The sequence below is a fragment of the Oncorhynchus tshawytscha genome, linkage group LG19 (genome assembly GCF_018296145.1).
Source record: "Oncorhynchus tshawytscha isolate Ot180627B linkage group LG19, Otsh_v2.0, whole genome shotgun sequence".
NCBI lineage: Eukaryota > Metazoa > Chordata > Actinopteri > Salmoniformes > Salmonidae > Oncorhynchus > Oncorhynchus tshawytscha.
The window spans coordinates 13052580-13196758 of NC_056447.1; the positions used below are offsets into that span (position 1 = coordinate 13052580).

Sequence of the window (144179 nt, forward strand, 5' to 3'; positions counted from 1 at the left end):
GCCTCATCGCAGCTCATTTGCTTGCACTTGCTTATACTTCAGAGCTAAGTGTTAATTATAAGAACAAACATTGTGAATTTATTAAACATAAATGTAATAATGTCCTGTGCATGGTTCAAAAGTCAAAACTCATTCCGATATTCATTGTTATTGAAGGAGAACGCAGTTCTTATCCAGTTACACAAATGGATTTACACATGCTAAAATCGCCACTGTTATCATCACACTCAATGAGGGAAGGAAGGTAGCTTGAAAACCTGAGAAAATATTACAGAGCAGCCTGTATTAATGGATGACACCAAGCCACTTGTACCAACTGCCCCATTAATGGAGAAGTAGTCCCACTCCAGGACCAGAGTAGGAGACCCTTAGTCTAGATGGTGTCTCCAACAAACAGGATTATGGCTAACCTGATTGGAAAGGCAGTCAAGCAGCATATCCAGGCAGCAGACAGGTCCCTGCACAGTCTGAGCTGGCTTTTCCACAGGTAGCCAGCAGAAGGCCCTGCCACAGCTATCCCAGGGAAAGTCACGTCCCTGCAGAAAGACAGGAGAGTTGGGGAGAAAGAAAAATACAGATTACTCCCATGTCAGTGTGAATAATAATAAATGAAATCTCACAATTGAAAGCTCGATCCTGATCCATTCAGTCTCTCTGCCCCACTCTCTCCGTCTCCCCGTCCTCTACTACCCCTCCAGTCTTACCGTGTGCAAGATCAGGATATGGGCATCGTCAAGGACATCCGCGGTAACAACCTGAAAACAACATTGAATAAGTGCATTGTTCAGCTCCACAATTAATATACCCCAACAAGAGGTTTACACCATAATACAGTAACAGTCAAGACAATAATATTGTATATTTCAGTTACAGGAATATATTCCACCTGTAAAGTATACAAAAATGTAATCAATCTACAAATACTATGGTCTGATAAACTAAAATGCACAAACTGACTCACAATACTTGCAGTGGAATTTGTCCTTTGTTTCCAACTTCTCTCTTTATGATATTTTATGGACATATTGTGTGGAGTCACTTACAGTGTATCCAGCTCTGGCACTCAGGTGCTCGGCTGCCACCAGCAGTGCATTGAGAGTGGCTCCCCCACTGCCCAGTCCAGGCTCCTGGGGGTCTGACACAGTGAGCAGTAACGTCCCCTGTAAGAGACCTCCACGCTGCTGCCGGACCTCCAGCTCTGAGACACAAACACACAAAAACACTCTTTCTTTAGACAGTGATGCTAAAACTTTTAATTTGGCTCTATAGTTCGCCATTTTGGATTTGAGATCAAATGAGGAGACCGTACTGAATGTAACCTTTTATTTGAGGATCTTTTCATATAAACAGTGAATTCGGAAAGTATTCAGACCCCTTTACTTTTTCCACAGTTACATTTCAGGTGCATCTTGTTTCCATTGATAATTTTTTAGATATTTCTAAAAACTAAATTGATTGGACATGATTTAGAAAGGCACACACCTGTCTACATAAGGTCCCACAGTTGACAGTGCATGTCAGAGCAAAAACCAAGCCATGAGGTCGAAGGAATTGTCCATAGAGCTCCCCAAGAACACAGTGGCCTCCATCATTCTTAAAAGGAAGACATTTGGAACCACCAATCAGGACTTTATGGTAGAGTGGCCAGACAGAAGCCACTCCTCAGTAAAAAGACATGACAGCCCGCTTGGAGTTTGCCAAAAGGTACCTAAAGGACTCTCAGACCATGAGAAACAAGGTTCTTTGGTCTGAGGAAACCAAGATTGAACTCTTTGGCTTGAATGCCAAGCGTCACGTCTGGAGGAAACCTGGCACCATCCCTACGGTGAAGCATGGTGATGGCAGTATCATGCTGTGGGATGTTTTTCAGTGGCAGGGACTGGGAGACTAGTCAGGATAGAGGGAAAGATGAACGGAGCAAAGTAGAGAGAGATCCTTGATGAAAACCAGCTCCATAACACTCACCTTCCAACAGGACAACGACACTAAGACAATGCAAGAGAGGCTTCAGGACAAGGCTGTATAGGAATAAGAATAAGGCTGTAACGTTACAGGCTGACTACACCTTTCGCATCCCGTGCGCGAGCATTGCAAAATACATTTTGAAATCTATATTATTCAATCATTGCACCCACACTGCTCGCACGCGCCAACAAGCTTCTGCGTTGCCAAGGGCTAAAATAGAAGTCAGTTCTATTTGTGACGCAGATTGCGCTGCAACTCCTGCCTCTCCTATTTCCTCATTGGTTTATAGAAGCAGGTACCCACATGCTATCTCCTCATTGGTTATACCCACGTGGGTGACTGAAAGACGAACGAGGTCAGTGGCAGTAATGCACCTAATTTAATGAAAATTGCCAATCGCAATATAAAGTCAAGAGAAAAAAAAAGCCAGAGATGACTGGAAACGATTCGGTTGACCGTTTTATGTGTGGATTAATTGTCGAAGAAGAGGACCTTGTGCATTTCAGGTACAATAACAACTCAATGTTTATATCCCAGGACAAATTAGCTAGCAACAGCAAGCTAGCTAGCTAAATTGCCATAAATGTTTAAAGCTTTTGATCTGTCCCCAAATGTATATAATTGGTTCAGAGTTTGTTTTGATATTTTAACCTGCGTGTCGTGATCGTATTTGGTGTGGAGGGACAAAATACATTTATGCACAATGGCGTGCGACCGGTTAGGGCTTTGTGTAACATTTATTTTTGAAAAAGTCAAGGGGACTGAATACTTTCCTAAGGCACTGTACACTACATTACCAAAGTATGTGGACACCTGCTCGAATGTCTCATTCCAAAACGGGCAATAATATGGAGTTGGTCCCCTTTTTCTGCTATAACAGCATCCACTCTACTGGGAAGGCTTTCCAATAGATGTTGGAACATTGCTGCGGGGAATGGCTTCCATTCAGCCACAAGAGCATTAGTGAAGTTGGCAATGATGATGGGCGATTAGGCCTGGTTTGTAGTCGGCGTTCCAATTCATCAATGGTGTTCGATAAGGTTGTGGTTAGGGCTCAGTGCATTCAAGTTCTTACACACCAATCTCGGCAAACCATTTCTGTATGGACCTCGCTTTGTGCACGGGGGCATTGTCAATCTGGAACAGGAAAGGGCCTTCCCCAAACTGTTGCCACAAAGTTAGAATCACAGAATCGTCTAGAATGTCATTGTATGCTGTAGAGATAAGATTTCCCTTCACTGAACTAAGGGGTCGGAACCATGAAAAACAGCCCCAGAGCAATATTCCTACTGCAACTGTACAGTTGGCACTATGCATTGGGGCAGGTAGCGTTCTCCTTGCATACACCAAACCCAGATTTGTCCGTCGGACTGTCAGATGGTGAAGTGTGATTCATTTAGGGTTGCAAAAGGGTCGGAAATTTTCCATGAGAAGTTAAGGCCAGGAATTTAGGTAATTATGCTTAAATTCATTTAAAAAAAATAAGCTTATAACAGTGAACCATTTTTGTGGAATACAAGGCAATTCTAGGTCTTGTGGCATATTTTGGTTAAACTACCCCCAATTCAATGGAATTGCAACCCTCTGCATGCACAGTGCATTCTTCCATCACATGTACAGCTGATTCTCAAGATTCTGCACACTAATGAGATGCTATTGACTACTACACTGCCTGAACCAAGGACTACACGCTTTCTGGTAAGTTTTGATTACAATACTGGGTGAGGTGAATATATTTTATATGACATCCATTATTTTTTGTTAACTTGTAAACAGTAGCCTACAGAAAGGTGTGTTTAAATCATTTCTAACTTGTTAATAATTTCTGCTAGTTAGTTTTTCCTACCATGTGGGGTTTAGCTTGCTTGAGCCTAACTGTGTTAATTCACCTGTTCCAATACACGGTTCATTTTAAAACATGTATCTTACAAAGGAGGTGTTTAATCTAACTGCTTAATTATTTATCTGTACATGGAATTGTATTAAATTTTCACCAAAAAAAATTATAATCTTTACAGGAAAATGCCACGGGCACTATCTGATGTGTGGAGACATTTCACTGCAGCTAATGTAGAAGGAAAAGCTGTGCACATTTGCAAATACTGTGTCAAATCATATGTGAAGATTGCAATAATGATGCAGAATCATCTGACCAAGTGTATAAATGGTTATGTGAATGGTCATCAAGTTATAGCAGCAATCTACCTCACCAAGCAAAGAGAGAAGAACAAGACCACGACATTGAAGCTGCCCAGCAACACCCGTTTGAGTAGTGTTGTCATCATGTTTTTATTTATTTTTATTTTACCTTTATTTAACTAGGCAAGTCAGTTAAGAACAAATTCTTATTTTCAATGACGGCCTAGGAACAGTGGGTTAACTGCCTGTTCAGGGGCAAAACGACAGATTTGTACCTTGTCAGCTCAGGGGTTTGAACTTGCAACCTTCCGGTTACTAGTCCAACACTCTAACCACTAGGCTACCCTGCCGCCATGTTTGACAGTCTCCTGGAGGAGGAGGAGTCTCTCCAAGAAATGGCCATATCACAGTCTGCCGATATGGACAGCCCCATCAAGAGGATCCTCCTGGATGATGTATTTTGGGAGAGTGGTAAGCAGCCTGAAACTCCTGAAACCTATTGCAGTAGCCATTGCATGGATTGAGGGGGACAATGCCATCCTGTCTGATGTTCAGACTCTGCTTGCAGATGTAAGAAAATAAATCCGTACTGCCCTGCCCACTTTTGCTCCAAGCAGAGGAAACTGCAGTTCTGAAATACATCAAAAAGCATGAAGACTTCTGCCTGAAGCCCATACACGCTGCAGCGTACATGCTGGACCTCAAGTATGCTGGCAAGAGCATCCTGTCTGGTGCAGAGATCAATAAGGCCTATGGTGTCATCACTACTGTGTCTCACCACCTTGGCCTGGATGAGGCCAAGGTTCTTGGCAGTCTGGTAAAGTACACTTCCAAGCAAGGGCTTTGGGATGGAGATGCAATATGGCAGTCATGCCAACATATCTCATCAGCCACCTGGTGGAAGGGAATTTGTGGATCTGAGGCTCTTTCTCCTGTTGCCTCCATCATCCTCTAAATCCCACCAACATCAGCCGCCTCAGAGTGCAACTGGTCCTTGTTTAGGAACACACACACACACACCAAATAACACAATAGGCTGACCAATTCAAGGGTTGAAAAATTGGTGGCCATCCGGGCTAATTTGAGGCTTTTTGAGCCCGACAATGAGCCATCCTCAACAAGGTTGGAAGGTGACAGTGAAGATGAGGCCTCAGAGTCTGATGTTCAAGGGGTGGACATTGAGGAGGTCCAGGGAGAAGACATGGAAGCCTGAGAGGAAGACAACCAAAGCTTTAGTTTCTAGACTATCATTGGGGATCATTTAATATTCCCATTTTTTGTTGTTCAGTGAAATCATGTGAAGTGAACTCATTTAAAAAGTTCAACTCGTAAGTAAATTGTTTTTATTTCTATTTGAAGGATTTAAATCATTTGCATCCCCTTCGGGGTGCGGCTTACCCTCTCGTCAGGTTGGTCTGAGGATGATAGGCAGTGGTCAGCTTGGCCACTACACCCCAGTAGGCACAGGGTTCTTTGTAGATTCCTGACATGAACTGGGGACCTCGGGTCAGAGAGAATGTGGTCTGGAATCACAAATCGGGTAAAGACCTCCATTCGCAGAATTAGAGCAATGGCGGATGCAGTGGCTTTGCGGAGTGGAAACAACGTAGTAGTCCACTACCACCAATAACAATTCATTCCTGGTTCCCCGCCTGGGAGGAAAATTCCCAGCATTTCATTGGGATGGTTCACAATGGTCTGCTGCAGTTTCCTGGCTGGTCTGCCAACATCTGGTTTGTATTTCTAGCAGACACGGCTGCACAAACATCTTGGTATCGACCCACATGCCTGGCCAGTACACCACCTCCTGTAATCTTCGGTAGGTTTTGAAGACTCCAAGATGGCCACTCATGGGGTTGGCATGATTAGATCATTTGGTCAGTCAATGTAGAGGGGACTAAGACACAGTAAGGGGTGCAGTGTGTCCCATCTCCTCTTGGAGTTTGATACACATTATCCTGAACTTCTCACTGATGTGGCTGTCCTCTCCACACACATAATCCAGAGGAAAATAATAATGCGGTAGTGATAGTGCGGCACAATGGATGACAGACATTGGCAGTCTCTGTTTTTTGAGAGGGCATCTGGTACAACATTCAGTTTTCCTTTGCGATACTCAACAATGAAGTCCTAGTATGATAGACCAGCGAATGAGACAGCTGTTGGTCTTGCCTGATGTCAGAACCCACCGCAGCGTTGGTCTGTGACAACATTGAAGACCTTGGCCTCCAAATAGTAGCTCCATTTCTCCAGAGCCCAGACCACAACGAGGCACTCCCGTTCATTTGTTGACAAATTCCTCTTGGTGCAATTCAGGGTTAGACTTGCATAGGCAAGAACTTCTTCTGTTCCAGGTCCTGTTGGTTGAGCAAAGACTGCTCCGAGTCCTGTTTGACTTGCATCTGTGTACACTGGGAAATGAGCATTCAGCTTAGGATGTCCAAGCACTGGAAAACAATGAGACTGTTTTTGAGTGCTTCAAATGCAGGAGTCCATTGGAACTTCACCCCCTTCTTCTTAAGGTGGTTGAGTGGTTCAGCTAACTTTGAAAAGTCAAGCACAAACCTGTGGTACCATCAAGCCATTCCCAGGAAGCTCTGAACAGCCTTCAGGGATGTGGGAATTGGGAGCCCCTGCACTGCTGCAACTTTGGCTGGATCTGCATGGATACCTTCTGCATTAAATACATGACAAAGGAACTTGAGTTCAGGCAAGCAGAAATTACACTTCAAGTTCAGGGTCAAAGCTGCAGCCTGTCTGTCAAAGATGGAATGTATGTCTTGCAGATGATCAGTGACAGAGGAATAGATTATGTCATCCAGATACACAATTTTTCCCCCTCAGATCTCCCAGGGCAGTCGACATCAGCCTTTGGAAGGTTGCTGGAGTGTTCTCCAAACCAAAAGGCATGCATTTGAATGAGTACAAACCAGCTGGGGAGATGAACACAATCTTGTTCTGAACGGCGGGATTCATTGCCACCTGCCAATATCCGATGTTAAGATCCAGATTACTGAAGAAGGAATAAGGACAACTGGAGAAGCCCATCTGGAAAAGGAAGGTTCCACAACTCCAGTCGCCAACATACTCTCAAGCTGCAAGCTGTTCATTGAGAAATCAGCAGTTTGGCGGGGGACAGCCTGTAGGGACGCTGCTTAATGTGGCCTTCATGACGGGTATAGATTTTGTGTTGGAAGACTGCTGCATGGCCGGGTGTAAGAGCACAGATCTCACTGTTCATTTCCAACATCTGGGAGAGCTGCCACCTCTCATCTGACAGACATGACTGTTCCATTGCTTGTTTGATGTAGAAATCAGCATCAGTTTTGCTTTTGCCCTGGAATATAAGGGGGGGGGGTACGACTGTAATCAGTGTGATAGTTGGGTTTCTGAAATGGATGAGGCCGGGAATGGTCAGAGCGCAGCTGACATGATGGTTCGGACATTGAGATGGTTAGTCCGCTGAAGAACATGCAGTCCAGGCCAAGGTCTACAGCAAATGCAAGGCTCGGATTGGCAAGAATAGCCACAGGAAAATGAATAATATCATCATACAGCTTAATTTCCATCAGTCCAGCCCAAGGGATTGATCGGTTCACCATTGGCCAAGTTCAATGGTCCTTTCTCCCAGGTTCGAAGCACCTCATGCAGTAATGCCATCTTTTGCCACAGGGGCTCCTGCATCAGGGTATAAGTTGCTCCTTTGTCCATTATGGCCTTCCCTCTCCTGTTCCTACCAGTCAGAGGAACCAACATTTGTTGCAGAATAGGAATAAGACAGCTAGGTGAGCTGTCTGAAGGCTTCATGGTGGGCATTGAAGCCGTTCTAATTGTACCCAAGCCACCACGTCTGTTGGTCTTCTGTTCTTTCTAACCTTTTTCTGAATCCTGATGCTGGCCATAGACAGGGCAAGAACCTGGAGGATGTTGGACCTTACACCTCCAGCACGTCACTGGACTTTTGTCTTGGTTCTTGGGCACAAACGGCTGAGAGAGTTTAGCCCCAGAAAAGGTGTTGGGATACCGGATTGAGGGAACAGGGTTAAGTTCGGAGGTGGTTACAGTCCTTCTCAAACAGAGTCCCAAGACACACCAGATCATCCACATTCTGCACATGTTCAAAGTTGACTGGCATGGTGGATGTGTTCCGAAGAAACATTCTATTCTTATTTACAATTAAAGTTACACAATTCATTATTTACCATTCATTTCTATGTGGAACAACAATCTGAAACACAACCAAAACAAACTGGAAATGCATCAAACAAGTTTGTCAAGTCACAAGCTTGATGTAGTCATTGGGTTCTAAGAATATTGGACCAAAAATGAACATTTTGACTGCTTTAAATACACACACGTGAATTTGTCCAAATACTTATGACACCTTCAAATGGGGGGACCATTTACATAAAGTGCTTTCATTTCTAAACGGTAAAACAGATATGTATGTAAGAAAATACAAAGACAAATACACAATGCAGAGAACTAAAGATCAATGGAACAAGTCGTTTTTCTGTAATGGGGAACTGAAGATTAATTGGTCAATGGAACGGGTTGTTTTTCAGTTCAACATCTGTGTAGGGGTTCCAGTCCGGGACTCATAGCTACATGTGGCAAGTTCTCATTGGTTCAAATTGTCTATACATTAAGCCTGAAACTGGCTATCGGACAAATTTTATTGCAAGGAATTCTAATTGGTCAAACACAGACGATGTTTTGGTATAAACTACATCCTGTCTCTTTCTTCAGTGGAGAAAACAACGAGAACAGGGAAGAATGAACATCTACCATCCACTTTACAGCATAACTATGATCTGTTCTCTTGGGAAAAATGTATTTTCTCTCCCTGATTTGCATTGTGGTCTGCGTAATTGAAGAATAACATCAAATAAAAAGGTGACATTCTGTACTGTCACCTCATGAGACAAATTAAAACCTTTAGCTTTATTGTCCAAGTAAATAGGTAGTGAAGTGTATATGTTTTCTAATGAAAAATAACAAAATTTAAAGTCATTTGACGAAGTCACGAGTACAGGGTTAACATTAAAAAAAATTAAAAAATTCTGACAGCTCATTCAATGTCTCCATAGTAGACTGTGTAAACCTGTGTGAAGTTAGCCACAATACTGAAATTTGCGGTTCAAAATCGAAATGTATTAGTCGAGTACACATATTTTGCATTTGCTATTGCAGGTGTTGCAAAATGCTATGTTCCTAGCTCCAACAGTGCAGTAATATCTAACAACAACAAAAAACATTACGCACAAATCCCCCCCACCCCAAAAAAGTATTGAACAAAAGTAGAAATATTAGAATGAGGAATGTCAGAGTCTGGAATATAAATATATGATTGTCCATAATGTCAGTACAAACAGTATATGAATAGAAAAGGTGTACATAGGATGAGCCTTGACCAGCATACAGTATCAGTCAAAAGTTTGGACACACCTACACATTCAATGGTTTTTCTTTATTTTTTTACTATTTTCTACATTGTAGAATAATAATTAAGACATCAAAACTACAAAAAAACAAACATATGGAATCATGTAGTAACCAGCAAAAAAAAAAAAGTGTTAAACAAATCCAAATATATTTGTATTTGAGATTCTTCATAGTAACCACCCTTTGCCTTGATGAAAGCTTTGCACAATCTTGGCATTCTCTCAACCAGCTTCATGTGGTAGTCACCTGGAATGCATTTCAATTAACAGGTGTGCCTTGTTAAAAGTGATTTTGCTGAATTTCTTTCCTTCTTAATGCATTTGAGCCAATCAGTTGTGACAAGGTAGGGGTGGTATACTGAAGATAGCACTATTTGGTAAAAGACCAAGTCCATATTATGGCAAGAACATCTCAAATAAGCAAAGAGAAACGACGGTCCATCATTACTTTAAGACATGAAGGTCAGTCAATATGGAACATTTCAAGAACTTTGAACGTTTCTTCAAGTGCAGTCACAAAAACCATCAAGCACTATGATGAAACTGGCTCTCATGAGGACCACCACAGGAAAGGAAGACCCAGTGTTACCTCTGCTGCAGAGGATAAGTTCATTAGAGTTAGCAGCCTCAGAAATTGCAGCCCAAATAAATGCTTCAGAGTTCAAGTAACAGACATCTCAACATCAACTGTTCAGAGGAAACTGCTCTGAATCAAGCCTTCATGATCAAATTGCTGCAAAGAAACCACTACTAAAAGGACACCAATAAGAAGAAGTAACTTTTTTGGGCCAAGAAACACAAGCAATGAACATTAGACTGGTGGAAATCTGTCCTTTGGTCAGATGAGTCCAAATTTCAGATTTTTGGTTCCAACTGTTAAGTCTGTGAGATGCAGGGTATGTGAACGGATGATCTCTCCATGTGTGGTTCCCACCGTGAAGCATGGAGGAGGTCTGATGGTGCTTTGCTGGTGACAATGATTTATTTAGAATTCAAGGCACACTTAACCAGCAGGGCTATGACAGCATTCTGCAGCGATACGCCATCCCATCTGGTTTGTGCTTAGTGGGACTATCATTTGTTTTTCAACAGGACAACGACCCAACACACCTCCAGGCTGTGTAAGGGTTATTTGACCAAGAAGGAGAGTGATGCAGTGCTGCATCAGATGACCTGGCCTCCACAATCACCAGACCTCAACCAAATTGAGATGGTTTGGGATGAGTTGGACCGCAGCGTGAAGGAAAAGTAACCAACAAGTGCTCAGCATATGTGGGAACTCCTTCAAGACTGTTGGAAAAGCATTCCAGGTGAAGCTGGTTGAGAGAATGCCAAGAGTGTGCAAAGCTGTCAAGGCAAAAAGTGGCTACTTTGAATAATATAAAATATTTACATTTGTTTAACACTTTTTTGGTTACTACATGATTCCATGTGTGTTATTTTGTAGTTGAGGCAGTCAGTCACATTTGGGGATGTTTTTTTCTCACCCTGTTCAGAGAAATTAGTCATAGGATTTGTTAGCTTCATGTCCCATCCTACATCCTGATATCACCAAGTTCTGACCACTAGGTGGTGTTGCTACTATGATGTGATTATTTGTATTTAAAGAATCACCCCATATTAAAGGGATAGTTCACCCAAATGACATTGTTTTCCTTACTATTTAAGCAGTATATGGAGAAGGTATGACAACAACCCATTTTGTTTACCTGGAAATTGTTTAAAAATGATAACTTTGCAAGACAATGGTACCTATATTAGCGTGTCTGGGCTTCATACCCAAATCTATAAGTAACATCATTGAGTTACACAATCAATTGTAAGATACTTCCGGATGATTTGGACATGAAGCATGAAAATGCTAATATACTGTAGGTACCATTGATTTGAGCCACAAATACTAAATAGTAATAATTTGAAACAGTGGACAACAAAACAAAATGGTTAACATGTAATTTGGGTGAATTATCCCTTTAACATGGGGGAGGGGTTTATCAGCTTCTTTTCAGAAATAATAAGGAATAACTCATCTGAAACTGGATCAGTCAAATGACTTGCGCACAGGAGCAAGCACCAACAACCTTCACTTGTGCATTGAGCGTGGGAAATGCGCTTTACAAATGAATTATTATACCAACGCAATTATGCAGACTAATAGATCCACAGTGGGATTTTAAATGTTTCTTAAACTGTTCTGTTTTATCAAATTAATAAAGAATGTATTTTTAAGTTATATAACATGGCAAAATTGTTTAGCATCATCTTGTCCAAATATGGTATTATTCCACTATTTGTATTTGTTTGGATCTGTTTCAAAAAGGGGACTTTTATTTTAATAAGAGACTTTTAGCGGACTTTTATTCTGACAGCTCATTCACAATCCTGCTTCAATAGTTTCAGATTGGTAAACACGAGAGTAAAATTAAGTTTAGTAATTTATTCTTCAGTAAATTTAGTAGACTTAGGCCTACAGAAGGCTACGCATGCATCTGGTCTATTCCTCATCTTTTCCATTATTAGACTACAGTGGGCAACTGTGCATTACTGTAAACAAGAAGAGGAATAAGAGACTCACCTCTTTGAAAGGCGTAAACGCTATCTTTATGTTGACAGGTCAGGACTACTACAGTCCAGCTGAACACCTGCTCGCTTGACATGTTGACGTATTTATGAAAACAATATATCTTCCAATTGAGCCACGGAAGTAGTCTGCTGTCTTCATACACGGAACATTTAGCCTAATTTACCAATCTAAACTAAAACGCCATTGGCGGAAAGTAACAGGAAGCAAACATTACGTCCATGCAAACAATGCTAAAACCGTTCAACCAAGGCAATAGCTAAAGAGACTACACTGTGCTATTCTTGCAACAATGTAGCTCCCGAATGAGTGGAGACTGCAAAATCAATCGTTTGCGCGACCAGTTCTTCTTCTTTGATGAGGTTTAACGGCTGTTGGCATCCAATTAAATGTTGATTACCGCCACCTACTAGACTGGAGTATAACTCCCTTATTCTTTGCATATTTTTTTCTCCCCCCCCACAAAAAATTATAAATAATAATAAAACAAATACCCTACCATCTAACACTACACTCACAATTAATAATAATAAATACCATACTCCACTATTATATATTTAGTCCAAATTAAGGCCAACAGCCTGAGAGGATGGGACACCACCACTCAACACACACTGTAACTCTTCTGATGTCAAGTCTCGCACACCCAAACACCTCTCTGCAGTTGCCACCACAACCTCTATTTTCTGCAACTTACATTCCATCCCTGCATTACAGTTGATGAACATTACCATAAATGCCCAAAATCAAATCTTACTGAAACATACACCACCAGTCAAAAGTTTGGAACACCTACTCATTCAAGGGTGTTTCTGTATTTTTACTATTTAATACATTGTAGAATAATAGTGAAATCATCAAAACTATGAAATTGCACATATGGAATCATGTATTAACCAAAAAAGTTTTATTTTAAAGTGTTAAACAAATAATAACATATTTTATATTTGATATTCTTCAAAGTAGCCACCCTTTGCCTTGATTACAGCTTTGCACAGTCTTGGCATTCTCTCAACCAGCTTCACCTGGAATGGATTTCCCACATGATGAGCAATTGGCTGCTTTTCCTTCACTCTGTGGTCCAACTCATCCCAAATCACCTTAATTGGGTTGAGGTCGGGTGATTGTGGAGGCCAGGTCATCTGATGCAGCACTCCATCACTCTCATTCTAGGTCAAATAGCCCTTACACAGCCCGGAGGTGTGTTGAGTCATTGTCCTGTTCAAAAACAAATGATAATCCCACTAAGTGCAAACCAGATGGGATGGCGTATCACTGCAGAATTCTGTGGTAGCCATGCTGGTTAAGTGTGCCTTGAATTCTAAATAAATCACAGACAGTGTCACCAGCAGAGCACCCCCATCCCATCACACATCCTTCTCCATGCTTCACGGTGGGAACCACACTTGTGGAGATCATCCGTTCACCTACTCTGCGTCTCACAAAGACATGGCAGTTGGAACCAAAAATCTCAAATTTGGACTCATCATTGCTCATTGCTCGTGTTTTCAGAAATTGTGTTTGGGAATGACATATTCTATAGCGTTTGTGAAATTTCTAGAGCAATATAGAGTGGGAACGTGGCCGTGAGCTTTGACAATTAATAGGCACTGAATTAAATAAAACCTAATAAGAACAAAATACACTTGAATGGATTTCTGCAAATATGCAGCTAAATACCACAGGAGCCCTTTTACATTTGGGAACTTTACAGTCCTATTGATCAAACAACAATAACAAGGTGTGCTATCTTTCCCTGTATGCACATCATCAACAACAAGATCAACACAGTCAGACGAGTGCTCTGAAATCGGAGTATATAAATCAAATCAAATCAAATTTGATTTGTCACATACACATGGTTAGCAAGATGTTAATGCGAGTGTAGCGAGCGAAATGCTTGTGCTTCTAGTTCCGACAATGCAGTAATAACCAACGAGTAATCTAACAATTTCACAACAACTACCTTATACACACAAGTGGGATGAAGAATATGTACATAAAAATATATGAATGAGTGATGGTACAGAACAGCATAGGCAAGATGCAGTGGATGGTATAGTATATACATATGAGATGAGTAATGTAGGGTATGTAAACATATAAAGTGGCTAGTGATACTTGTATTACATAAAGATTGCAAGATGCAGTAGATTGTATAGAGTACAGTATATACATATGAGATGAGTAATGTAGGATATGTAAACATATAAAAGTGGCATTGTTTAAAGTGGCTAGTGATACATGTATTACATAAAGATGGCAAGATGCAGTAGATGGTATAGAGTACAGTATATACATATGAGATGAGTAATGTAGGATATGTAAACATTATATTAAGTGCCATTGTTTAAAGTGGCTAGTGATACATTTTTACAGCTACCAGAGTGAATTTGTGAACGCAAGAGATATGCTAACTGGATAACAGTCGTTCAGCATAGCTAGCTAGCTAGCAAAGCGATTTACATTTCTTGCTAGCTTACCAAATTGCTACATGCTTGCTACATAAATAGATAGCCTAGCCTATTACCCACGTTATGACTGACTTGTAATCATTGCCCTTGCTTGTTTGATTGACATTGTATTGTATTGACATTCCCAGCCTTAGTGACATTCATCCGTTTTTGTCCAAAATATTGAGTCATTGAAACTCAAACAGTGCATCGAACAAGGTGCCGGGCCAGCTGTGATTTACAACCTGAAGTTTTGGTGAATTATATTAATCATGCATTGAACTGCATCCATCTCTTTTGCCAACAATGCCTTACTGTACATCATGGAATGTTGAGTCAAATAGAACCTATTTTTAAAACCTCGTATAAAGTTGGTTTTGCAGCATAAACTGAGAATTTTATATTTTTTTACAGATATTGTGTTTGTCTGTTTGTTTCATATCTGCAAAGTAGTTCAAACAAGGGCTGTGTTTTGTGTAGGCTTACCATGGAGTGAGGTTTTGATAACTGTGTAAATCTCTCTAGGACAAGGTGACTTTTATCAATACATTCACCTGTATTTACCCCCCAAAAATGTTTGCTATCATATAAAACAACAAATGATCTGGACGAGACTGCCGAATCGAGGCAAAGGTGAGACCGAATCTATCGCTAAAAGTCACCTTGTCTAAGAGAGATATACATGGTTGTCGAAACGTCACATCAGGGTAAGCTTACACAAAACATAGCCCTTATTTTATTTATTTTTTTAAACCCCTATGGGAAAAATGAACGGGGAAAAATGATTGGAACCATTTCCCTGTTTGACAGCTAGGTTTTATGGGTATTATGACACCTCCACTGTGGGGCTCGATTAGGCTCTTAGAATTAAGAGTGGGAAAGTGATCTTGTCAAGTGAAAATGACATCAAACGTTTTACCATTGCAACATTTGATGCAGTACATAATTGGCGATCACTATTGCTTATTCCCATCATTTGGTATTTCCTTTGTGGTACCTCAAACTTTCAATATTACCAGCTGAGATGAACTTTTATGAGTTGATTTTACTCCTAAAAGTACTCCTTTAGGAGTTGATTTTACACCCAGAGTTCATTTTTCTCCTACAAGTACTCCTTTATGGGTTAATTTTACACTCAGAGTTGATTTTACTCCTAAAAGTACTCCTTTATGGGTTGATTTTACACCCAGGGCCGGTATCCCCAAATCGTCTCAGAAAAGATCCTAAACATTTTTTAAGACTAAAAACTCCCAGCTCAGAGTAGGTTTTAGGATTATGTTAAGACACTGCTCAGACAAACTCTGAGCCAGGAGTAAAATCAACTCATAAAAATGTATCTCAGCTGGTAATGACGACAGTTTGAGGTACTGCAAGGGAAAAATAGTAATGACGACCATTGACATTGTTGCAAATGATGGGAAATAATCAATCGAGATGAGGCATCGCCGGCTGTGCATGCTTCAGTCAACTAAGGTGAATGTGACTGTCAAATGTTGCAATGGTAAAACGTTTAATAGAATTTTCACCTGCCACAATCAATTTGCCAACTTTAACCAATTCTGATGGATGTAAAAAATAAATAAAAAATACAAGTATTATAGTACCATTATATAAACATACTCGTCTATGGAAGCATTTAGCTGCCAATACTCAATTGGAAACGCAAATGGAAAATTATAAATCAATTTCATTTTTGCAATTTCTTTTCCTAAATGGGTATGCACATTTTGTGACAAAATTCTAATTAAAATGCAAAAATATATATTACATTACAATTTTCATGATTGAGTGTGCATAACGAAGGCCAATTGGAAAAATAAATAGCAAAAAGTGTGTTTAATATTTAATTTACATAGTACTAACCAGTACAACACTGACACATTTAAAAACTACATTTAAATGCTTAAATGACAAATAATTTCTCATGTTTGCCATGTCATTTCCTAGTGACAGCATGAATTGTGACAAAAATAATTGCAACTGATAATTATTTTTCATACTGAGTGGTTTAATGGTTATGGGCTTTAAAAAAGAACACCTATACCAAAGATTTTTTTATAACTAACCCAAGACAGACCACTGGGAGCAAATTCATCATAGTGGGCAGAACAAGCAAGGAGGTGGGCAGAGCAAAGCATGAGAGTCTATTGGTGCGTTCTAGGACGTGTTTGCATATTTCCTTTAGGGAACACCTACTTTGTGAAGTGCGTGTTTGCAATAACTCAATTCGTCCTTGTACTCATTCTAAACAACGCATTTTTTTTCTACTTAGGCAAAAAGTCTACAAAACTAAGATTTAAAAACAGAAAACTGTATTCAATTTGCAGAACGTCCATCTCGCTCCATCTTCTCCCACTGCCGGCCAATGGGCTACCTCTCACCATCATATTTGAACGTGAGTGGTAACGCCAACTGGATGCTTTACATTTATACATCAGGGGAAAGATCTTCCTTATTGTTCTATCTGTGCCGGTACCATGTCAGATATAGAGTGGAAATGTATTCAATTTAGAGTTTGCCTCCCAATATTACACTTTATACAGTGCATTCGGCAAGTATTCAGACCCCTTAACTTTGTCCACATTTTGTTTTGTTACAGCCTTATTCTAAAATTGATTAAATAAAACAATTCCCTCGTCAATTTACACACAATACTCCATAATGACAAATTTATAAAAAATAAAAAACAGAAATACCTTATTTACATAACTGTTCAGACCCTTTGCTATGAGACTCGAAATTGAGCTCAGGTGCATCCTGTTTCCATCATCCTGAAGATGTTTCTGCAACTTGATTGGAGTCCAACTGTGGTAAATTCCATTGATTGGACATGATTTGGAAAGACTCTTCCTAGAGCTGGCCGCCCGGCCAAACTGAGCAATCGGGGGATAAGGGCCTTGGTCAGTGAGGTGACCAAGAACCCGATGGTCACTCTGACAGAGCTCTAGAGTTCTTCTGTGGAGATGGGAGAACCTTCCATAAGGACAACCATCTCTGCAGCACTTCAACAATCAAGCCTTTATGGTAGAGTGGCCAGACGGAAACCACTCCTCAGTAAAAGGCACATGACAGCTCAATTTGAGTTTGCTAAAAGGCACCTAAAAGACTCTCACACCATGAGAAACAAGATTCTCTGGTCTGATAAAACCAAGATTGAACTCTTCGGCCTGAATTGCAAGCGTCACGTCTGGAAGAAACCTGGCCCATCCCTACGGGGAAGCAAGGTGGTGGGAGCATCATACTGTGGGGATGTTTTTTAGCAGGAGGGACTGGGAGACTAGTCAGGATCAAGGCAAAGATGAACTGTGCAAAGTACAGAGATATCCTTGAAGAAAAACCTGCTCCAGAGCACTCTTGACCTTCTAATAGGACAAAGACCATAAACACAAAAGCCAAGACAATGAAGGAGTGGCTTCGGGACAAGTCTCTGAATGTCCTTGAGCCCGGACTTGAACCCAATCTAACACCTCTGGAGAGACATGAAAATGGCTGTGCAGCGACGCTCTCCATCTAACCTGGCAGACTTTGAGAGGATTTGCAGAGAAGAATGGGAGAAACTCCCCAAATACAGGTGTTCCAAGCTTGTAGCGTCATACCCAAGAAGACTCAAGGCTGTAATCTCTGCCAAAGGTGTTTCAACAAAGTACTGAGTAAAGGGTCTGAATACTTAATGTATGTAACTGTTTTGTTTTTTTACATTTGCAAAAAAAAAATTGTTTTTGCTTTGTCGTCATGGGCTATTGTGTTTAGAGTGATAAAGGGAGAAAAAAAACAATTTAATCAATTTTAGAAAAAGGCTGTAACGTAACAAATGTGGAAAAGGCAAGGGGTCTGAATACTTTATGAATGTACCGCATGTGAACATGCTTGTTAACAACTTTGCAGTAGATTTTTCAGTAGATACGGGTGCTGAAGTCACTGCATTGCCCACTTCTTATGCAAAAACATATATTTACTGAGTACACTGGCAAGAAGATGAGAGCAACAAGGGGTGGGGCCTGGGGGAGACAGATATGAAACAGACCAAACCATTATCAGTTTTTATTGATCCAATTAAGGTTGATGCATGGGTGTGAATAGGCTCCTTTGAACAACCTATTTTAGGCCTTGATGTTATTATGCAACTTTACTCTACACATCTTTGAAGGAAAGGTGACATGGCGAACTGCAGGGCTCTACAGTTCAGAACCATCCTATTTTGACTACAAAGAAAAAGGAGTGTGGAATTTTGGACATGGATCCAGGGCGCTTGACAGGTGTTGCCCCACCGTGCACAAAACAATATCCCATCATCAGGGAAGCTATGGCCGCTACTAAAGAAGTGATTAGAGATCTATATGACATGGGTATTGTTGAAAAGACACACTGCCTCTAACTAATTGTCCGGTATGGCCAGTGAGGAAATCAAATGGTGACTGGCGGGTGACGGTGGACTACAGGAATGCAAATTAATCTCCAAGTTCACTCCAATGGTGGCTAACCCCTCAACCATTTTTTCCTCTTTGTCACCTGGTCACTCTGTGTTCTAGGTCATTGATATGGCTTTCTTTTTCTGTGGATAGTCAACAGTATCCATGGACTATGACTCCTATGGGCCTTCATAATAGTTCTTCAAATTTACCACCAAGCATTGCATCGACATCTCCAAGATCTCCCTCCGATGTCATCTGTTTTCATAAGATAGGTTGATGATATATTGTCGACTGCACAAGATGAGGCAACACATGCCAAGGACCTAAAATCACTGTTTGACCACTTGCATGCCAAAGGCCTAAAGCTAGCCCTGATAAAGCCCAACTCATGCAATCACAGGTTATCTACCTCGGTCAACTGGTCTCACAGGGAAAAAGATAGCTGACACAAAGTCGTACTGCCGCCATACAAGCCGCCAAGGAACCCACTACTATTAAAGAACTCAGCTCCTTCATGGGCTTGTGCAACTACAACAAATGCTGCATGGACTCCTTTTCCGAAATTGCACAATCCCTTAACGACCTCCTCAAGGGAGACCTCGATTCAAAAGACCTTGTAGTCTTCACGGAAGAACAGAAAGAGGTTTTTGGCAAGCTTAAACTAGCTCTGTCATCAGTTCCGGCTTTAGCCATTCCTCAGGCCAACCGTTCACCCTCTTTGTGGCTGAAAAATATGGCCCATGACCTCAGTGCTGACACAACACCATGGTGATTGTCAGAAACCTGTAAGCTACTATTAGAAGAAACTAGATGATGTGGCATTGGGGTTGGCCCTAAGGCACTACATTTCAGTGCAAGAGGCGTCATTACAGTCCCTGGTTAGAATCCAGGCTGTATCACATCCGGCCGTGATTGGGTGTCCCATAGGGCGGCGCACAATTGGCACAGCATCGTCCGGGTTTGGCCGGGGAAGGCTGTCATTGTAAATGAGAATTTGTTCTTAACTGACTTGTCTAGTTAAATAAAGTTTACACAGGGCCAAAATGGAAAGGTCAAATTTTGCTCATACTGTAACGAGGTCAGCAGTGAAAGTCCAGGGCAAATCACGATGGATACATGTCATTCATTGCAAGGTTGTCCATTTTGACGACAAAGCGGAGCCTGGAGAATAAAGACCTGATTGATTAGCAATCGGGGGGCGATCTCGAATGAAAAAGCATAGTAAGTCGATCAGAACCTGATAAGCTTCTATGTTGTACACCGCAGTTATCATATTAGGGATATCTAGGTAAAATGTCCACTTTTTCCTGAAAATCGGGAGAATTAGGGAGGTGTAAGTGAAATAACCATTTCTCCTGAAACCAGTACATGTTTACTTATCAATTAGCTGGTCTAATATCAGAATTGGGCTGCCTGTGTTAACGCAGCCAGTGTGGCTCAGCATAAGCCCATGTAAAAGACACAGGAGGCTGCTGAGAGGAGGGCGGCACATAATAATGGCCGGAACGGAGCGAATGGAATGGCATCAAACACATGAAAACCATGTGTTTGATGTATTTAATACCATTAGACTAATTCTACTCCAGTCGTTACCACGGGCCCGTCCTCCCCAATTAGCTGCCACCAACTTTCTGTGGTAGAACAGGGGTCTCCAAACCTGTTCCTGGATATTTTCCCTCTGGGTTTTTGTTCCAGCTCCAATTGTAACTAACCTGGTTCAGTTTATCAACCAGATAATTAAAATCAGGTGTGCTAGATTAGGGTTTGAATGAAAACCTACAGGACTGTTGCTTTCCAGGATCAGGGTTGGAGAGCCATGACATAGAACCACCATTAAATAAATATGCAACTTTTCTATCAATCTTTGAAATGTGTATTCCCTATTTATTTAAGCTGTACGGGGCTCTGTAGCATCAAAGAGATGCTAGACATTCAGATATCCAAGGTTGGTTGAAAATTCTCAGTTCTACACCAAATAGTACCTATCCTGTAACTCCCAGTAATGGATACCAGAAATCTTTGGCTAAATCACATTATCTGGTGTAACAATCTGTAGCTAAGAGAACTGGTGATCACAGCAGATGATGGGAGAGGTGGTCATGCTAAAATTGCCATTCCAAAGAAACATATAGTAAGTTCAGGGAATACTTGTAAAGGTGTGGGAGGCGTGTTGTCATGATCAGACTGCCATTCAGCTCCTCATGAGAAGTGTTTCCACCCATTTTTGGCACTGAACAAATTTCAGGCCTGTGTGCAAACTTCCAGGTTGTAAAAATTCTGTGCAACTTCCAACATCTGTTTACTATGAACACTGAGGTTTACCCACTTTATGTTACAGTTTCAGACCATGGTTAAGTAGGCTACTTGATCATAATTTAGTCCTACCAGAGCGGCCTACCATCACAAACAATGGAGAAAATACATCCCATAACATTTTTACATGGAAATAGCTGTTCTGTCATTCAGCCTACAGTAGCAGCCAAAGTATGGTGTTCAATGTAGGCCTACATTCCATGAGACTTTTGAAGAAAAACATGCAGGGCTTCACATGAACCTGTTTATCCCTTGTCCTTCAGACAAGGATGTGACTGAAAATGTTGTTGTGTTTGATGCAAGAAACCACTTTACAAAATAAAAGGCATTATTATTCCCATACCATTAGTACAGAGAATCAGACAAATTATGCTACCCTCTGCCTATTGGCTATTTAGCATATTCAATCCTTTCTCAAAATACAACACTGCCCCTTTAAGACAAAAACAGTAGTTTACCTGACTGATTTTTAAAAATGTCTAGCAATGCTAACATTTTGTGCTGTTGTAGGAAGCAATCACTCCCCCATTGCTGACTATAAATTATTATTTTTAGATGGGCTAATAACTCATTAACTAGCAAATATGAACAAATGTGTACATGTGGCTATACGCAGCTTGTTTACTCGCAACCACTCATGCCGTAAAAAGTCCAGTTCAAAGTGAATGGCACAGATCCATATATGGCAATGGTCTATTTGCTTATAGGCCTACCGAAGCTCTGATTGGATATGCCACATTGGCTGAATGGTGCTTGTCAATGCATTAGAATCATCCTCCAATGCGTTATGCCTACTACAAAATATCTTGCATAGTTAGTTTTGCATACTAAGTCTTGGATAGTTTGTTTGGGTATGTTACATTTAAAGTTGCAATTCTCACAGTAAAGGGAAAGGTTTTTAACACATTTTAGTGTTAAGAGGGAAAACTCTAGAAACTCTAGAAAGTTGAGTGATGTTCTTGTGGTTCTCTGCGTGGTTTCTTCTGTGTGGCAGTCCCGGGGAACTGTGCCTGCAGTTTAGAGGGAACATTGATGGGGGAAGGGAAGTGGTGTCTATGGCTCTATTTCAACTTCTAAGAGGAACAGGAATAATGAAGCTAATTTAATGTAGGTAGGCCATTACTGGCCTCACACTCCAGTACAGTAGGTGGCGGTGTATGCGCTTTAAAAGTTGGATGCGATCCACCATCCCAATCCCAAAGAAGAAGAAGAAGCAAGAGCAGCACAGACCCTGAGGTAAAATGGCAAGAAAGATAGTGAAAGTGGATGTTGGGTTCGAATCAAACAGCACGTTGAGCAAAGTTGGTGAAGACAAATGTTCTGAATGGACAACAGGAGTATCAAAAACTGGAACAAAAAGGAAATTGTCTAAAATTGGAGGATAATGAATCGCTTCTTGTTGGGATGCGTTTGTTGAGTAAGGATGCATATGTGGGAGACCCGTTTCAGGTGTTGAAAATGGTGAGGTATGCACTGGGAAAAGTCTGTCAGTGACCAGGAGCGGTCTTATTTAGATGAATTGTATTTCTGAAGAACAGAGGAAGATTGCAGTGATCCTCAAAAGAATATGAGCAACAGAGGTTTTGTGTTTCTAACTTCGGAGTAGAGCACCCATCAGAGTCATCTCAGGGGTGACGACAGATGTTCAGGTTGAATACCTGAATAGAATTCCCGGAGTAGTGGTGCCTGGCGTCTGACCCTCTGGGTGAATGGAGAAAAAGAAGAAAGTCTGTATGTCTTGTTGTTTTTTGATAAAGAACAAATACCAACGCATGTGAAGCTTGGTTATGTAAGATACGCTGTAAGAGCTTTTGTCCCAAAACCATTGCAGTGCAAGAATTGTAAAGAATTTGTCCATGTTTCAAGTGTGTGCAGACAGACAGAGTATATTGAAGAACTGTGGGTAGAAGGACGACAGTGTTGCAATTGTGGTGGGGCTCATGATCCCGAGTTCCTGGAGTGCCCTGTAAGGGTGAAGGAGATTGAAGTGACAAAAGTTAGAGCGGTAAATCGAATCTCCTATGGGGAGGCGATTAAAATAATTGAGAAAACAAGTGAAGCTAGTGAATATATGGTTGTGGACGCACCACAGCCTGTAATAAAGGTTTGCTGCCAGTCAAAAGATACCCTGTGTGTTAAAAATGTGGATTTTGTGGTGTTCATTGCCACAGTTATAAACTTTATAGCACAAGTCTCAAAGAAGTCTTAGAAACTGGACATTATTGTGGCTGTGGCAGAAAATCTTTTGGGACTTAAGGATTTTACATTTTAAGACTTGCGAGGAGTACTGGCGGCAGAAGACCCTCCCTCCCAGGTTCCCCTTGAACCTATGTAGGGATCAGATCTGATTTAGTTAATTTATTTTTTGATAGTTTGGTAGTTTTTTTTGTAGTTTGGTGGCTTAGTTTTTTTGTGAATCTTGTTTCCATCCTGCAGAGTAGGTGACAGGATGCACATTAAATTGTGCGATCAGCAATTTACAGAAGAAGAAGACCTAGCTGGGCTGAAGGTCAACCATCTCTCTTTGCAAGTTCAGCTGAAGGCAACGTTGAAGTTCTCAGAATCCCAATGCACGTCCAGAGTGATTGAGGAGAAAGGATTAGCCAGGGGAAAATGACTGCCCTTAAGAGGGAAAGAACAAGATGTACAGTATGTCAGGAGAAGTGCAGTATTATCATAGTGAGACGTATACTTGGAATATGGAGGAGGAATGGAGGGAAAATGAGAGGCAGAAGAGGTTGAAGAAAGATAGTGAGCTTGAATCGGTTTAAATATGGAGGAAAAAAAGGATATGTTTTGTTAAAGAAGAATGGTAGAAAGTGTAAGCCGAGTGAGCTGGATGCTGATTTGAGGACAGGAGGAGAAATGGAAGTGAATGAATGCAAAGTATCGGAGGTGGTAGATGTGGTGAAGTTCTCGAAGCCCGAGGTTTGCACCGAGAGTCAGGATAAAGATGAGTCTGTGACGGTAGGAGTGCATTTAAAAAAAAAAGTGAACCCTTGCCTTTTGGCTGATCCATTTGTAGTTTCAGAGTTGGTGAAAACAGAGTTGGGTACTGTGGAATCGGTGAAGGTATCCAGAAGTGGTCTTATGATAACTGTTTGTGATTTTGCTGTTCAGAGGGAGCAGGCGCTCAGCTTTAAATAAATGGGGACAAGAGGTGAAAATTGTTTTGCTCTCAAGAAAAGGGCGCCATTGAAAGGAGTGATTACTGGGGTAACTGTAGGTGTGAAAGTTGACCAACTGAAGGGGGAGGATTCAGTGTTTGTGATTGGTGAAACAGAAGAGTCGTTGTCTGTTCTTTTGAGTTTTGATGTTGAGTCTTTTCCTGACAGTTATGTTAGGGTATATAACTTATACTGTTCAAGCTTTTGTGCTGAATACATTACGTTATTAGTGTCAAGCTTATGGGCATGTGGCAGCAGTGTGTAGGAGGGAGATTCCTAGGTGTGAGAAATGTGCAGAAGGGCATGTGGAATGTGTGGCATTGGGGAAAGTAGTGGTATGTGTTAATTGTAGGAGTGCCCATGGGGCTTAGAATCAGAAATGTCCAGTGAGAGAGGCAGTTTGAGGTTTCCAGGGTTAGAGTAGTGCAGAAGTTGTTGTATGCAGAGGCAGTGAATAGAGTAGAGAAAGATGGGTTAGGGATACTGAGAGAAGTGGTGTGAGTAGTCAGTACAGAAGGATAGGCCAACTGATATATGCTTCAGTAAGATCAGATTTTTTTTTGCACTTATAGCAATGGTTATCAACTGTACTGCAGGGATAGAACATACGTTGTAGAAAATTGAGGTTGTGGTGACAGCTGCAGAGAGGTATTTGCATGTGTGAGACTTGACATCAGAAGAGTTACAGGTTGTGTTGAGTGGTGTTGTTGGCCTCCATTAGAACTTGATATATTTTAATAGTGGAGTAGAGTGGTGGGTTTTTAGTGAGCTTTTTTAAAAGCAATGTATAAGGGAGTTATACTCCAGTCTAGTAGGTGGCAGAAATGCAACATTTATTGGATGCCAACAGCCGTTTAACCTCATCGCCGAAGAAGAGTTGGGGGGTTTTGGGGGTTAATGGAGGAAGCGAATATTCTGTTTGAATCAGATTCTGTGTCGAGTGGAGATGAGAGTGATAAGAATTGGATTACAGTGGTGAATGCAAAAGGAAATAATAGAAGTAAAGTGGTAGTGGAAACTAATAAATCCAAACCAAGTTCTGAGTCTTTTTTTGGTTGGGATAAGGGTGTGGGGTCAGTAGTATCACCTGGGAGATTCGTTTGAAGTCTCTGTTAAAATTATGGATGCGTTGGATGAGGTGGTGTCGATGAGAATAACGAGAAGTGGGCTTATTTTGTGTTTTTATGGAAAGAAGGAGCGTGCTTTGCGCCACTAAGTTGTCCGATTGGAATGTGTGTGGATCTTTCAAGCAGGGCGCTAATCAAGGGTCTTATCTCTGGGGTGGTGCGTAAAGGAAATGCAAAGGATATACATGAAGATTTTGATCGAGTGGTTGGTGCAAAACGACTGACCCGAATAGTAGATGGCGTGCGGAAGCCCACTCCATCCATTCTATTGTTTCCTGAAGAAGAGTCTCTCCCTTCTCACATGTATTTGGGTTAAATGACATTCCCTGTGAGAGCCTTCATGCCCAAACCAATGCAGTGAGATACATGTCACTTATTCCGTAATGTGTCAAGTGTATGTAAATGAGAGGAGTATTATATGACAGCTGAGCCTAAAAGGTTCAATTGTGGTGGTGAACATGCACCCGGATTTCTGAAGTGTCCTGTTAGGGTGAAGGAGACTGATGTGGCAAGAAAAAGTGCTGTCCAGAATGTCTCCTATCCGGAGGCAAAGAGAAGAGTGTAAAGAAGGTGTTACGTTGAATAAGTAATGGTAGTAGGAGTAGAGAAAGAAGCTCCACCCTCACAGGCACCTGAGCCTGTGTAGGGGTTGGTTGTTTTGATTTAATTTTGTATTATCTCGCCAGCAGCATATCCCAGTGCTGGCTTACTTCTGAAGCTAAGCAGTGTTGGTCCCTGGATGGGAGACCAGATGCTGCTAAAAGTGGTGTTGAAGGGCCAGTAGGAGGCACCCTTTCCTCTGGTCTAAAAAAAAAATATATATCCCAATACCCCAGGGCAATGATTGGGGACATTGCCTTGTGTAGGGTGCTGTCTTTTGGATGGGATGTTAAATGGATGTCCTAACTCTCTGTGATCACTAAAGATCCCATGGCACTTATCGTAAGAGTAGGGGTGTTAACCCTGATGTCCTGGCTAAATTGCTAATCTGGCCCCCATACCATCACGGTCACCTAATCATCCCCAGTTTACAATTGGCTCAGGTCGTTGCTGTAAATGAGAATGCGTTCTCAGTCAATTTACCTGGTAAAATAAGGGTAAAAAAAATAAAAATATCTGGTTCCCCTTCCCGCAATGGAATATATTATTTTTTGTTTTGTTTCAAAACCCTGTACAGTAGGTGGCGGCAATACGTCAATAGGTGTAATCTGCCATAAAACTCTCAAGAAGAAGAAGACCCTGAGGTAAGAGAGCAGAATTCGCCAGATATCTACGTAGCTATTCTCATTGGATTTTGTTACATTGTTTGTGTTTCAACAGGAGGTATTGAACAGTGAAATGGTAGAAGCTGTCCGAGGCGTGTTGCTAGTGTCAGAGAAGTTACTGTTAGTGACATTTGATTGTTAGCAACAAATGCCTGGCTAGCTAGCGAGATTCCCACATGTCATGTGGCTCGTTGAGTGGGGGCATTTGACTTAAGGAGAAACAAGCTTATATGAACAGGTTTTTCCGTCGTGGTCGACCATTAATATTCGTCGTTTGGTAGTGTTTTCTGTGTGTGACGTTAGCTGACTAACTGCTTGCTGTCGTGTTACCGGGTTTTTGTTGGCCATAAAATCTGTTTCTGAGGGGCAGCATGCGAACATGCTATCAGCTAGCACGCTAACGTTACTGCTAGCTAACGTTTACTGTCAAATATTTGTGGCACCGGCCAGAGTTATTTGTGTGGATGCTAGAATTGTCTAGCAGATAGGCAACTAATGCGTACAGACATAACATGTCAAGTTCGTTGTTTTGAGGATCTGGTAATACGACATTTCTCTATTCGCGACACGGTCCGACGTAAAACAATCTTAGCTAGCTATTGTAGGTACGCTAGCAACGTAGCATGTCAATGTGTCATTATTGCCAAAGGCAAGCATAATGCGTGATCTAACTGCGCTCTTGAGGCTTGTTGTGTTCAAGTTACTGGAGCAAGCTAGTTCATTTTGATTTCACAATACCTATTAAGGCCGTCACTTTAACTTTAAATATTCGATATCCAGCCAAACAGCAGATCTTAGCTAAGTTAGCTAGTCAACTGACAGGCTTGTTTGGTTACTGACAAAAGGTTTGTCAGGAACTCTTGGTAGTAGCTACGTTAATTTAACAACGCTAACAAAGTTACCTAACCACTACTGTTGCACTGCCTATGAACATAGTTAAAACTATCTATCATTCCAGTGATGTTTCACACAAGCATGCCTCGTTTATTAAGAGCATAAGTCACTTAATTCCCAGATTGACCCCTGTATCTATTTTGCTACAGAGCAGAAGGAGCTGTTACGATGGAGGCCAACAAAGCTGAAGGCAGAGGTATGTTCTGTGTGATCTAATGTGGTGAAGGAATGTGGCAAGTATCTGCTCTGCCCGTGTAAGACCAATTATATTACTCATAATCAAGTGTCTCAAATCAGACGACACTTGTATTTTCAATTCTATGAAAGACAGCTATTTCCTAGTGGAGGATTTGAGGATACAAAATCTGATTTTAAAATATGAACTGAAGATGTAGGAATTAAACTTATTTCAGCCATCCGGCTGAGTTAGATGAACCTCGACTCTGATGGCCGGTTATGGGAACAATCATGTCTCAATTTGCCATCTGTTTTATCTGACAGCCTCTGATCTAGGCTGTCATAGGGTCATGGATTTTCCTGCACTGTACCTAACCTCGGCATCGTGCCAATTCTGTCACCTCCGGAAGACAAATACATTTTAAAAGCATCATTCAATTTTATATCTGCGTAACATTCCTCTTAGTTGGATGCTGTGGAAATACTTTGTATTTTCTTCCTTTTGATAATAGCTTTTCAGATCCCCTAGGATGTGAACATTTCTTTGTACATGCAACCCTTTTTCAGGAACATGACACCCTCTTTGTTAGAGTTAACAGGAACTTGGTGCCCTGTGTTTATTTGTATGTATGTGTGTGTGCTTTGCAAGTAAGTTCACAACACAAACTGAGCTATTGGTTTAACCCAAGTGCCTCCTTGCCCCACCATTAGATTACTCCTTCTAAGCCTCAGCTCATTATTTCACAACAGACTATTTTGCATGTAGCATCTCACTGCCTTATACAGAAGTCATGGGCCATGTAATATTTAGTCACGAGCAGGGCTATGATAAGATTGAAAGAGGTATGAACAATCATTCGCTGCATCTTTGCTATCATAAAGAGGGCATTTATTAATATAAAGGGAAGCAAAAGCCTGTTGGATCAGCACAAACTGCCTGTCATTTGTCTTAGGCAACGAACAGAAGAAAACGGAATGAAACAGGGAGGGACTGCCTAGACCTGTCGGATTTGAATCACCCATTTTCTTTTTCCATCGCCAAATATTTACAAATGTTTTCCATTGTGGGACATGATGAACACGACCCTGGTCACAGCTGCTGACATGTTCTTATCTTGATAGCTAGCATCTAGAGATGAATAATGGAACATTTGTAAAGGTCCAATACAGCCGTTTTTATCCCAACATCAAATTTCTGTGTAACAATTTCGTACCGTATTGTGATTGTTTTCAATTCAAATGGCCAAAAAGAAATATAGTATCTTAGAAAATAGCTATTTCTCAAGTAAGAATTTGGCTAGTACTGTCTGGGAGGGGGAAACTGAGGACTAGCTGTTATTGGCAGAGGTTTGGAACTCTTTCTTATTGCTCTATTAACCATCCCACCTAAACAGGCTGAAATTCAAGGCGGTCTTTTCAAACAGCTCTTACACTAAAAGGGTTACCTAGGGCGGCAGGTAGCCAAGTGGTTAGAGCGTTGGGAAGAGCGGTTAGAGCGAATCCCTGAGCTGACAAGGAAAAAATCTGTTCTACCCCTGAACAAGGCAGTTAACCCACTGTTCCTAGGCTGTCATTGTAAATAAGACCATGTTCTGAACTGATTTGACAAATGACATTTCAATTTTTTTTGTCATTTTCACAGTATTATTCCAACCTCAGTGTGAACCTATGTAATATATATCTCGGCAAAAAAAGAAACGTCCTCTCACTGTCAACTGTGTTTATTATCAGCAAACTTAACTTAAAAATGTGGTTGAACATAAAGATTAAACAACTGAGACATAAACTGAACAAGTTCTACAGACATGTGACTAACAGAAATGGAATAATGTGTCCCTGAACAAAGGGGGGTAAAAATCAAAAGTAACAGTCAGTATCTGGTGTGGCCACCAGCTGCATTAAGTACGGCAGTGCATCTCCTCCTCATGGACTACACCAGATTTGCCAGTTCTTGCTGTGAGATGTTACCCCACTCATCCACCAAGGCACCTGCAAGTTCCTGGACATTTCTGGGGGAATGGCCCTAGCCCTCACCCTCCGATCCAACAGGTCCCAGACGTGCTCAATAGGATTGAGATCCGGGCTCTTCACTAGACTTGGCAGAACACTGACATTGCTGTCTTGCAGGATATCACGCACAGAACGAGCAGTATGGCTGGTGGCATTGTCATGCTGGAGGGTTATGTCAGGATGAGCCTGCAGGAAGGGTACCACATGAGGGAGGAGGATGTCTTCCCTGTAATGCACAGTGTTGAGATTGCCTGCAATGACAACAAGCTCAGTGATGATGCTGTGACACACCGCCCCAGACCATGACGGACCCTCCACCTCCAAATCGATCCCGCTCCAGAGTACAGGCCTCGGGTGTAACGCTCATTCCTTTGACGATAAACGCAAATCCGACCATCACCCCTGGTAAGACAAAACCGCAACTCGTCAGAGAAGAGCACTTTTTGCCAGTCCTGTCTGGTCCAACGACGGTGGGTTTGTGCCCATAGGCGATGTTGTTGCCGGTGATGTCTGGTGAGGACCTGCCTTACAACAGGCCTACAAGCCCTCAGTCCAGCCTCTCTCAGCCTATTGCGGATAGTCTGAGCACTGATGGAGGGATTGTGCGTTCCTCGTGTAACTCGGCAGTTGTTGTTGCCATCCTGTACCTGTCCCGCAGGTGTGATGTTTGGATGTACCGATCCTGTGCAGGTGTTGTCCTCGCAGTGGCAGACCATGTGTAACAATCAGCTGTCCGTCCTGTCTCCCGGTAGCACTGTCTTAGGCGTCTCACAGTATGGACATTACAATTTATTGCCCTGGCCACATCTGCAGTCCTCATGCCTCCTTGCAGTATGCTTAAGGCACGTTCACGCAGATGAGCAGGAACCCTGGGCATCTTTCTTTTGGTGTTTTTCAGTCAGTAGAAAGGCCTCTTTAGTGTCTTAATTTTTCATAACTGTGACCTTAATTGCCTACCGTCTGTAAGCTGTTAGTGTCTTAACGACCGTTCCACAGGTGCATGTCAAGTAATTTATGGTTTATTGAACAAGCATGGGAAACTGTGTTTAAACCTTTTACAATGAAGATCTGTGAAGTTGTTTGGATTTTTATGAATTATCTTTGAAAGACATGGTCCTGAAAAAAGGATGTTTCTTTTTTTGCTGAGTTTATATTTGTAATAATACAGTTGAATTCGGAAGTTTACTTACACCTTAGCCAAATGTATTTTAAACTCAGTTTTTCACAATTCCTGACATTTAATTCTAGTAAAATTTCCTGTCTTAGGTCAGTTAGGCTCGTCAAGCACGTGAAATGTCAGAATAATAGTAGAGTGAATGATTTATTTCAACTTTTATTTCTTTCATCACATTCCCAGTGGGTCAGAAGTTTACATGCTACCAAATACTAATTGAGTGTATTGCCTTTTTAAATTGTTTTAACTTGGGTCAAAGGTGTCTTTCCTGCAGCCTTCACAAGCTTCCCGCAATAAGCTGGGTGAATTTTGGCCTATTCCTCCGGACAGAGCTGGTGTAACTGAGACAGGTTTGTAGGCCTCCTTGCTCGCACACGCTTTTTCAGCTCTGACCACACATTTTCTATAGGATGAGGACAGGGCTTTGTGAAGGCCACTCCAATACCTTGACTTTGTTGTCCTTAAGCCATTTTCCAAAACTTTGGAACTATGCTTGGGGTTATTGTCCATTTAGAAGATTATTTTCGACCAAGCTTTAACTTCCTGACTGATCTTGAGATATCGCTTCAATGTATCCCCATAGTTTGTCTTCCTCATGATGCCATCTATTTTGTGAAGTGCACCAGTTCCTCTTGCAGCAAAACACCCCCACAACATGCTGCCACCCCCGTGCTTCACGGTTGGGATGGTTTTCTTCGGCTTGCAAGCCTCCCCCTTTTTCCTCCAAACATAACGATGGTCATTATGGCCAAACAGTTCTATTTTTGTTTCATCAGACCAGAGGACATTTCTCCAAAAAGTACGATCTTTGTTCCCATGTGCAGTAGCAAACCGTAGTCTGGCTTTTTTATGGTGGTTTTGGAGCAGTGGCTTCTTCCTTGCTGAGCGGCCTTTCAGGTTATGTCGATATAGGACTTGTTTTACTGTGGATATAGGTACTTGATTTGACTGATTTACACTTCGCACCAAAGTACGTTCCTCTCTAAGAGACAGAAGGCTTCTCCTTCCTGAGCGGTGTGACGGCTGTGTGGTCCAATGGTGTTTATGCTTGCGTACTATTGTTTGTACAGATGAACGTGGTACCTTCTGGGATTTGTTAATTGCTCCCAAGGATGAACCAGAATTGTGGAGGTCTACACACTTTTTTTTTCTGTTGTCTTGGCTGATTTCTTTTGATTGTTCCATGATGTCAAGCAAAAAGGCACTGAGCTTGAAGGTAGGCCTTGAAATACATCCACAGGTGCATGTCCAATTTACTCAAATTATGTCAATTAGCCTATCAAGCTTCTAAAGCCATGGCATTTTCTGGAATTTTCCAAGCTGTTTAAAGCCACAGTCCACTTCTGACCCACTGGAATTGTGATACAGTGAAATAATCTCTATAGTTATGGCAAGTCGATGTCCTAACCGACTTGCCATAACTATAGTTTGTTAACAAGAAATTTGTGAAGTGGTTGAAAAACGAGTTTTAATGACTCCAACCTACGTACATGTATGTAAACGTCCTACTTCAACTGTGTATGTATGTGGACATCCTTTGAAATGAGTGGATTTGGCTAACGTGTATAAAATTGAGCACACAGCCATGCAATCTCTATAGACACAAATTGGCAGTAGTGGCCTTGTTGGAGAGCTCTGATTTTGAACGTGGCACTGTCATAGGATGCTACCTTTCCATCAAGTCAGTCAAATTTCTGCCCTGCTAGAGCTGCCCCAGTCAATTATAAGGGCTGTTATTGTGAAGTGGAAATGTCTAGGAGCAACAACGTCTCAGCTGCGAAGTGGTAGGCCACACAACCTCACAGAACTGAATCGCAGAGTGCTGAAGAGTGTATAAATAATCTGTCCTCAGTTGCAACACTCGCCACTGAGTTCCAAACTGCCTCTGGAAGCAAGGTCGGCACAATAACTGTTCGATGGGAGCTTCATGAAATGTGTTTCCATTGCAGAACAGCCGCAGACTAGCATAAGATTGCCATGCACAATGCCAAGCATTGACTGGACCTGTGTAAAGCTCGCCCCATTGAACTCTGGAGCAGTGGAAACATTTTCTCTGGAGTGATGAATCACACTTCGCCGTACTGACAAATCAGTGTTTGGTGGATGCCAGGCCCTTTAGTTCCAGTGAAGGGAAATCTAAAAGCTGCAGCATACAATGACATTCTAGATCATTCTGTGCTTCCGACTTCGTGACAACAGTTTGGGGAAGGCCCTTTCCTGTTTCAGGATGACAAAGCCTGATGCACAAAGCAAGGTCCATAAAGAAGTTGTTTTGTTGAACGGTTTGGAAGAAATTGACTAGCTTGCACAGAGCCCTGACCTCAACCACATCAAACACCTTTGGGATGAAATGGAGCGCTGACTGCGAGCCAAGCCTAATTGCCCAACATCTGTGCTTGACCTCACGAATGCTCTTGTGGCTGATTGGAAACAAGTCCCCGTTCCAACATCTAGTGGAAAGCCTTCCCAGAAGAGTGGAGGCGGTTAAAGCTGCAAAGTGTGGACCAACTCCATATTAATTCCCATGATTTTGGAAATAAATGTTAATGAGCAGGTGTCCATGTACGTTTGATCATGTAGTGTATATATGTATATGGATGGATAGATATATATATTTATATTATATATATCTAGCTAGCTTTAATATAAATATATATATATATATCTAGCGCTAGGGCCTTTTAATACCTTAGTTTAAGAGGTTGGGGGGCGGGGTGCTAAGCTAAGACATATGGAATTGTTTTAAGATGGTCAATCTGTAGATGATTTTAGCTATTTGATTTGTAATTTTAGTACCCCTTTAGGTATCTCCAAAAAATATGAAATGATTTGATAAAATATAGATGTTTGCCTTTACTGCTAAAGCCCACAATGCAATTTAAACAGTTACTTTAGACAACTGCCTTTGTATTGGGAGATGTTTATACTCTTGTTTTATAGAATATGGAAAATAGATTGCTAACATTGAAAGTCAATATTTATAAAAAATATTTAAAATATGTTGTTCCCAGTGTGTCAATTCATCCAAACTGCTCGTGCACTTCAACAGGGTTCTCCGTTTAACACGCAAGTCCTGCCTCTCCCATCTACTCATTGGTTTTAACGAGAATACTAATTGAATGAGGTCCCCAGTCCAGGTGGTGGTGGTAATACACCTTAAAGTTGTTTGCCAACTGCCAAATAAAATCCACAGAAGATGAACGAAGAGAGATTAATTGTTAGATTAGAGAAAATACGATTTTGTATGACTCAATTCTACAAAGATCCTGCAAAAAAAAGGACCTTAAACATGCATTTCAGGTAAATTCACCCAATATCTCAATTTATGAATTAGCTAGCAACAGCAAGCTCGCTAAATGTCCATGAAAGCTTTTTTTTTTTTTGTCTCTATGGTTGGTTTTTGCATTTTAACCTGTGTGTCATGAATGCATCTGGTGGGTATAGACAAAATCAACATACGCATGTGCGGCTCCGGCTTGGTCGAGGTCTAAGAAAACAATCTTTAAACATGTTAATTCACAATACAACTGCGCTGCTTGTTGCCAGCAACGGTTTGGGTCTTAGTGCGTACATTTTCAGATGGTGATGCATTGCACCTGTACTACTACTGGCTTGTGTTGATGCACAGATCTGGGGAAGGGTACCAACATATTTCTGCAGCATTGAAGGTCTTTAAGAACACAGTGGCCTCCATCATTCTCAAATGGAAGAAGTTTGGAACCACCAAGACTTCCTAGAGCTGGCCGACCGGCCAAACTGAGCAATCGGGGGAGAAGGGCTTTTTTAAGGGAAGTGACCAAGAACCTGCTGCTCACTCTGACAGAGCTCTAGAGTTCCTCTGTGGAGATGGGAGAACCTTTCAGAAGGACCATCTCTGCAGCACTCAAACAGGCCTTTATGGTAGTGTGGCCAAACCTTACCTATTCCTCAGTTAAAGCTACATGACAGCACGCTTGGAGTTTGCCAAAAGAATCTGATGAAACCAAGATTCAACATGTATCACGTCTTGATGAAACCTGCTTTGGATGTTTTTCAGACCAGTGTCAGGATTGAGGCAAAGTACAGAGAGAGCCTTGATAAAAACCTGCTCCAGAGCTCTCAGGACCTCTGACTGGGGCGAAGGTTCACCTTCCAACAGGACAAAGACCCTAAGCACACAGCCAAGATAATGCAGGAGTGGCTTCGGTACAAGTCTCTGAATGTCCTTGAGTGGCCCAGCCAGAGCCCAGACTTGAACCTGATCGAACACCTCTGGAGAGACCTTAAAATAGCTGTGCTACAATGCTCCCCATCCAACCTCACAAAGCTTGAGATGATCTGCAGAGAAGAATGGGGTAATGTAACGTGGAAAAAGTTAAGAGGTCTGAATATTTAACGAGGGAACTGTCTTGCACTCTGCAGGAATGTGCAACACCTGCCTTTTCTCTTCTGCTTTTCTCTCATTTCAACCGTTAACTCGTGTGTGTGTGTGTGTGTGTGTGTGTGTGTGTGTGTGTGTATCTATCTCTGTGTAAATGTATGTAAATCTTGTGTTTGTATGTGTGTATATACACACACACACACTGCTAAAAAAAATAAAGGCAACACTTAAACAACAATGTAACTCCAATTCAATCACACTTCTGTGAAATCAAACTGTCCACTTAGGAAGCAACACTGATTGACAATAAATTTCACATGCTGTTGTGCAAATGGAATAGACAATAGGTGGAAATTATAGGCAATTAACAAGACACCCCCAATAAAGGAGTGTTTCTACAGGTGGTGACCACAGACCACTTCTCAGTTCCTATGCTTCCTGGCTGATGTTTTGGTCACTTTTGAATGCTGGCGGTGCTTTCACTCTAGTGGTAGCATGAGACTGAGTCTACAACCCACACAAGTGGCTCAGGTGGTGCAGCTCATCCAGGATGGCACATCAATGTGAGCTGTGGCAAGAAGGTTTGCTGTGTCAGCGTAGTGTCCAGAGCATGGAGGTGCTACCAGGAGACATGCCAGTACATCAGGAGACGTGGAGGAGGCTGTAGGAGGGCAACAACCCAGCAGCAGGACCGCTACCTCCACCTTTTGTGCAAGGAGGAGCACTGCCAGAGCCCTGCAAAATGACCTCCAGCAGGCCACAAATGTGCATGTGTCTGCTCAAACGGTCAGAAACCGACTCCATGAGGGTGGTATGAGGGCCCGACGTCCACAGGTGGGGGCTATGCTTACAGCCTAACACCGTGCAGGACGTTTGGCATTTGCCAGAGAACACCAAGATTGGCAAATTTGCCACTGGCGCCCTGTGCTCCTCACAGATGAAAGCAGGTTCACACTGAGCACATGTGACAGAGTGGAGACGTCGTGGAGAACGTTCTGCTGCCTGCAACATCCTCCAGCATGACCGGTTTGGCGGTGGGTCAGTCATGGTGTGGGGTGGCATTTCTTTGGGGGGCCGCACAGCCCTCCATGTGCTCGCCAGAGGTAGCCTGACTGCCATTAGGTACGGAGATGAGATCCTCAGACCTGTTGTGAGACCATATGCTGGTGCGGTTTGCCCTGGGTTCCTCCTAATGCAAGACAATGCTGGACCTCATGTGGCTGGAGTGTGTCAGCAGTTCCTGCAAGAGGAAGGGCATTGATGCTATGGACTGGCCTGCCTGTTCCCCAGACCTGAATCCAATTGAGCACATCTGGGACATCATGTCTCGCTCCATCCACCAACTCCACGTTGCACAACAGACTGTCCAGGAGTTGGCGGATGCTTTAGTCCAGGTCTGGGAGGAGATCCCTCAGGAGACCATCCGTCACCTCATCAGGAGCATGCCCATGTGTTGTAGGGAGGTCATACACACTACTGAGCCTAATTTTGACTTGTTTTAAGGACATTACATCAAAGTTGGATCAGCCTGTAGTGTGATTTTCCACTTTAATTTTGAGTGTGACTCCAAATCCAGACCTCTATGTGTTGCTAAATTTGATTTCCATTCATAATTTGTCATTTTGTTGTCGGCACATTCAACTATGTAAAGAAAAAAGTATTTAATAACAATATTTCATTCATTCAGATCTAGGATGTGTTTTAGTGTTATTTTTTTGAGCAGTGTGTGTATATACACACACACACACACACACACACACACACACACACACACACACAGTGGGGCAAAAAAGTATTTAGTCAGCCACCAATTGTGCACTTCAACTATGACAGACAAAATGAGAAGAAAAAAAATCCAGAAAATCACATTGTAAGATTTTTAATGAATGTATTTGCAAATTATGTGGGAACACTTGTTATTGACCAAATACTTATCTCAATACTTTGTCATTGCCAACAAAGGGTATATAACAGAGGTCAAATGTTTTCTTTAAGTCTTGACAAGGTTTTCACACACTTGCTGGTATTTTGCTCCATTCCTCCATGCAGATCTCCTCTAGAGTAGTGATGTTTTGGGGCTGTTGCTGGGCAACACAGACTTTCAACTCCCTCTAAAGATTTTCTATGGGGTTGAGATCTGGAGACTGGCCAGGTCACTCCAGGACCTTGAAATGCTTCTTACGAAGCCACTCCTTCGTTGCCCGGGCGGTGTGTTTCGGATCATTGTCATGCTGAAAGACCCAGCCATGTTTCATCTTCAATGCCCTTGCTGATGGAAGGAGGCCCCATTCATTCTTTCCTTTACACAGATCAGTCGTCCTGGTCCCTTTGCAGAAAAACAGTCCCAAAGCATGATGTTTCCACCCCCATGCTTCACAGTAGGTATGGCGTTCTTTGGATGCAACTCAGCATTCTGTGTCCTCCAAACAAAAGTTATATTTTGGTTTCATCTGACCATATGACATTCTCCCAATCTTCTTCTGGATCATCCAAATGCTCTCTAGCAAACTTCAGACGGGCCTGGACATGTACTGGCTTAAGCAGGGGGACACATCTGGCACTGCAGGAATTGAGTCCCTGGCAGCGTCGTGTGTTACTGATGGTAGGCTTTGTTACTTTGGTCCCAGCTCTCTGCAGGTCATTCACTAGGTCCCCCCCGTGTGGTTCTGGGATTTTTGCTCACCGTTCTTGTGATCATTTTGACCCCACTGGGTGAGATCTTGCGTGGAGATTTTCAGTGGTCTTGTATGTCTTCCATTTCCTAATAATTGCTCCCACAGTTGATTTCTTCAAACCAAGCTCCTTACCTATTGCAGATTCAGTCATCCCAGCTTGGTGCAGGGCTACAATTTTGTTTCTGGTGTCCTTTGACAGCTCTTTGGTCTTGGCCATAGTGGACTTTGGAGTGTGACTGTTTGAGTTTGTGGACAGGTTTCTTTTATACTGATAAGTTCAAACCGGTGCCATTAATACAGGTAACGAGTGGAGGACAGAGGAGCCTCTTAAAAAAGAAGTTACAGGTCTGTGAGAGCCAGAAATCTTGCTTGTTCGTAGGTGACCAAATACTTATTTTCCACCATAATTTGCAAATAATTTCATTAAAAATCCTACAATGTGATTTTCTGGATGTTTTTTTTTCTCATTTTGTCTGTCATAGTTGAAGTGTACCTATGATGAAAATGAAAATTTTTAAGCAGAACTTGCACAATTGGTGGCTGACTAAATACTTTTTTGCCCCACTGTGTGTGTGTGTGTATATATATAATATATATATATGTATATGACAATTACAACAATATTGAATGAACACTTATTTTAACTTAATATAAGACATCAAAAATAATGAAACATGTTCAATTTGGTTTAAAAATGGCAAAAACAAAGTGTTTGAGAATAAAGGAAAAGTGCAATATGTGCCATGTGAAAAATATTCCCAGATAAGAAGTTTTAGGTTGTAGTTATTATCGTAATTTTTCTCTCTACCATTTGTATTTCATATACCTTTCACTATTGGATGTTCTAATAGGTACTTTAGTATTTCCAGCCCAATCTCGGTAGTTGATAGACTTGAAGTCATAAACAGCACAATGCTTGAAGCATTGCGAAGAGTTGCTGGCAAACGTCATTTAATATGGTCAAATCTGGAAACTATCATTTAGAAAACAAAACGTTTATTCTTTCAGTGAAATACGGAACCGTTCCGTGTTTTATCTAACTGTGACATCCTTAAGTTTAAATATTACTGTTACATTGCACAACCTTCAAATGTTACGTCATAATTATGTACAATTCTGGCAAATTAGTTTGCTACGAGCTAGGTGGCCCAGACTGTTGCATATACCCTGACTCTGCATGCAATGAACGCAAGAGAAGTGACACAATTTGCATAGTTAATGTTGCCTGCTAACATGAATTTGTTTTAAATGACTATGCAGGTTTAAAAATATATACTTCTGTGGATTTTAAGAAAGGCATTGATGTTTATGGTTAGGTACATTCGTGCAACGATTGTGCTTTTTTTCCCGCAAATGTGCTTTTAAATCATCTTCCATTTGGCAAAGTTGGCTGTCTTTGTTAGGAAAAAATGGTCTTCACATAGTTCGCAGTGAGCCAGGCAGCCCAAATTGCTGCATATACCCTGACTCTGTTGCACAGAACACAAGAGAAGTGACACAATTTCCCTAGTTAAAATATATTCATGTTAGCAGGCAATATTAACAAAATATGCAGGTTTAAAAATATATACTTGTGTATTGATTTTAAGAAAGGCATTGATGTTTATGGTTAGGTACAACATTGGTGCAACGACAGTGCTTTTTTTTCGTGAATGCGCTTGTTAAATCACCTGTTTGGGGAAATAGGCTGTGATTCAATAATATTAAACAGGCACTGCATAGATTAAATGCAATGCAGGACAAGCTAGATGAACTAGTAATATCATAAACCGTTTGTAGTTAACTAGTGATTATGTTAAGAGTTTATTTTTATGAGAAGTTTAATGCTGGCTAGCATCTTAACTGGGCTCCTTGCTGCACTCGCATAACAGGTAGTCAGCCTGCCACGCAGTCTCCGCGTGTAGTGCAATGTAATCAGTCTCCAAAAATGGCGATTACCAATTATGAAAACTTGAAATCGGCACTAATTAATCAGCCATTCCGATTAATCGGGCAACCTCTAATTGTGACTATCCTTCGCACTTCTGTGAAACATTGCTGCCAATGTGTTGGGCTTACTTCTCTCTAATATTCTCCTGTGTACTGTCCCACGTTGCTTCTCTCGGTCTTGGAACCATCTACTTTTGTCTGTCAGATTAGCCTTTCTCTCTCGGCCTCTTTCTGCAGGAACCTCATGATCTTTCACACTGAGAACATTGTCATAACCTTTTTTAATTAACCAGAGCTCTTCTGCGATACTTTTTCTTAGTATTTGGCATTGTAAGTTACTTTAATTGGTCTCGTCAACTCTCATTGAGTCTAGACTGTGGATTTGGATTTCAAATTAAATTTAAAAAAATTGACACGTGCCAAATAATTTAGATTTTACCTTCTTACTTACAAGCCCTTGAAGTTTAAGAATATAGAGGTAGGACATTTACCGAAGTCGAAAATAAACAAAGTAACACAATAAAATAACAATAATGAGGCTATATAAAGGAGGTCCCGGTGCTTCGTCAATGTGTGGGGATACAGGTTAGTCGAGGTAATTTGTACATGTAGGTAGGGGTAAAGTGACCTTGCATAGATAAACAGCGAGTAGTAACAGTGTAAAAACACGGGTGGGGGGTGTCAATGCAAATAGTCCGGGTGGCCATTTAATTAAATGTTAAGCTGTCTTGTGGCTTGGGTGTAGAAGCTGTTAAGGAGCCTTTTGGACCTAGACTTGGCGTGCCGGTACCGCTTGCCGTGCTGTAGCAGAGGGAACAGTCTATGACTTGCCATGCAGTTGCCATACCCGACGCTGATGCAACCAGTCAGGATGCTCTCGATGGTGCAGCTGTAGAACATTTTTAGAATCTGGGGACCCATGCAAAATCTGAGGCAGAAAAGGCGTTATCGTGCCCTCTACAACTTTCTTGTTGTGTTTAGACTGTGATAGTTTGTTGGTGATGTGGTCACCAAGGAACTTGACGCTGTCAACCTGCTCCACTTCAGTCCCGTATGGGGGTGTGTTCGGTCCTCCATATCCTGTCGTCCACGATCATCTCCTTTAGTCTTGGTTATGTTGAGGGAGATGTTGTCCTGGCACCACACTGCCAGGTCTCTGAACCCTTCTCTATAGGCGGTCTCATCGTTGTCTGTGATCAGGCCTTCAACTGTACGTCTGAAGTCATTTGAGCTTGTTCGTGTGCACATTAATGACCTAGATCTTTACTTCCAAATCGTTTTGGATTGCATTTTCCTGTCATTAGTTAATGCTATACCTGCAACTACATTTGCTGCTGTACCGGTTAGTTGAATTTACAGTGTTCTGACTTACTGAGATTTGGGTTATTTTCAATTGTTGTGTTTGACTGAAACATTTGCCATTGGCTAATGTCCCTAGAGATCTTTTCAATTACCAGTTTGGGTAGTTTCACTGATTTCACACATTGTTCAAACGATCGGAAGTAGAGCGTGCATTGTCCTCCATTTGCATTTTTCATAAACCGTTCAAGTGTTTTACTGACCTTTTTAAGTCCATATAACTCATTGCACTGTTCACTTCTTGTTTTAAGTCCATGCGAGTTTCATTTTCAATGTCCCGTTCATACTCATTCAATGTTTGTTCCTTTACAATCAGTTCCATAACCCTCATGTTAATGTCTTGGAGGAATTTCTTCTCCTAGTACCTGATCAATTCTGAATAACAGCCTTGGAGTTGCCGTCCTTGTCGTTCCCTGACACTGTATTTCATAGTGCAAGTTGCTCGGCCATGGTTTCTGAACTCCCACATTTCCAATGTAATCCTCAATATCCCTTGTCATTTTCCCATTAAGGAATCCCTCCCTTCTGGGTTTCGGTAGTAATTTGTGGCGTATAATCAGGAGTCCCAATACAGTACTTGCAGTTGAAAATAAATCGGGTTTTTATTTCCTATTGTTTTACAAATCTAAACTTTGGGGAAATAATAATAATACAGATCAATGTAGTGTTTGCCAAGGTAGGAGAATAAACAATTATCTGTAGAATCTGCTCATTAAGAGCTCTCCACTGCCATGTTGCTGAAGTGTGTGGTTTCTCTTGCGCTTGGTTGCGGTCCCCTCGCTGTGGTCCTGAAAATATTCTCTGGCTCACAGGTTATGATGACATTTCTTCATATAGTTACAGCACCCCTGACCTCCTTGCCTCCTCCTCAAAGCACATTGGAGGAGATGGGACATGAGGAATCATGGAAATACAATTTAGATTCAGTCTAAATGTGCAGATTTGGAACGTGGCCAGCATGATTCACACAGTGAATTGGTGAGGAGTAGTAGTGCTCAAGTGTGAGTCATTGTGTGTGCTCTGGTTTGATTGACAGGTAAGGGAGACCATGGCATGCAGATCCCAGGAGGACCGTTGGACAGACAGGACAGCCTCCACAACATGGAGAGGTGAGCACTAGTCACAGATATTTTATGGGCGTTTCCAGCACTATGGATGTTACGTTTTCACGCAAAATAAATGTTTTCATGTCTTGCATGATGGACTAACCAAATATAAACCAAATATTTGATGTGTGTGCCTAGGGCTGTAGCGGTCGTGAAATTTTGTCAGCCAGTAATTGTCATGCAAAGTCTGCCGGTGTCACTGTAATTGACCGTTAACTAACATAAAGGTGTTTAGCATCACTGCGTTTCTACGCGTACAAGCTGCTGCTGCGTGGCTTTAGAACATCTACATTTTAGAAAGTTGAATAAATCCATTTAATATAGCCTACACCATCACAATAAAATCCATGATTTATTTTGATGTGATAGGCCTACAAACCTGAGAATGTCTTAGAAATCAAAACATAAGGGCACTATATTGTTGTTCGTGAAAAGTTTGTGGGGAAAAGCATGCTTTCTGATCCTTTCAATATGCTCGCTGTGGAGAGGCAGTTGCAATTGGTGCTCCGCTGGACGGAAAGCAAGTTAAGAGATCTAATCGATGGAAGATGGAATTAAAATGACATAATTAAAGGTGAACTGAAAGAGGCTACAACTAGGGCTGCAAAAATTCCTCACACTGTTGTCGAAGTTGGAAGCATAGAATCGTTTAGAATATATGCTGTAGTGTTAAGATTTCCATTCACTAACTTTACACTCCACCAAACTTTACAGTTTGCGTTGGGGCAGGTTGCGCTCTCCTGGTCTCCTCCAAATCCAGATTTATCCGTTGGATTGCTAGATGGTGAAGCGTGATTCATCACTCCAGAGAAAGCGTTTCCACTGCTCCGTAGTTCAATGGCGGCGGGCTTTACAGCCAACGCTTTTAATTGTGCATGATGATCTTGGGCTTGTGTGTGGCTGCTTGGCCATCGGAACCCATTTCATGAAGCTCCTGACAAACCTATTGTGCTGACGTTGCTTCCAGAGGCAGTTTGAAACTCTTGTGAATTGCGGTACCGTCCTGTGAACTTGTGGCTTACCACTTTGCAGCTGAGCCGTTGTTGCTGCTAGATGTTTCCACTTCATAATAACAGCAGGGCAACAATTTGACTAACTGATTTGTTGGAAAGGTGGCATCCTATGATGGTTCCATGTTGAAAGTCACTGAGCTCTTCAGTGAGGCCATTCTACTGCCAATGTTTGCCTGGAGATTACATGGCTGTGTGCTCGATTGTTTACTCTGGTCAGCAACCGGTGTGGCTGTAATAGCCAAATCCACTAATTTCAAAGGGTGTCCACATACTTTTTTGAATAGTATATGGTCATTATTTTAACTGGCTAGCCAGCTAAGGTAACGTTTAATTGACCAGACGTTTTAGTAATAACTTGTTTAGGGCGTCCACCCACAGTGCTCAGAATGACAAATCACATTTTGAATATGGTCATTCATATTAACAGAACATGCAAGTCGAGATTGCAATGATGTGCAGTCCTTACTGAATTCTGATGTGCTCTTTGAACTGTCCACATTTTACTTTTCCTCAGCCAACAAGACGAATAGTGGAAAAGTTTAAAAGTTTTATTTGTCAGCTTGTCGAAAGAAATTGCCTATTCCAAACACTCCTTGACAGTTGCGGGATGATAGATCCTAAATCTATTCAACCAGTAGGCCTAGGCTACAAACTTTTTTTAAAATACATTAAAAAGCAATGAGTCTGATGCAGCCGAGGGAGAGCGTTTAGCTTAACGTTGACAAACCATTATTTCTATACATTATAAGCGCAGCAATGTGCACAAGGCAGTAGGCTTCTTGCGACTCTTCGCTCCATAATGCTATTAGCGGGAAACCACCATTGTCAAAATATCACTGCACATGTGAACAGTTTCATGTGATAGAATGAAATGTCCATTAGCAGTTTAGAAGAGTGATCTAAGAGGCTGCTTGGAAGCAAGGTAAGACATGCCTCGTATTAAACCGTTCAGGTTTCAAATAATGAAGTATATGTTTTGGTAAATGCATACCGCCTCCATCTCATTGTAAAGTGTTGTGTGATGCGCTGATGAAGCCTGCCTTTCGTTGCCGTTTGCCGCCGTGTTGAAAACAACTGAACTGGTTAAATAAAGGTTAAATAAATAAAATTTGTGAGTTCAAGACAACTGGGAACTGGGGGGGAAAAAATAGCTCAGACTGGGGAAAAATAGTTTTGAATGGTAGTCCAACTCGGAATTCCAACTCGGGACCTCGGGCCTCTTTCTAGAGCGCCGACTTATGAACCTGAATATGTAATGATTTTACCTAGTTCCTAGTTGTCTTGCTCCAGCAACAGCTCTTGTGCTGTGTGACAGATTTTGCACTCAAAGGCTCTATCTGTATGCTGTTCGGATGTGAGAAAATGTATAACAAATATCCTGTGCACTCCAAATTTAACTGCACTTAATTATGCAAATATCAGACAAGCGCCGGCTATTACCGGCTAATGGGCTTCCGAGTGGTGCAGCGGGCCTAAGGCATTGCATCTCAATGCAAGAGGCGTGTCCCTGGTTCGAATCGAGGCTGTATCACAACAGGCCGTGATTGGGAGTCCCATAGGGCGGCACACAATTGGCCCAGCGTCGTCCGGGTTTGGCCGGGGAGGCCGTCATTGTAAATAAGAATTTGTACTTAACTAACTTGCCTAGTTAAATAAATGTAACGTTTAACTGGTTAGGACAGCTCATGAGGTCTAGGTAGGAATCTTATGACTAAAGAGGCTTCATGCATAGCTTTTGATTTGTACCCCCCAAGTCAGATGTATATTCTGGGCACTTACATCCAATTTTCTTCTCTGAGAGACTTTGTTGACACAGTCCCATTTGCAAATGACAAACTTTATTTTCCATGCTTCAATTGACTTTCCCACAGAATTGCCCTCATAGAAACGACTTTCCCACAGAATTGCCCTCATAGAAACATGCTACTATACTTTATTTTAGACATGCATGGTTCTGGGATGTTATATATTCACTTAATCTGTCCTGTCTCCTTATGTGTGCACTTTGCTACATGGATTTACCATTTTGTGATGAGTGTGCATGATTATGCCTCTCCCGCTCTTCCCCAGCCTGCTCCCCAAGGCTGTGAAGAGGCGAGTCTACGCCCTGAAGAAGCTACAGGTGCAATGTGCCAGCATAGAAGCAAAGTTCTATGAGGAAGTCCATGAGCTGGAGAGGAAGTACGCTGGCCTCTATCAGCCCCTCTTCGACAAGGTACAGTCACACTACAGGTGCTATCTCTGTGGCTTCTTCTTGTGTCCTTTCCTCTCCTGTGCACTGAGCACAGGATTAGTGAAAGCAAATGATGGACATATACTAGGAATTTCTTAACAATTTGTACAGACTAAGGGCAGGAAACCACTTTTAGATAATGACACCCCACAGGAAGTGCAAGAGGTGGACTACTTCCAACAGTGGCTCAGTACTCAATGCAAAAAAGCGGGAGCGCTGCTTTGGCATCAAGTATGAAGACCGGTGCTCATCGGACAACGGGTTATAATTTATAGCGAACAAATGAAGTTGCAGCTACCATTTACGTATGCCTTCTGAGAGTATTCAGAGCCCTTGACTTTGTCCACATTGTTACTTTACATCCTTACACTAAAATTGATTTTAAAAAAACATATATGTGTATATATATATAAACTCAGTAATTTACACGATACCCCATAATGACAAAGCAAAAACATTTTTTTACACTAGCAAATGTATTACTAATAAAAAAAACTGACCTTTTTGTTTACATAAATATTCTGACCCTTTGCTATGAGACTAGAAATTGAGCTCCGGTGCATCCTGTTTCCATTGATCATCCTTGATGTTTCTAAAACTTGATTGGAGTCCACCTGTGGTAAATTCAATTCATTGGACATGATTTGGAAAGGCACACACCTGTCTATATAAGGTCCCACTATTGACAGTGCATTTCAGAGCAAAACCAAGCCATGAGGTCAAAGGAATTGTCTGTAGAGCTCCAAGACTGGATTGGGTTGAGGCACAGATCTGGGGAAGGATACCAACATATTTCTGCAGCATTGAAGGTCCTCAAGAACACAGTGGCCTCAATCATTCTCAAATGGAAGAAGTTTGGAACCACCAAGACTCTTCCTAGAGCTGGCTGCCCCACCAAACTGAGCAATCGGGGGAGAAGGGTCTTGGTCAGGGAGGTGACCAAGAACCCGATGGTCAGTCTGACAGAGCTCTAGAGTTCCTCTGTGGAGATGGGAGAACCTTCCAGAAACACATTAATCTCTGCAGCACTCCACCAATCAAGCCTTTATGGTGGAGTGGCCAGATGGAAGCCACTCCTCAATGAAAGGCACATGACATCCCGCTTGGAGTTTACAAAAGGCACCAAAGGACTCTGACCATGAGAAACAAGTTTCTCTGATCTGATGATGGCATGATTGAACTCTTGGGCCTGAACGCCAAGCATCACATCTGGAGGAAACCTGGCACCATCCCTACGGTGAAGCGTGGTGGTGGCTTCATGCTGTGGGGATGTTTTTCAGCGGCAGGGACTGGAAGACTAGTCAAGATCTAAGAAAATATGAACTGTGCAAAGTAGAGCCCCTTGATGAAAACCTGCTCAGGACCTCAGACTGTGGCGACGGTTCACCTTCCAACAGGACAATGACCCTAAGCACACAGCCAAGACACCGCAGGAGTGGCTTGGGGACAAGTATCTGAATGTCCTTGAGTGCCCAGCCAGAGCATGATCTTGAACCCGATCTAACATATCTGGAGAGATCTGAAAATAACTGTGCAGCGACGCTCCCCATCCAGCCTGACAGAGCTTGAGAGGCTCTGCAGAGCAGAATGGGAGAAACTCCCCGAATACAGGTGTGCCAAGCTTGTAGCATCATACCCAAGAAGACTCTATGCTGTAATCACAGCCAAGGGTGCTTCAACAAAGTCCTGAGTAAATGCTGAAAAATGTAAAAGCGATTTTAAGTTTTATTTTTAATAAATTAGCAAAAATGTATAACCTGTTTTTGCATTGTCATTATGGGGTATTGTGTGTGTGTGGGTTAATGAGGTGCGGGAAACAATTGAATCAATTTTAGAATAAGGCATTAACGTAACAAAATGTGGAAAAAGTCAAGAACTGAATTATTTTCGAAGGCACTGTAATATCACCAGTAGTACATTTACCCTTAATCTGCATTGTTTATAATCTACAGTGTTTGGTTATACTATTTTCTGTTAATGCATTCAATTTATTGTTATTAGTTTACTCTTCTCATTGTCAGATTGGACATTTTGTTTGTGGAGCTCACAAAGCCATGCTACACTTGTGAGAAGCAAGTTTTGGTTTATTTCATCCCATTTGAGTTCTTCATTTATTCATTGTCTTTTGTTTGAAACATTTTATTCTATGATCCAGTAGAAATGTCTTAATATACCTGGGTACTTATCCCTTGCTCAGATACAGATGTCTGTCCAGAGCTCACTAATTATTGAAACTGAGGGCCTAGAATAGTTGATGCAATGTTTCAAGTTCATTGCAGACAGGCGGAGTAGAGCGATGACTATGATTTGAAAACATAAACGTGCGAGCCAATGTGATGTTAGTATCAGCTTGAAATGTAGAAAAATCTAATGGTCTACTTTGAAACAAGGTAAGACATGCCTCGTATTAAAAGTTCAGGTTTGAAAATGCATACTGCCTCCAGCTCATTGCAAAGTGTTGTGTGACGGGCTGATGAATTCTGCTTTCTGTTTGAGATGCTGCTGCATCTCAATCAGATTTTCCGCTCAAAGGCTCTGAATCTGTATGCTGGTACGGGTGTGATAAATAAGATGAATATACTGTAGCTTACGCACGTGCCAATTTAATTTCAAGCAAAATAACCTGTGGACTAAGCATGACTAGTCAAATGTATTTACATTGACTGGTATTTCCATCAATGAAAAGGCAAATATTCATTATTTCTCAAAAAAAATGTATTGACCGCCACCATTTTTATTTATCGGCTTTTCAATTTCGTGGCTAGCGGAAACACTGCCTGGGGGCGTATTCATTTAGCTGATTCTGTTTCATTGTTTGCTTCCGTTTTAAGAAACATTTTGTAATGGGGAGGGACCTACCTGATTTTGTCCTACAGAAACTTGTTTTAGTTTCTGTTTTGCAAATGTTTGGCCTAATGGTTACACACCCCTGCTCTTTCTCAGTCTTTGATCTACTGCGTGCAGAATGTCCTAGCCTATTCATTGATAGGCCCCCGCTTTGCTGAAGTTGCGAGACATTGCAAGTTACAGCTTTCCATTGCGACATACGCCTTTTGATTTCCGATAGATAGGCCTAGTGCACAGTTTTGTCTGTATGCCTGGGGACCGACCTGCCTATACTGATAGATGGGCCTAGTGCACGGTTCTGACTGTATGCCTGGTGGCCGACCTGCCTATACTGATAGATGGGCCTAGTGCACGGTTCTGTCTGTATGCCTGGTGGTCAACCTGCCTATACTGTGCCCCTCCCCTCTCTGTCCCTCACTAGCTCGCTATTAAATATGCAAGTGTTTGTTTCTCGGAAGTACGGCAACTAATCAGTCTCCTCTGTTCCAAAAATACTTCATCTCAAGAGTCGATTCCTAGCGCAATCTAATCTTGACACACAGAAATGGGAGTCAACACCAGGAGTCGGCGTGCAAGGAGTTGAGGAATAAATTATTTTGGAGGTGACTCCGCCATGAAGTCATTGTCTTTACCAATTGGGAAAATGGCAGAGAAGTATCTGTAAGGCAATACTTTTGAGAAGTTAAATGAGAAGGAAATGGAGTTACAGTAGTACAGGTGCAATGTTTAACCATCTGAAAGGGATGCACCGTGAGACCTAAACAATTACTGGCACCAGTGCCGCTACGTTGTGAACTAGGCAAGTCAGTTAAGAACAAATTCTTATTTTCAATGACGGCCTAGGAACAGTGGGTTAACTGCCTGTTCAGGGGTAGAACGACAGATTTGTACCTTGTCAGCTCGGGGGTTTGAACTTGCAACTTTCCGGTTACTAGTCCAATGCTCTAGTGGTTGGCACTTTTAAAAAGTTAGTGCGTGCTGTTTCTTGCCAGTCACTTTGTTCTTTTTTTTGGTGTGTTTTACCCACAGAGACGAGACGTGGTGACAGCCACAGTGGAACCCACAGACGAAGAGTGTGAGTGGCACAACGACAGAGAGGAGGAGGAAGAGCTAGCGGTTAGTGAACTGATTGGCTCAAATGCATCATGCCCCTAAAACATCTTGTAGCCAGTCACAGCTCTGTTTAGATGGAACCTTCAAACTAGGAACCAGAGTGTTCATTTTTGTTGTTGCAAATGAGAAAGCTAACTCTGTGCTTCCTCATTAGTCCCATTTTCAAAATTATACATGGTTCTTGGTCACCTCACCAAATACTCATTTTGGTGTATTGTTACCTGTGTTAGATCTAGTTTAAATCATTACTTAACATTGAATATAAATTACAGAAGACATCTGAAGTAAATCGGAGAAAGTTTGTTGCTAGTCTAAAGCAGTACTATTGGCCAGTCTAAAGCAATACTTACACGTTTGTGTGTGAGATCTGTCTTGTAGAATGTGGAGGGGCATGGCCACCAAGCACACAGGTGACCATAGTTTGCTATTTAAGAAGGGACACACCATTGCTAATTGGGGGGGAAGCTTCTGCTCTAGTCCAGCTCTTTCAAAGTATTCTATATATTTCTGTATCGTACAGGTTATAGTAACTAAACTGTAGAGGTGTTTATTGGTTTAGTTTGACAAAGTGCATTCAATTACAAGTGTTTCCTGTCACCTGGTGCCTTATGGGAGGGTAAGATGGCTCCCGGTCTCTGCAGGGGTTAGTTGGTGGTGTTTGGAGTCCTGGGGCTAGTCAGACTGATCTTCAATCATTATATTTATTCTTTACTTTGAGCCTGGTCCAGCATCTTGTTTGATGATTTGTATATACCTGCTCCAAGAGCCTTAAAATTAAAAACCTTGCTCTGGATCTTCTGCTTCCTGCCTCTGCTGCTCACCGGCACCAGCCAGACAGCTCAAACCATCCAGGACAAGTACCATCCACCCTTAAAATGTGCTGCACTTGAACAAAAGGATAGCTCTCCAGGACAACTGTTGGCAACTGACAACTGCATAGTACATGCACAGATGGGAATACATGAGAAATCAAAGTATAGTAACAATTGTCTGCCTGTAGGAGGAGCTGAAGAAGAAGGCTGCTGTTGAGGAGAAGAAAGAGGATGCCGCCCCAGAGGAAGACCCCAAAGGCATACCCGAGTTCTGGCTCACCATCTTCAAGAGCGTGGACATGCTTAGTGACATGCTGCAGGTAGACTGTCTTACTTTCATGTGGGGCCTAGTCAGTGTGTGATTTCTCTCCTAACTAGTGCACACACAGCGGAGTGGTGATTGATATGCTACATCTGAGTGATATGCTACATTGAAGTGGTTTCTGTTCCATCAGGAACACGATGAGCCTATCCTGAAGCACCTTCAGGACATCCAAGTCAAGTTCTCTGAGCCTGGACAACCTATGGTAGGTATTACAATCCAACTGAGTCTGGGATCCATCTTTTTTTTCCAGGATCATTGAGTCCTTTATCTGTGTCTGAACATAAAGTTGACATCGATAATTGAGTTAAGTCTTCTGACTTGTTTTTTTCAGATCACATCCCTTTATTCATAGAATGAATACATTTTGTACAATAAACTAATCACATAGCTGATCAAATAACCTCTGTATGTGCGAGACAGTGGTTTTTGTGAAGGTATTTTCTGTGTAATTTGGTCATTTGTCCGTGTTTCCCCTTGGCAGAGTTTCACACTAGAGTTCCACTTTGAGCCAAACGGTTTCTTCAACAACGCTGTGCTCTCTAAAGTCTACAAGATGAAGTCGGAGCCTGATGACGATGAACCCTTCTCATTTGAGGGCCCGGAAATCTTCGACTGTGAAGGGTGAGGGTCAACGACATTAGGAGGTTATCACGATTCTGTCTCAATACTCATAGCAAGGAAACACAACATTTCCTCAGTAAAGCGGTCCTAATGTTGTAAACAAATTATGCTTCCACCAAGAGTCAAATGTCTTTATTTTCTAAGCTATTGCACATATTTTACATGACAGGTTCGTAAAGGTAGTCAGCAATGCACGAAGTGAATGGCAATACCGGGTCAATTTCTGCAACAACTAATTGAAATGCTAGGCTTAACTTCCCAGCTGTTTCCAAACCCGCAGCTATCAAGTTGTAGCTGTTTAATTGCGCATCTACTCTGTTAGTGCATTGTAACGCATCGCTCATCTGTTACATGTCATATCGCTGAGTCTGTTTAAAAGACCATAGAGTTCACTGTTTTTCTTTTTTGCCATGGACAATTGTGTATCGTGGTATTGTGACAATAATAAACCAGAACCTCAAGGGACGTTTTCCCGCACATAGATTAACCCATAACTGTCTAAGCCTGTGGAGGGGGGGTTCTACTAAGCTATATGTAATTGTTTTAATGTCAAACCAAGGATCATTTAGCTATTTGATTTGGAATTTTAAGACTCCCTGAAGTGTTTTATTTATATATATATATATATATCACACAGACACACACACACACACTGCTCAAAAAAATAAAGGGAACAATAAAATAACACATCCTAGATCTGAATGAATGAAATATTCTTATTAAATATTTTTTTCTTTACATAGTTGAATGTGCTGACAACAAAATCACACAAAAATTATCAATGGAAATCAAATTTATCAACCCATGGAGGTCTGGATTTGGAGTCACACTCAAAATTAAAGTGGAAAACCACACTACAGGCTGATCCAACTTTGATGTAATGTCCTTAAAACAAGTCAAAATGAGGCTCAGTAGTGTGTGTGTGGCCTCCATGTGCCTGTATGACCTCCCAACAACACCTGGGCATGCTCCTGATGAGGTGGCGGATGGTCTCCTGAGGGATCTCCTCCCAGACCTGGACTAAAGCATCTGCCAACTCCTGGACAGTCTGTTGTGCAACGTGGTGTTGGTGGATGGAGCGAGACATGATGTCCCAGATGTGCTCAATTGGATTCAGGTCTGGGGAACGGGCGGGCCAGTCCATAGCATCAATGCCTTCCTCTTGCAGGAACTACTGACACACTCCAGCCACATGAGGTCTAGCATTGTCTTGCATTAGGAGGAACCCAGGGCCAACCGCACCAACATATGGTCTCACAAGGGGTCTGAGGATCTCATCTCTGTACCTAATGGCAGTCAGGCTACCTCTGGCGAGCACATGGAGGGCTGTGCGGCCCCCCCAAAGAAATGCCACCCCACACCATGACTGACCCACCGCCAAACCGGTCATGCTGGAGGATGTTGCAGGCAGCAGAACGTTCTCCACGGCGTCTCCAGACTCGGTCACGTCTGTCACGTGCTCAGTGTGAACCTGCTTTCATCTGTGAAGAGCACAGGGCGCCAGTGGCGAATTTGCCAATCCTGGTGTTCTCTGGCAAATGCCAAACGTCCTGTACGGTGTTGGGCTGTAAGCACAACCCCCACCTGTGGACGTCGGGCCCTCATACCACCCTCATGGAGTCTGTTTATGACCGTTTGAGCAGACACATGCACATTTGTGGCCTGCTGGAGGTCATTTTGCAGGGCTCTGGCAGTGCTCCTCCTTGCACAAAGGTGGAGGTAGCGGTCTTCCTGCTGGGTTGTTGCCCTCCTACAGCCTCCTCCACGTCTCCTGATGTACTGGCCTGTCTCCTGGTAGCGCCTCCATGCTCTGGACACTACGCTGACAGACACAGCAAACCTTCTTGCCACAGCTCGCATTGATGTGCCATCCTGGATGAGCTGCACTACCTGAGCCACTTGTGTGGGTTGTAGACTCCGTCTCATGCTACCACTAGAGTGAAAAAGCCCCGCCAGCATTCAAAAGTGACCAAAACATCAGCCAGGAAGCATAGGAACTGAGAAGTGGTCTGTGGTCACCACCTGCAGAACCACTCCTTTATTGGGAGTGTCTTGCTAATTGCCTATAATTTCCACCTGTTGTCTATTCCATTTGCACAACAGCATGTGAAATTTATTGTCGATCAGTGTTGCTTCCTAAGTGGCCAGTTTGATTTCACAGAAGTGTGATTGACTTGGAGTTACATTGTGTTGTTCAAGTGTTCCCTTTATTTTTTTGAGCAGTGTATAAAAAACAATAAAATAATTTTCGGGCATTGTTTTAGCCCATACAAACGCATTAAAAAAATATTCACTACGGGAAACCTTTTTGTTGGGCTATCTCAAGCTTAAACTGACAGGTTTTTATGGGGTGCGGACATCGACTAGGGGTTCAAGGTCAGTCCTGGACTGAAAAGCTATTTCAATGGAGATTCTCCAATGACGTCCAGGACTTTGCAGAACCGTCCCTCAAAGTTTTACTCGTCATGTCAGTCAGTACATAAAACCAAGTCCATTCAATTTGATAATTTCTCCTTTCTCTCCCTGCCTTCCCCTCTAGTTGTCAGATAGACTGGCATAAGGGGAAGGATGTGACGGTGAAGACCATTAAGAAGAAGCAGAAGCACAAAGGCCGTGGCACTGTCCGCACAGTCACCAAGCAGGTGCCCAATGACTCCTTCTTCAACTTCTTCAACCCCATTAAAGGTGAGAACACCACAATCTAGTCTTTACACCCTTTGCACAGTTGTCATATTTGGCTCCCTTCAATTGAAATCTAACAATGGATTAAATTGGGATCCCCTCCACTGATCTACATGACCCACTTTCAAAGTGAATTTTTTTTAATAGATTTTTTTGAAAATTAAGACGCATAGGTCTTCACACCCCTTGGAAGAAAAACCTTTGACAGCAATTACAAATAATTTTGAATACATTTCCTACAACTTTGCAAAACTCTTGGGGCCCCATCTATCTATTGTTCTTGGCAAAATTGCTCAAGCTCATTCAAGTTGGTTGTAGATCATTGATGGCAGAGATGGGAACAAGTCACAATTTTGCTAGTCTTACCATTCAAGTATCGCATTAAATCCCAAGTAATAATAGGCAACTCTCAAGTTCCAGAGCTCAGGTCAAGTCTCAAGTCCCTAATTTGGGGTTTTATACCAATTTCAATACCATTTTTAAGAAAAGTAAGTAATATTTTCTCTTATTTTAGCCCACTAGTACAATACATAGGCTTATGTAATAAACTCCACAGATCATGAAAATGTATCCTTGAATCATCATTACTAATAGAAAGCCATCCAAATGATTTACAGCTGGTGTTGATATTAGTGGCTTACAAAGGTATTCACCCCCTTGGCATTTTCCTATTTTGTTGCCTTACAACCTGGAATTAAAATGTATATTTTTGGGGGGGGGTTGTTGTATCATTTGATTTACACAACATAACTACCACTTTGAAGATGCAAAATATTTTTTATTGTGAAACAACAGTAAGACAAAAACAGAACTTGAGCGTGCATAACTATTCACCCCCCAAAGCCTATACTTTGTAGAGCCACCATTTGCAGCAATTACAGCTGCAAGTCTCTTGGTATGTTTCTATAAGCTTGGCACATCTATCCACTGGGATTGGGATGCCCATTCTTCAAGGCAAAACTGCTCCAGCTCTTTCAAGTTGGATGGGTTCTGCACAGCAATCTTTAAGTCACACCAGAGATTCTCAATTGGATTGAGGTCTGGGCTTTGATTAGGCCATTCCAAGACATTTAAATGTTTCCCCTTAAACCACTCGAGTGTTGCTTTAGCAGTATGCTTAGGATCGTTGTCCTGCTGGAAGGTGAACCTCCGTGCCAGTCTCAAATCTCTAGAAGACTGAAACCGGTTTCCCTCATTAATTTCCCTGTATTTAGCGCCATCCATCATTCCTTCAATTCTGACCAGTTTCCCATTCCCTGCTGATGAAAAACATCCCCACAGCATGATGCTGCCACCATTGGTGGCGGTGGTGTGTTGGGTTTGCGCCGGACATGGTGTTTTTCCTTGATGGCCAAAAAACTCAATTTTAGTCTCATCTGACCAGAGTACCTTCTTTCATATGTTTGGGGAGTCTCCCACGTGCCTTTTGGCGAACACCAAACGTGTTTGCTTATTTTTTTCTATAAGCAACGGCTCTTTTCTGGCCACTCTTCTGTAAAGCCCAGCTCTATGGAATGTAGACTTAAAGTGGTCCTATGAACAGATAATCCAATCTCCGCTGTGGAGCTTTGCAGCTCCTTCAGGGTTTTCTTTGGTCTCTTTGTTGCTTCTGATTAATGACCTCCTTGCCTGGTCTGTGAGTTTTGGTGGGCGGCCCTCTCTTGGCAGGTTTGTTATGCCATAATCTTAGAATTTTTTTATAATGCATTTAATGGTGCTCCGTGGGTTGTTCAAAGTTTCTGATTTTGACATTATGAAATCACCAATTTGAACGAAGTGTTCCTATTTACCCCCTGACCACTACATGCGCGTTGAGTTCTGTGGTTGGCTGAGATTAAACATTCACGGAGACTCTTGCTCAGATCATATTTTCAAGCGACAAGTGTTGTAAATATAGGATAGTGTTCTATTTTTCCTCTTGCCCTTCTGCACCTTCTAGCGCAGTGGCACTAGGCAGAGCCAAATGTGATGGTCATTTCCCATATAACTCAATGTGATTCTCCATTTTGAACAACGGAATTGCATGTTCACTGTAATGACAGAATTTAACAGGAGAGGAAGGTGGTGCTGCTCTTTTGGGAAATCCAAGTCTCTCGAGTGTTACAGCTCAAGTTAAGTCCAGAGTTATAGATGCTGAATTCGAGTGTCGAGTGTTTATTATTTTTGCCAAGTCGAGTAGTACTCAAGTCCAAGTCACGTGACTCGAGTCCACAGCTCCGATCGATGAACCGCAATGTTTGAGTATTGTCTCTGGTTTTCACGTAGATTTAAGTCAGGGCTGAGACCAGGGCAGTGGCGTTAACCTGTTGAGTGTAGGGGGCAGTATTTTGATGTATTGGATGAAAAACGTACCCAAATGAAACTGCCTATTTCTCAGGCCCAGAATCTAGAATGTGCATATAATTGTCAGATTAGGATAGAAAACACTCTAAATTTTCCGAAAAAGTCTAAATATTGTCTGAGTATAACATAACTGATATTGCAGGTGAAAATCCAAACCGTAAGTGCTGTTTTTCCTGAAGGCTCTCTGTTCCATTGCCTGCCTTCGCTCCATTTAAAGGGATATCAACCAGATTCCTTTTCCTATGGCTTCCACATGTTGTGAACAGTCTTTAGACATAGTTTCAGGCTTTTATTTTGACAAATGAGCGAGAAAGATCACATCGTCATTGGATAGCTGGGTGCCAGCAGCGTTTTGCATGCGCAACAGCTTGGTGCAGACATTTTCTCTCTCTCTCCTATTGAAGAAGCTACAGTCCGGTTTAAATATTATCGATTATATATTGTAAAAACAACCTGAGGATTGATTATAAAAAACGTTTGACATGTTTCTACGAACTTTACGGATACTATTTGGAATTTTCGTTTCCCCGGTCGTGACTGCTCGAGCCTGTGGATTTCTGAACATAACACACCAACCAAATGGAGGTATTTTGGATATAAAATCTTTATGGAACAAAAGGAACATTTTATTGTGTAACTGGGAGACTCGTGAGTGCAAACATGCGAAGATCATCAAAGGTAAGCAATTTAATGTATTGCTTTTCTAACTTTCGTGACCAATCTACTTGGCTGCTAGCTGTTTGTAATGTTTTGTCTGCTGAGAGAGATGTCCTTACATTAACGCTTGTTATGCTTTCGCCGAAAAGCTTTATTGAAATCTGACACGTCAGGTGGATTAACAACAAGCTAAGCTGTGTTTTGCTATATTGCACTTGTGATTTCATGAAAATTAAATATCTTTAGTAATTTAATTTGCATTTGGCGCTCTGCAATTCAGCGGATGTTGACAAATGATCCAGCTAACGAAGATGGGTGCATCAAGAAGTTATACAACTTTAGTTGTTATACAAACTGTAGTCTATACGTTTTGATTTCTAATACATTCTAAGGTAGCATGATGTGACTAATGATTTGAAAAATGTCACAATTTGACAAGCACTTATAATATTCTCACATCTGACTCTTCTCAATTTAATTGGGTCTAGACATATAGCCTACTAATGTCATTTTTTTAGAATGTCCCACAAAAAAAAAAACATCTGTAGCCTGCACACACAGCAAATGGAGGAAGCACTTTTAATATGCCATGTAGGCTACACTGTTTGTAAAGCAGATGAATGTGCTAAATTTGAAACATTTAGCAATAAATATAGCAACATGAGAATGCTGGGATCCTCTTCTTAAATAGTGGCGATTCAAAACTCTGTTTATACACGAGATTGCGCAATGACTGACTGGGCTTATAAGAACATGTTTCGGTCAGCTATGGGGGCTCCAACCCTGTTCTATAGGTCCTAGGCCTTTAATTATTTGGCCATTTTCAGTTGTGATACAAACCTTATCAAAACATATAGGCCTATGCAACATAGCATGCTAGGATTTTTTTTTAAGATGCAAAAAATGTTTCTTGCCTTGGACTGCACACGCTGGGCATCATTCACAAGTGATAATATTCTCACCCATCAGACTATTCTCAATGTAATCTTGTCTTAAATATTGTGTGCAAAGTTAATTTTGATTTAGAATGGGACATTATCATGCACTTGAATAGCGAATGGAGGACGCTTTGCCCATGGTTCATTTTCATGCCAGCCAGGTATGCTACTCTGGTTGTAAAGCAAAGCTATATGTTTAATATTAGTGAAGTTGACATATAAATATAGTAGGCCTAGTCTATACTGCCCTACAAAGGCAAAACACAGTAACTACGAATATGGAATAAAATCTTTTGATCTGTTGTAATGGCCAGGTATATTATCTGACTAATGTGTGTATTTTGTTTCCTGACATATGAACAAGCCAGTTGATCAGAATATAGAGTTGAAGTCGGAAGTTTACCTTAGCCAAATACATTTAAACTCAGTTTTTCACAATTCCTGACATTTAATCATAGTAAAAATTGCCTGGCTTACGTCAGTTAGGATCACCACTTTATTTTAAGAATGTGAAACGTCAGAATAATGGTAGAGAATTATTTATTTCCGCTTTCATTTCTTTCATCACATTCCCAGTGGGTCAGAAATGTACATGCACTCAATTAGTATTTGGTAGTGTTGCCTTTAAATTGTTTAACTTGGGTCAAACGTTTCAGGTAGCCTTCCACAAGCTTCCCACAATAGGTTGGGTGAATGTTGGCCCATTTCTCCTGACAGAGCTGGTGTAACTGAGTCAGGTTTGTAGGCCTCCTTGCTCGCACACACCTTTTCAGTTCTGACCACACAATATAGGATTGGAGGTCAGGGCTTTGTGATGGCCACTCCAATACATTGACTTTGTTGTCCTTAAGCCATTTTGCCACAACTTTGGAAGTATGCTTGGGGTCATTGTCCATTTGGAGAACACATTTGTGACCAAGCTTTAACTTCCTGACGTCTTGATGTTGCTTCAATTTATCCACAATGTTCCTGCCTCATGATGCCATCTATTTTGTGAAGTGCATCAGTCCCTCTTGCAGCAAAGCCCCCCCACAACATTATGCTGCCACCCCCGTGCTTCACAGTTGGAATGGTGTTCTTCGGCTTGCAAACCTCCCCCTTTTTCCTCCAAACATGGTCGTCATTATGGTCAAACAGTTCTATTTTTGTTTCATCAAACCAGCAGACATTTCTCCAAAAAGTACCCATGTGCAGTTTAGAACCGTTGTCTTGAACCGTAGGATTGTTTTGCACTTTTTCGCACCAACGTACCTTTATCTCTAGGAGACAGGACGCATCTCCTTCATGAGCGGTATGACAGCTGTGTGGTCCCATGGTGTTTATACTTGCGAAATATTGTTTGTACAGATGAACATGGTACCTTCAGGCGTTTGGAAATTGCTCCCAAGGATGAACCAGACTTGTGGCGGTCTACAATTATTTTTCTGAGTTCTTGGCTGATTGATTTTCCCATGATGTCAAGCAAAGAGGCACTGAGTTTGAAGGTAGGCCTTGAAATACATCCACAGGTACACCTCCAATTGACTCAAATGGTGTCAATTAGCCTATCGGAAGCTTCTAAAGCTATGACATTTTTCTGGAATTTTCCAAGCTGTTTAAAGGCACAGTCAACTTAGTGTATGTGAACTTCTGACCAACTGGAATTGTGATACAGTGAATTATAAGTGAAATAATCTGTCTGTAAACAATTGTTGGAAAAATTACGTGTCATGCACAAAGTAGATGTCCTAACCGACTTGCCATAACTTGTTAACGAGAAATTTGTGAAGTGGTTGAAAAACTTGTTTTAGTGACTCCAACATAAATGTATGTATACTTCGGACTTCAACTGTAGATCCTCTAGATACACTTTACAGGAACATTATGTATATATATAACACACACTACAGGAACTTGCTCACTATATACAGGAATTTAGTAATATTTCAACCAAGAACACATGAACTGCTACATGATCTGCACACACATACACATCAGATATGCTTAACACCCCGGCAGTCCTACAATCTAAGCTAGATGCCCTCAATCTCACACAAATCCTCAAGGACCCCACCAGGTACAACCCTAAATCTGTAAACAAGGGCACCCTCATAGACGTTATCCAACTGGCCCTCCAAATACACCTCCGCTGTCTTCAATCAGGATCTCAGCGATCACTGCCTCATTGCCAGTATCCGCTACGGGCCCGTAGTCAAACGACCACCCCTCATCACTGTCAAACGCTCCCTAAAACACTTCTGCGAGCAGGTCTTTCTAATCGTGGATCCTGGAAGGATATTGACCTCATCCCGTAAGTTGAGGATGCCTGGTCATTCTTTAAAAGTAACTTCCTCACCATCTTAGATAAGCATGCTCTGTTCAAAAAATGCAGAACTAAGAACAGATATAGCCCTTGGTTCACTCCAGACCTGACTGCCCTCGACCAGCACAAAAACATCCTGTGGTGGACTGCAATAGCATCGAATAGTCCCCACGATATGCAACTGTTCAGGGAAGTCAGGAAAGCAAAGGCCAGCTTTTTCAAGCAGAAATGTGCATCCTGTAGCTCTAACTCCAAAAAGTTCTGGGACACCTCCTCCCAGAACCTCCTCCCAGCTGCCCACTGCACTGAGGCTAGGTAACACGGTCACCACTGATAAATCCATGATAATCGAAAATTCAACAAGCATTTCTCAACATCTAGCCATTCCTTCCTCCTGCCTACTCCAACCTCGGCGAACAGCTCCGCCCCAGCTTCTCCTTTACCCAAATCCAGATAGCAGATGTTCTGAAAGAGCTGCAAAACCTGGACACGTACAAATCAGCTGGTCTTGACAATCTGCACTTGAACTTGTTCTCAACTAGCCTACCTGTTTAAATAAAAGTTAAATTTAAAAAAAAAAGATGGAGACACAGCCCTACTGATTGCACTGTAGAGGATGTTTTTTTGTGATCAACTTTTTATTTAATTTTGTCTTTCTTTGAGGTTAAAAAACCCATCCACTTGCCCGCATCTTCCCTCCCCAACCAGAAACATCCCACCCCGCCTAGCAGGGTATATCAAGTATATTTCCGACTTCAACTGTATCATGGAATATCAGAAATTGCTGTCTGTCTAGACAAACTTTGAAGTCAGATTTTGCAGTAAAAATGTTTACGTAGTTAGTTTTTTAGGCTTTATAGACAGCTGATGGGCTATCAAAAATCTGTTTTCTTACACAATTCCATAGCCTATAATACATGTTGCACAACACTTATTTCATTCCATGCATCAACCAGCTGCACATCTAACTCTGAATGTTAGGGCTATCATGAAATGGTTGTGATTATCCATTGCATTTGCATTGATGTCAATGATTAGAGGGACACTAGAGCACCGAGTACCAGGCCATTAGGACCTGATGGAGGGACAATAGAGCACTGAGTACCAGGCCATTAGCTGTTTAGAGGGAAGTGTAAAGAACTAGGTTTGTATTTATTTTAAATTATTTTGTTTTATTATATGGAGAACCACTTTTTTATTGTAATTTATATTTTTACTGTATTATCGATAACTTTTTTTTGCTGTTAGCAAGTTTGGAAGGCTACTAATGACCATCAGTGGCATCAGAGCGCAGATTTGGAGAAGCCTAGTTACTGTGACTCAAAGGTCACGTGGAACTTGGCGGTCGTGACCCGTGACTGCCGACGTGGCAGAAATGTGGTCACCGTAACAGCCCTAGCTGAGCTTGGACAAATAAACGCAACACTTTGTGGAAACTCTTTCTGGTGTGTCTTTGGCCTTATAATTCGGGTAAATGTCACCCTGAAAAATAAAACTCAATCCAATTGTAAAGTCTTTAAAAGACAGAGGTAGGTTTTCTTTTAAGGCAGGGATTGGCAACTTTGATGGGGGTGGGGGCAACAAACAAATCTCAAATAGTCGAGGGGCTGCAGTTGCACCGCCACCACCAATAATACATATTTTGCCATGCGGTGTAGAGAAAATGTTTGTTTTAAAGTAAGTTTGCTGCCATTCTACACCTTTTGCCTTGGAGTGGAGATATTTTGGAATTGTATGCTGTTTATTTGGCTATGCCAGATTAGGTGATATTGACATGCTATTCTATAAAATAATTTCTCTAATTAATATTACCTGATTTAAGCTGCAGAGCGCCAAATTCAAATACAGAAAATTCAGAAAACAAAACCTATTTTACATAGGATTAAAGATGTCAAACGATGTTTATTCAATCCTCAGGTTGTTTTTAGCCTAAATTATCTATAATATTTCAACTGGACAATAACGTTGTCAATATAAAAGGTAAACAAGAAATGCACTCTCTCGGGATTGCGCATGGAAAAAGCTCTGACACGTCAGGGTCCACTCATTCAGACTGCTCTTACTCCCTCATTTATCAGAATACAAGCCTGAAACAATTTCTAAAGACTGTTGACATCTCGTGGAAGGCATAGGAACTACAATTATATATTATATTTATATATTATTATATTTATATATATATTATATATGAACATGTCCAGATCTGAATACTTTCCAAATGCACTGTATGTACAGTAGCATTCAAGTTTTGACACATACTCATTCAAGGGTTTTTATTTTTTGCTTTTTTCTACATTGTAGAATAGTGAAGACATCAACTATGAAATTACACATGGAATCATGTAGTGTCCATCAAATCAAAATATATTTGATATTCTTCAAAGTAGCCATTTTCCTTTGACAGCTTTGCACACTCTTGGCATTCTCTCAACCAGCTTCACCTGGAATGTTTTTCCAACAGTCTTGAAGGAGTTTCCACAGATGCTGAGCACTTGTTGGCTACTTTTCCTTCACGCTGGTCCAACTCATCCCAAACCATCTCAATTTGGTTGAGGTCTGGTGATTGTGGAGGCCAGGTCATCTGATGCAGCACTGCATCACTCTCCTTCTTGGTCAAATAACCCTTACACAGCCTGGAGGTGTGTTGGGTCATTGTCCTGTTGAAAAACAAATGATACTCCCACTAAGCGCAAACCAGATGGGATGGCGTATCGCTGCAGAATGCTGTGGTAGCCATGCTGGTTAAAAGTGCCTTGAATTCTAAATAAGTGTCACCAGCAAAGTACAATCACACCACCACCTCCATGCTTCACTGTGGGAACCACACATGCAGATCATCCATTCACCTACTCTGTATCTCACAAAGACACAGCGGTTGGAAACTATTTCTTTAATTTGGACTCTTCAGACCAAAGGACAGATTGCCACCAGTCTGATCTCCGTTGCTTGTATTTCTTGGCCCAAGCAAGTCTTCTTCTTATTGGTGTCCTTTAGTAGTGGTTTCTTTGCAGCAATTTGACCATGAAGGCCTGATTTCATGCAATCTCTGAACTGTTGATTTATAGATGTCTATTACTTGAGCTCTGAAGCATTAATTTGTTCTGCAATTTCTTAGGTTGCAACACTCACTACCGCATTCCAAACTGCCTCTGGAAGCATCCTCGGCACAATAATTGTTCGTCAAGAGCTTCATGGCCAAGCACCTCCATGGCCAAGCACCTGCACACAAGCCTAAGATCACCATGAGCAATGCCAAACGTTTGGCTGGATTGGTGTAAAGCTCGCTGCCATTGGACTCTGGAGCAGTGGAAACTACTCTCTGTAGTGAGGAATCACGCTTCACTGTTTGGCAGATGCCAGGAAAATGCTACCATAGTGCTGACTGTGAAGTTTGGTGGAGGAGGAATAATGGTCTGGGGCTATTTTTTGTGGTTCGGGCTAGGCCCTTACTTCCAGTGAAGGGAAATCTCAACGCTACAGCATACAACTACATTCTAGATGATTCTGAGCTTGCAACTTTGTGGCAACAGTTTGTGGAAGGCCCTTTGACAGCAAGCGTACCCGTAACATGCCACCACATTACTTGAAAATATGTAGGGTCAACTCTGATGTTGGATTTGCCCCAAACCTAAAATGTTTCATTTATTCCAAAAATGTTTTTCTGTGCGATCTTCACTTACAGCTTTTTTTCGTCTGTGGGTACACGCGGTCCGTGGTTACTGGGGGAGACTGAAATGTGCTTTCTACATTGCCAAATATTCCGTTCTTCAAATTTAACTCTCTGGCCTCTGTCAAAGAATGGTCCACATTTCATGCTAATCCAGCGGTCCTTCTGTGTTTATGCTATATTAATTTGGAAGTGAGACTGTGCTGCTGCTAAGTTGTTGCCACTACGCCAACTAAATATTTCTACCGGAGCTCTTTAAAGACACTAGAGCTTTCCTCAGCCAACAAGATGGCTGACTGCAAAATCAGTTTACTATTCAATTGATCAGCTTGTCGCGTTCAATGCCAAGAACATAATATTCCTCTCGAGGCACTTTCAAGTTGACTGCCGTAGGGATAGAAACATGCATTCTGATAAACCCAGTCGTTGCACAACATTCTTATTGCAAGCATGGGAAAAACACACCTTTTGAAAGAAGATTTGATGGCCACTCCTAAAAAATGAGACCCACACAAATAACACAAAGGTGTCCATGCATCGAAGGTAAGATGCATGAGTACCCATTAAAGGTAACTCAGCATGCAGAAAGCAAGATTATACTTCAGGCCATGTGTAGCATACAGTAGTTTCTCTGCAGTTGTTCAACACAACCAGCAGGTGACGGTAGACTCTCACTTCTGCCCGCTGCACCCTGATCCTGGCAGTGGAACGGCTTTCCCCCAAATACTCATTCTGCACAGACTTCAATGTATTATATTGATCTGGGTACTAAGACGGCAAGCACTTCTTTGGGCATTTTAAATATCTCTAGATGTGAATTTGATTAGTAAGTTTTAAGATGCTCTTTGTAATAATGAAAAGTGCTTTATAAAGTAGGCCTAAATGTGTTATTATATTTATACATCTGGAATGTGTCCATACTTAGAGCTATACAGGACAGGGGCTGCTCACATTGCCTCTCACACAATGACTGTCTCTATTGATGGTTAGATGTTATTCACAGCCTGGTCTGTGTAGGCACAATCTCTGTTGTGGACTAGAATCAGACTTCTGTCCTACATATGTTGGACTTCAAAGCTTAGCTTACGTCAAAGACGTGAGCTTTCCATTTTTCGACAAGACCAGAACTAAACTGTGTGCTTGTGCGACCAAAGATTTGGATTTGTTTACTTAGCTACAGCTCATTTACACATCACACACCTCCAGTTTGGAGTTCTTATTGTCTTGGTGAAGAATGGAACACACACACACACACACACACAATTGTGTGTAAAACCAAAGGTGGTAGGACCATGTAAGGGTGACCCAACTAGTGGGTGTATATCACTGTCACAAGGTGATTTGCATATCTTAGGTAATCTGAATGAGTAAAAAAAGCACCTTTTTTTTATTTGAGCTCTTGACTCACATTTTTCTATCTATTAGTCAGCCCTTCCTTTCAAACATGCATGCACCAATCCTGAACCCTCACCTTCAAACTCTGAAAACCTCTTTGGTGTATCCTAGGCGTGTGATTGGTAGATATTAATACTGTAGCTCAGGTGTGTGCCCTCAGGGTGGGGCCTGCGTAGTCAAGTCTCTGAATCCGCTATCTCTCAGACAATAGTTCTTTGTAAAGAAAAATACATAAATTGTACACCTCACCCTCTCAGACTCACTTCCCGCCCTTCAATGTAAGCCAACATTCAGTTCAATTCAGTGTAGCCAAAATGACATTCAACTCTTGCCTCTGTTCCATCTTTTATTTTTACTTCATTCGTAAGTCTCCACCTAATCTCCTTTCCTATTTTTATCTTCCCTTGAATAAAGTTAAGTCCATTCCATCCCCTATCACCCTGCAATCAGTGTTGTCTCTCAGGTTATGTGAGTGGGAAATGGGGAGAATGCTGGCTAAGGGCTAACCTTGACTCATCTGACTTTCCATCCATAGCAGACTCTCTGGAATGCAGCCCTGCCTGCCTGGTACCACTGTGGGAATGTGTGTGCATGCGCACACCCACCCATGTGTTACTTTCAAAGAAGGTTTACACTTATGTGTGAGTGTTGTCTGTTTGACTGATTGTTTGTTGAACAAGCGTGTGAGAAGTGAATCGTATGTATGTACACTACCGGTCAGAAGTTTTAGATCACCTACTCATTCAAGGGTTTTTCTTTATTTTTACTATTTTCTACATTGTAGAATAATAGCGACGACATCAAAACTATGAAATAGCACACATGGAATCATGTAACCAAAAACAAATCAAAATATATTTTATATTTAAGATTCTTCAAAGTAGTCACCCTTTGGGCATCAGGTAGCCTAGTGGTTTGAGTGTTGGGCCAGTAACCGGAAGGTTGCTGGATCGAATCCCTGAGCTGATGAGGTAAAAATCTGTCTGCCCCTGAGCAAGGCAGTGAACCCACTGTTCCCCGGGCGCAGATGACGTGGTTTAAGGCAGCCTTCCCCACCTCTCTGATTCATAGGGGTTGGGTTAAATGCGGAAGACACATTTCAGTTGAATGCATTGTTGTTCAACTGACTAGGTATCCCCCTTTCCCTTGCCTTGATGACAGCTTTGTACACTCTTGGCATTCTCTCATCCAGCTTCATCTGGAGTGCTTTTCCAACAGTCTTGAAGGAGTTCCCACATATGCTGAGCACTTGTTGGCTACTTTTCCTTCACGCTGGTCCAACTCATCCCAAACCATCTCAATTTGGTTGAGGTCGGGGGATTGTGGAGGCCAGGTCATCTGATGCAGCACTCCATCCCTCTCCGTCTTGGTAAAATTGAATCATAGCGCTTGATGGTTTTAGTGACTGCATTTGAAGAAACTTTCAAAGTTCTTAATGTTAACTATTGACCAACCATGTCCTAAAGTAATGATTGACTGTCATTTTCTATTTACTTATTTGAGCTGTTCTTGCCATAATATGGATTTAGCCCTATTTGGTAAAATACCATCTTCTTTATACCACCCCTACCATGTCACAACACAACTGATTGGCTCAAATGCATTAAGGAAAGAAATTCCACAAATGAACTATTTAAGAAGGTACACGTTAATTGAAAGGCATTCCAGGTGACTACCTCATGAAGCTGAGAAGGGAAGGGTGACTACTTTGAAGAATCAACTATAAAATATATTTTGATACAAACACAAAAATATAAAGGCAACATGTAAAGTTTGTCACATGTTTCATGAGCTTAAATTAAAGACCCCAGAAATCGAGCGAAATGCTTGTGCTTCTAGTTCCGACAATGCAGTAATATCCAACAAGTAATCTAACCTAACAATTTCACAATTACCTTATACACACGAGAGTAAATGAATGAATAAGAATATGTACATTAAAAAAAAATATATGAATGAGTGATGGTATAGAACGGCATTGGCAAGATGCAGTAGATGGTATAGAGTACAGTATATACATATGAGATGAGTAATGTAGGGTATGTAAATATATGAAGTGGCATTGTTTAAAGTGGTTAGTGATACATTCTTCATCAATTTTTACATTATTAAAGTGGCTGGAGTTGAGTCAGTATGTTGGCTCTCTAACAGTCTGATGTCCTTGAGATTAGAGGTCGACCGATTTTATGATTTTTCAACACCGATACAGATTATTGGAGGACCAAAAAAGATTCAGATTAATCGGCCCATTTTTATTTATTTGTAATAATGTCAATTACAACAATACAGAATGAACAGTTATTTTAATTTAATATAATACATCAATAAAATAAATTTAGCATCGAATAAATAATGAAACACTTTCAATTTGGTTTAAATAATGCAAACACAAAGTGTTGGAGAAGAAAGTAAAAGTGCAATATGTGCCATGTAAGAAAGCTAACGTTTAAGTTCCTTGCTCAGAACATGAGAACATATGAAAGCTGGTGGTTCCTTTTTAACATGACTCTTCAATATTCCCAGGTAAGAAGTTTTAGGTTGTAGTTATTATAGGACTATTTCCCTCTAACATTTGTATTTCATTAACCTTTGACTATTGGATGTTCTTATAGGCACTTTAGTATTGCCAGTGTAACAGTATAGCTTCCGTCCCTGTCCTCACTCCTCCCTGGGCTCGAACCAGGAACACAACGACAACAGCCACCCTCGAAGCATCGTTACCGATGCAGAGCAAGGGGAACAACCACTCCAAGTCTAAGAGCGAGAGACATTTGAAACGCTATTAGCGCACGCTAACTAGCTAGCCATTTCACTTCGGTTACACCAGCCTCAACTCTCGGGAGTTGATATGCTTGAAGTCATAAACAGCGCAATGCTTGATGCACACCAAAGAGCTGCTGGCAAAACGCATGAAAGTGCTGTTTGAATGAATGTTTACACGCCTGCTTCTGCCTACCATCGCTCAGTCAGATACTTAGATACTTGTTTGCTTGTATGGTCAGTCAGATTATATGCAATGCAGGACACGCTAGATAAGATCTAGTAATATCATCAACCATGTGTAGTTAACTAGTGATTACCGTAATTTCCGGACTATAAGCGCTACTTTATTCCCACACTTTGAACCTCGCGGTTTATACAATGACGCGGCTAATTTATGGATTTTTCCCGCTTTCACAAGATTCATGCCGCCAAAAAACTGAGCACCGTCACATAATGTGACGTAAATCGAGCGCACTCAAACTTCCCATCATTCTGATTACGGTAGTAATTTTGTCACCTTCATCATGGCAAAGACACGGATAAATGCATATGATGCAGCTTTCAAGTTGAAGGTGATCGATCTGGCTGTTGGAAAAGGAAATAGAGCTGCTGCATGGGAGCTTGGCCTTAATGAGTCGATGATAAGACGTTGGAAACAGCAGCGTGAGGAACTGACTCAGTGCAAAAATACAACAAAAGCTTTCAGAGGGAAGAAAAGCAGATGGCCCAAAGTATTTGCAGCCACTCGACATCAGTGTAAATCGTGCATTTAACGTGGCGCTCCTTGTTCAGTGGGAGGCTTGGATGACAAGTGGGGAGAAATCCTTCACTAAAACCGGCCGCAGGCGAAGAGCATCTTATGGTCAAGTCTGCCAGTGGGTCCTGACAGCGTGGAGCATTGTCAAAAAATCCACTATCAACGGGTTTCGAAAGGCTGGACTGCTGCGTGTTGAAGGGGCAGCATGAGCTCAGCGGGGTATTTGCCTCCAGATGAAAGTGATGAGAGCGACAATGAAAACGATCCAACATCGGATGAAGCAATTCTGAGGCTATTCAACTCCGACACCGAAGGAGATGACTTCCGTAGTTTCAGTGCACAGGAGGAGGAAGATGTTGACCAATGACTTTCTTGGTAGGCTACTGTTTTAATTTTTGTTACAAGCCGTGTTTCGTTAAAGCCTATTTATTTTTGTTACAACGCCGTGTTTTGTTTAAAGGCTGTGTAAAGTTAATTTGTTTCAATGTACCGGTAGGCACGTGCAGCTTATTTATGTACAAAATACATATTTGTTTTATAATTCAGTGGGTGCGGTTTATATTCAGGTGCGCTTAATAGTCCAGCAATTACGGTATGAATGTTTATTATAAGATAAGTTTAATGCTAGCTAGCAACTTAACTTGGCTTACTGCATTCGCATTGCAGGCAGTCTCCTGCAACGAGAGGCAGGTCGTTATTGTCTTGGACTTGTTAACTGTAAGGTTGCAATATTCGGTCCCCGAGCTGACAAGGTGAAAATCTGTCGTTCTGCCCATGAACGAGGCAGTCATTGAAAATAAGAATATGTTCTTAACTGACTTGCCTAGTTAAATAAAGATTAAATAAAGGTGTATAAAAAAAAAATCTGTCAAAAAATACAGATTTCCGATTTGTTATCGGCCCTAATTAATCGGCCGACCTCTACTTGAGAAGCTGTTTTTCAGTCTCTCAGTCCCTGCCTTGATGCACCTGTACTGACCTCGCCTTCTGGATGATAGCGGGGTGAACAGGTAGTGGCTCGGGTGGTTGTCCTTGATCTTTATGGCCTTCCTGTGACAGGGTGGTGTAGGTGTCCTGGAGGGCAGGTAGTTAGCCCCCGGTGATGCGTTGTGCAGACCTCACTACCTTCTGGAGAGCCTTATGGTTATGGGTGGAGCAGTTGCCATACCAGGTGGTGATACAGCCCGACAGGATGCTCTCGATTGTGCATCTGCAAAAGTTTGAGTGCTTTTGGTGACAAGCTGAGTTTCTGCGCCGCCTTCACCACGCTGTCTGTGTGGTTGGACCATTTCAGTTTGTCTGTGATGTGTACGCCGAGGAACTTAAAACTTACTACCCTCTCCACTACTGTCCCGTTGATGTGGATGGGGGGGTGCTCCTTCTGCTGTTTCCTGAAGTCCACAATCATCTCCTTTGTTTTGAGTGTGAGGTTATTTTTCTGACACCACACTCCGAGGGCCCTCACCTCCTCCCTCTAGGCCATCTCGTCGTTGTTGGTAATCAAGCCTACCAATGTAGTGTCATCTGCAAACTTGATGATTGAGTTGGAGGCGTGCATGGCCATGCAGTCGTGGGTGATTTTAAAGTGGAACACAACCTTGTGAGGCCCCAGTGTTGAGTATCAGCGGGGTGGAGATATTGTTACCTACCCTCACCACCTGGGGGCGGCCCATCAGGAAGTCCAGGACCCAGTTGCACAGGGCGAGGTCGAGACCCAGGGTCTCGAGCTTGATGACAAGTTTGGAGGGTACTATGGTGTTAAATGCTGAGGTGTAGTTGATGAACAGCATTCTCACATAGGTATTCCTCTTGTCCAGATGTGTTAGGGCAGTGTGATGCGATTGTGTCGTCTGTAAACCTATTTGGGCGGTAAGCAAATTGGAGTGGGTCTAGGGTGTCAGGTAGGGTGGAGGTGATATGGTCCTTGACTAGTCTCTCAATGCACTTCATGATGACGGAAGTGAGTGCTACGGGGCGGTAGTCATTTAGCTCAGTTACCTTAGCTTTCTTGGGAACAGGAACAATGGTGGCCCTCTTGAAGCATGTGGGGACAGCAGACTGGGTTAAGGAATGATTGAATATGTCCGTAAACACACCAGCCTTCTGGTCTGCGCATGCTCTGAGGACGCTGCTGGGAATGACGTCTGGGCCTGCAGCCTTGTGACGGTTAACACGTTTAAATGTTTTGCTCATGTCGGCTGCAGTGAAGGAGAGCCCGCAGGTTTTGGTAGCGGACCATGTCAATTTGAATGCACAGAGCTACCGTAAGGAGATCATGAGGCTCATTGTTGTGCTATTCATCAGCGGCCATCACCTCATGTTTCAGCGTGATAATGCACGGCCCCATGTCGCAAGGATCTGTACACAATTCGTGGAGGCTGAAAATGTCCGTTCTTCCATGTCCTGCATACTCAACAGACATGTCACCCATTGAGCATGTTTGGGATGCTCTGGATCGACGCGTACGACAGTGTGTTCCAGTCCACTCCAATATCCATCAACTTCTCACAGCCATTGAAGAGGATTGGGACAACAGGACACAGTTAACAGCCTGATCAACTCTATGCGAAGGAGATGTTGCGCTGCATGAGGTGCATGGTCACATCAGATACTGACTGGTGTTCTGATCCATGTTCCTACTTTTTATTTTTTAAAGGTATCTCTGCCGATCTGTATTGCCAGTCATGTGAAATCCATAGATTAGGGCCTAATTTATTTCAATTGATCAATTAAAAAAAAAAAAAAAAAAAATTTATTTACATTTTATTTAAAAAATTATTTTACTTTTTGTAATTTTTAAATTTATTATTATTTTTTCCTTATTAGCTGTAACTTAGTAAAATTGTTGCATTATTCATTTGATATTTTTTTCAGTTTATGAATACTGTGGTTGTGACATTCTGGGCTGTTTTCCATGGGTGTGGCCTGTATGGAATTGCCCACATGAACGTTGGTGACCAATTGTGATTTTGCAACATACAGTATTCTTAGAATAATTAATTATACTAAACTAAAATATAAAAGCAACATGTAACCATTTCAAAGAATTTACTTTGTATCAGGAATGCATATCAGGAAATCGGGTCAATGTGAAGAAAAAAATTCAGTAGGCCCTAATCTATGGATTTCACATGACTGGGAATACAGATATGCATATGTTAGTCACAGATACATTATAAGAAATAGGCCTCAGGATAACGTCACAGTATTTCTGTGCATTCAAATTGCCGTCAATTGTGTTCATTGTCCATAGCTTATGCCTGCCGTACCGAATGCCTGCCGAAGTTATCTTCTTATGGCTGAAATCCCGCTAACGGGATCGATATGACAACAGCCAGTGAAAGTGCAGGGCGCCAAATTCAAACAAATCTCAAAATTAAAATTCCTCAAAACAAGTATTTTACACCATGGTAAAGAAACTTGTTAAGCCCACCACAGTGTCCGATTTCAAAAAGGCCTTACGACGAAAGCACACCAAACGTTTGTTAGGTCAGCACCTAGTTACAGAAAAACACAGGAGGAGTCACAAAAAGCAGAAATGGAGAGAAAATGAATCACTAACCTTTTGATCTTCATCAGATGACATTCATAGGACTTCATGATACACAATACATGCATGTTTTTTTTTTGATCAAGTTCATATTTATATCCAAAAATCTCAGTTTACATTGGCGCGTTATGTTCAGTAATGTTTTGCTTCCAAAACATCTGGTGATTTTGCAGAGAGCCACGTCAATTTACAGAAATTCTCATAATGAACATTGATAAAAGATAAGTGTTAGGCATGGAATTATAGATCCACTTCTCCTTAATGCAACCGCTGTGTCAGATTTCAAAAAAACTTTACGGAAAAAGCACACCATGCAATAATCTGAGTGCAGCGCTCAGACACAAAAACAAGCAATTACAGAAGTCAGAAATAGCATTATAAATATTCACTTACCTTCATCAGAATGCACTCCCAGGAATCCCAGTCCCAGTTTGTTTTGTTCGATAAAGTCCATTTATGTCCAAATACCTCCTTTTTGTTCGCTCGCTTAGATCACAAATCCAAATTCATGAGGTGTGAGCACTAGGTCCAGACAAAGTCAAGAAGTTCCGTTACAGTTCGTAGAAACATGTCAAACGATGTATAGAATCAATCTTTAGGATGTTTTTAACATCTTCAATAATGTTTCAACTGGAGAATTCCTTTGTCTTTAGAAATGCAATGGAACGCAGCTAACTCTCACAGGCACACGTGAGACTGACCTCTGGTTGAAACAGCTCTCATTCTCTCCTTCACAGTAGAAGCCTCAAACAAAGTTCTAAAGACTGACATCTAGTGGAAGCCTTAGGAAGTGCAATCAGACCGAATTTACATTGTATCTTGGATATGCAAAGAGTTGAAAAACTACAAACCTCAGATTTCCCACTTCCTGTTTGGATTTTTTTCTGTTATACTCAGACATCATTCAAACAGTTTTAGAAACTTCAGTGTTTTCTATCCAAATCTACTAATAATATGCATATCTTAGTTTCTGGGCCTGAGTAGCAGGCAGTCTACTCTGGGCACCTTATTCACCCAAGCTACTCAATACCACCCCCCCCCCAGCCATAAGAAGTCAATGCTACTTCACTACAATGTTACTGTTATCAGGCCCGTTACAGAAAGTTGCGTAACATCATTATTCAAAGGCTGGGCATATCATAAGCCGTCAATTCAATTGTTGTACAAAATGGGCATGTAAATAGCCTACTAATCATGAGTTAATTATCATAAAACTCAACAGGATTCAACCTGTCCCTAATTATTCTGAGGAACTCGTTTTGGTCTCTCCACAGTAGGATATGCTGCCATTTGATCAGTTAAACCTTCTCAAGTGGCAGTTTAGAATTAATCACTATAATTTATTTTAATTAATTGAGCAACAGGTTTAAAGTGAAAACTAAACTTAGATTACAGGAAGGATTTAATTTAACTAGGATTAGTTAAACATTTAGATAAACCTTGATTTAACCTAGTTTAAGCATTAATCCCCAGGACGAGGACGCCGAGTTCACCTTAGCCACAGACTTTGATATTGGCCATTTTTTCCGTGAGAGGATAGTCCCCCGAGCTATGCTCTACTTCACTGGAGAGGCACTGGAGGATGACGAAAGTGTACGTGTCAAACACGCACATATACAGTGGGGCAAAAAGGTGTGGGAGCAATTATTAGGAAATGAAAGACATACAAGACCACTGATAATCTTCCTTGATCTGGGGCTCCACGCAAGATCTCACCCCGTGGGGTCAAAGTGATCACAAGAACGGTGAGCAAAAATCCCAGAACCACACGGGGGGACCTAGTGAATGACCTGCAGAGAGCTGGGACTAAAGTAACAAAGCCTACCATCAGTAACACACTACGCCGCCAGGGACTCAAATCCTGCAGTGCCAGACGTGTCCCCCTGCTTAAACCAGTACATGTCCAGGCCCGTCTGAAGTTTGCTAGAGAGCATTTGGATGATCCAGAAGAAGATTGGGAGAATGTCATATGGTCAGATGAAACCAAAATATAACTTTTTGGTAAAAACTCAACTTGTTGTGTTTGGAGGACACAGAATGCTGAGTTGCATCCAAAGAACACCATACCTACTGTGAAGCATGGGGGTGGAAACATCATGCTTTGGGACTGTTTTTCTGCAAAGGGACCAGGAAGACTGATCTGTGTAAAGGAAAGAATGAATGGGGCCATGTATCGTGAGATTTTGAGTGAAAACCTCCTTCCATCAGCAAGGGCATTGAAGATGAAACGTGGCTGGGTCTTTCAGCATGACAATGATCCCAAACACACCGCCCGGGCAACGAAGGAGTGGCTTTGTAAGAAGCATTTCAAGGTCCTGGAGTAGCCTAGCCAGTCACCAGATCTCAACCTCATAGAAAATCTTTGGAGGGAGTTGAAAGTCTGTGTTGCCCAGCAACAGCCCCAAAACATCACTGCTCTAGAGGAGATCTGCATGGAGGAATGGGCCAAAATACCAGCAACAGTGTGTGAAAACCTTGTGAAGACTTACAGAAAACGTTTGACCTCTGTCATTGCCAACAAAGGGTATATAACAAAGTATTGAGAAACGTTTTATTGACCAAATACTTATTTTCCACCATAATTTGCAAATACATACATTAAAAATCCTACAATGTGATTTTCAGGATTTTTTTTCTCATTTTGTCTGTCATAGTTGAAGTGTACCTATGATGATAAATTACAGGCCTCTCATCTTTTTAAGTGTGAGAAATTGCACAATTGGTGGTTGACTAATTACTTTTTCGCCCCACTGTAGGCATACAGCAAATGCATGTTATAACATGAGCAAAACTATTGAGTCTGTCATAAGTACATTGATTAAGAGTTTTCCATTTATTGTAATTCATTGAGCAACAGGCTTAAATTGAAAACTAAACTTAGATTACAGGAAGGATTTAATTTAACTAGGATTAGTTAAACATCTATATAAACCTTGACTTAACCTAGTTTAAGCATTAATCCATGTTGGTGCAACCACCCGAATACCCGAAGTATTTCTTTTAAAACTTATGACGTTGAGTCACTCATTGCCATTGTTGGCGATGGAGTGATTTCCCAACTCAAGATAAAGAAAGCAGTGACATTTCCGCCTTTGAAAACTCATCAATGTTTTGTCAGTGAGGGTGGTGCTCTGTCGCTTACCAGGGAGTGACTGAGAAAAATCGAGATCAAAGAGCACCTGGGTGATGTCACTAATTTCATGGAGGTGTTGTATAGAAGTTATCAGCAGTGTGAATGTAATTTGATCGTTGTTGAGTGATTGATCTATGTCGGGCTGCCCTTTCAGGATTGGCTTTGTGAAACGAAACTATTGTTTGCGAAATGTGAACTTTCTAAATCAAAGTGAAATAATCAAAGGTAATAATTTCCTTTCTCTTACAGTGTCACCTGATGGAGAGCCGGTGAGTAATATTTGATCTGCATTTCAGACCCAAATGCACAATTTATATTACTTTTATCAGTTTCTACATTTAATGGAAATATTGTTAGAGGGTCAGTTACTTGGACAGAAGCCTAATCCTGGACTAAAAAAGTGATTTCAATGATTTCCCATTCATAAGGCACTTTGTGCAGGGCCTGTATTTACAAAACATCTTGGAGTAGGATTGCTGATCTAGAATCAGGTTCCCCTTTCCATTAATTCATATAAAAGCGGAAATGGATCCTAGATCAGCACTCCTACTCTGAGTAGTTTTCTTAATTCGGTCCCTGGTCTGGGCTGTGTCTAGGAAAGTGGCCTAAAAAAACCAACTGTCTCCCCAGGACGAGGAAGCCGAGTTCGCCTTAGCCACAGACTTTGAGATTGGCCATTTTTTCCGTGAGAGGATAGTCCCCCGAGCTGTGCTCTACTTCACTGGAGAGGCACTGGAGGACGACGAAAGTGTACGTGTCAAACACACACACATATAGGCATACAGCAAATGCATGTTATAACATGAGCAAAACTATTGAGTCTGTCATAAGTACATTTGATTAAGAGTTTTCCATTTCCACAACTTTGTTTTTGGTCTGTATTTGCAATCGGGAGCTGTAACAGAATGTGTAACGCTGTTGTCCTCTTGTCTGTGCAGTTTGAGGAGGAAGAGCTGGAGGAGGGAGATGAAGAGGTAAGGAGAGGATTGGATATGAATATCTTTATTTGTGAAATGGAACATACTAAGGATAATTGTCATTATTTACTCTCTCTTGTGATTTAGGAGCAGGATGGTGATGATGATGACGAGGGAGACTTTGATCCTAAGGTCAGTATTTAGGCAGTGCTGCTAGTGGACATGCTTCTTTTGAGTGTGTTCTGGTTCTCCTCACCCAGGTACATGTGTGTCAAAGGAAGTAGCCTCCTAGCCCCAACTGATAGTTCTCCTCACACAGGTACATGTGTGTCAAAGGAAGTAGCCTCCTCGCTCCAACTGCTTATCATATTTCCCTTCACAAAACATTGTTATAACGAGGACTGTAAAACTTAGTGTTAATTACAGGTCACTTAAATTTTTATAGCACCATTCATTGTTTTTAATTGCATTTAATCATGTCTCAGGTTATTTAAAAACATTTTTTTAAATGTTGTAATTTTCAGTTCAATTAATTTTAAGAAAATGATCCCAGTTGTAGTTCATAGGCAGCTTATGAATATTTTGAACATTTACAAGTAGGCTAGATCTAATAACAGTTTGATATTTTACATTTACAATTTTACTATGCTATAATCATAGTATATTATTGTCACTTCTGTTATAGGCATTAGTTGAAACTCAATGTTAAATTCAAATATCCCTACCATCATATATAAGCCAATATGACACCAATCTCGAATATTCGGTAATCAATTGATTGGAGGTGCACCACACACTCCCCGCCTCTGGTCATGAGCCGTCTGTCTGTTACTGAGTACCACATATCAGAATTTGAAGGAAAAACTGTACCCTCTTTTTTTTTTTTTTTTTTTTTAAGTTCAATTTCGTGGTATCCAATTGGAGTAGTTACATTCTTGGCTCATCGCTGCAACTCCCGTACAGACTCGGGAGAGGCGAAGGTCGAGAGCCAACCCAACCTAGCCGCACTGCTTCTTGACACAACACACATCCAACCCGGAAGCCAGCCGCACCAATGTGTCGGAGGAAACACCGTACACCTGGCGACCTGGTCAGCGTGCACTGCGCCGGGCCGCCACAGAAGTCGCTAGTGCGCGATGAGACAAGGATATCCCTGCTGGCCAAACCCTCCCTAACCTGGACGACCCTGGGCCAATTGTGCCGCTCTCCATGGACCTCCCGGTCGTGGCCGGCTGCGACAGAACACATCAGAATTTTTAATTAGCAATTAAGTTTGGGATCGCTAGTTCAGCAACCACACAGCTACTTGCACTATGCTGCCAGTCATAAATGTATGCAAACAAACCTAGCTACTGTATATAGCTAGCTATATGGTGGTATTCAAGCTGAGGTTAATCTATAAATGCAAACATATTTTGATTGGCGATGTAGCAAACTAGCTAATGTTAGCGTGCTTATACAAAATTGCTGGATCGAATCCCCGAGCTGACAAAGTAAAAAATCTGTCGTTCTGCCCTTGAGCAAGGCAGTTAACACGCTGTTCCCCAGGCGCCGAAGACATGGATGTCGACTATGGCAGCCCCCCACACCTTTCTGATTCAGAGGGGTTGGGTTAAATGCAGAAGATGCATTTCAGTTGAAGGCATTCAGTTGTATAACTGACTAGGTATCCCCCTTGCCCCTTTATTATTTAGTATATGTAAAGGCAAGATTACATCAAGAATAGTGTGATGGGTGACAATATTAACCTATCACTTGTGAATGATGCTCAGCATAAGAAACAATGCCGAATCATATCCTCACACCTCATGTAGCCTAGCCCATAGGCCTATATATTTCAATAAGGTTTGTATCACAACTAAAGTGGCCAAAGGACTTTTTTTTTAAATGAAGCACATTAATCTTAACTCCACTCACGCTGTGCGTGAGTTTCAAGTTTAGGGAAGGTCATTTTTAAATTTTATAGTAAAAGCATTACATCCATAATTGGAAGTGGACATTAGCGCTTATCCTACTGCCATGTGCGCATTGCTGCTCCTATGTGAAGAAATAGCCTAATAGTTTATCAACATTTTAAGCTAAATGTCCTCATTGTTGTGTCGGGCTCATTGCTTAAAGCAGGTTTTTTGATGCTAGTGGTTGTATTCATTTGGGATCTGTCCTAGACTATTTTTGGAATATTTATTTCTCATCAGAATAAAATAGGTCAACTTTTGAACTATGTGGGATAGTAGGTTGACATAGGCTAGTGCTTTTGCTGTTCGTTAGGCCTACTCGTATTTTTGGCTGTCAAAGTAAATGTGGACAGGTCTTCCATCTTCAATATGCACCTCGGAATTGGATAAGGATGCGCGCAGTTGTCCCCGATGTCTGTCTTCATTTGTAGTTCTGTGGGAGAGCCGATCACGTGATTGATCACGCAGCACTCAAGAAGGGTGCACTGGCCGCAAAATGCATGGATTTTTTTTAGGATGTATTACAGCCACACAAAGGGGATGCCACTGAAATTCTAGGCATTATTAAGTGCTTGTCAAATTGTGAATGAGTGACAGCCTGTGCAAAAAAACAAAGCAGAACTCATACCTTTTCAAGCGACTTCTTTTCAAATTATTAGTCGCATCATACAGCCTTACAATGTATTAAAAATCACAACATATAGCCCAATGTTTGTAGAACAACAAGTCACGTGAATCACTCTAAGCACACTTCTTTAACTGCTCAACACAGAATAGCTGCATGTGCACACTCCCTCAAATCGTTTGGTGAAAATATCCTATTTTATTCAGCTTTGTACAAATGTATTCTTCATACTATAAAATAATGCCATGGAATTCTAAGGAAATCCTGTCTGCTAAATGAAGTAGTGTAGCCCACAGCCATTTGGCATGGCCAGATCAGGACCTAACATAAGGACAACTCAGAGTATGCTATTCTGTTCTTCTGAAATATACATTTTCTTCATATCATGTTTCTTTAGTCCTGTCTAAAATACACAATGGATTTATTGTGATGGTGTATTACATGGATTTATTAGACTTTTTAAAATGTAGATGTTCCAAAGGTCTGTATCAGTGGCTTGTAGGCTAAATGTGGAAGGCAGGAGATGCTAAATGTGTTTGTTAATTAACGATCAATTACCTTGAGACCGACAATTATTGCGTGACAATCACCAGCTGACACAATTTTGTGACTGCCACAGCCCTAGCAGTGGCGGATTGTGGGCATGCGCCTGTCACTGAGAAATGCCAACACCAGCTAGTTGACAGGGCCCCGGGCCGTCTTTATGCGATTTAAATTAATCACTTTTGAAGATCTTCCTCTGTTTGCAATCCCAAGGGTCCCATCTACACAATGAATGGTTGGTTTGTTCGATAAAGTCCTTCTTTATATCCCCAAAATGTCCATTTAGCAGGCTCGGTTGTTTCAGTAATCCACTCGTTCAACATGCATACAAACTAATCTAAAAAGTTACCAGTAAAGTTCATCCAAACAAGTTAAACGACGTTTCTAATGAATCCTCAGGTATTCTAATATCTAAATATATAGGGAAGATAAATAACAAAGAGCGTGCACCTCATTCACGTGCCAACATGACTACATTTCTAATGAAATACACCTTGGAGTTTTCCTCACTACTTGCTCATTTTTCAAAAAACAAGCCTGAAACCCTTTCTAAGACTGTTGACATGTAGTGGAAGCCATAGGAACTGCAATCTGGGTCTTAGCTATTTGTATATCCCATAGGCAAGCATTGAAATGGCCTGTGACCTCAAATATTTGCGAATGGATTTTCCTCGGTTTTCGCCTGCCATATCAGTTCTGTTATACTCACAAACATTATTTTAACAGTTTTAGAAACTTCAGTGTTTTCTAGCCAATGCTAGAAAACCAAGTATATGCATATCCTAGCTTCTGGGCCTGAGTAACAGGCCGTTTTCTTTTGGCATGTTAGTCATCTGAAATTCCTGACAATAACCAGTATGCTAATGGGGATAAACCTTATTTTAGCAAAACATGTAATTGAAAAAAAATTATCATAATAACATCTGTTTTAGGTGCCTAATATAACAGGTGTGTTGGACACAATAGCTCAGATGGAGCCTGTTTGCTTTCCTGATTTCTGTAACTGCTTACCTGGTGTAATATTGACAAGTTCAGAATAGTAAATGTGCTACATTTGCTTTATGAGTAGTGTGTGACCCTAGGGTGGCAACGCATTCATTTTAAGTGGTTTTCAATGGGTCTTTCTCCATCTGTCGTTCTGCCCCTGAACAGGCAGTTAACCCACTGTTCCTAGGCCGTCATTGAAAATAAGAATTTGTTCTTCACTGACTTGCCTAGTTAAATAAAGGTAAAATTTAAATAAAAAATAAATTCTGATTGTTTTAAACTGTTCAATTCAACCCAAAATCATTTTCAGCACTTTCATACATTTCTGCATTTCCTACACTCATTTGAGATCATTTCTACACTTCTAGGCCTTATTTTAACCAAGTATTTTAACCAAGATTTGACTTTTGGGTGAACATTTGGGTGAACTGTTGGCATCATGGAAATATGATTATTCTATAGTTGGAGTATAATAATAGTGGGCACTTTGAATACAGTTGGTAGAAACCAAAGTGTTTCCTAGGGGACCCAATAATCTTTGGCTACATTGCATGTTTTCTCTTAGCTACTTCTTGTAGCTTACATATTCATGCTTTGCGTATTCCTCTTTGATTTAGAAGATACTGTTGCACAAATATACCGATTTAGGTCTACACCATCACTGGTATTATCAGGCTGTTTTGCTAATTACATTTGCTCTACTTCCGGCGCCGACAGAGATGGCCGCCTCGCTTCGCGTTCCTAGGAAACTATGCAGTTTTTTGTTTTTTTACGTGTTATTTCTTACACTAGTACCCCAGGTCATCTTATGTTTCTTTACATACAGCCGAGAAGAACTACTGAATATAAGATCAGCGTCAACTCACCATCAGTACGACCAAGAATATGTTTTTCGCGATGCGGATCCTGTGTTCTGCCTTACAACCAGTGTAACCGAGTGGATCACATGCAGCGACCAAAAAAAAAAAACGACTCAGAAAAAGAGGGAAACGAAGCGGTCTTCTGGTCAGACTCCGGAGACGGGCACATCGTGCACCACTCCCTAGCATTCTTCTTGCCAATGTCCAGTCTCTTGACAACAAGGTTGATGAAATCCGAGCAAGGGTAGCATTCCAGAGGGACATCAGAGACTGTAACGTTCTCTGCTTCACGGAAACATGGCTAACTGGAGAGACGCAATCCGAAGCGGTGCAGCCAGCGGGTTTCTCCACGCATCGCGCCGACAGAAACAAACATCTTTCTGGTAAGAAGACGGGCGGGGGGCGTATGTCTTATGGCCAACGTGACATGGTGTGATGAAAGAAACATACAGGAACTCAAATCCTTCTGTTCACCTGATTTAGAATTCCTCACAATCAAATGTAGACCGCATTATCTACCAAGAGAATTCTCTTCGATTATAATCACAGCCGTATATATCCCCCCCCAAGCAGACACATCGATGGCTTTGAACGAACTTTATTTAACTCTCTGCAAACTGGAAACGATTTATCCGGAAGCTGCATTCATTGTAGCTGGGGATTTTAACAAGGCTAATCTGAAAACAAGACTCCCTAAATTTTATCAGCATATCGATTGCGCAACCAGGGGTGGAAAGACCCTGGATCATTGTTACTCTAACTTCCGCGACGCATATAAGGCCCTGCCCCGCCCCCCTTTCGGAAAAGCTGACCACGACTCCATTTTGTTGATCCCTGCCTACAGACAGAAACTAAAACAAGAAGCTCCCACGCTGAGGTCTGTCCAACGCTGGTCCGACCAAGCTGACTCCACACTCCAAGACTGCTTCCATCACGTGGACTGGGAGATGTTTCGTATTGCGACAGACAACAACATTGACGAATACGCTGATTCGGTGTGCGAGTTCATTAGAACGTGCGTTGAAGATGTCGTTCCCATAGCAACGATTAAAACATTCCCTAACCAGAAACCGTGGATTGATGGCAGCATTCGTGTGAAACTGAAGGCACGAACCACTGCTTTTAATCAGGGCAAGGTGTCTGGTAACATGACTGAATACAAACAGTGCAGCTATTCCCTCCGCAAGGCTATCAAACAAGCTAAGCGCCAGTACAGAGACAAAGTAGAATCTCAATTCAACGGCTCAGACACGAGGTATGTGGCAGGGTCTACAGTCAATCACGGACTACAGGAAGAAACCCAGCCCAGTCACGGACCAGGATGTCTTGCTCCCAGGCAGACTAAATAACTTTTTGCCCGCTTTGAGGACAATACAGTACCACTGACACGGCCTGCAACGGAAACATGCGGTCTCTCCTTCACTGCAGCCGAAGTGAGTAAGACATTTAAACGTGTTAACCCTCGCAAGGCTGCAGGCCCAGACGGCATCCCCAGCCGCGCCCTCAGAGCATGCGCAGACCAGCTGGCCGGTGTGTTTACGGACATATTCAATCAATCCCAGTCTGCTGTTCCCACATGCTTCAAGAGGGCCACCATTGTTCCTGTTCCCAAGAAAGCTAAGGTAACTGAGCTAAACGACTACCGCCCCGTAGCACTCACATCCGTCATCATGAAGTGCTTTGAGAGACTAGTCAAGGACCATATCACCTCCACCCTACCTGACACCCTTGACCCACTCCAATTTGCTTACCGCCCAAATAGGTCCACAGACGATGCAATCTCAACCACACTGCACACTGCCCTAACCCATCTGGACAAGAGGAATACCTATGTGAGAATGCTGTTCATCGACTACAGCTCGGCATTCAACACCATAGTACCCTCCAAGCTCGTCATCAAGCTCGAGACCCTGGGTCTCGACCCCGCCCTGTGCAACTGGGTACTGGCCTTCCTGACGGGCCGCCCCAGGTGGTGAGGGTAGGCAACAACATCTCCTCCCCGCTGATCCTCAACACTGGGGCCCCACAAGGGTGCGTTCTGAGCCCTCTCCTGTACTCCCTGTTCACCCACGACTGCGTGGCCATGCACGCCTCCAACTCAATCATCAAGTTTGCGGACGACACAACAGTGGTAGGCTTGATTACCAACAACGACGAGACGGCCTACAGGGAGGAGGTGAGGGCCCTCGGAGTGTGGTGTCAGGAAAATAACCTCACACTCAACGTCAACAAAACTAAGGAGATGATTGTGGACTTCAGGAAACAGCAGAGGGAACACCCCCCCATCCACATCGATGGAACAGTAGTGGAGAGGGTAGCAAGTTTTAAGTTCCTCGGCATACACATCACAGACAAACTGAATTGGTCCACTCACACAGACAGCATCGTGAGGAAGGCGCAGCAGCGCCTCTTCAACCTCAGGAGGCTGAAGAAATTCGGCTTGTCACCAAAAGCACTCACAAACTTCTACAGATGCACAATCGAGAGCATCCTGGCGGGCTGTATCACCGCCTGGTATGGCAACTGCACCGCCCTCAACCGTAAGGCTCTCCAGAGGGTAGTGAGGTCTGCACAACGCATCACCGGGGCAAACTACCTGCCCTCCAGGACACCTACACCACCCGATGCTACAGGAAGGCCATAAAGATCATCAAGGACATCAACCACCCGAGCCACTGCCTGTTCACCCCGCTGCCATCCAGAAGGCGAGGTCAGTACAGGTGCATCAAAGCTGGGACCGAGAGACTGAAACAGCTTCTATCTCAAGGCCATCAGACTGTTAAACAGCCACCACTAACATTGAGTGGCTACTGCCAACACACTGTCAATGACACTGACTCTACTCCAGCCACTTTAATCATGGGAATTGATGGGAAATGATGTAAATGTATCGCTAGCCACTTTAAACAATGCTACCTTATATGTTACTTACCCTACATTGTTCATCTCATATGCATACGTTGATACTGTACTCTATATCATCGACTGCATCCTTATGTAATACATGTATCACTAGCCACTTTAACTATGCCACTTGGTTTACATACTTATCTCATATGTATATACTGTACTCGATATCATCTACTGTATCTTGCCTATGCTGCTCTGTACCATCACTCATTCATATATCCTTATGTACATATTCTTTATCCCCTTACACTGTGTATGACAGTAGTTTTTTTTGGAATTGTTAGTTAGATTACTTGCTCGTTATTACTGCATTGTCGGAACTAGAAGCACAAGCATTTCGCTACACTCGCATTAACATCTGCTAACCATGTGTATGTGACAAATAAAATTAGATTTTTGATTTGATTTGCTCTGACTCAGTACATTTATTTACTAGCTGGCGATTAGCATTAGCGGCTAACAAGATTTAGGCCCAACTTGCTAAGAAAAGACAAACTAGCTGTTTGAAGATGTAAGGAACACCAGCAAATGGTGTAATTATAGAACGCTAGTGGATTTATATTAAGAAGCAAAGTGAGGATATTCCTTGAGTGACGGGCGGGGCTAGGTCTGTGGAAAGTGTGACTTAAGTAGCGAAGTAAACTATAAAAGTCCACATTACACACGTCGTATCACATTAAACAAACAACATTCAAATGCCGTTATAGAAGGTAAAGTAAAAACCCAAACCGGTCCGCGCATCAATACCGGTATATCATAAAATACGGAACACCACCCAGCCCTAGCTTAGAAACACTTGTTTCAAACATGGTCCTGTTTTATTAATTGCTGTGCTGTTCAATGGACAGTTCATTAACTCTGTCAAAATGTGTAACTTTAAGCAAATATTTTTTACTTGTATTTTTGAAAATGTTTGGGTACAAATTGAAGAAATTAATGGACGTATACTGAACAAAAATATAAATGCGACATCCAACAATTTCAAAGATCTACTGATTAGTTCCTATAAGGAAGGCAGTCAATTTAAATAAATTCATTAGGCCCTAATCTATGGATTTCGCATGGGAGGTTATAGGGAGCCAGGCCAACCCAATCAGAATGAGTTTTTCCCCACAGAATGGCTTTATTACAGACTGTAATGATCATGCTGTTTAATAATTTCTTTATATGCCACACCTGTCAGGTGGATGAATTATCTTGGCAAAGGAGAAATGCTCACTAATAGGGAAGTGTGCATTTCTGTGTTGAGAAATATTATTTGTGCATATACAACATTTCTGGCATTTTATTTCAGTTCATGAAACATGGGACCAACACTTTACATGTTGCGTTTTTGTTCAGTGTAAATTCAGGAGGAGTCAGGCAAAAGAATAGTTTCACATTTCGTCCAATTTAACCGACCACCATTAACCGGTTAACAAGTTAAATTCTTTCCAAATGGTAAAATGTCGGACCAACAAAATGCATCTAGCCAACAAGGAACAACGGATATTTTTCATTAAGCGCTTAATTGAAACATGCAAAAATGGCAAGTCTATCGTCTCACAGCAATGAGGCTATATATGACTTATTTATTATTTTGAAACCGTTCTTGTGATGTGCAGTGTTGTGCCTTAAGCCCAGGATGAGTTGCGCCGCTTTCTCACTTTTTTTTGTAGGGAGTCCTCGACCAGGGGTTCAACATATTTGGGGATCCTTGACATGAATAGGTTTCAACCCCTGGCCTAGGCTATCCATTTGGCAAATTGTACACGTTTAGCTTGTCCAATTAGGAACATGTTGGCACATAAAATCAAATGTAACAAACTAAGCGTTGTCTATTTTCAGAGCAATGACGTTACACACACCTTTGTCTGTCTGATAGCTTACCGTATTGCCTATGCACACATTCAATTGATTGGACATGATTTGGAAGGGCAAATACCTGTCTAACAAAGTGTCCCACAGTGCATGTCACATCAAAAAGGAGGTTAAAGGAATTGTCTGTAGCGCTCCGAGACAGGTTTGTGTCGAGGCAGATCTGGGGAAGGGTACCAGGGTCTGCAGCATTGAAAGTCCCCAAGAACCCAGTGGTCGCCAAGCTTAAATGGAAGAGGTTTGGAACCACCAAGACTCTTCGTAGAGCTGGCCGCCCGGCCAAACTGAGCAATCAGGGGAGTAGGGCCTTGGTCAGGGAGGTGACCAAGAATATTGTCGCTCAGACAGAGTTCCTCTGTGGAGATGAGAGAACCTTCCAGAAGGACAACCATCTTTGCAGCACTCCACCAACCAGGCCTTTATGGTAAAGTGGCCTGACATAACCCACTCCTCAGTAAAAGGCAAATGACAGCCCGCTTGAAGTTTGCCAAAAGACACTTAAATGACTCAGACCATGAGAAACCACATAATTGCAAAAGGGTTTTCTAATGATCAATTGGCCTTTTTAAAAGGATTAGCGAACGCAACGTGCCATTGGAACACGAGTGATGGTTGCTGATAATAGGCCTTTGTATGCCTATAAAGATATTCCATAAAAAAATCGGCTGTTTCCAGCTACAATGGTCAAACACTATCTCTGATCAAGTTGATGTGATCTTAATGGAAAAATGTGCTTTTCTTTAAAAAACAAGGACATTTCTAAGGGACTCAACTTTTGAACAGCAGTATATATCTAGGAGAGTTTATTTCAGGCTGACTATTAGCATCTATTGAGTTGCAATGTACAATCAATTGAATGTTTAAATCATTCTACAAAATACGTTTTTGCAGCAACACCGAAAGGTTACAGCAAAACAAAATGTTTTACTGTTCATGAGTTACAAATTATTTTTTAATTGTATTACCATGATACGATTCACTGCGATTTAAACCGAACCCCAAATACTACATTGACGAAGTGAAACGTTTGATTTGGCTTTTTTTACTTTTATGTGAAGTGGGGTCTCTGTTATACAGTAAATTAAACGTGTATGGCCTTACAGAATATAATACAGCATAATGTAGATCCGACATCATCACTCCCCGTCAGTATATTGCGTTTCTATCTGAATAACCCTATGGTTTTGTTCCTGACCATTGTTATTGTCTCTCCCCTCCCCATGTACTTCCCATTACAGGCATAAGCAATCATTCATTCTCACCCCATGCATTTCTAGGTAAGGGAGAAATTAAAATGACACTGCATTCTGTACTTTGTATTTTTGTCTTGGCTCACTTCTCTCCATCTACACCTTTCTCCTTTTCTCTATCCGGACATTTCTTTATCCATCACTCCATCCTTCATTCTGTTGTCAAGCTTAACCCCCTAGAGTCGATGCCCGCTGCCCTGTGTGAATGTAATTAGCGTAATGTAATTAGCGTAATAAAACAATCCCAATCAAAAATCTGTTTTAAGATGGGGATGTTTTTTGTTGTTGCATGGGCTGCATCTCAATCCACGTCACCCTTCTGTATCTGTTTGTCAGACCATGAGACATCCCGAAAATCCTTCTTCCCATGAAAATGTCTGTAGCGTCCAAAAGGTTTACCCCACAAACTATGACCGCTCTATGAAAAGATAGTGAACACAATGGTCTTCCCCATTTTGCTCTACAATCCCCACAAGCGTTGCGGGTCTTACGGTACATCCGATCTGCCAACTTCTGTCTGTAGCATCTGAACCTTTTGGGCTACACACTGTGACCCCTCTGCGAAGATGTGAGCCTCAAGACTAGTCTGAAGAGAGCCTGGCACCAGTTTGAAAAAATGTATCGGAAGTATACTGAACAAAAATATAAATGCAACATGTGAAGTGTTGGTCCCATGTTTCATAAGCTGAAATTAAAGATCTGACATTTTTCATACGCACAAAAGCTTATTTCTCAAATATTTTGTGCACAAATGTGTTTACGTCCCTGTTAGTGAGCGTGTCTCCTTTGCCAAGATAATCCATCTACCTGACGTGTGGCATATCAAGATTCTGATTAAGACAGCATGATCATTACACGGGTGCCCCTTGTGCCTGGGATAGTAACAGGCAACTCTAAAAATGTGCAGTTTTGTCACACGACACAATGTCACAGACGTCTCAAATTGTGGGAGCGTGCAAATAGCATGCTGACTGCAGGAATGTCCACCAGCGCTGTTGCCAGAGAAATTCATGTTCATTACGCTACCATAAGCCGCTTCCAATGTCGTTTTAGAAAATTTGGCAGTACAGCCAACTGGCCTCACAACCGCAGACCACATGTAACCACGCCAGCCCAGGACCTCCACATCCGGGCTTCTTCACCTGCGTGATCGTCTGAGACCAGCCACTCGGACAGCTGACTAAACTGAGTGTTTGTCTGTAATAAATACTTTTTGTGGGGATAAACTCATTCTAATTGGCTGGGCCTGGCTATCAGCCCTACGACCTCCCAGGCCCACCAGTGGCTCCTCCCCTGCCCAGTCATGTGAAATCCATAGATTAGAGCTTCTTTTATTTATTTAAATTGCCTGATTTCCTTATGAACCGTAACTCTGTAAAATTGTTGCATTTATGTTTTTGTTCAATGTGTACGTGTGTAAAATATATAATAGATTAGTGCCTAAAATAAGGGGGTATACTCTAGAGGGTTAACTCCCGTCTCTTCACAAGCCGGTCAGAACCCTGTTGCTTTCACTCAATCTTTCCAATATGTTTATTTTTTTCTTAGTTGTACCGCTCTATCCTTTATTCTTAAGTAGTACCCGGTGTTTCACTAAAGGCTAACTCTCTTCTCATTACTTGGTCAAAAACTTATTCCAGTCCAATTGAGATTCTCCCCTAGTCACCCTTCTCACTCGTCTCCTCGCTCTCTTTCGTAACTTTTTCTCCTCTTGGCTTGATCTGTTCATTTGACACTAGTTCAATTAGCTGACTATCTCTGCCTGTTTCCTTCAACCTCACCTACCCCTCTGCCGTCTTCGTCCCTCAACCCTTCCCCTCAGCTCTCATCTCTCTCTCCTTCCTCCCCTCAGAAAGAAGAGCCCCAGCCTGCCGAGTGCAAACAGCAGTAACCGTGGTGACCAGGGGAGATTGGCCGAGGTACTGCTGTCCATCAAATCAGTCCTCATCCAATCAGCAGGTCTTCCCACCCCTGTTGGCTCCGCCCCTTATGAACTCTCATACAAACGCAATAGAACACAACCAAACAGTGTTTTTAATACATGCATGCCCATTTTTCTGCTGTCCTGTCCCCCGCCCTCTGTTTTAGCTTCATTCATAACCAATTAAGAAGTGACCTGGACTTTAAACAATTCACCACGGCAACATAGAGTTAGTCTACTTCACAAGTAGGTGACTACTGCCGAGAACCTCAGAATATTCAAATTTAAATGTAAAAAATTGGATGGATCCCAAACTTTAGTTTTCACAAATCAGTTACTCAGGGTTTTATAAGGCTAATAAGATAAGTGTTAATTTACCAGGAAACTGCTGAACAGGTTTGACTTAATACATCACTGGGGTTGCTGACAAGTTTTTTTTCTTTTCTTCTTTATGGTGTTTTTAATACACGGTGTATTACTCTCAATTTGATTTTCTTTTCTAATGTTCATGTCCTCGGACTATTTATTCTGGTTTCATGGAGCTGTATGAAGTGGTGCATTATGGGAAAGTATTTTAGGTCCCACCCACAATAGATAAGGCCCATTCTCATTCACCATGCAAATGCCCAACAAACATTTGTCCCTTCTTTCCTAGGCTTTGCAAGACTAACAAAATGTTTATACTGCCAAATTGTATTTTTTAATATGTGAAATGGTTTTAAGCGTTTTGAAAATTTCTTGCCATACTACTGCTTTGACTGTGCCCGGACTCGTAGGGCTTAACTAAATATGGCTACACTTCTCATGGTCAGCCGTTCGAATACATTTGGAAACGATGGCATGATCCTAAACCTATCGTTCCTAATTCCTTATTTGTCCCTTTTAGCTGATCTGAAAGGACCTTGTAGTTTTAAGCAATATAACAGATATTATATAGTTGATGTTATAACAATCCTGCCTTTTTAGAGGTTTAGGTGGAGTTATTACCATACTGCGGATACGTGTACAGGGTTATTTGGTTTGAAAGTGCAATTTACAAATCGTCACAGCACACTAAACAAGAAAAGGGATAGCAGTACAAGATGGTAGAATGTAAAGCTTAACGTTAGTTGAATATAAAACATACCTATCCAGTCCTCGGATATATGTTAGGGGAAGGAAATAAGGGTGTTTGTGTATAAGTTTGGAATTGGGCCAGAGAAGGTTGAGGTGTTGTGGCAGTTCATGCAGCCATCATAAACAGTGCCCATTGTTACAGAAGGCTCCCAATCCAACCCCTCCACCACCAAACATATTCTGTCCATATTCCTGCTAACATACAATGACATTTAAACATGTATTACTCTCCTAAGAATGCTTATTTGTCTATAGAATGTCTCCCCAAACGTGGGACAACCGGTTGCCCATGTACTTGATCTTATCAGCACATTGATGCTGGTTGGTATGGTGGTCAGCGTGGTAGCAATGGTCATCGTTACAGTGCTTTACCACACATATCCCCTCTTTTTTTAATAAAGATTGTAGAGCCCTCATTTTTGAAAGGACCAATCTCTTGAAGCCACGGTGATGTCTTCATCCTCCCCACCTAATTGGACCTTGTGCTAGAAATGGCCTTATCTGGTTCCTCACAATTTGTTACTTGCGCAATATTATTTTCAATTTGTACAGAATTAGTTAATATTCTATTAAAGTTGTGTGACAGACTGTTTCTGTTGATTGTCTTTGTGTCCAGCCATGTTTATTGCAGTGGGTGGGTAATATCTGATATACATTCATTTAAAGTAATTGTACCACTGAATAGTGTTACATTAAGCTCTGAGTTACACATGCAGGTGTTATGAAATGTCCCTTCTGTGATGAATAAAGTAGTGATCTACTGGTAGTACCGGTCTCGAGACCACATATAAAGTGTCTCGGTGTCGGATACATTTGTACTAGAAAATTAAATAAATAAAACTGCTCTGCCAGGCTGTGTGTGTGTGTATATGTATATATATATATATATACACACACACACACACACACACACAATCCTTTGTTTAAACAGATATAAAGGCTAAGATTATAGACCTGTTTATGCAGTGGTGAACCTGTAGTAGGCCTTCAGTTTGTGACAGAAACCTGTCAATCCCTATTGATGCTTACCAAAGTAGTGTGGTTGAGGTATACGACTTATCAATTATGCAGTACAATAGAGTAATCATGCACAAAGTAGCCTACACAATCTCAATGTCAATCATATTCGCATGTGTGTTGCACACACAGCCTAGTTTCTACTGAATATCATCTGCAGGCAGCAAGAGTGTTCAGCTCTCAACTGATTTTGGCATGGAGCAGCTCACAGAAGAATGACATGGGTAGCCGGTAGGGTAGGAAAGAAGTAAATGCTAACTGGGGCAGCAATGGGTATCCGAACCAGGTATTGGAAAAAGTAGTCCGAAGTCTTGGTTAGTAGGCTATTTGTGATGCGCAATGGTCATCATGCTCTGATTGCATCAGGTGCATATGGGTGGAAAGAGGCCCACCCAATCAGATTGATGAGGTTTAAGCAGTGTAGACTTAGACCATCACAATTTTTTATTTACTACAATGTCTATTAATTGTTCACACTCTATTGCTATAGAATTTTTGTAAATGCCTTTGTATACGTAATTCCCAAACATAAGAATTTGTGAAAATGACCATCTAATTGGTCGCTTGTCATGTTTTTTTAAGTGTCATTCTTTCTGGTGGTGTATATGAACAGATTTGATTAAAATTTCATGTTGCTAAAATGTTTTTAGTTCCGCTTTAAATGCAACAGTGTTTCACACGCGTTCTTTTCAAAGAGATGGCTAACAGCAAGCACCCTGCAAAAAAATAAAAACCGTTCCACTCACCAGATGATTATTTGAAACTTAACTTGTTGAAAGTTAGCTTTTCTTGTCCCTTTTCAAGAATAACGTAAACTCACTCACTTTTGTACATTGCCTTGGTCCGTACAATTGACCCTATTTTAGCGCCCCAAAAACGTAATACTTCCAGATCAACTGTAATGTCAATACCATTGTAAAGCACAATTTCTCCCCTTTCCAGCAGAATCAATTACATTACCCCACGCTGGCTGTTTATGCATAATTCAACAAGGCAATGAGCTCTGTTGGGTCTTTAAAAAAATGGCGGGTGGGGAAGCGAAACTAATGTGTGATAGTGAGAAGGAGAGATGTTGTGTGGGAAAAAAGCTTTTTTTCACTCGATCTGACCAACGTATCGCCTCTAAAATGTAAATACAACACTATAAAGAGTTTATGTAATCTGTCATTACATACATATTTCGAAGGTTTGTGTCAAATTTGAATCGTGTTTTTAGGGCGGTGCTAAAGTGATCTTCAGAAGTAAACAGCGGCTATGAGAATGGTGATCGCTTACAGTGATGATGCAAACAATGACTAGGTATCCCCCCCTTACCCCTGTCACTGTCCGTTTCTTGTTTTTAAATGATGAGAAGTGATGCATCGGAGATCGGAGATGCAGAATATCTAGCTGAAGTATATGGTGGATGGTTGCCAGTACAGACATTTGCTCCACCTGAATTAATATGAAGGAACATGCTTGTTAATCTCCATATTGATTTCAGCTACCCCTAAGAAGACTAGCAGAGGAAGCCACTTTAGACTATCAAGATGTGGCCTAAGAGCCGAGGACAAAGGAGTTGACTAAAGCAGAAAGAGACTGGTATCCAGTGTAGATGAATTAGCCATGCGTCTGGCAAACAGCTAGGCATCTAGCATGCCAGGAATCTCTTAATTCTGATTGGCTGATATAATAAGCATGAAAGGTCCTCTGTGAGACTTCCCCCAATGCATTCTGGGAGATAATGGCTTGAGTGTTCAGAAATATCTGAAGATGGATGGGTGAAGTGCCAAACCTGTATTTTCTGCAGAGTGAGGACTGGTTCTTGAAGTGATAATTGCCTTGCCAATAAACACCTGAAAGTTTGTGGAGGTTGTGTATTTGGCATAAGTGTGTGTGTTTGGTGCTACACACTATCTTTACAAAAGCTGAGGTAGGCTATGGAATAGTAACCGTTTATAGTAAGTGTTTGGAGAAAAAATATCATCCGGGCAAGCATTTGTTATTGTAAAGTTCCGATACCGCCCAGTTTCACTCTATTTTGGATCGTTGTCTGATTCTTACCGTCAAAAGTTCCATGAGCAATAGACTTCTGCATTGCTGTACAGTATTAATATTGGCTAAGCTAACCAGAAGAGAGGTAGTTGGGAGGAGGGGAGTAAGAGGGTTGTTGTCCTGGACAGAATGAGTGGGGATTTCTACATTCCGTCCCCTCAATCCTCCAAGGCCAACCAACCACAAGCTGAAACCCCCATTCTCTTACTCTGGGTTGACATCTGAGGTTGTAAACAAGGCCCTATTCATGGTGTGGGGGACTGGTGGTAGATAGGCCAGGAACAAGAAGCATGATTGTGTCTGAGCTACGGGACTAATAACGTCCAGTCACTAACCAGGCGAGGAGATGGAAATGAAGAATCTGCCTGAGGATTTTGATTGGAGCTTCTAGAGACAAAACAGACATCTTTGCCTTCTCTTATTGCAGTGTGAGTGATTGCTTTTGTTATAGACGTGAGGCTGCACTCGTCTAGTCGGTACACATTTGCCAGTTTAGGACTTTTTCAGGTAAAAAATGTCATTACTACGCTTCCGGATGGAAGGTATGGTATGAACTCACATCGCATGAATTAGACCATTGTGTTTATTAGGGCACGCAAGGAAAACATTCTACATTTTTGGTCCAGGTTGTCCCTGCCTGTTTCAGTTAGGCACCAAACAGGGAAACTAAGGAACGCGAGCCAGGTGTGATTTGGGAGTGAGACAGGTCAGGGCTCTGTTGGTCTAGCTGGCCTCCAATCAGACCAGAGCTCCTTCAGTCCCAGTAAAGGAGAAAAGAGGACAGAGGTTCTTGTCTTCCTGGAGATCAGTCATCTCACGCTTCTTACATGCACTAGTTTGATGTGGTTTCACATCAGGTGTGTGTGTGTGTGTGTGTGTGTGTGTGTGTTTTGGTTTACAATGGAAATGTGTTTGAGTTAGTCTGTGTGAGATGACTGGAAAATGTGTGCATTTTCGTGTCTGTGTTTGTCTGTGCGTGCGCAGCCAAGCCTTAAGGAGTGGCCCAGTCAGAAATTGCAGGGTTATTAGGTCACCCAGGCCATTGTGTTGGGATTGGTCTGGGCAGTCAGGCAGTCTGCCAATCCTGGGGTTAACTCAACACTTTATCCTCTAGAGACACTGAAGGGATCTTGTCTATTTTCTCAATCCAGGTTAACTGTCACAATGTGGAAATATGATGAATACCAGGTATTTCATTCCTTCCACCACTCCAGTTCTTTCTCATCCAATTCAGTGCAGATGGAGGGGAAGCCCTCTTAGAGTATTGAGATACATCCTAGCTCTTTTACTCTCCTGTATTTCCCCTCCTCTCATCATCAGCCAGGAGAGTGTAAGGGTGTATTCTTCCTGTGTTCCTCCCAGCTGCAGCTGCAACCATCATCACAGTATAGCCTCAGCTTTTGGCAGCAAGGTTCATCTGGCAATGCTTCACTTGAGCTTTGGCGGTGTGTGTGCTCGTGATTGTATTTGGGGTCGGAAACTGGGGAGCAAAGAGAGAGACACGGAATATAGTATAAAGGTGCTTTATGCTACTGAAGCCAGCTCTGTTCACATCTGAATGACCTCAACAGACAGCGTATTGAAGAGCCCATTACCTCTGAGACCAGATATCGCCACTAGCAGCACTGACACACAAACAGGGATGAATATACACTCACAGAGGGATGAGTACACATACAAACACACAGGAAGGCATACACACATACAGTGCCTAGTGAAAGTCTACACACCCCTTGCAGAGTTTTCACATTTTGCTGCCTTAAAATTACATCAAAAAATTACATTTTATTACTTTCTCCTACTGATCTACACAACCTACCTTCAAAGTGAAAGAAAACTGACATACCATTTCTTAAATTAATTACAAATAAACAAAGATGTCTTGATTGCATTTGTCTTTGCACCTCAGAGTAAATACTTGGTGGAAGCACCTTTGGCAGCAATAACATCTGTAAATCATTTTGAATACAATTCTACCAACTTTGCATGGATCTTTAGGACAACATACTGTATGTATATCCATTGTTTTTGTCAAAATGACTTCTGTGTTTTGGGTCGTTGTTTTGTTGCATCACCCAACTTCTGTTGAGCTTCAATTGGTGGACAGATAGCCTTCTCTTGCAAAATGTCTTGATAAACTTGGGAATACATTTTTTCCGTCAATGGTAGCAAGGTGTCCAGGCCCTGAGGCAGCAAAGCAGCCCCAAACCATGATGCTCCCTCCACCATACTTTACAGTTGGGATGAGGTTTTGATGTTGGTGTGCTGTGCCTTTTTTTCTCTACACATATTGTTGTGTGTTCCTTCCAAACAACTCAACTTTAGTTTAATCTGTCCACAGAATATTTTGCCAGAAGCGCTGTGGAACATCCAGGTGCTCTTTTGCGAACGTCAGACGTGCAGCAATGTTTTTTGGACAGCAGTGGCTTCTTACGTGGTATCCTCCAATGAGCACCATTCTTGTTCAGTGTTTTACGTATCGTAGACTTGTCAACAGAGATGTTAGCCTGTTCCAGAGATTTCTGTAAGTCTTTAGCTGACACTCCAGGATTCTTCTCAAGCATTCTGCATTGAGCATTGAGCATTCTGACTGTGCTCTTGCAGTCATCTTTGCAGGACGGCCACTCCTAGGGAGAGTAGCAACAGTGCTGAACTTTCTCCATTTATAGACAATTTGTCTTACCATGGACTGATGAACATCAAGGCTTTTAGAGATACTTTTGTAACCCTTTCCAGCTTTATGCAAGTCAACATTTCTTAATATTAGGTCTTCTGAGATCTCTTTTGTTCGAGGCATGGTTCACATCAGGCAATGCTTCTTGGGCAATGCTATTGATCCATCCTCAGTTTTCTCATATCACAACCATTAAATTCTGTAGCTGTTTTAAAATCCCCATTGGCCTCATGGTGAAATCCCTGAGCAGTTTTCTTCCTCTCCAGCAACTGAGTTAGGAAGTACACCTGTATATTTTGTAGTGACTGAGTGTATTGATACACCCATCCAAAGTCTAATTTATAACTTCACTATGCTCAAAGGGATATTCAGCTTTTTTTATTTTTACATCAATCGGTGCCCTTTTTTTGCGATGCATTGAAAATCTTCCCATGTCTTTGTGGTTGAATCTGTGCTTGAAATATGCTACTCGTTTAAGGGACCTTACATATAATTGTATGTGTGGGGTACAGAGATGGGGTAGTTATTCCAAAATCATGTTAACCACTACTATTGAACACGGAATTAGTCCATGCAATTTATGCGATTTGTTAAGCACATTTTTACTCCTGTACTTATTTAGGGTTGAATACTTACTGACTCAAGACATTTAAATTTTCATTTTTTACAAACAAAATTCCACTTTGACATTATGGGGTATTGAGTGTAGATCAGTGACACACAATCTCAATTGAATCTCTTTTAAATTAAGGCTGCAAAACAACAAAATGTGGAAAAAGTAAAGGGGTGTGAATACTTTCTCTGAAGGCACTGTATGTAGTAATTTAGTAGTAATGATTGATAAATTGGGACGTTTCAAGAACTGGTGAACACTAAATATTTCCTACTCAAATCATGAAATAATGATTTCTTCATGACTACTGTGTAACTACTGAGCTTTTTGGTATCTACTACTTAAATTGCTCCTCAATTCCTCTTTGTTCATCAAACAAGAAATAAGCTTATACAAACTTAAGTGCAATTTATTTGTATTAAATTAATTACATTTACTAAATTCATTCATTACAACACTTTTAATCCATTTGAGGCCTTGTCTTCATCCAGCTCTGACCTAACTATCTTCAGATCCTCTTTTTTTGTTGCAGCCACATTTCTCCACCACGTAACTTTTTTTTTTTTTAGAAAAGCACAAGAGACAACCAATGATAACTTAAGCCATTTAAAAATCATACACATTGTTGATAAACAATGTTCATCTTACCAACAATGGCCTCCAGTCCTATGTTGAGGGCCTCCTTGGCAACAGGTCAAACGAGGTAAGTAGAATGGGTAAGTATACTAATATGAAAATACTGTACCTTTGCATACAAACATGTACTTACATTTGAATGGGGCTAGCCAGTAAACTACTAGGCTAAACACATTACGTCTCTATGACAACGGCTAACGCTGAGACCGTTTTGGCTAACAATCTTTTTGACATGGTATAAAAAGATATATAAACGGCTAAACAATGACATGAAAGTATTCATAAAACATAAAGGAAAGTGAAACTTACAGATTTTGCTAGCGTAAGGTCTATGAAATACAGGATGACAAAGGATGAAAGATGATTCCATTCGGGAGCGTCAAACAGTAGCTAGCTAACAACAACCAACTATGTCCTGTTTCGTCTTCTTCTGCGGTCATGAACACAGGAAGTGCAGCCACGAGCTGCATAACTCTACTGATCACTACTGAAAAGCCAGTGTAGTCTGCCTGTAGACTACTTATTCACTATACAAACCATTAAAAACAAATACAACTGATAAGCCTGTGTAGTAAAGCTGTAGTGTTTTGACTACTTATTTTCTACTAGCATCAAGTAATAAAAACCATATTACTACTGGAAACACTACTGTTTTCCTATGGAACACAACAACTCCTTTTTCTACTTACCCAGAGTCAGGTGAACTCATGGATACCATTTTTATGTCTGCATGCAGTTTGAAGGAAGTTGAAGATATCTTCTGGAGCAATTGCTAACTAGCATAAGCCCAATGACTTGAAGTCTATGGGATCAGCCAATGTTAGTGCAATTAGCTAGCTGATGCCATAGACTTCCAGTCATTGCATTTACGCTAGTTAGAAATGGCTCCAGAAACTACCTTCAACTTCCTTCAAATTGCACGCAGAGACAAATATGGTATCCATGAGTTAATTGCCAAAATCGCCAACTAACCCTTTAGCCTCATAGTGATGTCCCTTAGCAGTTTCCATTCTCTCTTGCAGCTCAGTTAGGAAGGTTAGCCAGATCTTTGTAGAATCTGGGTGGTATGATACACCATCCACAGATTAGTTACCATTGTCTAAAAATGTATCGCAGACATGCTTTTAATGCTCATTGGTGTCTCTTGAGTTTGAATCATTGTTTGACATTCCCTATCCAATTGAGTGACCCTACAATGACAGGGGAAGTAGTTATTAAATCATGACAACCACTATTTTTGCAAACAGATGGGCCTCATTCAACAAATTGTGTGATTTTCATGAAAATATTTGCTAATCAACTTTAGATGTGACACAGCAGAAGACCTTTGCGATCAAGGCTTGTTTTTAGTTTTTATACATTTCAGATTTTGTTTTTAATTCTCTCACTTATACATTTTGGAGTAGGTTGTGTAGATCAGTGGTGGAAAAAAAATCCCAATTTATTTCCATTTTAGATTGACATTTAACCCCCACAGGACGGTTGAGCTAGCATAGGCTAATGTGATTAGCATGAGGTTGTAAGTAACAGGAACATTTCCCAGGACATAGACATATCTGATATGGACAGAAAGCTTAAATTCTTGTTAATCTAACTGCACTGTCCAATTTACAGTAGCTATTACAGTGAAAGAATACCATGTTATTGTTTAAAGAGAGAGCACAGTTATGAACTTAAATGTATTAATAAACCAGTTAGGCACATTTGGGCAGTCTTGACAACATTTCGAACATAAATACAATGGTTCATTGCATCAGTCTAAAACTTTGCACATACACTGCTGCCTTCTAGTGGGCAAAATCTAAATTGCGACTAACCTGAAATAGTACATTATGGCCTTTCTCTTGCATTTCAAAGATTGAGGAAAAAGCATGTTTTTTTCTTTGTATTATCTTTTACCAGATCTAATGTGTTATATTCTCCCACATTAATTTAACATTTCCACAAACTTCAGTGTTTATTTTCAAATGGTATCAGGAATATGTATATCCTTGCTTCAGGTCCTGAGCTACAGGCAGTTCAAAGGGTCAGATCCTTTTTTTAAGGCAGCAAAAATGTGAAAACTGTGCAAAGTTGTGTGGACTTTCACTAGGCACTAGTACAAACACGCTGGGTTAGTAATTCACAGCATTCACATATTAGTAGCATATTGAAGAAACAATAGAGAAGAAAGACACTCTTCCAGGGTATAGAATTTTTCCCATGAACCCAGATTTAATAATGGCCTTCAGTTAGCCGGTTATTTATGTCAGTCACTGCGATGCAGTGCCTTAGACCACTGTGCCTCTCGGGAGGCCCCATGTCAGTCATTTCTCCATCCCACTTTATTTCGCTTTTCCAAATGTAATTTGTCCCAAAATCCCATACCTATGTCTTAGTCTGAGTTTTGTTTGGATCTCACCCGCCCTCTCCTTAATTAAGTAGTTTGTGTACCTCTCTCCCAGCTCCTACCCGGGTACCCAAGTGGACAGCGTTTCCCGTGAGTACCCAGCAGGTCTGTTTGTATGTACAAAGAGTATCAAGGGTGGAAGTCTGGCCAATCGTGGGACAGACTCGTTTCTTGTTTGGTCATTGGCTGTTCGGTGTTCTGGAACTATTAGGCAGCGTTTCCCCTCCCGGGTGCTTTCACTGGTGATTGGTTTGTGCTGCTTGAGTCTCTTTCCGAACACATTCTTGAGGGGGAATGGAGAGGAAATGAGACAGCTTGTGCAGTCTTTTGGGGAGAAAGGAAATACATGCATTCATTTGGATGTGTAGGGAGATATCTAAAGTTTGGACACTGGGCTAGTTGGGGAAATGTATATAAGAAAGAGGTGTGTGTACTCTTGTCTGTGTGTGTAAGGATATGCTTGTCTTCGTGTCTGTGTGCGTGCCCTGTTTGTGTGTGTGTCTATGTGTACAGACTCTATAGTTACTATCGTTAAGCTCCTCCAGTCTTAATACATCATTATCATTGCGTGGCCCTGTGGCATGCGTGGGAAAGAATGCAGCACACCCAATCAGGGTGCTCCTCTGGCCGGCTCAATCTGGATTTATGAATGGGGAAATAGGTGTGGCTAGGTTTAACATTGAATCATGCCCCAGTCTGCTTCCGAAAAAGGAGAAAGCTTTCAGACCTGACCTACCTATACTCGTATGCGGTTGCACATGAATCAGGATAATCACACAAAAGTCAACACAACACTTGCACATGCTGAGATACAGGTTTTATAAGCACATTGTGCATGTTTCTTAATGTCAAAGTATAAATTGAGTGTTAATAAAACACTTCTAGCCATAAAAATATGAGTGGCTACGAGGGTGGCTGTAATAACATTCTGGACGCTAATGCAGCTGCCTTGATTTCTTACGGGGGTGCCCACCAAACCCCATAGTTTTAATTCAAACCCAAACCGTCATTTAGCCCATACAGTGTAATAATGTCTTGGCTTCCGGGAATTTTTAGAGCACTCATTCATTCCAGATTTCACCCAGATAATTGCAGGGGAATTTCTTTCCTCAACTGACACGAGATTACATCCTTCTCCATAGTTCATACAAGCCACTAACCTATAACAACATGGTTTCAATGTGTGTCATTATATAAGAATTACAAGCACAGTATACACATGTACGCACACAGACACACACCTCATTCACATTGCTTATTAAGGAACTGTTGGAGAACACTAGCCACCACTGAGTCCAGACCCACCATTCAGGCACAATTGGGTGATGTTCAGTAGGCACAACTGTATGGGAGAATAACCTTCTGGAAAGGAAGGGGTACTTAATCAATGTGTCCAGTGACTACTCAAATTATTTTCAGCTTTATTCCTGCTTACTTGACCCTGGTCTATGGAAAGACTGGTTTATCACAAAGCTTCACTGAGCTATGCAAAGGGCAGAATTCATGGGACATTCCTGGATGGCATAAGCCTTGCAGAACAGCATACCGGCCATTCCTCAGTTTAGATTGATGTGAATGAAGTGCTAGCACTCTTACTCATTAAATCAAGATCTCTGGACAACATGACTTTCACTGAATGCAGCTCAACTGATGGCCTGATAGTTCAAAAATCCAGCACCAATAGGCATTGTGTTTTTCCACGAATAGGTACGGGTAGTGTAATTTCGGTGAACAAGGTTTACGTGTTATGCTTAACACACTCGGCTATCTTTTTTTTGGGACCATATATGTAGTCATTTTTTTAATTGGGGGGTTACAGGCACAATATTTCAAGTAATATAATTTAACATTCCATATTGTCAATTCATTATTTTATACATTGCACTTGTGGGCTTCCACAATATACAGTGCATTCGGAAACTATTCAGACCCCTTGACATTTTCCACATTTTGTTACGTTACAGCCTTATTCAATCTACACACAATACCCCATAATAACAAAGAAAAAACAGGTTTTTAGAAACTTTTGCTAATTTATTAGCAATAAAAAACAAGTACCTTATTTACATAAGTATTCAGAACCTTTGCTATGAGACTCGAAATTGAGCTCAGGTGCACCCTGTTTCCATTGATCATCCGTGAGAGTCCACCTGTGGTCAATTGAATTGACAGGAAAGGCACACACCTGTCTATATATGGTCCCACAGTTGACAGTGCAGGTCAGAGTAAAAAACCAAGCCATGAAGTCGAAGGAATTGTCCGTAAGAGCTCCGAGACAGGGTTGTGTCGTGGCACAGATCTGGGGAAGGGTACCAAAACATTTCTGCAGCTCTGAAGGTTCCCAAAAACAGTGGCCTTCGTTTGGAACCACCAAGACTCTTCCTAGAGCTGGCCACAGGGCCAAACTGAGCAATCGGAGGAGAAGGGCCATGGTCAGGAAGGTAACCAAGAACCCAATGGTCACTCTGACAGAGTTCCAGAGTTCTTCTGTGGAGATGGTTGTCCTTCTGGAAGGTTCTCCCATCTCTGCAGCACTCCAACAAACAGGGCTTTATGGTAGAGTGGCCAGATAGATGCCATTCCTCAGTAAAAGTCACGACAGCCCGCTTGGAGTTTGCCAAAAGGCACCTAAAGGACTCTCAGACCATGAGAAAAAAGATTCTCTGGTCTGATGAAATCAAAATTGAACTCTTTGGCCTGAATGCCAAGTGCCACGTCTGGATGAAACCTGGCTCTATCCTTACCGTGAAGCAAGGTGGTGGCAGCATCATGCTGTGGGGATGTTTTTCAGCTGCATGGACTGGGAGACTAGTCAGGATCGAGGGAAAGATGAATGGAGCAAAGTGCAGAGAGATCCTTGATGAATACCTGCTCCAGAGGTCTCAGGACCTCAGACTTGGAAAAAAGTTCACCTTCCAACAGGACAATAACCCTAAGCACACAACCAAGACAAGCCAGTGACAACACAGCCAGTGACTTCATAACAAGTCTATGACTGTCCTTGAGTGGCCCAGCCAGAACCCGGATTTGAACCCAATAGAACATTTCTGGAGGGATACTATAATAGCTGTGCAGTGATGCTCCCCATCCAATCTGATAGAGCTTGAGAGGATCTGCAGAGAAGAATGGAAGAAACTCCCCAAATACAGGTGTGCCAAACCCTTAATAGAGTTTTCAAGCTTCTGAATCTGGTGGGTCACGATTTATCCAGGTGTTGTAAGATCTGGCAGCGGTCAGCAACGTCTGAGCAGAGGAACATGACCGACATGTTACAGCAATCTGGTGCCCGACTGCACGGTCGATGCCGTGGTAGGCAACCATTGGTTAATGCATGCAACGTCTGAGCAGAGAAACGCAACCAATATATGCTGTACTTTTTCCAACCTACACTGTGAATGTTCAAATGATGTATTCAATATAGACAAGAAAAATACTGTATCATTTGTGTTATTAGTTTAAAGCACACTATGTTTGTCTATTGTTGTGACTTAGATGAAGATCAGATCAAATTTTATGACCAATTTATGCAGAAATCCAGGTAATTCCAAAGGGTTCACATACTTTTTCATACCACTGTACATCATCAATTTGGGTACCAGGCATGTCTGTATAGCAGGCCTGGACAAAGGCCGGCCCGGGGGCCATATGCAGCCCGTGACCTGATTCAATACCGCCCGCGGAATCCTGCTCAGATCACATAAAGAATTTGCGATAGTAAAGTTTTGAAAAACGTATTTGTTATTCAGATTAAAAGCCCAATGAATAATCGCCTTTGTGTAATGATTTAACTCCCACCATTTTTTTGAAGGCACGTATAAATAACAACTGCACGAGGACAGATAGTGACTGACAGGCTGACACACACGTCACAGTTCCAGATTGTAGCAAGCTAGAAATTGCGCAAAAATTAGATTTTCAAAGAAAAGGAAAGTAGACAATGAATGTAGGGTGTTCCAGCAAGAGTGGACATCAAAATATTTCTTTATTGAGGTATCAGGGAAAGCTGTGTGCTTAGTGTGCGAAGAGAGCATTGCTGTCTTAAAAGACTACAACTTGTCCCGACACTTGCAGAGAAATATAGGAATATGTCTTCTGAGCAGATGGCAAGTGCATCGAAAGAGTTGCCTTCTCAGTTGCAAAAGCAGCAAGGACTTTTCACAAAATTGCATTCAGCAAACAACGAAATTGCGAGAGCTAGCCAAGTACTGTCCCACAAAATTGCTAAACATAGCAAGCCATTCGCTGAGGGCGAATTCATTAAATAATGTTTAATTGACTCTGCAGCAATACTATCCCCCTAGAAGAAAGAGTTGTTTGAAAATGTTTCTCTGTCAAGACGAACAGTGACATGGCCTGTTGAGGATATTGTAGAGAATATGTAACAACAGTTGAAAGACAAAGGATTTCACCTATTTCTCCTTGGCCCTGGACTCAATCATCAATCAGTGATGCACGTGACACAGCACAGTTGTTGATATTCTTAGGAGGTATAACCCCACACTTTGAAATTACAGAGGAGCTTGCTTCAGTGCAGTCGATGAAGAGCACAACCACAGGTAAATATTTATTGCAGGAGGTTAATAACTGTGTGGCAAAGCTAGGACTATCCTTTATTAAAAGGCCAACGTTTTTTCCTGTCAAGTTTGGGCACCCATCAGTGGTCACACTGGATAACTTTTCAAAACTCAGTACAAGATCAAGTAGCTGAGCTGAACCCAGCTCAGAACATTATTTTCCTGCATTGCATTATTCATCAGGAGGTGCTCTGTAAATGTGTTCTGAAAATGAGCCATGTTTTTTCATTTTTTATATTATTTAACCTTTATTTAACTAGACAAGTCAGTTAAGAACAAATTCTTATTTACAATGACGGCCTACAAAAGGCAAAAGGCCTCCTGTGGGGACGGGGGCCTGGGATTAAAAATAAAAAATAAATATAGGACAAAACACACATCACAACGAGAGAGACAAAACAACACTACATAAAGAGAGACCTAAGACAACAATATAGCAATGCAGCAACACATGATAACACAGCATGGTAGCAACACGACATGAAAACAACATGGTAGCAGCACAAAACATTGTGCAAACATTATTGGGCACAGACAACAGCACAAAGGACAAGAGGGTAGAGGCAACAATACATCACGCAAAGCAGCCACAACTGTCAGTAAGAGTGTCCATGATTGAGTCTTTGAAGGAGGAGATTGAGATAAAACTGTCCAGTTTGAGTGTTTGTTGCAGCTCGTTCCAGTCGCTGGCTGCAACGAACTGAAAAGAGGAGCGACCCAGGGATGTGTGTGCTTTGGGGACCTTTAACAGAATGTGACTGTCAGAATGGGTGTTGTATGTGGAGAATGAGGGCTGCAGTAGATATCTCAGATAGGGGGGAGTGAGGCCTAAGAAGGTTTTATAAATAAGCATCAACCAGTGGGTCTTGCGACGGGTATATAGAGATGAACAGTTTATAGAGGAGTATAGAGTGCAGTGTTGGGTCATGTAAGAAGCATTGGTGGCAAATCTGAAGGCAGAATGGTAAAGAACATCTATCCGCTCGAAGGCACCCTTACCTGCCGATCATAAATTATGTCTCCGTAATCTAGCATGGGTAGGATGGTCATCTGAATCAGGGTTAGTTTGGCAGCTGGAGTGGAAGAGGAAAGAGGAAACCAAGTCTTCATTTAACTTTAGCCTTCAACTTCGATATGTGCTGAGAGAAGGACAGTGCACCATCTAGCCATACTCCCAAGTACTTGTATGTGGTGACTACCTCAAGCTCTAAACCCTCAGAGGTAGTAATCACACCTGTGGGGAGAGGGGCATTCTTACCAAACCACATGACCTTTGTTTTGGAGGTGTTCAGAACAAGGTTAAGAGTAGAGAAAGCCTGTTAAACACTAAGAAAGCTTTGTTGTAGAGCATTTAACACAAAATCCGGGGCGGGGCAAGCTGAGAAAAAGACTGTATTATCTGCATATAAGTGGATGAGAGCAATTTATACTGCCTGAGCTATGTTGTTAATGTAAATTGAGAAGAGTGTGGGGTCTAGGATCGAGCCTTGGGGTACTCCCTTGGTGACAGGCAGTGACTGAGACAGCATATTTTCTGACTTTATACACTGCTCTCTTTGAGAGAACCAATACTCATTAGCCGGCCCACAAGAATGGAATGGTCTACTGTATCGAAAGCTTTGGCCAAGTCAATAAAAATAGCAGCACAATATTGCTTAGAATCAAGGGTAATGGTGACATCATTGAGGACCTTTAAGGTTGCAGTGACACATCCATAACCTGAGTGGAAACCAGATTGCATACCCAAGAGAATACTATGGACATCAAGAAAGCCAGTCAGTTGATTACTGACAAGTTTTTCCAAAACCTTTTGATAAACAGGGCAAAATAGAAATAGGCCTATAGCAGTTAGGATAAGCTTTGTCTCCCCCTTTAAATGAAGGACAAACTGTGGCTGCCTTCCTAGCAATAGGAACTTTCCCAGAAAGGAGAGACAGGTTTAAAAGGTTGGAGATAGGCTTGGCGATGATAGGGGCAGCAACCTTAAAGAAGAAAGGGTCTAAACCATCTGACCCAGATGTTTTTTTTTTGGGTCAAGTTTAAGGAGCTCATTTAGCACCTCAGACAGCGTGACTGCCTGCAGGGGGAAACTTTATAGCAGGGCAGTTCATCATAATCAGTACAAGCTTCAAAAAAGTACTTCACACACATCATATGTCTCCATTACAATCTATGCAAAAATCGGAATGCATGATTTGTCACCAGTACTTGAAAACTTGAACAAAACAGTAAATAAAGAAATGATTACCACACAAACCTTTTTCTGATAGTGATTAATGTGCTGGTGTTATTGTGGCCGTCCTGCTCATTAGGCAGGATTTGGAGGCCGCCCACGGCGGCACATTGACGAGGGCTGCATTTTCTGAGATAAATTGACCAAGATGCACCTCCAACAACAACATAATTCTACCCCAAAACAATGCCAATTTCTCTCAACAAGTGGCATAAGGGCATTTTAGGTGAGCGTTGATGCTGCCCTGTGATAAGCAGTGCCCACCTTATCAAATGCAGTGGCGCAAAATATTTTGCTTGTCCATTTCCAGCGTGCGTCTCTACGGTAGGCTACACCACAGTAAGCATGAGCTGATGTCTTTTGGACGTCTTTTTTTGGTCCTGTACATCGTTTTTTGGTGTTTTACAAAAGGTAGGCTTACCACACAGCTCAGCATTTAACACCCTAGTACCCTCCAAACTCGTCATCAAGCTCGAGACCCTGGGTACTGGACTTCCTGACGGGCCGCCCCCAGGTGGTGAGGGTAGGTAACAACATCTCCACCCCGCTGATCCTCAACACTGGGGCCCCACAAGGGTGCGTTCTGAGCCCTCTCCTGTACTTCCTGTTCACCCACAACTGCATGGCCGGCCACGCACGCCTCCAACTCAATCATCAAGTTTGCGGACGACACTATTCCGGACCAAATCTGAACCAATCAAAGACATCAATGTTTGGTTCCGATTTTGTCTGGTCTGGACCAGCCTTGATTTTGCCCAAACATAGGCGTCTATAAGTCTTTTCAACTTTCATTCAGAAACAAAAATAAGTCTGATTTCAACATCTGGAATAAAAAGGATTTTCAACGTTCATTCAGAACCGGAAATTAGCCTGATTTCAACATCCAGAAAATACGTCTTATTAAAACATCTGGAAAATAATTATTTTTCAATGTCTGGAAAATATCGCTTTTTAACATTCTGGAAAATATGTATTTTAAACATACCGGAAATACCTCTTTTCACCTTTAATTCAGAGCCTAAATTGAACCTAACTTCAACATCTGGAAAATACATATTTTCATCGTCATTTTGCTTACTGGGACACCCTGATTATTTTGTCTCCACAAATGGTTTGTTTACGTTTCTGCTGTTTTGGCTAGATGGAGTAGCTATATCTACAACAGATCTAGCTACTAGAGGTCGCGTTGGGGACAACAGTTGAAATGGTATCATTGTAGCTAAGCCTAATCCTAACCCTTTTCCTAACCTTAACCTCGTTCTCTTAACCTTCTATTTTAATTCACCTAACCTGCTTAGTTAGTTCCCCTAACCTGCCACGTTAATGATCCTAATCTGCTATGTAAACAAACCATCTGTGGAGCAAATCATCAGTGTCACCACACCGGCCAGCCAATCACATCACCCCTGACACTTGGAACCATTGAGTGTTGTTGTTAATGTATGTAGTTAGTGGGCATTACCAATGTCTTAGAAAAAGAGTCAACTCACAAATGTGGGAATTCAGGAGATTTTTGTATGACAGTGAGGAATCAGATTCTGACACAGTGTCAGTGAGGAGCTGTCCCCCAACCTTGTGGCCATTAAGAACCCTGATTCGGAGGACCCCTTGCCCACTGACGAAGTCCCAGGTCCCTCTGTTGTTTCTTACCTTTACCATATTAAAATGAGGGTTCAGTTCACTTAACAAGGTTGACCTTAAAGATCAAATTCACATTAGGAGAAACGGTGCCATTGTTCGACCCCGGTGCCTTTGTTGTTGTTTGTTCATTGTTCATTAAACCGAGGTGAAGGGCATCCAGCAGCGTAGTGAAATAAACTGCAGTATATATTATTCTGTTCTATCATGTGTGGAATGATATCTGAGGGAAAAAAACATTGTTCGCTGTTTGCAATGTTTGTTGTGGTAATATCCCAAAAAGACAAATAGGGAAGAAAAAAAACAGGAAGTTTCACGCATTAAGGATTCCAGCTTTAAACCTGAGAGCCAAATGTAAATGAATCATTAATAACAAGAATTAAATAATAATCTTCAGAAAATGACTTTGTCAAAGCAACAAAATAAATAGGGCTTTTGGGTGATGATGAAAACTTTGGGGTTAAAATGGATTTAAATGAAAACACACTACTTTTGGGATGTTTAACATGGTTTAGTTAAATTAGAACGTGTGCCTCTTCCTAAACAACAGCTGGCGCAGTGCTTCCTGTGTGAAAGAAATCTCTAGCTTTTGCTCACCTGATATAGAATACCTCATGGTAAGTTGCAGACCCTTTTATCTAACTGTGATCCAACTGTTAAATGTAGTGTTTTATCAACATTTGAACACATAATGTCACAAGGACATGAAAGGCCATTCGTGGAACGACACAAATGCGGAATATGTCACCTGATTTTATTGCCTGGCCAATTTTGACATTGACTTTCATTTTAATGTAGGTGGCCAAAACAATGATGTGATTATCTCTATCAAGATTGTCTAACATGGTCACTGAATCAGTAAAGGTGTATGAAATTGAATGTCATTATTCTGAGATATCTTTCCAAAACATACTGCATCAAACTTATGGGTTTGTGCCGACCAGGACTCGAATCTGGATCCAGCAACTGTCAACTCAACATCTTAGCTACACTGCATGACCAAAAAGTATGCGGACACCTGCTCATCGAACATCTCATTCCAAAATCATGGACATTATAATGGAGTTGGCCCCCTTTTTGCTGCTATAACAGCCTCCTCTCTTCTGGGAAGGCTTTCCACTAGATGTTGAAACATTGCTGCCGGGAATCATCTAGAATGTCATATGCTGTAGCTTTAAGATTTCCCTTCACTGGAACTAAGGGGCCTAGCCTGAACCATGAAAACAGCCCCAGACCATTATTCTTCCTCCACCAAGCTTTACATAACTCCAGCCGATTCTTAACATTACACATGGTGATCTTAGGCTAGTGTGCTGCTGCTCGGCCATGGAAACCCCTTTCATAATGCTCCCGACGAACAGTTGTGCTGATGTTGCTTCCAGAGAAAGTTTGGAACTCGGTAGTGAGTGTTAAAATCAAGAAAAGTCTTCAGCACTTGGTGGTCCCTTTCTGTGAACTTGTGTGGCCTATCACTTCGCGGTTGAGCCGTTGTTGCTCCTAGACGTTTCCACTTCACAATAACAGCAGCTCAAGCAGGTTAGACATTTTACGAACTGACTTGTTGGAAAGGTGACATCCTATGACGGTGCCACGTTGAAAGTCACTGAGCTGTACAGTAAGGCCATTCTACTGCCAATATGTATCTATGGAGATTGCATGGCTGTGTACTTGATTTTATACATCTATCAGCAACGGGTGTGGCTGAAATAGCCGAATCCGAAGGGGTGTCCACATACTTTTGTATATATATATATATATATATATATATATATATATATATATGTCATTTTACATTGTTCTTCCCAATGGTTGCTCAAAACAGTGGAGCATCTCTCTATCCCTTCCTCTACCCTGCCATTTGTGATTTTTCCCACGTTTGTAAATGCCAGAGGGGCCACACACACACACACACAGCTTATCTGAACAATGCCTCAAATAGCTTTCACATCTCAACACAAGGGCATGTCACTGAAGGTGTGTGTGTGTGTGTGTGTGTGTGTGTGTGTGTGTGTGTGTGTGTGTGTGTGTGTGTGTGTGTGTGTGTGTGTGTGTGTGTGTGTGTGTGTGTGTGTGTGTGTGTGTGTGTGTGTGTGTGTGTGTGTGTGACATGCCCCAGTCATAAACGTGTCACACTGTGCAGCTGTTACATACTGTGTGGCTCCCAGGCTGCTGTACATGTCAACAACCCATTGTCACCAGCCCATCCATACTCTCCATAATTGTTTAGGTTGTCTATAGATAGACCCCTAATGCCTCTCCAACTAACACACACAAACATACATCACAACCATACACACAAACACATCTATCTAATTAATGAATAAGCATCTGCAAAAAGATGTTACCTTGATATGTACAACGCATTTGGAAAGTATTCAGACCCCTTGACTTTTTCCACATTTTGTTATGTTAGCCTTATTCTAAAATGGATTACATTGTTTGTTTTTCTTCTCATCATTCAACACACAATACCCCGTTATGACAAAGCTAAAATAGATAGTATTTATTAAAATTAAAAAACATAAATATTACATTTACGTAAGTATTTAGACCCTTTACTCAGTACTTTGTTGAAGCACCTTTGGCAGAGATTACAGCCTTGAGTCTTCTTGGTTATGATGCTACAAGCTTGGCACACCTGTACTTCTCTGCAGATCCTCTCCAGCTCTGTCAGGTTGGATGCTGAGCGTCCGGGCTCTGGCTGGACCACTCAAGGACATTCAGAGACTTGTCCCGAAGCCACTCCTGCATTGTCTGTGTGCTTAGGGTTGTTGTCCTGTTGGAAGGTAAACCTTTGCCCCAGTCTGAGTTCCTGAGTGCTCTGGAGCAGGTTTTCATCAATAATCTCTCTGTACTTTACTCTATTCATCTTTCCCGCAATCCTGACTAGTCTCCCAATCCCTGCCGCTAAAAAAATATCCTCAGAGCATGATGCTCCCACCACCATGCTTCACTGTAGGGATGGGGAAAAGTTTCCTCCCGACGTGAAACTTGGCATTCAGGTCAAAGAGTTAAATCTTGGTTTCATCAGACCAGATAATCTTATTTCTCATGGTCTGACAGTCCTTTAGGTGACTTTTGGCAAACTCCAAGCGTGCTGTCTTGTGCCTTTTGCCGAGGAGTAGCTTCCGCCTGGCCAATCTACCATAAAGGCCTGTTTGGTGGAGTGCTGCAGAGATTGCTGTCCTTTTAGAAGTTTCTCCCATCTCCACAGATGAACTCTGGAGCTCTGTAAGAGCCATTGGGTTCTTAGTCACCTCCCTGACCAAGGCCCTTCTCCCCCGATTGCTCAGTTTGGTGGGGCGGCCAGCTCTAGGAAGAGTCTTGGTTGTTCCAAAATTCTTCCATTTAAGAATGGTGGAGGCCACTGTGTTCTTGGGGACCTTCAACACAATCCTGTCTCGGAGCTCTACGGACAATTCCTTTGACCTCATGGCTTGGTTTTTGCTCTGACATGCACTGTCAACTGTGGGATCTTATATAGACAGGTGTGTACCTTTCCAAATCATGTCCAATCAATTGAATTTACCACAGGTGGACTCCAATCAAGTTGTATAAACATCAAGGATGATCAATGGAAACAGGATGCACCTGAGATTAATTTCGAGGCTCATATAAAAGTCTGAATACTTACGTGAATACTTTAAAAACCTGTTTTCGCTTTGTCATTATGGGGTCTTGTGTGTAGATTAATGAAGAAAATGTTTTATTTAATCCAATTTATGATAAGGCTTTAACGTACCAATGTGGAAAAGGGGAAGGGGTCTTAATACTCCCAAATGTGCTGTAAATCACTCCTACCCCTACCTTAACAGAAAATAACAACATGTCTTTAAAAGTTGTCACACCACAATAAAAAAACAAGAGGTCATTTTATTTGGCCCCTGGGTAGAGTGAACTGAGTCAGAGAAGTAACCTTCCTTTCCCTGACCTGTCATTAACAGAGAATCGCGTGCCAGTATAGAGGTAGACAGAGGGCGGTAGACAGACTAGACACTGAAGGGGTCATGTTCTGACATGTACCTCTCTGTTCTTCCTTGTGTGTGTGTGTGTGTGTGTGTGTGTGTGTGTGTGTGTGTGTAGCGGGGTACACTGAGAAAAAAAGTGCTATCTAGAACCTAAAGGGTTTATTCGGCTGTCCCCATAGGAGAACCCTTTGGAGAACCCTTTTTGGTTCCCTGTAGAACCCTTTTCACAGAGGGTTCGACAGGGAACCAAAAAGGGTTCTACCTGGAACAATAAAAGGGTTCTCCTAAGGGGACAGCTGAAGAACCCTTTTGGAACCCTTTTTTCAAAGAGGGTAGCTGCCTAGTGGCTATTCAGCAGCCTGATGGTCTGGGGGTAGAAGCTAGTGTGCGTTCTCTCTCTCTCTCTCTGAGTTTTATTTTATTTTGTCTACTTGGAGTGGATGAGAATGGTGGTTGTGGTGGAGTCAAGGTTGTCAAAACACACCCACAGATCTTGAGCTTCCTAGAGGATGAGCTGTTCTGATCCACAAGGCTGGGGATGTGGAATAACAATGACAAATCGGATTTACACAGCTATAGTAATTAGACATGTGTGTGTGGGACTAGATCAGCTCATCCACCACCTAGGTAGTATTGCAACTCTTACATGGGTGACGCTAGGCAGCTATTTTGTTTTAAGATGTTAACAACAGGGGGGAGGTTTTAATAACAAAGATACATTTTTAAGCAAACTTCCATCCTATCATTATTGCTGGAAATGGTGTAATCTTCAGTTGATCCACCGTTCATGGGCCTTGGTTAGCATACGTAGCAACAACATTAGCATTTCTTCGATTTGGAAAAAGCATAAATGTCAAACACTGGGAATGGGGAAATCAACCTTTTGATATTGTTCTATACGCCAAAGAGCGCGCACACACACACACACACACACACACACACACACACACACACACACACACACACACACTGACACACACACACACACACACACACACACACACACTGACACACACACACACCTGGCCCTCCCTCTGTAAACACCCTCCTCCCAGGAAAGCACTAATCCACACTGCTGACTCACTGCCCAGTCATGTCTCTTCCCTACACACACACACACACACACAGACACACACACACACACAGAGGGTTATAATAGTAAAATACACAAGGTGCAATTTCAACATTTGGTTGTGTATTAGCAGATTTTCTCTGGTTATGTCATTCACTTACAGTCCATGACAGCTAACATTTTTTAGATTGGTAAATTAGTCTAGCCAGCTATCTAACTTGTCATGGTATATTATTGACCAGGCATGAAGGGCATGTGCCCAGGGGCCCCCATTGATTTGGTTAGTCACTCTCATGCAGATATCATATTAACGTGGCATAAGTTATGGCAAAATGTGTAGATTTACAGTCAAATTACACTAAAACTGCAATATTTCTCTCCACCCGATGGCAAAAATGTGTAAAATTGCAGGAAATGAACCCTAAAACTTCTTTCTCCACCATCAATAAACAAATGACAAAGCTAAAATGTGTCACCAAAATGTGACTTATGGTCTCCAAAAGGCTAGGGTTGGCCTCGCACGCACACACACACTGAAAGGCAACAGGGAGACAGGACGCTAAAACAAAGAGGGAGGGAGAAAGGCTAGGTGGTAAGGAAGGCAATGGCACACCTCTTTACTCCGCAGCAGAGCCTGGCGCCACGAGGCAGGTGGGTTGAGTCAGTCTTGGTGTTAATAGATGTGGTGTACATGAAAGGGTTTTTGTGTCACTGGCCTACACACAATACCCCATCATGTCAAAGTGGAATTATATTTGTAGAAATTTGACACATTTTTGCAAATTAAAAGCTGTTATATCTTGAGTCAATAAGTCAGGGGTTCCCAAACTTTTTTGGCCCACGACTCCATTTAAATATCTGAAAATTCTTGTGCCCCCTTCCATGTGAACAAAATGATGTAATTAACAGCCAATGTTTTGTTTTTATTTGGGACTATGGCACTCATTGTGACTCTCTCATTTCTCACTCATTGATTGTCTTCTTAACTCACCATCACATACTCTTAATGTGGGGCTTTGACAGTCCATTTCAAATGAGTCTGACATAATGTATCTTATCTCACCACCACTAATAAGATGGGTGTGCTGGATCCACGCGTCAAGTTTCTCAAAGTCAGGGGGCGTGGTCGACAGTGCACACACCTCATCTCTGCTGTCACATCCAACCTGGATCGATATTTTGTTTTACAGTTTTTTACAATCGCTAGGACCCATTTCTCAATACTTAGGTCAGTTTTTCAAAACTCTTCACACAGTGAGCATAACAGCAGTCTATGTGGGCTAAACTATGGATCATTTTTCATTGCTTTGGCACAAAATGCATTCAATGACTACATCTTTCAATTTTCATGAACTCTTTTCTCACTCAGACACAACCACCACCAAAACTCTATGTACCTACAGGCCAATTTGCACATGTTTACAAACTCTTTTCAAAACTGTTAAACCTAAGTTCAAAACCTAAAATAACACACAATTGAATAAGACATAAATTTGCTACATTTCTACAGTAATACCGTATTGAAATATATTCCACATAAAAAAAATGACAATGACAAGACAATTAGACCAACCACAGCTGATTCCCATTGTAGCTGAACACCTACATAGGTGTTAGTCTTTCAATTTCATTACCATCTATACAAAAGGGGACGTCTTAGGAATAATTCTGTACTGTAATGTTAACATGGACCCAGCCAGAGATAGAGAAGTGGCTGACAGAGGAAGAAGAGTGGCTGGGAGAGGGAGAGGACTACGTATGTGTGGTGGAAGAAGACTGAGAGGAAGATCAAGAGCTGTAGTCTCAGATGAGGGCTACTAGGGCTACTATAATTGATCATGTAATAAATCATGATCTATCAATGAGAGAGGCTGGTCTGAGAGTGCAGCCAAATCTGCAACACTCAACAGTGGCATCTATTGTGGCATCTATTGTGAGAAATGAAGATGTGTATTCTGCAAGGGCATCTGACTGAACTGCACATTACAGAAGTAAATTGAGCAAAGCCTCCAAACCCACACCTGTGTGATTGTTTTTGTATTCCTGCTTAGGACCCAATGGTCAACTCCTACAGACGGGAGAGGTAGGATTTTCATTGCTGTGCAGGAAACTGCAATTGTTGATATGGTCATCAGAAACAATGGCATAAAACTCACAGAGATTTGGGACGAGTGTTGGCAGACAATGTAAGCATAACAAATATTTCCAGACTCCTGAAACAACATCAAGTCAGGATGAAGCAGTTGTACACTGTCCCCTTTGAGAGGAACTCTGAACAAGTCAAGCAACTCAGAAACCATTAAGTCCAGTTAAGATGACTATATAATACAGAACTGGTTTGGAACAAAACCAAACAGGGCAGAGGCACACAATGGCATGTTTTTAGGTATAATGTAAACTACTGTAATAGTTTGCAACTCTTATGTTGCATTGTGGATTTATTTTAGAGAGTCATGGAGATTGAAGCCAGGCAAACATGTGGGCCCACATATTCATCTTTGTGGATGAGGCTGGTTTCAACTTGGCCAAAACAGAGCGGCGAGGAAGGAATGTGATTGGAAAAAGAGCCTCAGTGGATGTCCTGGGCCAGAGGGGTGCCAATATCACAATGTGTGCAGCAATATCCTCTGATGGATTGCTGTTACACAAACCGTTAATTGGGCCATACAACACTGAGCTTCTCATTTCATTCCTGGATGACCTCTATGGAAGGGTTGTGCCAGGTGAGGAAAGGGTTGTAGTGAGGCGAAATCGGCCAACGTTTGTAATTGTATGGGACAATGTGGCATTTCACCACTCCCGTGCAGTCACAGAGTGGTTTGCAGCCCATCCCAGTATGATGTCACTTTTCCTCCTTCCTTTACTCTCCATTCCTCAACCTCATAGAGGAATTATTTTCCCCATGGAGGTGGAAGGTTTATGACCACCATCCACATGATCAAATGTCTCTCCTGGACTCAATGAATGCTGGATGCCTGGATATATCTGCAGAAGATAGCCAGGGATGGACCAGGCATGCCAAATAATTCTTTCCTAGGTGTATTGCCCAAGATGACATAAGATGTGATGTGGATGAGAACCTGTGGCCCAATGCATAAGACAGGGTTGACTAGTATTGCTACTGTATCTGTATCGGTAGATGGTGTTTATACAAATGATTGTATTTTGGAATCACTCAACTCATTCCTGTAACATATACTGCAGTGAATTCTAAACAGTAGATAGGCGTCATTCTTGTTTTGTAAAGAAGAGATTGTGTAATGCTACCTGTTGTTAGTGTTGTTTAGGTCATTGTTTTATGAGTGACAACGTGTGCGCTTGTTGGGTGACGACCTTTGCTAGTGTTATGGAAGAACGAGTTTGGGGCATTTTGAACGTGAAATTAACTGCTGTGCCAAGCTGAAAGTTAGTTAGGAGAACTGTTGAAGACTTTTGAAAAAGTGACCTAAGTATTGAGAAATGGGTCCTAGCAATGGTAAAGAAAAACTATAATGCGGCCAAGAGCACTGATGGTGCTTTCAAGACAACATGGAACTCTGAAAAGTGATCTTCAGGTTGGAAAGTCTCTAGAAAGACAACTGAGTTCCCAATTGTAATTCCGAGTTCAAAACTATTTTTCCCAGTCTTAACTAAATGTTTTCCTAGTTCCCATTTGTCTTGAATGCACTGAAGTCAGAAGTCAGAGATTTCCCGGTTCCACGTTCCGAATTCCCAATTGTTTTGAACACGGCATTAATGCTCAGAGGGAGACGGGAAGGTATTCCCTTTGAGTCAGGAACCAAAACTCCTCCGTAGTGACCCGTGAATGCATTCGGTCACATGACAGCTCGACAGCTGTTAAATTTCACTTCCTGGCATGTCAACTGAGCCAGGATCACAGTCCAACAGATTGGGAACTAGGTCCCAAAGTGCTCTTCCAAGCACTCGTGTGGGACACTTACGGATGCTGTTTTCTGTAAGAAACATGCACAGCCGTGGGAAGGGGGCATGGTTTGCTTTCAGTTTTTTTTACATCCATTCTTAATGGGAAAAATATTTCCAACACTCCCTCTTGATAACCACCAAGCCTCGATGTGAAATTAAACATTGTCATGCTCTGATCCCAAATCTCCACATAGTTTTGTGAACTGGCGTACGCGCATTGGATGTGGTTTGATGTAGTTTACAATCAAAGTTACTTGCTGCAGTATATCTCAGAGTTCTGCTCTTTTTGCGCCAGTTGCTTTCGGTGTATCATACAATGCTTCCATATGGCAGATGGAGACACTACTAGAGTCCCTCCATAGATGGAGCCCCATCTGTGCAAAAGCCCACCATGGTTGGGGGATACTATTCATGATTCCCAAGCATGCAATGGCACAGGGGATGTTCAGTGTGCTGTGTGACTATATTGACAAAAAAAAACAGATTCCATGAGATGCTTGGGAATCGTGAATAGTATCCCCCAACATGTATAGCGAACAAAAATCAGGCCTTCTCACAGCGAATGTCCATTTGGAGAGGATAAGCTTGGGTGTTTGAGTTGTTCAGTCAAAGTTTCCTCTTGATTGCTAGCAATAGCATAAATGATTTGTTTAACAGTGTTATCTGACAAAGGTATTGATGTGAGTTTCTTAGCCTATGTCTCCCCACACATTGTTTTCACAGTATCAATTGTGGCCGGTAATATCAAAGTCTCTGCAATAGTGTGTGGTTTCATAGTGTAGCAAGCCTAGTCATTCACCATAGGAATGATTCAAGTGCAACGATCAAGTGTGGCCTTTTTCCATGATCTAAAGGCTCTCTCTAGTATCATTTTTTTCTCCGGTTGATTTAAAAAATATATTTTTGAAGGTTAACCACATTACAATGATTTTGACATACAAAGATGATATTATTCTTGTGCGTCACCATTTTCATATCAGGACCCCTAGTTTGGGAACTGCTGCAATAAGGGGGAGTTCTTTGTAAGCTATATTGTCACGCTGTATAATGATAGAAGACAAGCGCAGGAATACGTAATAGGGGGGTTTATTTTATCCACCCAAACAAAAGAGCAAGGTGTAAAACCTCTAAATAATACACGGGACAAAACCCGTAAAAAAAGTGCACAATAACACGTCGCATGGAAGCCGATACAACAGCACAGGTGCTCACAAGACCAACGAACGTGGTAAAAATAACTGACAATAACTAACTTTCTGAACGTCAATAAGCAATTGTTTAGTGTTGAGAATGGATCATCATGACATCAACAAGCATAAGCCAATTGTGTGCTTTCGAGTTTGTATGTGGGACAGTTTTCTCTGTTTCAGTGGGGGGAATGAGGGAGAGTTGTGCTTTTGAGAAGATTGGTGTGTGTTTGTATTTGTTAGAAGGTAGGGGTGCAGTTTTCTATGTGTGAGAGATGGGACTGGTGAAGTAGTGCCTCTGTTTCCATGAGGAGTCTGAAAAGAGACTGATAGAGAAACCTCTTCAGTGGTCACAAGAGTTTGAAGTGGGTGCTGGGAACACATCCATCAATGAAATTACATTTGGTTGAAGATCACCATACTCACTTGAGTAGACAAATACAAACACACACACACAAAGATTTTGGACAGGGGATCACATTTCGTTCACTGGGGTTAGCATTTGGGTAACATTGGCCTCAGGGCTAACCTGGAGAGTTATTAGCTGCTGACATCCCCACTTCATCCTCCCATCTCTGCCTCCTCCATCCTTCCTCCTCTGCCCCTCCACACACACACACACACACACACACACACACACACACACACACACACACACACACACACACACACACACACACACACACACACACACACACACACACACACACACACACACACACACACACACACACACACACACTTCAGAGGCTTCAGACACTTGGGACATTTGCCGCAATCTAAGCCTTCATCCATCTAAAACCCAACAGACAAGTGTCATACTGGTAGGTTGCAGATACTTTTATGCAGCATTTAAATAATTGGGAATGGCGCAGAAACATCCATGTGGCCAATGCGCGTCTTTTTTCTGCTTTTGTCCTCGACCCACCCGGGAAGACACTTGTGTTTTCGACCATAAATTGGGCTGAAGCCAGCTACAAACAAGATAAGGTCTAGGAAACACATCTTATCTTTCCCCAAATTGCCTGGGTTTCCAGAAATCCTGGTTGTGAGACTCACAGATTTCCTACTTATCCCTCCTGATTCCAGAAACCTGGGTAACTTTGGGAAAGTTACCAGAATTTTACAACCCTATTCAGAACCAACCACTCCTATCTTAGATCACAACCATATCTTAGCATAACCATAGCACAGATAGAGAGGGGCTATCAACTCTCCCCTTACAGCACACAACTGTGTCTACCAGAGATACACTTTGAGTATCTGCTGTCTCTGCTGGTACTTTAGCTGACCCTTGGAACCCATTCTGCTTGGGGAGCTGCTGACGTATGGCCTGATGAAATGTCCTCCTGTACAGTTGAATATTGCCCTGAGGATGTTTGGGGGTGTTTTGGTCAAATGTGACATCCACTGAAATAGCAGGACTCATGTCTGACAAGCTGGTCCAATCACTGTTTTGTTTGTTTATTTTGAGAAACAGAGAATAGAATAGAATTGCGGTAGAATACTCATAAAATAGATACAGTTGAAGTCGGAAGTTTACATACACATAGGTTGGAGTCACTAAAACTCGTTTTTCAACCACTCCACAAATTTCTTGTTAACAAACTATAGTTATGGCAAGTCGGTTAGGACATCTACTTTGTGCATGACACAAGTAATTTTTCCATCAATTGTTTACAGACAGATTATTTCACTTATAATTCACTGTATCACAATTCCAGTGGGTCAGAATTTGGCAAAATGGCTTAATGGCAACAAAGTCATGGTATTGGAGTGGCCATCACAAAGCCCTGACCTCCAATCCTATAGAAAATGTGTGGGCAGAACTGAAAAAGCGTGTGCGAGCAAGGAGGCCTACAAACCTGACTCAGTTACTCCAGCTCTGTCAGGGGGAATGGGCCAAAATGCACCCAATTTATTGTGGGAAGCTTGTGGAAGGCTACCCAAAACGACATTTGACCCAAGTTAAACATTTTAAAGGCAATGCTACCAAATACTAATTGAGTGTATGTAAACTTCTGACCCACTGGGAATATGATGAAAGAAATAAAAGCTGAAATAAATAATTTTCTCTACTGTTATTCTGACGTTTCACATTCTTAAAATAAAGTGGTGATCCTAACTGACCTAAAACAGGGAATTTTTACTAGGATTAAATGTCAGGAATTGTGAAAAACTGAGTTTAAATGTATTTGGCTAAGGTGTATGTAAACTTCCTACTTCAACTGTAACTGGTAGAATACTGATAGAAAATAATATAATATACTTTCAGTTTGATTAGAATGGAAATCCGTTGTCTGCCATTTTCCCATCACCCAGACACACATGTTGCACATGTTGAGTCAGCAAGGGAGGAATTAAAATGGAAACATATCAAATAAATAATTAATATATGTTTAATAACAGACCTTTACCTCATAAATACAGATAGGCTATAATACTGCATTTCTAATGACATTTATCCCACAAGGAATGTTTATGATCAGAACTGATTTTGCTATGGACTGAATTGCCTAGTCCTATTGGTATCTGGTAATAAGACAGTTTTCCTCAAAGCATGAGTCAAAGTCATTACTGTGTGGGGTCAATGTTTGGATCCAGCCCTCAAGTAGGATGCGTGGTTACTAATTAACATGTTGGAGATGTAATTAGTTCCAAGTTAGCTAAACCCAGCGCCAGGACTTCCGACCCCCACGCCCACCATGATTTACTCAAGCAACTGTTGATGCATTCCTAAACCGACTGACGTCAAGTGGGAAGGGCCCATACGCTCTGCTATATATAACTAACTCCGTCACTCTCTGTTCATTCATAACGCAACTCTGGATTATCAAGATTCCGCTGAGAAGCTCCTTCTCCGAGGACTTCGGAAGAAACAACTGAGGAATCTACCACCTCTGCCAGCGTCTGCTTCTCTCAAACAATTATAAACACAACCAGAATTGTATCACTGATACTAAAACCATGAAAATGTCAGCAGAGCAGATTTCCGAGGTCCTGAAAGAGGGAGAGCTGGAGAAGAGGAGTGACAACCTCCTTCAGTTCTGGAAAAGGAAGACATGTGTCCTGACCACGGATAGCCTCAACATCTACGCCGACACGCAGAAGCGCACCAAGAGCAAGGAGCTCAAACTCCAGTCTATCAAGAAAGTGGACTGTGTTGAGCGCACCGGCAAGTTTGTCTACTTCACCATTGTTACCACGGACAATAAGGAGATAGATTTCCGGTGCTCCGGTGAAGATAACTGCTGGAATGCAGTGATCACCATGGCACTGATTGACTTCCAGAACAGAAAGGCTATTCAGGACTTTAAAACGCGACAGGACGACGAGAGCGGGTCCCCGGGACAGCACGAGAGCCGCATGGCCAGAGCTCCCTGAATGGCTTTGGGAGATTAGCTACCACACTCCGAATATGGTAAGACGCAGAGCATGGACCATTACGCACAATAGAGCGGTTTTAAACAATGGTGAGGGGATAAATGTTTTAAAATTATTCAGCATAGCCTATTTTATATAATTATTGAAATACACCTGAGTGGAGATATATTATTAAAGTACTCTCATGAAAGAAAAAAACACATGTGATCTTTCCCTTATATACACAGGCCTATGAAAGGTTTTAACCACGTTGGACTTGCCTACTTTTACAGATGCCTACAATCAGGGCCCGGCCCTAGCACTGGCTAAACATTTTAGTCTCCCCTCTTGACATCAAAGAGAACATTTTTAGTTGTTCAGTTAATTTCCTTCAACTCTACACATGTTGATGGGGCAGATAATTGTTTTTGCAGTTCTACAGAAAATGTCCTACAAGTCTACACATTCTGCCACGTAGTGGGAGACATTCTATGCAGTTTTAAAGTGAATTTCCTGCAATTTTACACATTTTGCCACAACTTATGCTTTGTTAATGATATGTGACTGAGAGTGACTAACAAAATCCGGGCGGTAAAAACATTGTTTTAATCCTATCTGCTTTCGTCTCCTTCAGAGTCAGTTATGGACCATGAAGAACAGGAACTTGGACCAAAGAAAGACGTCACCCGGTCCGTGGATGAAGGATTGTTCGGGACAGATCAGCGCATTCCCTTAGGGACCTCTGTCCTGATAAGCTTCTAAAAGAGAATTTAAAATGCTCAAAACTCAAGACTGAATCCTTGAACTTTCAAGTATTTCAAAGTGCGCTTTTCTGAGGAGGGATGCCTCCTGAATGACATTGCAAAAATGTGTTAATTTATTTGTGTCAAGAAAATGTTTTTCTTGGATACATGCTTATGTTGTTTAAATTATTTACTATTTCAGTGTGTATTTATTTGAATAAATATTCATACATTTTTGAAGAAAATGTGGTCCTATAGCCCAGTGGTTCCCAACCGGTGTTCAGCAGGAACTCTCAGGTGTGTCGCAAACTTTTCCTGATCTTGATTTTTTACATTTTTACACTCACTTATCAACGTAACCTGTTGAATGCACATGGCCTTTTGACTTGGGAACACTAGTACTGCTCAGATAATACATTAAATAGTACATGGATACATCCGTATCATTGTTTCAAGTCCAGTGTGCTCAGGCTGTTGGTACATTTGTATCATTTGAGGAGTGCACATCACAAGCAAAGTCATCTGTTTAATTTGACTTTGTCTGTGAAAAGGGGTAAACACAAATGTACTATCTTGCTATCTTTCTATGGCAGAGGGAGTGGTATAGCTAAGCCCAGAGCCATAAGAAATACATGACTCTGGCTAAGCCTAATCAGACTTTTCACAAGCATTTTTCTACACCCGCAAAAACATCTGTTAAACATGTGTATGCGACCAATAACATTTGATTAACTATCAAATAATCCCAATTCATCTATAAAAACACTTATCACAGAAAATGTATGATTTTTCAATTTGGAAAAGATGAGATAGGGACATTTTAGGTGCGTAGCTGAATTGTATTTTATTTAACTAGGCAAGTCAGTTAAGGGAAAATTCTTATTTACAATGACGGCCTACCCCAGCCAAACCCAGACGGCACTGGGCCAATTGTGTGCCACCCTATGGGACTCCCAATCACGGCCGGATGTGATGCAGCCTGGATTCCAAACCAGGTGCTGCAATGACGCCTTTTTCACTGAGATGCAGTGTCTTAGGCCACTCGGGAGCAATTTTATATCGCATGAAGGTGTGCCAAGGTTAAAAAAGGTTGGGAACCACTGCAATAGCCTATGTTTTTCTCTCATATATTGGTCAGTTAATGTTATGGATAAATGTTGAGTGATGTTACATTGACAAAAATACAGATCTTCATATTAATCCTCTTTTAATTCTCTTTATTAATCAGAGCCTTTATCCGTGAAGTCTTTTGTAAGATTTCAATTTGTATGGAGGTACAAATTGAGATGAGAGCACTATCAATGAAAAGATCTATAAAATATATCTTATGTTATGTATCCACCAATGAAATATACCTTAACAGCATGCTGTTAAATTATGCCAAATCATAACCCACAGCACAATGGCTTCCTGAGATACCACACTTATGAGCAGTGTATGATAGGAAGGTCCCTCTCTTCTTTTATCACAGGTTGCACCCTGTTTGTCATCTCCGGTTGTCATGCTTTATTATACATACTTTATGACTGATAAGGGTTGTGGTTTCACTACACCTGTATCAACGGGCCCTTTGAACACATACCTTTACAGTCAGGGTGTGTTATACCCAGAGCCTGAAGGAATCTGCGGGGGTGGAATCACCTAACGACATGCGTGGAAATCAAACATACCCGGGGATTAACCTCAGAACTAGAATGAGATTCTATTTCTATGAATAAACCAAAGAAAATATTGATATAGAATATTAATAATTACAGTTTTAATGGTTGAATGTGTGGACAATGTTGTACAGGTAAGAGAACTTCCCCAAAGATGCGCGTGTTGCTCTAGCCATACCTAACACATGCGTACGCACGTACACATGCACGCACGCACGCACACACACACACACACACAGATCATTAAGCTATGGGCACAGGACAGGGCAAACACATGGATGTGTTACAAGGCCCACTTTACTGCCCTGTTATCTATACACAAAGTGACCTGCCCATGGTTATTATGTTGAGTTAGACACCCTGCTATAGAATGACTCACAATGACTCACAAGAAGTCATAAACAGGGGAGTTATTCCGTCTTCATCCAAACTCCCATGACACCCTATATGTGTAAATTGAAACACTTGTGTAAATGTTTGTGGTGTGCCTGTGTCAAAATAAAGGAAACACCAACATAAAGTGTCTTAATAGGGCGTTGGGCCACCACGAGCCAGAACAGCTTCAACGCACAATGGCATAGATTCTACAAGTGTCTGGAACTCTCTTGGAGGGATGCGACACCATTATTCTATGAGAAATTCCATACATTTGGTGTTTTGTTTGATGGTGGTGGAGAACACTGTCTCAGACGTCGCTCCAGAATCTCCCATAAGTGTTCAATTGGGTTGAGATCTGGTGACTGAAACGGCCACGGCATTTGGCTTACATCGTTTTCATGCTCATCAAACCATTCAGTGACCACTCATATGCCTTGTGAATAGGCACATTGTCTTCCTATGGGGGCATTAAGCATGGTAGCCAAAATAATGGCCTAAAATAATGGCCTGCCCAGTATTTTTATACATGATGAGATGTTAATTGTGTAATTAGGAACCACACCTATTTCAGGAACCACACCTGCTTTTTGTTCATGACCAGGACTAAATAACAGCCAATTTGAGACAGTTGAAAAAGGTATGCATAGGAGAAACATAACATCACAAGCCTTGTTATGTTACATTATAAAGGCTCATACATGCTGATAACAACTTAGAAAGAATTATACCTGGATGAAGTGGTAACGTGTTACCCTGAAGTTCAGTGTATTACATTGCCTTCGGAAAGTATTCAGACCTTGTTTTTTTTACCTCATCATTCTACACACAATACCCCATAATGTCAAAGCAAAAAAACGTTTTTTAGAATGTTTTAATTTATTACAAATAAAAAACTGGAATATCACATTTACATTAGTATTAAATCCATTTGAAATAAGGCTGTAATGTAACAAAATGTGGAAAAAGTCAAGGGTCTGAATACTTTCCGAATACACTGTATATAGGCCTATTCTACCTCTTCTGTTTCTACAGTTCCGGGCCCTGTACATCCACAGCACATAGGTCTATGGGAGGGGGGTCAGAGGTGAGTGTAAGCCGAGCCCCAGGCCACGCTGCCTCCCACAGCCCAGTATGGCTGGTAGTGGAGTCAGTTCTCCAGGGGCTTTGAAGCCAGATCACACTACAATGACCACATCAAAGGACACAATGATCTAAGGAGTACTACCAGGAACCAGCCGCTTCCTGCCTAAATATACCACTCTCAACAAATTGGCACCACTTTAATCTCACTCACACTCAAACTCACACCAGTGGCAGTCGGTGATGTTTAAGATGAGGGAGGAAGATTTTTTTTAATGAGTGTGGCCTTATTTCTATTACAGCATATTGGATGACTGTCATTCATATTCCATTTAGCCAGTTCAATGTAATATCGATAGGTTTAGGCTACTACATGATGCTCAAATTTTCCTTATACCCATCATGATGTTGCTATAACCTAGCCTATGAATTCAAGTTTACCACGTCGGTGCACAGGTCGAGAAAACATTTAGAGTATTCAAGGTGACGGACAGTGACACATTCAATACTGCCTTGCACACTTGCACACCGCCTGCATCTAGCTGATTTAGGGTGTAATCATTAGTCCAACAGTTGCATACCAATTTTTTTACAGGACAAATTCAGGTATGTTTATCGTTTATCCCCGTTTTGTTCTGTTTGCTTCCGTTTAAGAAATGTTTTTCAACAGAATCGGTGGCACCCCTGGTCACACGCAAACACAGTTCACTTTCGTAGTCGGCTTTCCTATCGGCCCTAGACTATGCGACATCATCTATATGAACGCAGCTGCTGCCATATAAGCCGTTAGAATGCAGTTTATCATATCACACTACGCTTTATTATGGGCAACCATTTTAGTTCTCATCACTGCATTCTCTACCAGAAAGTTGGTTGGCCTTCTTTGACGTCACGTAGATTGATACATTGCTGTTTACATTTATAAAGCCTTTTTTTTTTTTTACATACAATCCCACTGTACCTAACATTTTTACTAAACTTTACAGATACAGTACTAGTTACCACACCCGGTCCCAGGGATGGTGAACTCTGGAAATTCCTTCGGTCTCTACTGAGTTAGATAAATCAGCTTTTAGTTTTCTTGCACCATATTTGTGGAAAAACCTTCAAAATGTTCTCAAATTTGATGTTTTGGTGCCTCTAGGGGGATTCAGAAAGCTGATTGAAAACCATATTACTGATGACTGTGTTTGTTTCTTATGACTGTGTTTTTCTTTCTGTTTGCATTTTGTATTTATATTGATGTGTGTATTTTCTGTAATTGATGTAATTCAGTGCTCATCTGTTAAAGAGACCTTGATCTCAGTATGACCCCCCGATAAAATAAAACTGAAATAAAAAATAGCAGCCACATACAAACAGCAGGAACATTTTGCTCGTATAATTCCTTCTCGCATCTACGCACTCTCCTCCTCTCATAATTTTCCCTTCACTTGTGGACTTCAGTGCACACACGTCTGTGACCAGGCAAAAAACAACTTTCCAAGTCAAACCTTCTTATCATAGCCAGTTGTGGACTTGAGTCACATGACTTGGACTCAAGTCTGACTCAAGTCTCAAATTTAATGATTTGAGACTTGATAGAAAAAAACATGCAACAGTGAAACGCACACTCTGCACTCTGATTGGACCAGCAAACTGTCAATCAACACATGTCGAGCGAGCTAGAGAACAGATTGCTGATTTGCTGTACAGCTATAGGATCAGGTGCAGGACAAACATAAAATTGTAAATTGCCATAATAAATATGCAGCTCAAAATATAGTTTGGTGATGAAGAATATTAACCGTTTACTTGTAAGCTAATCAGCAATGGGGCAACAATTACTAGCTTAGGCCTACTGTTCTTTTGGTTTGTAACAATTGCTAGAAATGGATCATTTACTTATCAAGCTAGGATTTGGAATTTGTAGTTAAAATTAATTATTACTGTGGCGAAGACGCATCACAGGCGCAGTTCTTTAATTGCGCTCTCCTGTGGAGGGTGCTTTTTTTCTCTCCTTGAAATGTTTGCTGTTGTTTTCACACGTTTAAATGCCTAGGCCCTATACTACAATATTTGCTAGCGTTTCATCATTCCTTCCCCGTACTGTTTATTGCAACACGATGAGACTCATGAGGTATAAGTTCTGTTTATTTCATTCAATGTATGGTTTCCTTTGATCATAATTCCCGGGTAATGTCTGTGTCTCCTATGTCTCTATCATTTTTGTGTGTGTAAAAGGAGCGTGCGCGAGTCCCAACCTGCATAGAAATGGGCTACATGGCCTGCGCTCCACGCTTTGGAGTCAGAACACTGAATAAGAGAAAAGGATTGTTCTATGCATGAATAGTGTAGAAATATCATTAATAGTCATTAAGTCTGACGAATGAACCAATGTAACAATGGATGTGGAAATTACCATTTGCATTGTAGGACCAGTTTATTGGTTGTTATTGCCAATTGGGTAATTCTATGGTCCTGGGGGCCAAGTGTTTATGTTATCTAGTAGGCCTAGCTGTTTGAGCTCCTGTTAAACAGATTTGATTTGGTTTCTAGAGAGGAGGCTGTAATGTCATGCCCTTAATCATTACAGGCTAAGTTTGATACAGAGGTTATTTCTTTGGGGCAATTGCCCATATGGATTTTGTAAATCTATTTGTATATTTTGTATGAAATTTTGCTTTCACCATTCGATCATCAATATTAAATAAATCTCCACTCTGAGCACATCAAGCTGCCTGGCCTTCTGCTGGTTTCATGCCCTTACAGCTGCTACAAGGTCCCTATTTTATAATTAAAAAGGCTAATCAAAATGTGTTGTAGACAAAATAATGAAAATGGACATCTGGTAGCCTCAATAAATAGACAAAGATTTGTAGTTGCATGTATAGATTAGTTTTTTACTTGACTTGGAAACTTGTGACTTGACTCGACTTAACGTGCTCTTAGAATGCATGACTTGGACTTGACTCGAGTCTTGACCTGTTCTACTTGGGACTTGACTTGAGACTCGGACCTTGTGACTTGGTCCCACCTCTGATCATAACCGCTAACCTACAGTGGTGTCACAATATTAGCTAACAATGTTAGTAACACCATAGTCAACATAGCTACTAGAACTAACATGTTAGTAAACCTGCTACAATTCTGCAGTACAGTGTACAGTCCTCAAGCAGTTTAGCAGTTACACCGGCAGGCCCCGGTGGCAATAAATTAATAAAACCAAAAGCTTACCATGACGTGGAAGAGTTACAGTGTTGGATAGCCAGCTAGCTAACATAGCACCCCTCTCTCTGTTTGAGTAGGCTAAACTAACTAGCTGCATTCGCTAGCTAAGTGAAAGTAATTTAAAAATAAATAAATATAGCTCTCTCTCTGTCTCATTCTCTCTCTCTCCCGCTTCACCTTAATTTTTAAACAAATTAATTTGTAAAAAAATGCAACTATTGACTTTCTCTGAGTCAACTACTCACTTCGTTTTATGCTCTTCAATGCTAGCTATCTGTAGCTTTCAGTACTAGATTAATTCTCTGATCCTTTGATTGGGTGGACAACTATTCAGTTCATGCTTCAAGAGCAAGCTAGTAGGTTGGAGGGTGTCCTCCAGAAGTTGTTATAATTATAATAACTGTGTAAGTCTATAAAAGGGGGTGAGAACCATACGCCTCCTAGGTTTTGTATTTTTTTAACCTTTATATAACTAGGCAAGTCAGTTAAGAACAAAATCTTATTTACAATGACACCCTTACCAGGGAACAGTGGGTTGACAGCATTGTTCAAGGGCAGAACGACAGATTTTTAACTTGTCAGCTCTGGGATTTGATCTAGTAACCTTTTGGTTACCAGCCCAATGCTCTAACCACTAGCCTACCTGCTGCACCGCTAGGGTACCTGCCATATTGAAGTCGATGTACCCAGAGGAGGACTGAAACTAGCTGTCCTCCGGCTATACCATGGTGCTACCCAAAAGAGTGCTGTTGAGGCTAATGTAGACCTTAATTGCAAAACAGTGTGTTTTAATCAATTATTTCGAGACGTGAATATATTTAGTATAGTTTTATTGGATTTGGCTTCAAGCCAATCAAATCACTTCCAAATCAAAATGTAATTTTCAGATAAACTTGTCTGTTTCTGGTCTGCTTGTGTTGATGTCCTGCAGTTACTAGCTTGCTAAATTGGCCCTTTCCTAAGCTATGGATGGAGATGGGGATTTGGACTTAGTTCTCTGTACACGCCAATGATTGTGACAGTGATTCTGATCTAACCATAAATTAATATGTTGTGCCACTGGCCTGAGATGATTGAGGTTCAATATGTAGCCAAATATGCTCAAGTTAAGTAGCTGGCTAGCTAACTTAGCTGGTTCATTGATGCCCACGGGAGGGAGTTAAGCTAGCAAGTGTTTTAGCTAGGTAGCCTATGACAACAAAAACTAAAAGTGTATGACAGAGCCATATACCGGTTTGCCAAACATGAAAGAGAGGAGGATGGTATTTGGCGTTCAACAACAAGTAGGGTGAGTCCCAACATTTTTTTTTACTTGAACACGCACACACACAGAAATCAGTACCATGGACAGCCACATGATATTTAGCAACATTAATTGGACTAAATCGTTTTAGGTATCTTTACGTTTGTTTACAGTGTATTTAACTAAGCGTATATATAGTTAATATGATGATGTTTAAATGTTTAAGTTGAAATGATGCTGGAATAGCAGAGGCAGTGCTCCAGTTGTCTTAGTGTTGTTTTTCAGTAACTCTGTGGTTCTAAATCAATAGTTGTTTAGTAAACTGTCAAAAATAACTTGAACATGCTGCATGTGATATAATTGTTTGTTGCATGCAATACTTGCTTTGTGGACTTCACCGGACAGATGTTGATTTCCGGTTTTGTGTTGAAAGAAATGTATATGTAGTTTAATTTATTCCGCCACCGTGTGATTGTTGTCTTTTTGATGTCACAGCCTTATTGTATATCACGGTGTCGTAAGAACAAATGGGTTAAAGCACAAACAATGCACCACCACTACTGCTGAGGAGGATGGTCCTCCCCTTCCTCCTCTGAGGAGCCTCCACTAACTCACACACACACACCTCTGCCCTGTAGGCACACTGCTATGGGGGGATACTGGGGTTATGATCATCGTGTGCGTCATGGACCAACTACCAACCCTGCCTGACCGTAACTGAGCGAAATAGGGGGACGAGAGAATAGCTGCTTTAAATTTGGGTGGGTTAGTGGATGGGGGGATTTCCTCATATACTGTATCTTTGTGTTAGCCCGTTGTAAAGTGTTTTGAGACCTTGTGAAAAGTGCTACATGACTAAAAGTATGTGGACACCTGCTGGTCAAGCATCTTATTCCAAAATCATGGGCATTGATATGGAGTTGGTCCCCCCTTTGCTGCTATAATAGTGAGTAGTTGACTCTGAGAGAAGTGAGAGACTCAGAGAGAGAAAGACAAGAGTTGCATTTTTTTTACAAATTATTTTTTTTTAAATTAAGGAGAAGCAAGAGACGGAGAGAGAGCTATATTTAGTTTTTAAAAATGCACTTTTCTGGGAAGGCTTTCCGCTAGATGTTGGAATATTGCTGCGGAGACTTGCCTCCATTCAGCCACAAGAGCATTAGTGAGGTTGGAAACTGATGTTGGGCGATTAGAACTGGCTCACAGTAGGCATTCCGATTCATCCCAAAGGTGTGCGATGAGGTGGAGGTCAGGGCTCTGTTAAGTTCTTCAACACCGATCTTGACAAACCATTTCTGTATGGACCTCACTTTGTGCACAGGGGCATTGTCATGCTGAAACAGAGAAGGGACTTCCCCTAACTTTCCACAAAGTTGGAAGAACAGAATAGTTTAGAATGTCGTTAAATCTGGTTGTAATAGTAGTAATGTGCTATGTTGTTTGTTTTGCCGCATTGTTTGTAACTTATTTTGAACATAATGTTGATGCTACAGTCTCTTATGCCCGAAAAGAGCTTCTGGACATCAGAACAGCGATTTCTCACCTCGAACTGCACAAATATTTTTTCTTTAACGAATCCGACACAAAGGATATTCTGCTTTCTCGAGACCAGGTGCAAATCCTTGTCATCCGCGTAAAGAAAAGACAGAGAAAAAGGGGGCGGAGGTTGGGCTGCCATGTGAGAAATCGTAGGCGAGTGAGTAAACCTCCACTACCATCTATTGGCCAATGTGCAATCATTTGAAAAAAAACTTGGATGATCTACGTTTAAGATTTTCCTACCAACTTATCCAACCTACCAACAGACTATCCTACTAAAACAACATTCAACGAGCTGTATAAGGCCATAAGCAAACAAGTGATGCTCCCAGTGGCCGGGGACTTTAATGTAGGCAAACTTAAATCGATTTCACCAAATTTCTACCAGCATGACAACTTTTACTCCACACACAGAGACGCATACAAAGCTCTCCCTCGGCCTCCATTTGGCAAATATGACCATAATTATATCCCCCTGATTCCTGCTTACAAGCAAATACTAAAGCAGGAAGTACCAGTGACTCGCTCAATACGTAAGTGGTCAGATGACACGGATGCTAAGCTACAGGATTGTTTTGCTAGCACAGACTGGAATATGTTCCGGGATTCATCCAATGGCATTGAGGAGTATACCACCTCAGTCACTTCATCAAAAAAGTGCATCGGCAACGTCGTCCCCACAGTGACCGTACCTACATATCCCAACCAGAAGCAATGGATTACAGGCAACATCCGCACCAAGCTAAAGACTAGAGCTGCCGCACTCAAGGAGCGGGACACTAATCCGGATGCTTATAAGAAATCCCGCAACAGGACTAAGATTAAATCCTACTACACCGGCTCTGACACTCGTCGGATGTGGCAGGGCTTGCAAACTATTACAGACTACAAAGGGAAACCCAGGCACAAGCTTCCCAATGACGTGAGCCAATCAGACGAACTAAATGCGTTTTATGCTCACTTCGAGGCAAGCAACACTGAAGCATGCATCAGCCGATGTAAGCAAGACCTTTAAACATGTCAACATTCACAAAGCCGCAGGGGCCAGACTACCAGGACATTAACTCAAAGCATTTTCAATCTCTCCCTGACAGAGTTTGTAATACCTACATGTTTCAAGCAGACCACCTTAGTGCCTGTGCCCAAGAGAGCAAAGGTAACCTGCCTAATTTATTACCGACCCATAGCACTCATGTCGGTAGCCATGAAGTGCTTTGAAAGGCTGGTCATGGCTTACATCAACACCATTATCCCAGAAACCCTTGACCCACTCCAATCTGCATACCGCTCCAACAGATCCACAGATGATGCAATCTCAATTGCGCTCCACACTGCCCTGGACAAAAGGAACACCTATGTGAGAATGCTATTGATTGACTACAGCCCAGCGTTCAACACCACAGTGGCCACAAAGCTCTTCACTAAGCTAAGGACCCTGGGACTAAACACCTCCCCCTGCAACTGGATCCTGGACTTCCTGACGTCCCGCCCACAGGTGGTAAGGGTAGACAACAACTCATCTGCCACGCTTATCCTCAACGCTGGGGCCCCTCAGGGGTGTGTGCTTAGTCCCCTCCTGTACTCCCTGTTCAACGACGGCTGCGTAGCCAAATAGTACTCCAACACCATCAGTAAGTTTGCTGATGACACAACAGTGGTAGGCTATGATCACCGACAATGATGAGACAGCCTGTAGGCAGGAGGTCAGAGACCTGGCAGTGTGGTGCCAGGACAACAACCTCTGCCTCAGTGTGAGCAAGACAAAAGAGCTGAACATGAGTACAAGAAAAGGTGGGTCGAGAGCTTCAAGTTCATTGCTGTCCACATCACCAACAAACTATCATGGTCCAAACACACCAAGACAGTCGTGAAGAGGGCACGACAACACCTTTTTCGTCTCAGTAGACTGAAAAGATTTGGCATGGGTCCCCAGATCCTCAAAAGTTATACAGCTGCACCATTGGGAGAATCCTGACCAGTTGCATCACCGCCTGGTAGGGAAACTGCTCGGTAAATATTTTCTTACCTCTATTTCTTGAACTGCATTGTTGGTTAAGGGCTTGTAACTAAGCATTTCACGGTAAGGTCTACAACACCTGTTGTATGTGCATGTGACGAATACAATTTGATGTGATTTGATTTGCATGCTGTAGCATTAAGATTTCCCTTCACTGGAACTAAGGGGCCTAGCCCGAACCATTAAAAACAGCACCAGACCATTATACCTCCTCCACCAAACTTTACAGTTGGTGGACTTTACAGTTGGCAGGTAGTGTTCTCCTGGCATCCGCCAAACCCTGATTTGTCTGTATAGACTGCCAGATGTTGAAGCTTGATTCGTCAATCAAGAGAACTCGTTTCCACTGCTCCAGAGTCCAATGGCGGTGAGCTTTGCACCACTCCAGTCGACACTCTGCATTTTGCATGGTGATCTTAAGCTTGTGTGCGGCTGCTCAGCCATGGAAACCCATTTCATGAAGCTCCTGATGAACAGTTCTTGTGCTGACATTGCTTCCAGAGGCAGTTTTGAACTCGGTAGTGAGTGTTGCAACCGAGGACAGATTTTTACACGCTACACGTTTCAGCACTCGGCGATCCCATTATGGGAGCTTGTGTGGCCTACCACTTTGCGACTGAGCCGTTGTTGCTCCTAGACACTTCACTTCACAATAACAGCACTTAAAATTTACTGGAGAAGATCTAGCAGGGCAGAAATTTGACGAACTGACTTGTTAGAAAGGTGGCATCCTACAACGGCCACATTGAAAGTCACTGAGCGCTTCAGCAAGACAATTCTACTGCCAATGTTTGTATATGGAGATTGCATGGCAGTGTGCTCGATTTTATACACCGGTCAGCAACAGGTGTGGCAGAAATAGCTGAATCTATTAATATGAAGGGGTGTCCACATACTTTTGTATATATAGTGTATGTATTCAATCCATGTATCATGATGGTCATCGTAGATGTGTTTTTCTTATCGCTCTCCGGAGCATCTGGGCTGTTGTACTTCTCCTCCTTCCATGGACGGACACTTACAATGAGATATAGCAGAAACCAGACAGACCACATAGACTATGTCCTCTCTTTACTGTACTGCATCTGTTTAAACATCCTCTGACGTGTACCCTTGGCGCAGGCTCAGCCCATACTTTATCCCCAGTGTTGTCAATAGACAACAGCCTGTCATTATGTGGACTGCTGAACATGGCAGGCTGTGGAATAGTGATTGTATTGTTGGGGAGTGTTTTCACTTGGGCTCAATGCAACCAAGAGAGAAGATAGATAGGAGAGAGCTGTGACCATTTGGTATAGTTGGAGTCAATATCTAGCAAGTACACTGATGATCTCACAATACTCTCTTTTCTGAGATCCAGGCCATTGCTTAGTCGTACTATTCCTAGATGAACTATGTATTTGGATCTAACAGTGAACCTCAATGCAACTACAGTATATGCAGTGCTACAGTAAGCAAGCTCACTGAGTCTCGTGATTTCTGTGGGCATGGTGATTAGAGTTGCAAAACTTTCAATCAATTCCCTGGTTTTCCCGAAATCCCAATAGGAGGATTCCTTGAATCAGGAGGAAATAAGCAGGAAGTCTGGAATCCTCCTGGAAAAACAAGGAATTTATTGGAAGTTCCAGGAATTTTGCAGCCCTAGTGGTGACTGGCGAGGGTTGGGCAGTGTGTGCGTTTATGTGTGTGTTGTGAGAGGATGGGAGGACGTCGGAAATATCTCTCTATTAGTTATCAGAGACATAAGCCTCTCCCACACTACTCCTCTCATGTCCTTACAGCAGTAGCGGTGCATGGGTTAAATCACCCACCTCAACCCCAAAAAAGCCATATTACAACCTATGTGATGTGATAAATGTGTTGCTTGATCTATAACCTGTTAATCCATATGCCTTGCGACCGTGATATATAGGCCTAAGGCTGAGACAACAAGAAGACACAGTGGCAGAATTAATGTGTGCGTGCAAGTAGAAGACATGTAGACTTACCCTACTTATAGAGAAATGCCAATGCCATCCTCCTCTCTTTCATGTTGACGAAATGGTATATCACTCTGTCATACAGTACATGCTTTTATTTTTTGGTGTCTTAGACTACCTGCTAAAATGAATTCTAACAAGCTTAACTTCCATTCATGGGCAACGTTAGCTTGTTATCATTAGCCTTCTACATGTAGCTACATCTTGAACATCCATCCTCTCATTCCAGGGGCACAACAATGTAGGAATTAATGGTTGGATCAGAATCACTGTTATAATCGTTGACCAGTTCGGAGAATTAAGTAAAACCAAAATCCCTATCTCCATCCATGGCTAAATTAGGAAACTTTAGCTTGCTGGCTAGATATAGCCACCGGAGGACAACAATACAATGAGATGCAACAACTCAATTCAATTGTTCTGTCAATGACGTATGCTCTCAATGGGATTTGATAGGAGTGACGCTAAATCCAAGCTGGCTTCCATTGACACTTTGTTTTTGGTGCAATTTTGATGCAATTCTTTGGGGGCAATTTAAAAAAACTTTTCGTCAACATTTTTAAAAACTTTTTCGTCAAAGGAGGCCAGATGGCCGCTGGCTTCTTTTGCATTCAATGCTACGGGTAGCAACAATGTCATATGCTTAATTTTATTTTATTTTATTTACTTTACTATTTCTATTTTTGACAACTTTTACTTTTACTTCACTACATTCCTAAAGAAAATAATGTACTTTTTTCTCTGTACATTTTCCCTGACACCCAAAAGTACTTGTTACATTTTGAATGCTTACCAGGACAGAAAATTGTCAAATTCACACACTTATCAAGAGAACATCCCTGGTCATCACTACTGCTTCTGATCTGGCGGACTCACTCAACACACATGCATTGTTTGCAAATTATGTCTGAGTGTTGGAGTGGGCCCCTGGCTATCCGTAAATTTAAAAAACAATAAAATAGTGCTGTCTGGTTTGCTTAATATAAGGAATTTGAAATGATTCATACTTTTACTTTGACTTTTGATACTTAAGTATATTTTAGCAACAACATTTACTTTTGAAACTTAAGTATATTTAAAACCAAATACTTTTAGACTTACTCAAGTAGTATTTTACTGGATGACTTTCACTTTTACTTGAGTCATTTTCTATTAAGGTATCTTTACTTTTACTCAAATATGACAATTGGGTACTATTTCCACCACCGCTTTCACTTCCGACTACCTCTTGTATTCAAAAAAACACTCTTAGAACTCACCATCACCTGGAATTCAACTCAAAAGACACTTTTTGACAATATTATTCTGTCATAATATACGTAAGATGTCTAACTCTGAAGTAAGATAAAAGTAGTCCCCAGATTACATCCACACAACGGCAAAGTGAGTCATAGAGCCATCATGACTGTGGTATGGAGAGGCCTTTTGCCGCCAGTCCCTGAAGTAGAGAGAGATCCATCCATCTCTCACCAAAGCCTGCTCTTTCCCCACACCCACATTTCCCATCAGAGCTCAGACATTCCATTACACTAGCATGAAGCAGCCACACGGCTCACGACATTCCCCGACACACACCCCTCTACTCAAACTGTCCCACCACACACGTCACAGACAACCTACTCGACCCTTCACCTTCACATACATTTCCCGTCATCACACAGACGCCAGCACTTCTAAAGCAACGTGGGCCTTCACGTAAATACTACTGTACCTTTGTAAACACATGGGGGCTGGGAGGTTGAGCAACTATACGTCTGTGTGATTACCAATATTCCCACATCTCACGTCACAGGCGGTTAGTCCCACCTCTCAGGTTGTGTGTGTGTGTGTTGTGTGTGACAGTGTGTCTCTGTTTGTGTACGTGTGTGTGCATGTGGTGTGTGTACTTGTTTTCCTACATTATCAGGACCCCAATGTCCTAACAATTCACCCAAATTTCCTGAAGAGGTAGGAAAACAAAAGGGTTTGGTTTAGGTTTCGGTTAGGTTTAGGGTTTTGGGGGTTAAGGTTAGGGTTAGGTTAAGTGGTGGGGGCAGGGTTTAGGGAAAAGATGATTTTTAATGGTCAAACATTTTTATACTCCAAAAAGTCCTGACATTTCATGTATACAACGCTGTATGTGTGTGGGAATTTGGTAAAGGATGTAGGACTCTCCCCATGTGGTTAGGTGAGTGCATACCTGAGCTCATACCTGAGCGCATACCTGTGTGGTTAGCAAATGGAGCTGGGAAACCTGCTACCTCATGGGTTGAGAAAGAGGGAGAAAAAAGTCCTGAGAGAGAGGGACAGAGAGACAGAGACAGAGAGACAGAGAGAGAGAGAGGAAAGTGTTATGCTGTACAAAAATGGGCTCTGGTATGGGCCAGCCTACTGTGCTGTATCCATATTACACTTTATTTCCTTAATACAGTATGTATCATTTAAAAAATCAAATTAAAGGTCAGTGTTGTCCCAGATCCCATCATTGTGGGATTAATCTAGAAATTCCCCGCCCTTAACAAAAGCCTTATTCTCATAATTGCCTGTCTCTATGACAACACTGTTTGTTGCTGTCTGAATGTCCATTACTGTCTGATGACTCATGTTGAAGGAACTCTCCGTATTCCTGTCTTCAGCTTGTATGTAAACCACGCTGCGGGAAGGAGTTGCCCATAACCACTGATCTAGGATCAACTAACCCTCCCCTAATCATAACCTTAACTATAGGGTGTGGGGGAAGCAAAACTGAACAAAGATCAGTGGGGAAACTTCTGTGAGCCGCTGGCCCATTCAGACATGGAGGAAGTATACTTACTACAAACTGAATGAAGAGATCTCACTGCTAATAGTAACTGCCATAAATAAGGTCAATCACCGTACCTTTCCCAGTGATGGTAGCCATTCTGCCTCAGATTTCTCCAACAGGAAGCATTAACTCAGGTGGAGGATTCTCAAACCACCATGGGACAAACCCGAGCTGCCTCCTTGTTTATGGGGTGTTATGTTGTTTAGTCTGAGAAAGATTACTCCACACAAACATTTCATAACAGCAGCTGGAGGAAGTTTGTGTCTTTGTACAAAACGTTTCCTCATATAAAAAACGTAACTCTGGTAAATGGACACGGCACTGGTTGTAAATTAATACAAATGAGACTTTAGGACAACAAGCAAATTCAGCATTCGCTGGTGAACCAAAGGGTCGCTACTTCAAATCCAAGAGCAGACAAGGTGAAAAATCTGTCGATGTGCCCTTCAGCAATGCCGTTAACCCTAATTGCTCCGGGGTCGCCATTGATAATGGCTGACCCTGGCCTGTTATCCCACTCTCTGAGTGTTTCTCAGGGGCCGTGTCTAGATTTTACAGTTGATGTAGTTTGGAGTTCTGATCATGGAATTCCGAACACATCATCATTTTAAATGTGTCCACCATGTCCTCATTGTGTCCGGATTCCCCTTTCCCACGCTATATTCAAATATTCATTCTGGAAACGTTGGAATTGGTAAAATATCATAATAACACAAGAACAACTTGATGGCAGTAGCTAACACTGTAGATAACTAGCCAGCAAGCTAGCAACAAAGCTAAGGAGATTGCATATGGGTTAGCATAACTCTAGCCAAACAACAACAAAATTACTGTAAATATTAGTGAGCTAGCTAGCATTTATAAGGCAAGCAAAGATATTATTTATTGTGGGCGGAGTGCTGATGACATCGCCCAATGTATGCACTTTCGGTTGACTCCAGACTGAGGAAAAATCCACACACAATGCATCCCTGAACAACTCCTGAGGTGGTCAGCCAGATCTGAACACAATCAGACCACACTGCGACTTTGTGCATCTAGACCTGTCTTTTCAATGTGATCTTGATAATCTGATAGCAGAAGTGGCATGTACAGTGCCTTCAGAAAGTATTCATACCTCTTGACTTATTCCACACTTTGTTTTGTTACAGCCTGAATTCAAAACGGATTCACTAGACTACACACAACATCCCATAATGACAAAGTGAATACATGTTTTTAGAAATATTGGCAATTTTTTTGAAAATGAAATACAGAAATATGCAATTTAGATAAGTATTCAAGTACCCCTGAGTCAATGTTATAATCACATTTGGCAGTGATTACAGCTTTGAGTCTTTCTGGGTAAGTGTGTGAGAGCTTTGCATACCTGGATTGTAAAATATTTGCCCATTTTTCTTTAAAAATTCTTCAAGCTTTTTCAAATTGGTTGTTGATCATTGCTAGACAACCACTTTCAAGTCTTATCATAGATTTTCAAGCACATTTAAGTCAAAACTGTAACTCGGCCACTCAGGAACATTCACTGCCTTCTTGGCAAGCTACTCCAGTGTGAGATTTGGCCTTGTGTTTTAGGTTATTGTCCTGCTGAAAGGTGATATATCTCCCAGTGTCTAGTGGAAAGCAGACTGAACCGGGATTTCCTCTAGGATTTTGCCAGTGCTTAGCTCCATTCCGTTTGTTTTTTTATCATGAACAACTCCCCAGTCCTTAACAATTACAAGCATACCCATAACATGATGCAGCCACCACTATGCTTGAAAATATGATATGGAGAGTGGTACTCTGTAATTGTTGTATTCGATTTGCCCCAAACATAAAACTTTGCATTCAGGACAAATAGTGAATTGCTTCAAGATTTTATTTTACAATATTACTTTATTGCCTTGTTGCAAACAGGATGCATGTTTTGGAATATGTTCTATTATGTACAGGCTTCCTTCTGTTGTTGATCCATCCTCAGTGTTTTCCTATCACAGCCACTAATGTTTTTATGGTGATGCCTGTATCTTTGCAGTGACTGGGTGTATTGATACATCATCCAAAGTTTAATTAATAACTTCACCAATGCTCAAAGGGATATTCAATTTCTGCCAATAGGTGCCCTTCTTTTGCAAGGCATTGTAAAACCTCCCTGGTCTTTGTGATTGAATCTGTGTTTGAAATTCACAACATGTGAATCGGTCACATGTTGTGAACCAGTATTGGTCGGTCACATGAATGAAACAAAATGGAGCGAGGGCATAACGGTACCATGGATCCCCGCTGACAGCTGTCTGTAGGCATTTAGAAGAAATGTCTACAGCCACAAATAAATAACACAATGTATTTTTGAATACAGGGTGTTATTTATATGTATAGCAAGTAGTGGCAAGAGAACCATTCACGATATACATGGTGCATAGCAAGTAACGACAAGGGAGAATTGTTGATGATGCACATGGGGTAATGAGGAGATTACCGAGTATGTTCGGGAATAGTACTAAGAGAATGTGGATGTGAAAGTTGTGTGATTGTGAGATATGGGATGAGAACTGTCAGGGGACTAGCTCCAGTGTGAAAGAGGTGAATGAATGCCCCAACCAGTTCTGTGAGCTGAGTTTTTCAATCTGTAATGTTTTCTAGGGGTCTGACCAACACCACCTTTGGATCTACAGGTAGAGGATAACATGTCTCAGAAATCTCATGCGTAACGTGTCTCAGAGGATAACATTTCTCGTTAGTAACGAGGATAACATGTCTCGTTAATAACTAGGATTTACATGTCTCATTAGTAACAAGGATAACATGCCTCTGAGGTTAACATGACTTTAGAGAAATGTTCAGAGTGGTCCCTTTATGAATCATTTGAGAAAGATAAGGTTAAAGCATTGTACGGGACTTGACTTCCCCTAACCAATAAAAACTAGAAACGATTAGAAGGGTTCCTCCACCCTGGTAATGCATTTTGAAATAAGCCCATACCCTGATAAATAGAACCAATGATTTTCTGTATTCACCTACTCAACTGTTTAGTGTTAGGTTTAATTTTTTTTTTTAAATAATACATTTTTTTTACCCCCTTTTCTCCCCAATTTTGTGGTATCCAATTGTTAGTAATTACTATCTTGTCTCATCGCTACAACTCCCGTATGGGCTCGTGAGAGACGAAGGTCGAAAGCCATGCGTCCTCTGAAACACAACCCAACCAAGCCGCACTGCTTCTTAACACAGCGCGCATCCAACCTGGAAGCCAGCTGCACCAATGTGTCGGAGGAAACACTGTGCACCTGGTGACCTTGGTTAGCGTGCACTGCGCCCGGCCCGCCACAGGAGTCGCTGGTGCGCGATGAGACAAGGATATCCCTACCGGCCAAACCCCCCCTAACCCGGACAAATTGTGCAGACAGACAATTGTGCAGACAGTGCCAGCCAAGTTAAGAAATATTGATCCCTCCAAAGCATTATGGGGGTTCTTCCTTTAAAAGTTACGCCCTTATTCTGCAACCGTTAGTGGTAGATGGTGGAATTCTGTTATTGTACCACACTATTACAAGGGAGAGTTAGAACACTGATCTATTGGTAGTCTAAACTGTGCCGATTAATGAAAGCATTTACAGTCTGAGAGTCTCTTCTCTGGCATTAGAGTCCTGCATCAGGCAACAACAACAAAAACTGGAGTTAAGAGAGAACTTGGGTAAATACAATGGGGGAATTTCACTTGACATGTGGACTGATGATTTTCGAAAATAGGCACAGTGGGCTTTTGGTTTCTCTTCCTCTAAAAACAGAAATAAATTATTTTAAATAACAAACTGGCTTTATTTACAAATTAGTAAGAATGTTCAAGAATGGCCTTTTTCCCTTTATTCAGATTATAATCTCACCCTTTCGGTTATTTGAAACAAAACCATCTCCAAAATATCATTAGTTTTTTAAATAAGCCATAGAAAGTTGGTTGCAATTTCAATTAAAAAAAATACAAATAAGGAACTTGTCTGTCGGCCCTGCATTAAAGACCAACATTTTGTTAAAGAAAATAGTGATAAATAAAAATACATACCAGTTTAATTTAAGGACCAAAAAATTGACAGCTGTGCCATACAGATTGCAAAATAGTTGGGAAGAGATTTTCGATGTACCAATTCCATGGCACATGCTTTATGAATTGACACGCAATTTTCCATTTATTTTAACCTACTGCAGGCCTAAAACCTATGGGTTTAACCCATGTTTCTCTTCGTCACCCACACACACCTTAAACACTTGGATAATAAACTATTTAAAGCATATTGAAGAAAAAAGCTGCCTCTTAAAGTAAACACTTAAAACTCAGGATTCTGTAAAAGCATACCCCAATCAGGATATGTGTTTACTTATAGCTTCCTGTTCCAACCGGAAGTGCCTTAAAATGGTGTCATAGGAGCTGTTTCGAAGGGTTAAAAAGGTCAGATCTTTTCAAAACTTCACATGTGTGATTAGGCAACCCTCATGAACTGTAAGTCAGTCATTTCTCCCAACAGATATCAAAGAAAAACACACACACACACACACACACACACACACACACACACACACACACACACACACACACACACACACACACACACACACACACACACACACACACACACACACACAACACACAGCAAGGATGGAGTGACAGAGTGCGGTGCTTAAAGACACTCAGAGCCTGCAATGGCATTATCATAATCTCTAGGCTGTGCCAGGTTCAACGAGATGCTCCGCTAGACCGTACCTTGCTCGGTCTGAGTTCAGCGACCATGAAAAAGTAGTCCCATAATGAAGCCTGGCCCTAAATTGAAGGTGCTTTTGGGTGACAGCGGGAGAACAGTTAGGGGTAGAAGCACAATTCAACCTCAGGAACATTCCTGAGGTCCTCCCGATTTGTGCAAGCCTAACCTTGACTATGTGGCATTAACCCTTAAAACCTGTTGAAGCGAGGCGTTCCCCTCAGCTGGAACGGTGGCGCATGGAATGCAAAAATATTCTTAGAAATATTTAACCTCCACACATTAACAAGTCCAATAGCTCAAATGAAAGATAAACACCTTGTTCATCTAGCCAGCGTGTCTGATTTCTAAAATGTTTTACGGCGAAAACATAGCACATATTTATGTCAAACCACCACAAAGACACAGACGATATGCAGCCATTTTGTCGAACAAAAGATGCAATCACAAACGCAGGATTACAGTTTTTTCGATTGCTAAACGACAGTGGACACAACTGGAGTCACATGTGCAAAACTCTAATTACAGTCTGCACAGCAGCAGTTCATGTGGACCAAACTCTAGTTCGTTTTCATTGCTTGAACACAGTTTTCAAAACTCTACACACTTATCCCATGACTTTAACCACAACCTGCACAACACTGTGGATTTACAGCACTTTGTTCAAATGCTAACACACTGCTGTCAAAACTGTGAACCACACATTCAAAACAGAATAGATTTCAGCCTTGTGCCTTTCAAACACTGCTGATTGCAATTTCAGCTGAAAGGCTAAGCAGGTGTCTTGTTTTAGACTTGTTAGTGAACACACACACAGATTACAGTATATATAGGTAGAGCTCAGAAAGAC

At 41.6% G+C, this 144179-nt stretch overlaps 3 protein-coding genes across 9 annotated transcripts in view; 2 read left to right on the plus strand and 1 right to left on the minus strand.

Moving 5' to 3' along the window:
* fcsk (fucose kinase) overlaps positions 1 to 12480 on the minus strand; it is a 39919-nt gene extending 27439 nt beyond the window's left edge. Inside the window, exons 1-4 of the mRNA XM_024379130.2 lie at positions 12124 to 12480; positions 1044 to 1198; positions 705 to 755; positions 411 to 536 (exon numbers count right to left, since the gene is read on the minus strand). Of these exons, the coding sequence (XP_024234898.1) occupies positions 411 to 536; positions 705 to 755; positions 1044 to 1198; positions 12124 to 12205 (414 nt within the window). The 5' untranslated portion in view covers positions 12206 to 12480. The remainder of the gene's footprint in view (positions 1 to 410; positions 537 to 704; positions 756 to 1043; positions 1199 to 12123) is intronic.
* Positions 12481 to 22514: 10034 nt separating this feature from the next.
* On the plus strand, positions 22515 to 91230 carry nap1l4a (nucleosome assembly protein 1-like 4a). Of its 7 annotated transcripts, XM_024379134.2 has the most exons (15): positions 26721 to 26845; positions 27910 to 27956; positions 42481 to 42553; positions 45634 to 45778; positions 49673 to 49759; positions 50757 to 50888; positions 51024 to 51095; positions 51375 to 51514; positions 54054 to 54199; positions 75951 to 75970; positions 76332 to 76451; positions 76640 to 76675; positions 76766 to 76810; positions 87594 to 87632; positions 89458 to 91230. In XM_024379134.2, exons 1-14 carry the CDS (start codon positions 26736 to 26738, stop codon positions 87597 to 87599), a joined length of 1179 nt encoding a protein of 392 aa, XP_024234902.2. In that variant the 5' UTR covers positions 26721 to 26735; the 3' UTR covers positions 87600 to 87632; positions 89458 to 91230. The 7 variants fall into 7 exon arrangements, with proteins under 7 accessions (XP_024234907.2, XP_024234902.2, XP_024234901.2 ...); XM_024379139.2 differs by lacking the exons at positions 26721 to 26845; positions 87594 to 87632 and adding an exon at positions 22515 to 22543; XM_024379133.2 differs by lacking the exon at positions 87594 to 87632.
* A 30171-nt stretch (positions 91231 to 121401) lies between these two features.
* phlda2 (pleckstrin homology-like domain, family A, member 2) lies at positions 121402 to 123912 on the plus strand. The gene is made up of 2 exons (XM_024379140.2): positions 121402 to 122022; positions 122599 to 123912. The coding sequence occupies exon 1, from the start codon at positions 121569 to 121571 to the stop codon at positions 121983 to 121985; it is 417 nt and encodes a 138-aa protein (XP_024234908.1). The 5' UTR covers positions 121402 to 121568; the 3' UTR covers positions 121986 to 122022; positions 122599 to 123912.
* The last annotated feature ends 20267 nt before the right edge of the window (positions 123913 to 144179 follow it).

Excerpts from the sequence above, each read along its gene's own strand:
- nap1l4a (XM_024379133.2), top strand. The coding sequence starts at position 26,736 with ATGGAATATATTATTTTTTGTTTTGTTTCAAAACCCTGTACAGTAGGT. Across the intron at positions 76,452-76,639 it reads CACTGGAGGACGACGAAAGT|TTTGAGGAGGAAGAGCTGGA; the intron begins GTACGTGTCAAA and ends TTGTCTGTGCAG. Across the intron at positions 76,811-89,457 it reads AGGGAGACTTTGATCCTAAG|AAAGAAGAGCCCCAGCCTGC; the intron begins GTCAGTATTTAG and ends TCCTCCCCTCAG.
- phlda2 (XM_024379140.2), top strand. The coding sequence starts at position 121,569 with ATGAAAATGTCAGCAGAGCAGATTTCCGAGGTCCTGAAAGAGGGAGAG.